Here is a 138,266-nt window from a genome sequence, read left to right on the forward strand (position 1 = left end):
GTGAAGTGGCTGGATCTTCCTGGGTGGCGAGGCAGACGTGGGGGTTGTGATGAGGGTTTCTGTTGATCTGACCAGAGCAGAGCATCCAGGGTGGGGTCCTGCCCCCGTCTGTCCTGTGTATTAGGTGAGGGGCTTGCACCCCGTATGTTCCAAAAGGTGGAATCCCTTTGGAAAGTAGCCCAAGTCAAAGACTGAGTGTGGTGTGTGGCTGGGGATGGTGTGTGTGGCTTTGCGAGTTCCTCAGGCCTGAGAGGTGACTCACCTGTGAGCTATGTCAAGTAGCCATGGGCAAGCCTGTGTGAGGCGTTACCCCAGCCCTGCCCTGCCACCTCCCCAGTTCTTAGGAGCTTGCGTAGGTTTGCCACAGCCCCAACATTCGCCATAAGGGAGGGAAATCAGATGAGGGGAGTTTCCCAGCTCCCAGAAATTTAGGGGGTCCTCCTGAGTCTTATGATCTATAGACACCCTCCCATAGAATGTGCCCCCAACATTGACATTACATACCTATCATCTCCCCACTCCCTACGGGGGCTATATAATCAATCCCTCACTCCAGCCTACCACCCAGATTTCACCAAATGCCCACAAACTGTGTTTCCCACACAGCCCCGATAACACCTCCAGAGTCACCACTCCCTCCCCAGATCGCCACAGTCCAGCCAGCAACCCATGGCTGCCAGCAGATTCTAAAGACACCCAGAGATGCCACAACTCCCACCATCTCATTGGATCTTCAGCCCCTAAAAGTTATGAATTCTGTCCTTACCCATGGTCCTAAGACCATCCGGGCTCAACATGCCACCTCCCAGAGCCCCTCAGAGACCTGGGACTGCAGAGACTTTGGCCATCGGGGAACTCTATCCCTACAGACTGCACACTGCTCCCCTGGGCTCTGGACCCCCTCGCCCAACCTCACCACTTGCTCTTGAACAGACAAAGGGGGTAACAGAAACACCTACCTCATGGGTTTATCGTGAGGGTGACATAAATCATCTGAGAAAAGTGCCTAGCACAGTGTCTGGCATCCCCTGCACCATCTCGGGACCGTAGCTAGCTGTTGATTATTGTATTCTCTCCCCTGGCTGGCCTGCCACCACCTCCAGCTCACCAGGTCCAAGTCTGACCTCATCCCCCCACGCCCCCTCCACCTACGGGGCCTCCAGCCAAGGCCTGCAGTCATCTAGACCCCTCCTTCTCCTTCTGTGGCCAGCCAGTCCCCAAATCCTGTCAGTTTCTTCAATTCCACATCCTTAATATTCCTCATCACGATCTTTGATCTTCGTGCCCACTGCCATCACCTCTCAACAGCCTCATGAGTGGTGCCCCAGCCTTCAGGCAGCCTTCTCCAAAGGAGCCGAGGGGTTCTTCCTAAAATGCCAATCAGAGCCCCTCACTCCTCTGTTACTTTTTCCCCCACGGCTGGTAGGATGAAGTGCAAGCCCCTCTCCCCATCCTTCATCTTCCTCTCCTTTCCTCCCCACCCCCACAAGTCCCACTAGCACTTCTACCCTGGCCTGGCCTGCAGAAGTAGCCAACAGGTCACCTCCTCCGGGAATCCTCCTGGATCACTTCCACACACAGCCCCCGCCCCGGTCCTCACCCGCCCCCGGGCGAGGCCTGGCTCCCTCTGGTGTGCTCTCCCCGCGCTGAAGTGTCCTCTGTGAACCAAGGCTCACAGCACCCGCTCTCTTGAGAGCCTCCCCACTCGTCTGTCCCCCTGACAACGCTGCGAGAGCCACGACGGCCCGGACCGGGTCGGCTCTGCTCTCCACGGTCCCCTCGGGCCTCGGCGCACCCGACTGCTCTGTGGACTTCTGTTGAATGGATGAATCAGGAGCCCTCACAGGCCTTGCAGAGGAGGCAGAAGCCCCGCAGGTCCTAAGGTGGGGCCGCATCTCCGTCCGCTCACACCCGCCCCGACTCCCGCGGGCCGAGAAGTAGCGGTAACTAGAATCCCCTCGCCCGGCTCCGCCAGCCGGGGCCGCCTCCTCCCTCCCCCATGCTCCCGCTGCCTCCGCCCCTCCCTCCCTCCCTCCCTCCCGTTCTTTGTCTCCCGGGCGCCCGGCCTCCCCGCCACGCGCCCCCTCATCGCCCCTTCCCTGGGGACCCCCCGCGGATCCCCGTTGACACGACGCTAAGAGTATCCGCCTGCCAGGCGGGGGACCCCGCGTCCAGCCGGGCGGGGCGGGGAGACGGTTTCTCTCTCTCTCTCTCCCTCCCTCTCTCTTCTCTTCTCTCCTCTCCTCTCGTCTCCTCTCGTCTCCTCTCGTCTCCTCTCTCTCTCTCTCTCTCTCTCTCACACACACACACACACACACGCACACGCACACACACTCGCACACACACGCACACACACGCACGGAGCATCCTCCCGTCAGGTCTCCTGGTCCAGCCCCTCCCGCCGTGCCTCCTGCTTCCTGCAAACCTTCTCCTTCTCTCTCCGAACTCCCCCACCCCCACCCCCACATTCCCTCCGGCTCCAAGACCCCCCTCGCTGACCCCTACCCCTACTCCCGGGATGGAGCGGATGGAGCCAGCCCGGAGCCCCCCGAGGCCGGGGTGACTGTCCCCCGCCCCTCTCCCGCCTGGCCCCAGCCCCAAACACCATGGGCCTGAGGGGATTCTGAGGCGCCGGACGCTGAAGATGACAGATGCTGGAGGTGAGGTATTGGGACCCCAAGAGCCCCAAGTTGAACGGGGAAGCGGAGCTGGGGGGGTCTCCGGCTTGCGGTGGGAACCCGAGTGGGGTTGGATAGGGCGAAGAGACAAGGACCTTTCTTCCCCTGTCCCTAGGGCGGCCCGCACAGAGCCAGGGTTCTGGGCCGTTAGGAGATGGGGTGGAGATAGGATTTGTGTCCCTAATCCTCTCCCTTTGCCCGAGGTCCGGAGAGATTAATTTTTTTAAAAAACTGGTGTTGGGGGAGGGGGGAGAGCTTAACCCCTTCTTGCCTGGTGCGGAGTTGGACTAATGGATCGGACAGAACTAGCCACTTGGCTCTGATTGGGCAATAGGGGCCCCGAGAGTGCAGAAGGTGCCCTGTCCTCCACCCCCACCCCATCTCCAGCGGTGCTTGCTGGATGCCCCCAGCTTGGGCCTTATGGGAGGGGGTCGCCCCTTTCTCTAGCTCCACACTGCCTCCCCCTGCCCCAGCCTCCTCTCCCAACCATCCCTCCCCAGTTGCACTTCTTTCTCGGGCTCCTTCTCCTCTTCCAGGGCCCCTTTCCTCTTTCCTTCCCCACTGAGGGCCGCCTCTCTCCTGGCAGCCGATTCTGCCCTTCTGCACCCCTCCCCTGGGCCTCACTCAGGGCTGCTGGAGCCCTGTCTGTACTGCTTCTTCCCCTGGCCCCGCTGCCGCCGCTGCTCTCAGGCTCATCTCCTTCTTGCTCTTTCTTCCTCTGCAGCTCTGTAGACTGACTCTCCACCAACCTGTCTCTGTCCTGCTCCCCATTTCCTCTCCAGGGCTTGTGTACCCTTTCTTTGTCTTTCTCCTTCCCCTGGGTCCCAGGAAACTTGGAGTTCACCTGCCTCCCTTTCTCATAGGGAAGGGTCAAAAGTTATTGGTGTTCTTCCTCCGGGAAGTGGGAAGTTTTGGGAGGAAGGAGTGGCCTGGTAGAGTCAGAGCCCAGACTGCATCCAGAGAACAGGTTCATTTCCACCTTGTAGTGGTTACCTGGTTTGAATGTGCATGTATGAGTGTGGCGCCGGTGTGTGTGTGTGTGCGTGTGTGTGTAGGAGTGTAATGTTGTAGGAGTGTAAATGGGGGGGATGTCTAATTTACCAAGGTTCAGTGTTGGAAGGGGGGGTGGGAAGGGCCTGGTGACATTCTGATGTCATGCTTCCCAGAGTTCCCCAAGGGACAGTGTAGGGAGGGTCCCCCATACACCCCCCAGGGAGTTAGTTGTTGAAGAAAGCGGTTTGTGCTGAATCAGAATTCATTCGGCACTGATGTGAGCTGGAGGCCCCAGCCCACCCCAGAGCGTACCTGAAAGAGGATGGCATCCACAAGAGGGTCTCCACCCTAAACTGGGACCTTGAATAAAGAGCACATGGGCTCTCCATTCTCAGGTGGTCTAAGAGAGGAAGCACCCTCAGGGAACCTCCATTCTGTTGGGAGAGGCAGTTCTTATCTTCCGAGATTCCCTCTTCTGATGGGGAATGCTGCCCCTTCTCCTCAGGAGCTCCCATCTGATGTGGCAGAGATGTGACCCAGTTAGGGAATCAATGAAGTATGAAAAATTACTCATTTCCTAGTAGTGGGGAAGAGTGGATTTAGAAATTATATAGACAAATGAGAGGAGTGAGGGCTATCTAGGACAGCTTTCTGGAGGAGGTGGCAGCTAGGTCCTGGTCAGATGAGCTTTGCGATTGAAGGAGGGAATTCAGTTCATTCTTAGGGGCAGCCTCTCTTCCCATCTACCCCTTCAGGACAGGAAGAGAGGTTCTAGAACTTCTCTGTTACTAGCACCCAGGGTTGAAGAACGGCAGGAGGGTTCCTGGAGGGCCCACATCCCTGGCTCCTTCTCATACCTCATTTCCTGCTTGCAGCCCCAAGCATCCGCAGAGCCTGGGGTGGAGGTAGCTTTGAAGCGTATCCGGTCCTAGCGAGTATGGACCAGCTCCCTTACCTCTACCCCTGTCCCTTCTCCCAGCAGTGTTCTTTCCTCATGAGCAGGTTCCCAAACTGCAGATCACCACCCAGGACAGAGCTGAGGGGCAGGAGACTGTGGTCAAGGTCGAGTTCTGCCTCTTATCTCCTGCATCTCAGTTTTCCCATCTGTAAAGTGGGGACACTAAGAGTCCCGAGCCTGGACAGTTCACAGTGAGATGAATCTATGTAATAACAGAAGAGGAGAATCGGAAAAGACCAAGCAGGCATGAGGTAGCTTTCCTACACCTGTCAAATGGGTGGTCTAATGCAGTGCTCTGCCCTTCTCATGGGGACCTGAGTGTTAGAAGTAATTGGAGATCACGTCCCAGGCATGCAGCATGCCCCTGACCCTGAGCTTCCTCCTTCTCCCCTCATCTGATATTCCCTTGCTTCTCTGACACCCAGGCTTTGGTTTAGGGATGCTGCAATCCTACATCTGCTAGGAAGCCTGCCCAAATTGTTCCGGCTACATATATCCTGCTTTCCCACCTGCCCTTCCTTTCTTACTTCCCACAAACAAAACCAAACCCCTATCCATCCATATTTCTTCCCAGAACATTATCTGGTGCATCATAGAGATTTGGCTCTGCACTGTTCTGCTACGGGTACTCTTTATACCCTTCTGCATCTGTGAGTCTGTCTTGAACTGTGAGAACTGTGACTTTGTCGAGAACAGTGGCCCTGTTGATGATGCCAGCTTCCTGAACAGCTCATGTTCAGGAAGACAGGTGGTGAGTGCACCAGTGATGAGAGTGGGGGGAGGCAGGACTGGGTGATGGATGGGAAGATGGATGGGTGGATGGTATAAATTGACGGATGTAAAAATGGGTGGATGGTTGGACGGGGCGGATGGTGGACGGATGGGTGGCTGGAAAGATAGATGTTTGGACAGATGATGGATGGGTGAATGAGTGGACGGTGAATAGGCAAGTAGATGCATGGATAAGTAGGGACGTAAGTAGGTGGGTGGATGGAAGAACCTGGGTTCTCATTTTGATCTTGCCATTAACTTATTATGCGACCTTAGATCAGTCATTCTCCTGTCTCTTTCTTTATTTGTAAAATGAGAGGATTGGATTTAATAGTCTCCAAGATTTCTCCCAGATTTGATATTGGACAGCTTATGATGATTAAAAGCTTTTAGGGAATGCTAATGACGGAAGGGCCCAAGACAGTGACGGGGAGAGAAGTTCAGTGACCCGTGTGCAGGCACTCGGCAAATCAGCTTGGACCCGGGCTTCAGGACAGCCTGTGTCTATACCCTGGACTCGCTTCTACCTCCTGCCTGCCCCAACCATCTGGGCTGTGGTTCAGATGATTTCTCTTTCAGGGGCCAGAGAAAGAGTTGTAAGGAGAGGTGAGGGCCGGAAGGCTAGGAGCAGATAGCCATTGGCAGCTCCCTTGCCTGCACCAACCTGAACCTCTTATCCATGGTCTTCTTTTCCTCTTTCTCCTCTTGTCCTCCCAGCTCTCTTGAGTCATGGCTTCTTCAAAGCTCCGAGAACCTGCGGATGAGGTTTTCGGTAAGTTCTGTTTGGCTCTATCTCTAGCCAAGGCTATCGGGCCTTGGGGGAGAGGAGTCCTGGTAACTTCAGTGTGTGTGTGTGTGTGTGTGTGTGTGTGTGTGTGTGTGTGTGTGTGTGTGTGTGTGTGTGTGTGTGTATTTTGGCCTTACAGCCTGATTTTTTGTCACCATTATCTGAGTAGATATCCAATTACAACACGATGATAATAAGGGTCCCCATTTATTAAGTGCTTGTCTCATGCCAGGTACTAGGCTAGCACCCCCATTTCACATGCACTGTATCATTTAACCCTCACAACAAGGCTAAGGAGTGTGACCACTTGTCCTACGCCTAGGACACGGAGCACAGAAGTGACCTGCTTTAAAGATCACACTGCAAGTTAGTGGCAGAGCTGGGACTAAAACTCCAGACTGCCTAACTCCCTGCTGGCAGCCACTGTGCCGTATGTACACCAGTATTCCCCAGCGCAGGTGACACAGGTTACCTCCGAGCTGCATAAATAAGGGACCTCATCTGCATGGATGTGCAGGGAAATCAAAAATGCATAACACACACTCAGCATCTACACCCTCGGGGCACCCCCAGACTGACCCCCCTGTGTTCTCACTGGGGTGCATGGACACCCCCCCACCCCATCATTTACCCCCTGCAGCCTTTCTATTGTGTGGATTAGAGAAAGACCACTGACGGGGCACAGCTCCCAGCATGCACTGGGGTGGAAAGGCTGTTTACCAGCTGGGTTCGGTGGAGGAACGTGGAGGGCGAGGTGGAGGCAGAAAGCTCGCGTATGCAGCCCTCAGGACTCTCAGCTGGGAGGGGCTCCTAGCTGTGGAATGCCACAGGGCCTCCAGTTTCTCCACCCCTGCCTCTCATCTCTACCTTCCTTGCCCTCTCCTCCTCCCACTTCCCCGCTCACCTCTCTCTCCCCTGTGGCTGCCACAGGCCCCGGCAATGCCAACGCCGCCCGCCGGAACTGCTGCCTCCTGGCTCCTGGGGAACTGCTTCCCGGCCTGGCCTCCCTGGGGCCTGTGCATGGAGGCTTTGCCTCGGGGACGCCCCCAGCCTCGAACTGTCTCTGGGCCTCAGACTCTGAGTCTCTCCATCCCCACGCAGGCCCAGCCTGACCCCTGGCCTGGCAGAGGCGAGCTCCCCGTTCCTTGGGCTTTTTGGCCTCCGCTCCCCCACCCCCGACCCTTCCTGTTTTCCTTCTCCCTGACCTGCTGAGGTAGCTGCCTGCCTGGCAGCCTTCCTGAAGAGAAAGGCGATGAAATATTCATGACTTCCCACTGCCCAGGGCCGGGCTAACTCCCAGGGAGAGAGGGAGAGGGAGAGCAAGATGGTGGGAGGGATGGACAAGGTGATGAGGGCCTGGTAGAGTAAGGGACCAGAGGAGAGGCTGGCCCCACCTTGCCTCAAAAAGCCCCAAGCCCCTTAGGAGTTCCTTTGCTCCCTAGACCCCTCCACGGGGTCAGAGTTGGAAATAGGTATAGGCAGTAGTTCAGCCACTGGGGTGGCTTAGGGGGTATCTGCAGACAAGGGAAAGAGGAGCAGGCAAGGCAGGGCCTTGAGTGATGGGATGGGGTCCCTGAGATCATGAGGGGTGGAGTGGTGAAGAAAGGTCTTAACCCATGCTGAGGTCTGGGAAGAACCTGTTCTGCCTGGAGAAGCTCAGGGTCACTGCAGAGTGAAGGTTGCATTCTCCGGTGGAGCAAACGGAAAGTGAAACTTGGAGCAGGAGGGTCTATGCATAATCTGTTGGGTTTGCCTACTCTTCCGCATGTCCTCATCCAGGACCTAGCCCTGGGCCACGGACCCCAGGACGGGAGAGACAGGCTTCAGGGGTCTGTAGGCTTTCCTCTCTGCCACCGCCGCTGGCTTTTGGGGGTCCCTCTGCTCCAGTTAACTGTGAGCCCTCTAGATGCTCAGCAGTGCTGTCTCTGAGCGTGACCTTGAGCGTGGCACAGCAAGCCAGTGTCCCCAGCAGGGCCAATCTCCGGAGCTAGACTAGCCAGGCCGGCGCGGCGCCCCCTGCTAGCCAGGCTCAAACCCCAGACCATTGCTAGCTGCTGGCCTCAGTCAAGAGACTTAACCTCTCTGATCCTCAGTTTGCTCAGCTGTGAAATGGCCACAGCAGCTGTGCCTAGCCTGCGGGTTGTTCTAGGTAGACAAGGTGTTGTATGTATGTCCTGGCGTGTAGTGGGCGCTTCCTCAGTGGTAGCAGTTACAACCATGCTCTCTCCGGCCTCATCCTCCAGTCCTTCCCTCCACAAACCTGCCCTCCCATTGCCCTGGAGGTGCCCGCCCCCAGCTTCCCTTCCTCCCAGCACTGCATATACCAGTTTTGCCAACCTCCTCTCTTGTAAACTCCCATCCAGACCTTAAGACCCAGCTTTGGTGTTTCCTCCTCCAACCCATCCAAACAGAGCCATCCTGTCCTCTGTGCCCGTGAGAGGTTCCATCACACACTGTATGTATGAGCTGATATGTCCAGCTCCCTGCGAGACTGTGAAAGACCCAGCTCTCCGTCTCATAGGACTATCAGTGCCCTGCGCTTGGAGACATTTGTGGAATGCCTGGCTGTGAGTACAGGTGGCCACTTGAGGTGGGCCTCCGGGATTGCTGTCCTCATGTGTCTGGTCTCTGCCCCTCTTCCCCGGTTTGCAGACCTGGACTTGGCTGTGCCAGAGACCGTCAGACTGGACAGCAGTTTACACAAGGCCCGAGCCCAGCTACTGGCCAAGGGCCGGAGACACAGGCCCTCCCGCTCGAGGCTTCGGGACAGTGCCAGCTCTGCAGAGGATGGTGAAGGCTCCGATGGGCCCGGAGGCAAGGTTGGGGCAATCCACCCAATCGCACATACCCCACCCACCCTTCTTGCTCCTGGATAGTCCCTCCAAACCACTCTTCCAGGGAAACCACACCCCTAGACTTCTGACATCATAAGGCTAACAAATATTAGCTGCAGTTCAATTCTGGCTAATCTCATCCTTTCAAGGAAGGTATTAGCCCCATCTTCCAGACGAGGAAATTGAGGCTCTGAGAGGTTCACTAACAAAGTCACACAGTTAGGAAGTGAAGGAGGCGGGATCCAGCCCCGGCCCATGTGACCGGAAGTCCCGTTTCCCACCTCTCGCTGCCCAGCCACCTCTCGGCCCAAGGCACGAGGAAACCCTCCCTCCAAGTCCCGGAAGGACCTAGGAGCCCCGCGCTCCCCTCCGGGAAGAGGGGAGGAGGGTTGGCGGTGAGCGGCTGCCCCTTCCCCAGGTGACCGATGGCTGCGGGAGCCCCCTGCACCGGCTGCGCTCACCTCTGCACTCGGGCCCGGGGTCCCCAGCCGGGAGCTCCTTCTGCCTGGAGCCCCCGGGGTTGCGGCGCAGCCTGGACGAGGACGAGCCGCCGCCCTCGCCGCTCGCACGCTACCGACCCCTGCACAACGCCGCCTCGCACGAGGGCCTGGCCGCCGCCTCCTGCTCGCCGCCGCGCTCCGCGCCCTCGTCCGACAGCTCGCCCAGCTTCGTGCGCCGCCATCCCCGCGCCGAGCCGCACAGCGAAGGTGAGCGGCGGCCGGCGCGGCGCCCCCTGCTGGCAAGAGGTCCCTTGGGCGCCGAAGTGCGTGGCGGGATCCGAGGGGCAGGGTGGCTGGGGAAGGTGGGGAATAAAGACCACGGTTCTTTCACTCATTTCCCGAGCGCCTTAATATGTGCCAGGCACTGCTGGCCACTGACACACACAGAAGAGCAAGCAGATGCAGTTCTCGTCCTCACGGGGCTTATAGGTTCGAGCAGAAACAATCAAATCATCCATTGATTAAACGTATAGTTACAAGGTGTATTAAGTGCTATGTGAGAAAACAGTGCGCGGGGCGGGAGAGCATATATCAGCGTGAAAGCATCCTGGGAGCAGCTGGGAGCATCCTGGAAGGCTTCTCTGAGGAAGTGACATGTGAGCCAAGATTAGAAGGTTGGCTACAAGTTGGACAAGATAAAATTAACAGTAAACAGCAGTGGTCCCTACGTTTTCAGCGTGGTTTATGGTTTGCCTAAGGCTTTCATCAACATCTTATTAGGTCTCATGAAACAGGCAGTGTCATTATCCCCGTATTTGAGATGCAGGAAGCTCAGAAGGTAGTAACTTGTCCTAGGTCACACAGCTAGTGAAGGGCACCAGAGCCAGGTTACCTGATTCTAAGTCGAGAGAATTCCTACCACCTCACTGGCAGCTGGAAGAGGCAGACAAGCCACCACCCAGGCTGTTTTCTTCCTTCTCTTCCACAAAAGATGACAGCCGGGATGCCAGCCCACCTGAGCCCGCCAGCCCTACCATCGGCCTGGATAAGAAGACTCGCCGCAAGTTCCTGGACCTGGGGTGAGTGGAAGAGGGGCCAAGAACAAAGGCTTGGGGATGGGGGTAGCACAGTGGGCAGCACTGTCCCACTCCCCCTCGCCCTCCCCACAGGGTCACCTTACGCCGAGCCTCCACTAGCAAGAGCCGGAAGGAGAAGGGCAGCAACCGTCTGTCCATGGGCAGCAGGTAAGAGGTACCCACAGCCCCTCAGCCGCAGCTTTTGCCCCCAGCTCCCTGGGGGCCCCAGCCCTCGCCTTGGTGCCCACACCCATGCAGGGCGCTCTCTCCACAGGGAGTCGGTGGAGGGGTCCGGCAGGTCAGGGGGCTCCCCGTTCCTGCCCTTTTCCTGGTTCACAGACAGTGGCAAGGGCTCGGCGTGTGCTGGCAGCACCACCTCCCCGGCCTGCTCCCCTAAACACGAGCGCTTCAGCCCTAAGAAGTCAGCTTCTCAGGTGAGTCTGTGGCCCTCTGGCTCCCATACTGGCCCCCAGACTCAGGTGACATGAAGACATACTTCCCCCTGGCTTGGGCTGGGATCCAGGCATTCCTGGAGTCCATCTGTCTGTCCATGGAGCCATTCCGTGATCCATTAATTCATCCAGTTTCTGAGTTCAGGCATTCGCTCATTCACTTGTTTATATGCTGAGTGGCTCCTTCATTGATTCGTTCATTGCTGCCTCCAGGATCCCCTAGTACACACCCGGCCTGAGGGCTCCTCTATCCCTGCTAACTCTCCTGCCTGGCTCAGTTCTGGCCCCATGTGCTGTCTTAGGAGCTGGGCTACGTGTGTGGTGTGGTGATGCTTGGGGGAAGCAGAGATGAACAGGACCCCAACCTAGCTAGTGCTCAGAAAGTACACTAGCTGTGGGAGAAGTGAGACCGAGTAGCAGAAGCAAGAACGGGCAACTGTTTACATTCCCCGGGACTCCGCGGTCTACAAAGCTCTGAGCGCATGTTTTTGCTTTACTCTCACAAAGGCTCAGTGAAGTGGGGAAGGCAGACACACTCACCCCCATTGTACAGATGAGCAAATGCAAGCCCAGACTGAAGGGATGTGCCTACAGACTCAGTTGGATTTAGGTGCCAGGCGCTATGACTCCCAGCCCTGTGCTTGTTCTGTGATTCTGTTTCTTATGTGCAGCCTGGTCAGAGATCAGAAAACTGGAAATTCAGGGGAGAAGGGATCCCTCCCTTTCTTCCTTCCCTTGTGCTGGGCCCTGGTGAACAGACACAGCCCAGGCCCTCACAGAGCTCACCGTCCAGTGAGGACAAAGACATCTAACCAGGTTTTTACGAGCCAGCGTGCTAGAGGCCATGCTGGGGAGGCACAAGGCAGAGACGTCTGACCCAGCGCGAGGGAATCCCAGTCTGCTGTCTAGAAAGCGACACCAGTCTGACCTCCTCCATTCCTGCTAACTACTCCGCCTGGCTCAGTTCTAGCCCCACGTCCTCCCAGAGGCCTCAGATGCGATGTCTCGCACGGGTTGCCGCGCCCTGCGTGGCCGCCTAGCTCCTGGCTCACTACGAGGGCCCTGAGCAACTCCTGGTGCCCAGCCCTGGGCTTCAGCTTCCTCTGGATGGGGCTGGAGGGTCGGGGGTGACTGCCTTGCGCTTGGAGGTGAGCTCTCTCCTCAGCAGCGTGCCCCCCGCCCCCCGTCTAGGAATCCACTCTGAGTGACGACTCCACACCCCCCAGCAGCAGCCCCAAGATTCCAAGTGGTCCCCGGCAGGCGGCCAAGTGTTCCTACCCCTACCACACACTGTCCCAGTCTTCGGATGAGGTAAGCAGGCCCTGACGTCTGACGCAGCCAGGTGTGCGGGCCACGGGCCACGCCTTCCCCCCTCACGCTCCTTGGTCTCCGCCCCAGTTTCTGGATGAACCTCTCCCCACCATCTACCACTGGACCAGTCAGCAGGTGGGCCAGTGGCTGCACAGCCTCAACCTGGAGCAGTACGCTGCCGAGTTTGCTGCGAGGCAGGTGGATGGGCCGCAGCTACTGCAGCTGGATGGAAGCAAACTGAAGGTGGGTCAGAGTACAAGGACCACGACCCAGCCAGAGCCTGAGGCAACCTTCAAGAATTAGGATCCCCTCATCCTGACCTTTCCACTCCCGTTAAGACCACTGCCCTGGCCTCTGACCTCTAGGCAGGATCCCCGGCCTGATCGCTGCCCTCTAGTATGGGTTCCCAGTCTGACTCCAGCCCAATTCCTCAGTTTGACCTTCAAGCTCCAGCCCAAGTCTCCAGGTTGACCTCTGACCTTGAGGACTAGCCTATCATCTGACTCTTCACTCTAATCAGTCTCCCGTGGTCACCTCACCTGATTCTTGGAGTCTTAGTCTCCAAGACTAAGAATCTTGGAGGCTGGTGGTTGTGGGAGGGAATGAGTCGGGGGTGGGGTGGGGGGCGGTGGCAGGGGGCTTCTGGCCTGTTGTGCACCCTCTGCTGAGCTGCTTGGGGAAGCGGTGGTGCAAAGAGTCCCCCAGGAAGTCTCTGGGATGGAGAGGGGACTCAGCTACTGACTAGCTGTGTGACCTTGGACATTTTGCTCCCCGTCTCTGGGCCTCAGGGGATCAGGCAGGGTCATGCCAAGGCTGAAATCCTGAGTGGAGGAATATGGGAGCCAACCCTCTACCCTCATCTCTCCCAGTCACTCCCATTCCAAATTCTTGCCCTGAGGGTTCTGATCCATCAGCAAGTCTGGGAGGTGGAGGCTGAGGGCTGGCAAGAGCTCCGGATAGAATTCATCTGGGGCACAGAGAACCCGGGGCTTGGGTTGGCCAGGCCTGGGTGGCTCCGGGGCTCTTCCGCTCACCCTTGGATTCCTCCCCCAGAGCCTGGGGCTCAGCAACTCACATGACCGGGCGCTAGTGAAGCGGAAGTTGAAGGAGCTGGCAGCGGCCGCTGAGAAGGAGCGCAAGGCCCAGGAGAAGGCTGCACGGCAGCGTGAGAAGCTCCGGCGCAGGGAGCAGACGGCCAAGAGGAGCTAGGGGGACGGGCAGGCAGCTGCTGGGCTCTGAGGGCACAGGCCGCCCGGGGAAGTGGGGCCTGGCCCCATGCTCTCAGGAGGAACAGCCCTCTCACCCTGTCTTCTATCTGGACCCAGATTCCTCAGAAAGGGAGACCCCAGGGGGCGGACCCAGTAATAAACCCCATTTCAAGGACTCGTCTGGCACAGGGTTCCTGGGGGAAGTGGCAGATTATGGGCAGAGAAGCCAGGGCTGAAGCAAGTCTGGGAGCCCAGAAGTGCCTGAGTCATTCCGACCCTCTGCCCTCAGGCCATGGTGGTCCTGGGACCAGCAGTGAATTAGGAGGCCTGCTTACCTACCAGAAGCCCTGGGCTCAGAGGGGGCCGGGCGTCTCTGCAGGAGCAGGTAGATAGAGCAGCTCCTTGCCAGCTCTCCCAGGTGACTGTGTCGGGACAGCCCGACACAGTCGGCCTGCAGCACGTTGCATGCAAGGTGGGCTCCCAGTCTGCACTCCTCAACAGGAGGGCAGAGAAAGCAGCATGAGTACCCCACATCATCTCTGCGAGGACTTCAGAAGGAAGGGAGGAGGCAAAGCTCCTCCTTTTCCCTGTCCCTGTCCCGTGGGTCTCTGTTGAGATAATGCCCTTGCAGGTCTGCCCCTCCTGAGGCCCAAAGCCTGGTCTTTGACCCACTCTCCAAGCTGGGCCCACTTCTGCTGCTCCCTCAGGGGCCACCTGGGCCCTCCCTGAGGACAGAGCAAACTTGGGAGCTGGTGGCCACGGAAGACACCCCCTACCAATGCCTAGATGGTCCTGAACTGGCGAATCCTCATCCCAGCCAGAGAGGCAGAATCTGGGAGGTCCCCCGGAGGCTGCTAAACTGGAAAGGTCCATCAGCCGTCCCCCATCTGCCCTGGTCCCTAGCGAGGCCTCAGTGGGTTCCAGAACTGGCAGACAGCGCGGGCTCCGGTTCCTGGGCCACAGGGAGGGGTGGGGCCGGCTCCCTGGGTGGGGGTGGAGTCCACCCCAGCAGCCCAGAGCAAGCCACCTGTCCTTGTGGGGAGGGAGTGTGCGGCTACGGTGCTGGCCAGCGGCTAGCCCGGCTTCTGGAGCGCTGGCCGGAGTTAACAATGAGGCCAGCGGCCTCTGATTAGAGACCTCCCTCCGCCTCCTCCCATCCGTCTGGAGCGGTGGACAGGACCCGATGCATGCCTGCTCCCCTCGTTCCAGCCCAGGCGCTGTGGCCTGAGGGCTACCCCTATTCCTGGGTCTCAGTCCTTTCCTCCTCTCTGCTATCTGTGCCGGGAGAGGGGCTTCAGAGAGGGGACTGAGATATGGGGGCATCAGTACCATCTGGGCCCAGAGGAGGGGCCAGTGGGGAAGGTGAAAAGTCCCCAGGTCCTTGAAGCCATCAGGAGTTATCTGGGTGCCCACCTGCATGTGAAGGGGGAGGCGGTACTCAGTTTATTTCAATAAACACTTACGACGTGCCAGTGACCTTTCTGTCTGCCCCAGCTGGGGGGTTGGGCTGGGCCCCGAATGTGGGAGGCCACAGTCCCGTCCCTGGGTGCCGCACCGTCAAGTGCTCTGAATGGACAGCTGTGGCCGCTGTTACACTCGGCACGCACTGAACCACGTCCTGAGCCGGGATCAGGTGTCCCGAGCGCGTCATGTGTTGGTCACAGGGGCTGCAGTCTGTATGCGTTTATACGTGAGGATCTCCCTCCCCCAGGAAAGCAGCAGGGCTGCAGTCTCATTCGATCTCCTCTTTACTGTGGATGTCACTGTCACCATCACAGCCACTGGGAGGAGCACACAACTTTAACCCCCTGTGTGCTAAGGGAAAGGGCTATAAAACTAGCTATGTACACACAACATTCTAGGGAGAAAGCCACCCCAAGCACACGCGGGCACAGTGGGAACTGGGGTCTGGAGCTCGGTGGGGGACCGTGTGTGGCAGGCAGGTGGACGCATGTGAGGACATGCAGGGGAAGGGCTCGGGCGGCGGCAGAAACATCGCTGGGGCCACCTGCAGGCTTCAAGCAGCTTGGCTGGACGGCCAAGCTCTGGGTCCTCCCAGGCTCCTCGGCTTTAGGGGTGAGCCCCAGGTGAGAAACCCCTCCCCCCTAACTTTGACCTTAAACTCAGTGGAGGAAGAGACTGTAGGACCAGGTCCCCAACCAAGGGTCCCCTCCCCCTATGCCAGATGTGGCGGGTACCTGGCCCCTTCCTAACACTGACACCAGACCAGGGCCAGGGTACCGGCACGGGCCAAGGGAATAAGGCAAGCAGGGGTGTCCACTTGGAAGGCCAGGGCTGTGGAAGGCAGTGAGGGGGACCTAGGACCCCCAGCAGAGAAGTGGCAGCTCTGGGCTCAGAGAGAAAGAATGCCATGGAAATGTATCTCTGGGACACCCTATCAGGGTGGAGGCATCCCCCAATCCTCGGGCATTGCCCACAGAGACTGGACCCAGGGAGATCCCCTAGGAGTCTCCACAGGGACAGAGATTGGCACTTAGGGGCCACCACAGACCGGTCACCGCAGTGATTTCCACAGAGCCAAGAAGCTGGTCATCAGGGAGAGCCTCCCCCAACCTGGGGTGGGGACAGGGAGGGTCACCATGGTGGCCGGATGCAGAGACAGCAGTCCATGCTCCTGGGCGCAGATGAGTGGGGCGGCCTCTAGCTGACACGGTACGTGGACGTGTTCTTGGGCTCCGTGCTGGGCACACACCAATCGCCGGCCTCCTGGATGGTCTGGTAGTGGCGCCAGGCTGACTTGTTGTAGACGGGCAGGCGCTCCACCGAGTCCGTGGACAGGGCCTGGACGGCATCAGGGTCAGCCTCTCCTGCTTCCCTGCGCCTTGCCCACTCCTCGGCACACCAGCCTTGCCCCGGTACACTCTGGTGGCCGCTGACTGTGGCCCACATGTTAGCCCAGCCAAGTGCCAGACACGGGCTGAGATGACTAACCCGGAAAGACCCATGAAAGGGTCTGTCCCTTCCGTGGCTCGCTCCTGCCCATTCAAGAAGGCTGTTCACTTAAAGGTCAGGGAGGGATAGGAAGGAGGCTAGGCTCTGTGACCCTGGACAAGGTCACCAGCTCTGGGCCTCAGTCTCCCCCTGAGCTGAATCAGGAGTTCTCTGTGGTCCCCCCTTTCCTTCTTTTTTTTTTTTTTTGCAGTACGCGGGCCTCTCACTGTTGTGGCCTCTCCCGTTGCGGAGCACAGGCTCCGGACGTGCAGGCTCAGCGGCCATGGCTCACGGGCCCAGCCGCTCCGCGGCATGTGGGATCTTCCCGGACCGGGGCATGAACCCGTGTCCCCTGCATTGGCAGGCGGACTCTCAACCACTGCGCCACCAGGGAAGCGCCCCCCCCACCCCATTTCCTTCTGAGTCTAGCAAGTCAAGGGTTCCCAGAACAGGGTCTTACTCATGCAAACCACAGACTCCCTGAAATTGCCTGCCAACTTAGGAGTGCCTGGTGGCTGGGAACTATAGCTTCGCTCTGATTCTCAGTTTGGAATCAGGAAAAGGTTGGAGGGATGGAAAAGAAACCTAATAACAGGCCCGACCTATCAGCAAACTCCCCCAGCCAGACTCTGCAGGCAGGGGCACTCACCTTGAGATAGATGACAGCGTCGGTCCCAAAGCCCTCCATGGAGAAGAGCTGCAGGTCCCCCTGGAAGTACTTGGCATACAGGCGGGAAATAGGGAGCCCATACCCGAAGCCAGCCTGCAAGGGGGTGAGAAGGGAGCGTGAGGAGACACTGGCCCTGGGCTTCCTGGAACTGCAGGGACCCGATGTGCTGAGTGAGGAGGGGCAAGCTGGGGTCGTGCACGGGGACTCCCAGAACTGGGGTGGGGAGGGGACATGAGAAAGGGACAGCTCTGAGGCAAGGTGGGGACCGTGGGATAAAGGAAATCGGTCTGGCAGAGGGAGGAAGGCTGCGGAGCATGGGGCGGGTGGGGAGCAGTAAGCAGGGCAGGGAGAGGGGCTCGGGACTGGTAGCCAGGGGTCTGGGCAGGTCACGGGACACCTCTCTGTCTCAATTTCCCACACCCAGCTCTGCCTACTCTGCTGGGAACGGACAGGGAGGTGTTGGTAAGCTGAACAACTCCAAGAGAGAGGTAGTTACTTGTGGAGAGAGAGAGGGGAAGGGAGAGTTGAGCAACAGTGACAGACAGAAGACACCCACAGATAGGTAGGTAGGTACAGGCTGGGAGAGACAGGAAGAGCAGGGAGGCCCAGACTCAGACTCACACACAGCCACACAAGGACGGAGGGACCATGGGAGGTAGGGAAGCGAGAGATGGGCAAGAGTGACAATTTGATAAGAGACCCGAAGGCCAACAGGCATCCTTCAGGAGGCCAGTGGGGGGAGCCAGAGAGAAGCCGTCTCACCAGTGGGGTTCCCCCGGTGCCAGGCTGAGGCGTGGGGGCCGTGGAGTACATGTAGCTGAAGAGGCGCTCAATCTTCCTCAAGGGAACACCCCCACCTCGGTCACTCATCTGGGGGACGTGGGACACGTCAGGGTCTCCAGACCTCAGTTCTCTCCACACCCCACCCGACCTTCTCAGATCTTCCTCACCCCCAGGGGCTTCCCTCAGCCCATCTCCTGGCAGGAGGGAAGTCTCCACACCACTGCTCTCTGGTCCCCAAAGTCAAGGGTCACATACTTTGATGGAAAGATCTTCCTCGCCCAAGGCCACCATGACCTTGAGAGGTGGGAGAGTGAGGCTGGATTCATGGCTTTCCACAGTCGCTCGCATGGCATTCTGTGGTGGAAAAGGGGTAAGACACAGTGAGAGCAACCTAGACCTCACCACTCCCACCCCCCACAAAGGACCATCCCCCAGCCTCCTCACCTTGAAGAGTTCAAAAAGCATGTGGTAGAGGTGGGAGGGGACATAGACCATGTGAATTGGCTGTTTGGAGTTGGATGCTGCCAGGGAAGTCCAAACCACAGATCAGGAAATTGTCAGGAGGTCAGCATTCAGCATTCATTCACCAGCATCCAGCACCCAGCACTCAACCACCAACCACTGTCCCTCCATCGTCCATCGATCTGCTCATTCGTTCATCCGTCTAGCCATTCATTCAGTGTCCATTCATCCATCTCTCTCTCTGTATAATATCCATCCATTGTACAGTGTCTGTCTGTCCGTCCAGCCATCCATTATCCATCCATTCATAGTCATATCCATTCAATATCTATTCGTTCCTCTATCTACCCATTCAATGTCCACCCAACCATCCAATTGTCCCTCGATCTATGTATCTGTTCAAACATCTCTTTCCCATCTATCCATTCATTCAAAGTACAGATCCATCCTTCCATTCATCCACTGTTTATCTACCCATCTATCCATCATTCATCCACCCAAATAATATCTGTCTATCCTAAATGTAGCCTACTAGCGTTCACCTTGATACCAGAATCCCCTGTAGAGCCTGTTCACCTAGAGGAGAGGGGAGGGGGCTGCCCAGGTGATTTTGACACCAGCATCCTACTTCCCAAGAATCACTCTATCCTGGAGAGTTTTCTTGGTTTTATAGACTGAGTGTCTCTTCCTGGTGCCTGGCACAGAGCTTTGCATGTAGCAGAAGCTCAGTAAATGTGAGTGGATCAATGAAGGAAGGAAACTCGGGCCCTGTGCTGAGCAGTGGAGACATAAAGTTGAATAAAATTCAATCCTACCCTCTCAGAAATTCAAGTCTAGACAGAGAAACGCACAACTGACTTTCACATTAGGTGTTGTACCCAGAGCTGTGTGCTAGGCCCTGGGCTTGACCCCAGGGATCCTGAAGTAAAGCGGCCTGTCTCTGCCCTTTGGTTTCTGCCAAGTAATGCAAACAGTGCAATTTAGAGGCACACCTGGGGCAGGCGGTGCCTAACTCTTCCTGGGAAGGCTTTTCAGAGGAGGTGGACTTGATCCAGGTCTTAAGGAAAGACTAGGATGTGGGCAGTGCGACTTCCAGGCACAGAGGCGTGAACACCTCAGGTTTCTGGCCCACAGGCCAGGGTGGCTGAGGAGCAGGTGGGTGGAGGGGAGGGTAGAGGCCCTGATCCTCCTCACCCCTGCACCTCCAAGGTATTTATCCAGTTCACCCCCTTCTTTTCCTCTCTGCTGCCTTCCCTTCCCCTTGCCTGAATCTGCAGTGACCTCCTAACTGGTCTTCCTGTGTCCTCTCCTGCCTCCTCCAACCTCTAAATATCTTTTTTTTTCTTTAATATTTATTTGGTTGCACTGGGTCTTCGTTTTGGCAGGTGGGCTCCTTAGTTGCGGCTCACAGGCTCCTTAGTTGCGACATGCATGTGGGATCTAGTTCCCTGACCAGGGATCGAACCTGGGCCCCCTGCATTGGGAGCACGGAGTCTTAACCATTGTGCCGCCAGGGAAGCCCCCTCTAAGTATCTTTAGAATGTTACTCAGATCCTGTCATCACCGGGCTTCAAACCTCCGGTGGCTTTCTGCTGTTCTCAAAATCCCAGCTCCTGTCTGTGGTCCACTGGCCCTGCATGCCTAGCCTCTCTCCCACCCATCACCCCTTTAATCTCCTAACCCCACCACACTGTTCCTTCTGGTCCTTGACTACCCCATCCAAAGTAGGACCCTTGTAGCCATCCTCTTGTATCCGTTATTCCCTTTCTTCTTTTAGTAATAGATGCCTCCCTCCCCTGAAGTTTTGACTAGCACGTGACTACCCAGCTAGAGACTTAATTCCCAGCCTCCCTTGCAGCTGGGAGACGTAGGAAAGTGCTGTGTTCAGCTCTTAGGCCCTGCCTTCTACATCCTCTTTCCCCTTCTCCAGGCTGGAACTGAGACATGAGGGTGGGTAGCCAGCTTTCACCATTCTACCCCAGGGGCTGGGGAGACGGAAGCCTCTCTCTCAAATTAAACCAGTTTTTGGATTTTGGGAAGACAGCCAAACTCATTTCCCACCTAATACACTGCTCCTATCCATCACTGTCACGTTACCCCATTGTGTTTCCTTCCTGTCACTTATCATGACCTGAAGTTATCTTGTTTGTTATTTGTTCCTTGGTTAAAGGTCCCATTCCCCAACCTCCCCAGTACCGAGAATGTAAGCTCCGTGGGAACGGGGACCTTGCCTGTTGGGTTTACTGCTTAATAAATATTTACCAGATAAATTAATAATAATAATACAATAATAGCTCTGCTTCTCTCTCATCCAGGTAACAGTTCATTTCCTGAGTCCCACCTCACTTTCCTCTCCCATGTGCCCAGCGCTTAGACAGACAGACAGGCAGACACACAGCCTCAGTCCCTCACCATTGATCTCCTGGATCTCCAGGTCAGGTGAGGCCATGTAATACTTGTCACACAGGAGCTTGGCCATGTCGTAGGCATCTGAGAGAAGAGAGGGGTCATCAGGGAATGGGGTGACCTCTCCCCAGCAGGCAGTCCTCTTGGCACCAACACTGAACCCATGGGGACGTGGCCCCCACCCACTGGGGAATGGGTCACCGTCTGGCCAGGTAAGATTGGGGGATCACTGGGGCTCCTCTGTGGGCCAGGCACGGTGGGGACAGCTCACCTTTCACCACCTCAGAGACGCTGCAGTTGGGGTCGATGCTGCCGATGTGTTTGGGGTGGGCTGGGTTGGTGCTGCCGTCAAAGATCAAGGCTGCGGGCGGGGAGGGCGGGCGCGGTTAGCGGGGCCACACAACCCCAGCGCTCCCTCCCCCCGGTTCTCCAGTGCTCCACCTCTACTTCTGACACTTCTGACCCTGATGCCGCCCCCCCCACCCTCTCTCCCCTGACCCCTGACCCCTGGCCCCTCCAGCCCTGGCCCAGGCCAGTCTTGGACCTTTGTAGGCCTGAAGCAAGTCTTCTCAGAAGTTTCCTCCCCATACATTCTACGTTATATTTAGTCTTCTCTTTTGCTATACATTTAAAAATAATTTTTACCTTCTTGTGTAATTAATGACTGGCTACGATTTCTCAACAATCATAGTTAATACTCCTGGAGTAAGAAACACCAGACAACCACCTGTGTCCTAACGTAAAGAGACTTTTACGAACGCCGCGTAAAGAGGCGACGCGGTTTTGCCTTCTGTAAACATGCGAACAGCGACCGGCCCCGCGCCCGCTCACTGTGCTGGTTGATCAGCATGCGGATGGAGATGCGGCTGAGGTAGAAGCGGTCCAGGAAGTACTGGATGTTCTGGTTGGAGACGGGGTCGTCGCCGTAGGCGTCCTTGTACTCCAGCACGCCCTGCGCCATGGTGGGCACCACGTCATTGTGGCGGTTCCGGATGGTGACCAGGGCGTCGGTGAACCTGCGATGGGGGTACACGTCGGCCCTCACCCTGCCCCAGCCCTGGGACACCCTCAGAAGCACCCCGCTTCTCTCCATGGTGCCTTCACCCACTCGACTCTCCCCAGCCCACTCCCCCGGAAGCCCACCCCAAATCTCCCACCGCCTGCCTGACGGCCTGGGAGCTCCACAGGGGCAGGGCCTGGGTCCCCCCATCAGACTCAGGGCACACCAAGGATCGGGGGCTGTCTGCCCCCTCAGACTGGACACCCCTGAGGGTGGGGGCATTTCCTTCATCCCGCTGGCATTTCTGCCCCCGGGGCCGTGGCCCACACCTGCCCTCCCGCCCCCAGCCGAGGCCTCACTCACTGGCTCAGGGTCCGATGGTCCTCAGGGTCCTTGTCCAGGAACTCCATGATGTCCAGGAGACTCTGGACATACCTGTGTGCGGGAGGGGGCGGGGGACGCCTCAGCCCCAGGCCGGGCCCCGGCACACCCGACTCTGCTGACCCTGCTTCCGTCCTGCGCCTCCAGTGGGCGCCGCCCAGAGCTGGGCCGCGTGGGTTCTCTCACTCTGCTCCCTCCGTACGTGAGTCTCCCCAACGACACCGCGAGTTATGCAAGAAAGTCTCTAATTTGTTGGTACCTAGAGCGCCTCTGCTTGACATCCTAGAATACCAGTCCTCAAAGGGGGTTTGGTGACCACCCCACCCACAGGTCTCCCGGATTAGGAGGCCCAGACCGGAGAGGGGCCTTTCCCGAGACCAGCAGTGGGGGCAGGCTGGGGCGAGGCACTTAGCTCCCCAGGGCCCGTCGTGGAAGCAGATCTTAGTGTTTGTCCCGCAGGGTTGCTGCTGCATCCCACGGGCACAGGGGGCAGAGTGGCCAGCCCAGAGCTCTCCCAGAGCAGGGGTTCAGGGAGGCCCAGAGCTCTCCCAGAGCAGGGGTTCCGGGAGGAAGATGACAGCCTCATACTCCCGACTGCAGGCACCAGGAGCTGTGCAGGCTCCTAGGGAACTGGATTGTAAATGGTGGGTGGGAAGGACTCGGGGTGGGGTGGGCATGCCCAGCTCTGACACTGGGTAGGGCTGGAGCCCACGGAGAGCCTGAAGCGACCCGGGCTGCCCAGATGCTGCCAACCTGGAGCCAGTGTCCCCCCCGCTCCTCCTGCGAGGCAGGACGCCACTGCTTCCCTGCTGACACCTCAGCCTGCAACAGCCCATTCTCCTGGGGAAGGCAGAGAGCTGAGCCTCTCTCCGGCAGAAACACTTCCAGCCGGCAGGAAGGAGGGGCCACCGAGAGCTCTGACCGGGGCGGCGGGGGGGGGGGGGGGGGCGGGGAGGGCCCCCGGGGCCTAACAGTGTCCCTAGAAGAGGCCCCCACCACAGTCGGAAGCATTCCCAGGTACACAGTGCTTTGACCCTGACAGGTAAGAACGGCAGTAATTAGCCCCATTTCACAGTCTCCTCAACTGAGGCCTCAAGCAGGTCCACAGCTGGGAGGTAGTACAGTGAAGACCGGCCTCCAGCGCACCTGCCACTGTACAGTGCTGGCTGCTCGAAGTGCTCAGCCCGTGGGGCCTGCGGTTCCCTCTGCCTGGAGTGCCCTGCCCCCTCCACCCACTAGCTGCTACTCTCCCCTCTGCTGCTTAAACCAGTAGAGAAGAGGGTAAAAGGGCTAGCTTTGAAGCTGGCTCTGCCAAGTTCCTGGCTGGGTTTTTCCACTTTGAGCTGCGTGGCTCTGGGTAAGTCATGGAACCTCTCTGGGCCTGAGTTTCCTCATCAGAAAAGGAAGGGTTTTGGACCTACTGCTGTCACTGCTTTCTGGTGAGAATTAAATGTGATAATTAACACGGTGCCCAGCAAACAGTGAGCACTCTCTAAACGTTTGCTCTTGTTTCGAACAGTGGTTCAGACACTGTCAACAGCTGAGTGCACCCTCTGGGTCCCCAGGCGACACACGACACACTTCTCCCGGTTGTACTGGACAAAGACTCTGAATCACACCATGTCTGAATCTGTCATGCTCTGGACGGCCACTGATGGCAGGAATGGGGCCGTGCTTGCCCTGCTGCGCCTGCCTGCCCTCCCCACCCAGGGCCCGGCACGACGCCTGGCAAGAGGTGGCGTAGTCACTGGTAGGGGGAGCCGACAGGGCAGAGGAGATCAGCTCCCCCTCAGTACCCCCGCAGCCCCAGCAGACAGAGCGGCCCTCCTTCGGCCTCTCCTCAGGCTCCCTGGAGAATAAGAACAGACGACACTTACCCAGTGACTGTTAGAGCTCAGAGTCTACACAGGGTCTCTCATCTCCCAGCAGCCTTCATGAGCATGTGGTATTTCCCCCCTTTTGCAGACAAGGAAACCAGCTCAGAGAGGGCAGGTAATATGCCCCAGGCCACACAGTAAGCATTCGCGCTGGGATTCCAACCCAGGTCTGTCTGATGCCAAGTCTACACCACACGGTCAAGTGCTCACTGTCTACACCGGTCCCAACAGCGATGCTGCTGGTGAAGGCGGCCCAGCAGCTACTGGCACCGGCCTTGTGCCAGGGCTCTGCTCTGTGTTCCCCTACTTTGACCTCCACAGTGACCCTGTGTGTTGGGGGGGTGCTACCGCTAGACCCATTTTACAGATGAGGAAGTTAACATGCAGAGCTGGGATCCTCTCTCACAGGCCTGTGTTATCCCTCATTCCTTGACCACACCCAGAAGAAAGCGTCAGGCTCATGGGATTCTTAGAGGGAGAGGGGATTTGGGAGGAGAACCTGCGAGTATGCAATGGTGGGGACAGGCAGAGAGAGGAGAGCGAGGAGACCAGCTGAGGGGTGGGGGCCCTGGAACCCCTTCCCAAGACCCTGGGCTAAGCAGAGAGAGCTAGGGGCCCCTGACCAGCTTGGCCAGGAGCGGGGGCGAGGGTAGGGTGAGCGCTCTCGCTGCGGGCCCCGCCCCTCTGGGGCTGCCTAATGAACCACAGGGCGCTGTCACGTGGCCAGTGAAGTAGAACAAAGGGCACCAGGATGGACTGGCAACGAGCAGCGCCTGCGGGCAGGGCTCTGGGGAGAGCGGCAGCCTCGGGCCTCCGTCTCCTGACTGTGAAGCAGGGTTTAGAATCCCTGCCTGCCCCCCTCGCAGGGCCATTCCTTCAGGGCAGTGGTCCTGAGTGTACTCTTGGAAGGAAGAGGAGAGGATGACAAAGATTCTCCCAGGGGAACCTTGACTCTGGCCTGAAGCCCCCCAAGGGCCTGGCAGACCAGACCTCAGCCCTGGGCCAGATCTTGGTCCTAAACAGGGAAAGACGCTGGGGAAGGAGTGACGCTGGCTCCTGGGCTGCCCACCCCCGAGGGCCAGAGAAAGAGCTGGGCTTGGACACTGGTCTGGACCAGTGGTGCAATGACAGATGCGCAGCCTGCCCCGGGCCTGGCAGAGCAGGCAGTGGGGCCAATGTGACGCCCTAGGGAAGGCCTGGCCTGCCGACCCCAACAGTAAACAAGGCCGCCCAGGACTTCCTGGGTGAGATCTAGAGCTTCCTTCCCCTCCCCTCCACCGAGGTAATGTGGAAGCCCCAAACCGTGCCTCTGGGGCTTTCCAGCCATTCCAGAGCCCTGGATTTAGGAGCTGGGAGGAGTGGAAAACGGAGAGAGGAGGGAGCGAGACAGCGTGTGTGTGTGTGTGAGTGTGTGAGCGTGTGTGTGTGCGCGCGCGCGTCTGTGTGAGCGTGGGTGTGTGTGTGAGCGTGTGTGTGCGCGCGCGCGTGTGAGCGTGGGTGTGAGCATGTGTGTGCGTGTGCGCTTGTGTGTGTGGGTGCGCGTGTGTGAGCGTGTGTGTGTGCGCGCGTGTGTGAGCGTGTGAGCGTGGGTGTCGGAATGAGTGCCCGGCAGCTGGGGAGGAGGCGTGTGCAGCCTTGCGTGGGGGCAGAGGAGTGGTAAGCATGTGTGAGTCTGGGCGCCTGCGGGTGTGTGTGCACCACGTACTAGTGTCCACAGCCGCTGGGGACCAGGGGTGTGAACAAGGCAAAGGCCCTGCGAGGAGGGGAGAGGGGGCAGACGTGTCCTCCATCTATCTGGAAGCTGCTTGTGGAGGGGTGATGGGCACGGCCCTGAGCCAGGCCGACCTGGGTCCCATTGCTGGCGGTGCCACTCAGGTTCCCGTGTGTGAAGTGGGCTTCGTAGCAGCAGGCGCGGATTAGAGGAGACGATGCTGGTGCCCGGGTCTCCATTCTGATTACGTAAGTGGCGGCTGAGGGATTCAATGGCAGGGTTTGGCCCTGGGCGCCCGGAACCTGTGAGGTGGTCATTCTTTTCAAGGGCAAGGACTGGGTTTGGGGTCTACATACCTTGCTGACGCGAGGGAAGTTCAGAGAAGGTGCTGGTGACACCCCCTGCCACCCCCTTCCCTACAGCCCTGCAAAGGCTCTACTGGTGACAGGAGGGACTCGCTGTCGTTTGATTCTACTCTGCAGTCATCACTCAACCCTCCCTTTTCTCGAAGTACATCCCCACCGACTCCACGCCCTTCCTCAGGCTGTCTTTCTCTCCTGAGAGGAGGCAAGGTTACCCCTCTGTGCCCCCACAATACTAGCCATCAAACCCTCTCTGTAAAGAAAATCTACTTTCCCACTGACTTGCTCTGCGAGCTTAGAAATCTCTGACTCCTGGTCACTGTCCCAGAACGCGGTTCTCTCCTTTCCCTTCAAGAACGCAGCCTCCAGATCACAGAGCCTGGGCTGGGATCCTGGCTCTACCAGTTATTACCTGAATGAGCTCAGACAAGTTTCTTACTCTCTCTGAACCTCAGTTTCCTCGTCTACAAAATGGGGATAAGAACAAGGCCTACTTCATCAGGCTGTTGTGAAGTTAAATGAGTGAATACGTGGACACGCTTAGAACGGCTCCAGGCATGTCTGCTTCTGTCATCGTCATCATTATTATTACTACGCTGTGAAGAGAACCTCTGCCACAGCACATCGTCTTTGTCCCGGAGGTGCTGTTGCCAGAAGCTCGCAGACATCACTCACGCTTAGAGAGTTCCGTGTACTTTCACATCCAGCAGTGGCATCTGACCCTTAGCAACAGAACGGATCCCCATTTTACAGATGAGGAAGCCGAGGCTCAGAGGGGCCACGTGGTTGACCAAACATTAAGTGTCTAGCAAGCAGCAAAGCCAAGCCTCAGAGTCAGGCACGCCGGCGCCACCACCCAGGGCTTTCCTCTACCTTCCAGTCACTTCCAAAACAGGTTCCCACAACACCAAGTCTGTCCGGTTGAAATAATACATCAGGTTTGTTTAGAGCCAGGAATTCTCCACTTGCCCACAGTGATTCCTGCCTGGAACCTTTCCCCAGCTGAACAGAAACTCCATTAGCTGTTGCCACAGATTAACTATTACCTCTGCTCCTCCAGAGAGCAGGTGCTCAGGGCTTGTCCATTTCCAAAGGGGAGGTTTTGCTCCTCACTCATCAGACTCTGAGGCTAGCGGGCCTCTTGCCAGGCTCTCTGATAGGTCGTCCCCCTCCTCTCCTGCAAACTCTACCCACCTCCACCGCCTCTATCATCCAAGCTGGCAAGGGGGTTCCCCCAGATAGGGAGGTCTGCCCTCTCTCACAGGCAGCCGCCTCAGAGAGTCCTTCCTTCCCTCAGACCACAGTCTCTCTTGCTGCAGCTGATGCCCATTCTCCGGGAACAGTCTCAGCAGGCCGTCTCTTCAGTGTGTCAGCACACTCTAGCAATACCTTGGCCTGCTCCCCTCTAAGTGAGTCATGCACTGGGAAGTCTTCCCTTTTGTCTAACTTCACTCCCTCCTGCTGCTGCTGGACATTACTTCCCAGCTCTGAGGGAAGAAAAACGTCAGGCCAAGCCCCCCGACACGTGTAACCGCGTTTCAGGGAGGGACTCTGGGGGCCTCGGGGGCATCGCGGGCAGTTCAGCAGCTCCCTGCCCTCCCTCCCCACATCCCCTGACTCTTCTAGGAACACGGTGTCCAGGGAGGGGCCTGGAGTCAGGGACCAGCTGGAGAGGCAGCCAGGTGACTCAGCCGGAGGAGGGCTGGGGAGAACAGATGGTACCTTCCGTCCCTCCCCATGCCTTCCACACTGCCCGATGGCAGGAAATGCCAGTTGGCTCAGAGGTCTTGGACCTCTAAGGGACAGGGCCCAGCGAGGGGTGACCTTGTTGGGCCACATGCAAATCAGGCTCTGCCCTCTGTCCCCCCGTCCACCTTCACCGCTTGCAGTAACAGCACTGTATCCACAAAGTGAGCGCTCAGGTGCCCCAGCCGGGCCCTCTCCGGCCTCTGCGCCTTTGCACAAGCAGTTCCTTTGGCCTGGAATGCCCTTCCCTCCCTTCTAGGTCAGGGTTCAGTTAGGCACCCTGTAAGGCCCAGTGACACGTCACCTCCTCTCTGCGTCCATTTCAACTGCCCCACAACTTTCTGATTCAACTGAAATTCACTGTGCACACATCATGTACCTGGTCCTTCCTTACCTTATCCTCGTTTAATTAGAGTAAGTCATGCATATGCATATTCATGCATAGAAAAAAGCTGGAAGGGCACCAATAAAGGGCACTTACAAAACCTTAACAGTGTGTGGTTAAGGGGTGGCGGGTAGTGGTTGGCGTTCCCTTTTATCTACTTTTCTGTGTTCTCCAGGTGTCAACGTGAACATGTCATACTTCCGCAACGAGGGGAAAAAACCCAATCAATGTTATTTTAAAATAATACTTCGCTTTTAATTTAAATAAAGCTAACTTTTCAGCGGCTTCCTGCTCCTGCCACTGTGTAGCTCTTAGTTTGCCCTCTTCTACTCCCCGCCGTGCGATCACAGGCTCCCTGAGGGCCGCTGCTGCCTGTTTAACCTAACAGGGCACTGGGCTCGAAGTAGGTGTGGATGCCGCGAATCCGAAAGGAAACCACAGTCACACCACACCTGCCACCGCCAGAAGCAAGGGCAAGATTTCTGCACACACGCCACTGAAGATCAGCCATGATGACGCATTTACATACCCAGTTACACAGCAAATTCTTGCTCCTTCTCCATGTGACTGGCCTCTGGCTAATGGCGTTCAGGTACTTGTCCCTGGACAGAGTTTCTGAGTAAACTTTACTGAGGATTTCTCTCTGCTACTGCTGCTCTGTGCAATAAACCTTTGGTCTTTGCCCATCCAAAGCTCTCTGGAGTTGGTACTGAGCCATCCTTGCATCTATTCCAGTGTTTTCCAACATCCAAAACACGCTGACGTGTTTGGATTATATAATTTGAAGGTTAGCTTCTTCCGGTGTCTGCTTCCCACTAAGTTGCCTCAGGTAAATACTACCCAACAGGTGCCAGATTTTCAGGACCAGGGCTGGTGGCAAATGCCGACATTAGCCTGATTTGGGGTTGGGGCTGTGAAAATGATGATTTCCTAGGTGGATCCTGTGTTTCCAGAGAACGGAGGGTGGTGAGTATAGGGCTGTGTCCCCTAGACATGGAGGCCACGAGCTTGATCTGAGTCCCTGCTCTGGCCTAACATTCCCACTTGACCGCAGGAACCCCCCTACCTCTCGGAGTCCCTGTGCCTCTCCTCTTTCCCCGCCTCCCTCAAGGTTCCTGGGAGCAGGGGGCATCTGACAATGGGGTGGGAGGTGCGGGGACCTATTCAGGGGTCTCACCAGCTCTGTACCAGCTGCACCGAGGGTGTGCTCAGCACCCGGTCGGGAAGCAGGTTGATTTCTTTCATGATGTTGGCCAGGCGCACGGGCAACTCCTGCCTGAGGAAGGTGAATGAGGTTTTCTCACAGGCATTGCTGGACCCTGGTGGGAGAGGGAAGGGTGAGCTCACAGAGTTACAAAGCACTGGAGCCAGAGGACATCTTGGGGGTGGGGGCGGGGTCAGGTCACTACATCCTTTATTTCCTTGAGGGTTCAGAAGAGAAGAGATGGAGGCATGGGACAAGGAGTCTTTCCTGACCCCCCTGCACTGACCACCACACCACCCAGCCTAACCCTTAGAGAGGTTGCATCCTCTCCTCACCCCCAGCTGAACCCTGCTTGCCTTCAACCACAGGGAAAAGGGCCACCCTGGGCCCACAGGGAGCTGCCTCCAGCCCAAGTTATTCACTTCTCTTTCTTTCCCTCCTAGTAGATACTCACTTCGGGGGGGTTGATCCAGGTGGGCAGAAGGGCCTGGGAAATCCATCCCTACCTTGGGATGAGCTCCCTCTGGCTGAGGGGAGCTATGCTCGGACCACCGCAGCTGCAGGGTCCCAGTGTCATCTCTGGCCCAGCTGGTCTTTATGCCCACTGTAGAGCTGCCCTATGTTAATGCTCGCCCACCTGTGAGGTAGACAGGGCCTGAGAACCGGGGCCCAAATACTTTGATCCTTGGTCTGGCTTGAAAATGAAGAGGGAGTAGAGGACTGAATGAGGCCATGGCCTAGAGTCAGGAAACCTGGGTTCTAAGTCCAGGTTCCGCTTTTAACTGTCATCCAGTGCATGTCACCATCCTTCTGAAGGTCTGTTTCCCTCACTGAACTCCAAGTGGGGGACCAAACTCTACTGTGAGCCCCTCCCTCCTGTGACAGTTCTGTTAACTGGGGTCCAGTCTGGACTGGACAGATGCTGGGGGCTGGGAGTGGGCTCAGGAGGCTTTCCTACATGGGCGGAGCTCAAACAGGGAGGGGGGTAGGCGGACAAGTCTTGGGGAACAGATGCCCTGTATCATGGCTGCCACCTCCCCGCCCCGTCCCACCAGTGACACAGCTGTAACCTAAGCCAGGCTCTGTCTCCTCAACTCTTGAGAGACCCGGGCAACCCCCCCCTGATCTCCAGCTGGCACCATGTGTGAACAGACAGGGTCCACACAATGCCTGTTTCAGTCCCGACGTTGGCACAGCCTTGCCACCCCCAGAACACTGATGGTAGGCGACCCTGGCCCAGGATCCCAGGGGGGGCAGCCAAGGATGGGTAGGTACAAGCTACCTGGCTCCATCTCATGGTGCCCCGGACCCCTGCCCAGCTGGGGTAAGGCGGCCAGGCCACAGCAGATGTGATCTGCAAGTGTCCTTGCCCTCTAGGACAACTGGGAGCCAGCTCCTTCAGTGCGCAGAGGTGGACCGGCCAGGGCCTCACTCCTGTTGACTCATCTGAGAGAGCCCCCTCCCCCAAACGACCCCTCCGCGCCCACCCCCGCGCAGGTCTCCTTCCAGATGGCTGCGCCTCCCAGTGCTGCCTTGTTACCCCCACCAGCATCCCCCTCATCTCCTCTCTGACCTTCACTTTTAGAGTCGCCAGGACAACCCCCAGTAACCCTTTAGTGCCTGGTTACACCCTCCTGCTCCAACGTCACCGCCTCACTGCCCCTTCCTCTCCAAGACCCCTCACAAAGCCCAGGAAGACATCTTGGACCCTTCCTTCTCAGTGCCCCCCCCCTTCCTGCTAACAGTTCAGTCTCTTCAGTAACGGTGCCCTTAACCCTTTCAAGCCCGGCGGCCGGCCCCTTCCTCCCCGTTAACCCTTTCCTGTCTGGACCCCTGCAAGCAAACCTTCCCTGTCACTCGGCCTCCCTTACCCTCCTCGTTAATCCTTCATGGCCAGGACTCCTTCACTCCACCTCCACCCCCCGCGGGCCCTCGCTGCCAGCCGCCTCCCGCCCACTTGTACCGAAGTCCAGAAACTGCTTCATGGAGAGCGGGGACGGGGAGAACTTGCTGAAGTGCTCGATGTACTTGGGCGCCCCTGCCAGGGACGCATTCTTCAGCAGCGCGCGGACCCAGCGCATGGCGGCGGCGGCGGCCGCGCCTCGGGCTCGGGCTCCGGTCCCCGCCCGGGTAGCGCTGGCGCTCCGTTCGGCCCAGGTGGGCCCAGCGCCGCAGCAGCCGCCTACACCCCACCCTGGCCCTGACGGGTCTCCGAATCCCGGCCAATCGGCTCGTCGCGGCGCCCCGACGTTGCCAATGGCGGCTCACAAACAACTCCGGGAGAGCCAGTAGCCTCTCGCCCCGGCACGTGGCTGCCCCTGGGCCCACCCCCTTAACACGTTGTTTACCCGGAGCGGCCTGGTGTTTTCGAGAGGCCTCGCCGAGAGCCCGCCTCCCGGGCGTCACCACGCGCCTTCCTCCTCTGCGCCTAGCCCGGGTTAACCCCTCCCTCCCCAGAGGCCCGTTATTCCCTTTCCTCTTACACTCCTTCCTTTCCCCGCTCCCTCCCTGAATCTCCTTCACTTGCCTTCCCTGAGATTGTCCGGGTAGCTTTCAACGCATTCCTTTCCTCCCAAAGGGGTCTGATTCACCTGTCCTGAATTCCACGCACCTGCTTTCCCTCAGGGGGTCTGGTGGGTTTCCAGTCCTGATGAGTGACTCAGACTGTGAATGTTTGCTAACTTCGGGTTCGGGGTGCAAGCCCACGCTAATCCCTCATATAGATATGCAACCCACCCACTTCCACAAATATCTAAGCGCTCAGGAAAAGGCGGCATTTTGCTTTTCCAGTTAAAAAACACCCAACCCCCTAACTAACGCCTAGCGGCGGCTACAATAAACTTTTCAAAAGACTTTTATTTTATTACTCCCTACTCATTTGACCTGAGAAAGCAACCTTTTCTGCCCTGGGCTTCTTTAGAGAAAGGTCCTTTGAGGTGATTTGTGCTGGAGGCCGAGAGCACAGCCTTGCCCAGCAGCCCGGCTCTCTCGTGGGAACATAGCGCGCCCTCTTGTGGTCGAACGCCGTAAGTCCTGTTCCCTCCACCCCTCCCGCTTTCCCCTTTGAGGTGTTTTTCACCCTTCAGTCCTTGTCTGGCACTCACCAAGTGCCTAACAGGTGCTAGGCTTATATGCTGGGAACGGGAAACATAGACAGGATTGGGACATGGTCTTTTCCCTTGATTATTTCAGTTCTCAGTTTGAGAGAGAGCTGCATAAGTAAATAATAGTTATAACAGAATGCAATTACAGCCAATGCAGAGCTACGTGCAAGGCGTCACGATGGAAGGGATCTCTTAGCTGAATGAATAATAACCTATGTGCCAGGCACTGTTTGCATGCATCATCTCATTTAATTCTCCAGACAGCTCTACTGTGCTACTCTTATCCCATTTTATAGCTGAGGAAAGAGGTTCAGGGATCATTTTCAACTGCAAATCTGAAGGTGTTACTTCTCTTGCTCACAGCCTTTTGATGGCGCTCCACTTCTTACTGGAGCCTTTCTAGCTCTCACATGATCTGATTTGGCCTAACTCTCCAGCCTCATCTCTCCACATTCCCTGCTCAACTCCTAGCCATACTTATCTACTGCCTTGAACCAGCCTCCAATCTCCCCGCTGTTGCTAATGCTGTCTCTTACCCATGGACCATTCTTTCTTCTCACTTTCACCTACCCTTCTTCAGGCCCCTGACCCCCCAGGCTGGGTTATGGGCTCCCTCCAAAAGTTCCTTAGGCCTCCTGACCTAGCACTATTTTAGCTCTTATCACACCAAGTGGTAATCATCTGCTGACTCATCCGTCTCCCCAACTAGACTTTAAGCTCCACGAGGGCAGGGCTGTCTTGGTCTTATTCACCACTGTCTCCAGCACTACTGTCTCCAGCACTGTCTCCAGGCACAGCACCCAGCACACTGAACGGAAAAGAAGGAGAAAAAAGAAGTTGGGGTCACTGGGAAGACAGGCCACAGAGGTATCAGGGAGGACCACTGAACATCCCTCAGGCTAGCCATTAGGTCATTGACAACGTTGGTGTGTGCAGTCTTCAAGTTGCCCAGAAGAGTGTATGAAATACTATATGTAAAAAGCCAAGCCCTATGCCTGGCACACAGTAAATAATGAATAAATAGCAGCTATTACTATTATTATCAAAACTAAAGTAACAAGGAAAAGGCCATGACCTCTGAGGCTACATGTAAGCGACAGAAGGAGATTTCCCATGATCGTCCCCTTCGAGCTGGACTTCCGTAATGAGGCTCTGAGCTTGGATTAAATTCCTCCTGCAGAGATGGCTGAAGGGTGGTAATGGGAGTGGTGTGGTGTATCAGTCCAGCTAGGTTAGGTGATGGGAGGTAACAAAACCCCCCAAATTCCCAAACTTCCCACTAAATGTACAAGGTGGGTTGGTGGGGGGCTGTCAAGGCCTGACAAAGCTTTATCTCAACACAGGCTTCCACAGCAGCAGAGTTAGGAGAAGCAGAACTGGGAGAGGCACCCCCAGCAATGAACTGTCTCAGCCCAGAATTGATCCCCTTCCCTCCGGCTGAAAACTCATCGGCCGGAATGGCCTCACGGGGCCTCATCCAACCAGGAGGGCCCAGGAAACGCAATCCAGCCCTGTGACCAGAGAAGAGAATTACCTTATGGATTCTTTTAGTGATATAAAAGCCAAGACCCTCTTCTGAAACTGTTCGGAGGTGCTGCAGCTCCAAGGAGCTCAAGAAGCTTGGCATTAGAAAGGGTCCTTTTCTATAAAGCGGACATTGCTGCATCTCTGTCAGTATGTTTCTTTCATGAAAGGGTAGCTGCACCAGTCCTGGAAAATGACTACTTATTCTCACAACCGTGTGTGTGAGACAGATGGTGTGTTCGTATCCAAACAGGTGCTCACAGGAGGTGGGGGGCTGGGCCTGTGAAGCTGGCCAGAGGGATGTGGAGATCCCACTTCTTTCTGCAGCAGGAAGTGGTTGCAGAGGACTGGACCGAACTGCACGGAACTCTGCTCAACCTGAGCTGGGCTTTCACAGCCCACACGTGTATTATTCCTGGCCCAGTGAATAACCCAGATTCTGGAAAACAAACTGAGGTCTCCGGTTACTGGTTCTGAGAGCTCTGGGTAGGGGCTGGGATTTTCCTGGAGGAATTGGACATTTCACTGTCAATCAGTGACAAATCCCAGCACAGAAAGTGAGGGGGTGGGCTCTGGTAGAGAGTGGGGAGGGCAGACAGCTGGCACAGGAAGGCAGACACGTCAGGAGGAGCCCGAGACAGCGGCTGGGTCTGAGGGCTCTGCGTAGCTGAATTGAAGATCTGCCTCTAGGCTTCTCTGGGTGGTAATTTCCGGCCTTCTTTCTTGCCAAAGGTCACCGCCTTAGGGACAATTAACAGAAGGACCTGTGCCACGATTTAGGACAACCTTAGCGCAGAGGAGGCAGCGGAGAGCTTGACCCGCCGTGGACTGTGGCTGTGGACTCAGGACAGCAGCACGTCTGGAGCAGCTGCCGCTGACTAAGACTCCAGGTTCTCCCGCCCAGAGGCTAGGACGTGGATACTATGACCTTTCAGTTTTTCCGGGCTTGGGTCACTGGTCCACCTTTTGCTCGACTCATCACGGGGCCTAGGGCTGGTTGTGGGGGAACTGAGGCAGTAAAGCAGGTTCTTGTCTGAATTTAGCCACCAGACGAGGGCTCTCGGCTCTCCACCTGTGCACCCAGCCTCGCCCCACCATTCCCCGGGACTACCTGCTTCTACAGCACAGTGGCTTCCTGCTTCCAGACCCTGCCCTCCACCACCTCTTCCCCAGGCCTGGCGCACTCACCACCAAGAAGCCATTTTGGGTTCCATCCAGTCTACTCGGGTCTTTTTCATTCATCTCATGTTCTGGATCTCAGTTATGTGACCATGACCATCCCTTAGACTGGGACACCCCTGAGAACAGGAGCAGGTGTCTCCGCCATAGAGCTTCACCCTCCCAACCTCTATGAGCCCTGCACCTGGCTTTGTCCACCTGGGGGTCGGCTAGGTAGCATGATCCGTCAGACCGAATGGCGTTGGTGAGGCGCGGGGGTGGACGGAGGCAGAAGCAGTGTGTACAAACTGGGAGCTCTTTACTGGCTGCCATGAGAAGCCTATATACAAAGAAGGCACGAGGAGGGGGAGGGAGCTCCCCTGCTACAGTACCATGGAAGTGGGCAGGGGTTGGGGAGGGGGCCTGCCAATAGGCAGAGGTCAGGAGAGGTTTTCTGGAACCAGCCTCAACTTCTGGAATGGGCCACAGGGGAGAAGGCAGAGCTAACCTGGCTCTGAAAGCCAAGGACAGCCAAGACCTTCACTTCTAGGTCTCCAGCCCACGGTCAGGGGGGGCAGAGGGGGGTCTGGCTGATGTGGCATCGTGGGGCTCCCTCCCTGTTCTACATTCAAGTGTCGCTCCCTCTGTGATCTTGTGGGGGTCCCTCCAGGCCAGGATGGTAATGTGGCTGAAAGGTGGTATCTGCTCTGTATCCTTCCAACATCTCCCTGGCCCAGGACCAGTCCCCTCTTCTGTTGAGGATTCCATTGTGCTCCCAGGGCAGTCCCAGCACAGTGTGTCCTGGCTGCCTAGCACTGTGTCCATCTTTTTTCTTAGGGCTGAATTTCCTGCTAGTGCATGGAACGGCCATGGCTGAGGACAGAGGTTTCGCAACGATTCATGAAAGAAAGCCATCCTGGGGACCTTCCTTCTAGTTCCTTCTGCTCTTGGGTCTGAGCATGCCGGGTCCTGTGAACACCCCCTTGGACAACCTTAGGCAGGCTCCGACTCTCTGGCATGGGTATTGGGAGCTGCACCGGGGGCCTGTCAGTAGTTTTCATCTTGAGGACAGAGTCAGTCCAGTGACTGTGGTGCACGATGGGTCCAGTGTGACAGAGGAGGTGTCACCACATTGGGGGCCTCTTCCTCCTGGCTCTGGTGGAGGCCCTTTGGCGTGGTTACGGCACAGGTAGAGGCTGGGACACGCATGTCCATGCACCATCTGGGGCGCACAAGCACAGTCCACAAGCAGTAGGACCCATATGTGCTCATATGTGTCCAGGGCACAGGGCTGCAGTGCTCAGCAATGCAGGTTCCACGGCCCCAGCCCTCCTTCGGGGAGAAGGCCATGGCTGGAGGGCACGTGCATACACTTGAACAGGTGTGTGTGCCCGAGCCTGCTGGTGCCAGCCAAAGGCAGTAGCCCCTGTGGACCGTCAGGGCATAACTTATGATAAATAGAAGAAGGGGACACTAGGGGAGCAGGGGTGGGATCAGGGAGGATGTCAGTAGTATCGGTCGCGAGTCTGCCAGCTGGTCACCCAGTGCTTCTTGGTGGGCAGGGTGCTCCCTGGAGGTGGGTAGCGCTCCTCCTCCCGGATCCGCACCCCGTGGTACTTGGGCATGATCCGGTAATAGCGGGTCCGCTTAAAGAAGTCACACTGGAGAAGGGGAGAAGAGAAAGGCCCTTAGCATCCAGCTTTTGCGCCAGTGGGAAGATGTGCCCAGCCCCTTCCTTCCCCACCCGGAGGTCCTCAAAGCCAGGACCGCTACCCAAACACAATGCCATCTCTCTGCGCTGAGATGGGGAGGACGAGGTTCCCCATCCCGGGCCCCAGAGGAAGGAGGAGTTGAGGAAGGCAGAGAGGAGAGGGAGAGGCAGATGGAGACAGAGGGGCAGTCGCTGAGACTGCTGACGGAATGGCTGGGAGGGGTGGTGATCTACCCTGACCACAGTGTCGGGAGGGGTCAGTCTGTCACCCCAGGGGACTCCCAAGAGGAAGAGGGCTGGTTCCCAGAAGAAGGACTCTACTAGTGCCCTCGTTCTCTAGAGGTGGGGATGGGGGTGTGGAATCACTCTGAAGTTTGTCTTGTGGCCTACAAAGATGGAGCCTGGCCTTGGCCTTGACCCTTTCCCGATCCCCAGAAAGCAGAGGGCACACAGGGAGGGTTTTATGGTTCCCTCTGGGGGTCCCAAGTCCTTGAGGGGCTCAGTGGGGAGGCTGGTGAGAGCAGACACCCCGAGCTCTCCCAGGGTGCGGAGAAGGAGGCCGACAGAGTGGCCTGTTCTTTGTGGTGGTGCTGGGGACAGAGTGACGTGCAGAGAGGGCCCATAAAGGAAGAGGAGCAGACAGAACAGAGTCAGAGGCCCCAGCCAGCTGGGGGCTTGGGGGAAGGGGCCCGGAGGCCGCGTTACCCAGTGGACCAGGGGTGGGGGGCTGCCCCCCTCAGTAGTCGTCCGTCAGCCTCTCTGTCTCTGATGGCTGGCTCTTCATCTCCGCCTTCTGCCTCTTAGCTTCATACAGGGCCCGAGTGCGGGCTCGCTTGAAGAAGCCGCACTGCGGAGGGGAGGAGGTGGGGAGGGGCCATCAGGGGGGGTTGGGGGGTCCTTGCCAGCAGCACTCATGAACGGGGGCCCGGATGCCTGGGTCCCAGCCCCAGCTTGGTGATGTAGCAGGAGCCAGAGCTCCTGGTTCCCCTTTCTGGCTTGCAGGTCCCCCCATTAACCCAGGCAGGAGCATCCTGGGTGAGATGAGGATGGGGCAGGGGGTGCGACTGGGAGCTGCGAAGAGGTAGGGGGGACTTGGGGGACGGGGGGTGAGACGGAAGTGAGGACTGAGATGAAGGGAGAGTTGGGGAGGGTCTGCTGGCAGGAGGTCCCAGAGCGGGCGTCGCAGTGGCGGGCTGGGTGTCCTCACCTTCCACAGCAACAGGATGATGAGCCCGAGCAGCAGCAGCCCGGCGCTCACAGCCACGAGCACGAGCCACAGCTCGATCTCGGCCGGCAGCTCCTCCACCAGCTCGGAGTCGATGTCCACGGAGAACTGGAGGGGTGAGAAGGGGCTCAGCCTGTATCCGCGCCCTCAGCCCCAGAGCTCATCCCTCCTGCTCCAGCTGGACCCAGGACCCTGCTTTTTTTTTTTTTTTTAGTTGCACATATTTATTTTTAAATTTTTATTTATGTATTTATTTTAAACATCTTTATTGGACTATAACTGCTTTACAGTGGTGTGTTAGTTTCTGCTTTATAACAAAGTGAATCAGGTATACATGTACATATATCCCCATATCTCTTCCCTCTTGCGTCTCCCTCCCTCCCATCCTCCCTATCCCACCCCTCTAGGTGGTCACAAAGCACCGAGCTGATCTCCCTGTGCTATGCGGCTGCTTCCCACTAGCTATCTGTTTTACATTTGGTAGTGTACATATGTCCACGCCACTCTCTCACTTCGTCCCAGCTTACCCTTCCCCCTCCCAGCGTCCTCAAGTCCATTCTCTAGTACATCTGCGCAGGACCCTGCTTTTTGATCTACTGCCAGTAGGGGGCGCTCAGGGACTGGAAAAGCCCCTGCCCGCCCACTGACAGCCACAGATTCCTCCATCCTCCCCTTTCTCCACAGGAGCAGCCTCAGATCTGGGAGGCAGCCTGTAGTCTGCGTTTGTGACCCACACATCTGGGCTTGGGTACCAGCTCCATCCTTCACAAGCTGTGGAACCTTGGACAAGTAATTTCATCTCTCTGAATCTCCATTTCATGCTCTCTGATAAGGGGATCATAATGCCTACCTCATAATCCAGTAGAGACCCAAAAGTAAAACCAAAAGCATGGGTTCTGGAGCCAGACTACCTGGGTTCAAGCCCTAGCTGTGTTATTCACTAGTTGTGTGACCTTGGGCAAGTCACTTAACCTCTCTGTTGTTCATCTATAAAATGGGGATTATGCTAATAATACCTACATCATCACAGGTTGCTGGAGAGGATTAAATGTGTTTAGTATGAGTAAACTGCTTTGAGCAATAGCTGGTACACAGCAACACTCCATAAATATTTACAAAAAAACAAAGAGTGCATAGCATACAGTACAATTTCTTCTTCCCCTACAATGAAGATATATATATAATATATATATTATTATATATGTTTTATAATATGAAGTTATTTCATATATTTTAAATATACATTTATATATGGAAAAATATTTTTTCTGATGCTACATTATTATTTCTTAAAAAGTTATTTAGGGGTCTTCCCTGGTGGCGCAGTGGTTGAGAGTCCGCCTGCCTATATAGGGTACACGGGTTCGTGCCCCGGTCCGGGAAGATCCCACATGCCGCGGAACGGCTGGGCCCGTGAGCCATGGCCGCTGAGCCTGCGCGTCCGGAGCCTGTGCTCCACAGTGGGAGAGGCCACAACAGTGAGAGGCCCGCGTACCACAAAAAAAAACAAACAAAAAACAAACAAAAAACAACAACAAAAAGTTATTTTGATTATTTTTTTTAAAAGATGACATGAAGAAAATTAAAGGTTCCCAGTAATTTTACTCCATAGCAAAAGCTATCTTCAACATTTTGTTGAATCTCTTTCCATATATATATATATATATATATATATATATGTATATATATATTTTTTTTTTTTTTTTTTGGCCGTGCTGTGCAACATGTGGGATCTTAGTTCCCCGACCAGGGATTGAACCTGCGCCCCCTGCATTGGAAGCGTGGAGTCTTAACCACTGGACCGCCAGGGAAGTCCTCTTTCCATATTTTTAAATGTATGTGTTAAAACATATATATTTTTTCTTCCACATAAATGGGATCTGTGTGTACTCTATGCACTCTTCTGCGACCTTTTTCATTATCTTTCGATGTCAATTAATAAAGATCAACCTAATCTCTTCTGATGACTGCATAGTCATTGTAGGAAATGTACCATAATTTATTGAACCAATCTCCTACTGAAAGACATTTAGATTGTTTCCAATCTTATGCCATCATAAACAATACTATAAAAATATTCCCCCCAAAAAAAAAAATATTCCCATATATTTATGTTTGCAAACTTGTCCTATTAGCTCCTTAAGATATATTATCATGTGCAGGATCAAAGGAAATGTGCAATTAAAATTTAATAGATATTGATAAATTCATCTCCAAAAAGAATCCATCAATTTATATTCCAATCAATAGCATTTCCTTCTACCTCATCAGCACCGGACAGCATTATTCTTTTTAATATTTTCTAATATGATAGGAAAAAAATCTTATTGCTATTATTTTTATTTCTTTACTATTGAATTGAACATTGGTATTTCACTCTATGTACACTGCCTGTTTATCTCTATGCCACCCTTTATCTTTATGTATTAAAAATATGTTGGGCTTCCCTGGTGGCGCAGTGGTTGGGAGTCCACCTGCCGATGCAGGGGACATGGGTTCGTGCCCCGGTCCGGGAAGATCCCACATGCCACGGAGCGGCTGGGCCCATGAGCCATGGCCGCTGAGCCTGCGCGTCTGGAGCCTGTGCTCCACAACAGGAGAGGCCACAACAGTGAGAGGCCCGCGTACCGCAAAAAAAAAAAAAAAAAAAAAAAAATATATATATATATATATATATATATATATATATATATGTCTATCAATACTTTGTCATGTATGCTATAAACTTTTTTAAAAAGCAATGTATCATTTGCCTTTCTAGTTTCCTTACATCTCTTTTGCTGTACACAGATTTAAAATTTCATATAGTCTCTTATAACTGATTCATCTTGCTGTACACCTGAAACTAATACAACATTGTAAATCAACTATACTCCAATAAAAATTTAAAAAATAAAATTTCATATAGTCTAAGTTGTCAAATTTTTCCTTTGTGACTTCTGGGTTTAATAAAATAACTCCCTTTTTCCATAATTAAAGATTATTAAATTATTTCCTGAATTTTCTTCTGGTATAATAGATTTTATTTCCAATATTTAAATATTTAATCTAACTCAAATGTGTTTTTGTTTACGGTGTGAGGCAGGGGTTTGCCTTTACTTTCCAAATGTGTTCTCCCAATACTACTTGTTTACCTTTTTCTCCTGATTTAAAATGCCATCTGTATAATAAAGTCAATTTCTATCCTGTTCCATTGATCTTTCTGGCCCTTCCTATACTACCTTAATTCATTTTAGGAAATGTATCATAATGTATTTAACCAAAACTTCATTCGCCTCCTATACCTATCCCCTTCATATCTCCACTTATATCCCTTTCATAACAAATTATTAGGGATTTTGTCATGTTTATTCTTCCATATGTAACTCAGAATCAAGTTTGGGAACTTTCTTTTCAAGTTTCCACGGAGATGGCACATCTTCACAGAGATGTCGTGCAGATCAAATGAGCTCACGCAGAGGTTCTCAAGCCTGGCTGCACGGTAGAATCACTGGGGGGCACTTTTTAACGTACCAACACTGGGGTCCCACCTCCACAGACTCAGATTTCATTGATCAGGGGTGTAGTCCAGACACCAGAAGTCCTCCAGAGGATTCCAACGTGCTGCCGAGATTGAGACCACATAGCTAAAGTGTGCGAACATGCTCTGGAAAGATGCCCTGTTCTCCCATGCCCTGGCCAGGCACTGCTGTCTCCTAGCACGGTCACTCACCCGCACCGTCTTGTTCTCCATGTTGATGCTGGGGACGCTGGTTCGGAGGAACAGGGTGGCCCAGCTGGCTACCCTGACTCGGTCAAAGTCTTTGTAGTCCTGGAGGGGGGAAGGATGGGTCAAAAGAAGCAGCTGAAGCCCCTCTGAGCCTCTCTCCTGACCCTCCCTCAGGGTCAACAACAACCCCCAGGACACCATCCCCACATCCTTAAGCAGCACCAGGCCTCTCCTCCACACACGAACACACGTCATTCATTCATCCGTGCGTCAGGTCCTGTGCTGGATGCTGGGGACAGCAGAGACAATGAAGGTCACCGTCTAGGTCCGGCCTGTGGGCTAAATCTGGCCCATGACCTGCTTTTGTAAATAAAGTATTTCTGGCACATAGACGCGCCCATTCATCTATGTATTGGCTGCGGCAGCTTCGTGCTACTGTGCAGAATTGAGTAGTCGCAACAGAGAGCACGTGGCCCACAGAGCTGAAAAGACGTTTAATCTAGTCATTTACAGAAAAAGTTTGGTCTAGGTGGCACAAGATGGCTGGCACTGCAACCCAGAGCAGAGCATGGTGAGCGGCACGCGTGGTTTCTGAGAAAGTTCTGTGCGTGTCCAGAGGGGAGAGGTCATTTTCAGCTGGAAAAGTCAGAAAAGACCTCGCTGGTGGTCTCTTGAGGGAGACTGTGAAGCCTGAACAGAAGTTTACATGCAGAGATAAGAGGCGAGCTGGCATCCAGGGGGAAGGAACAGCATGGACTAAAGCAGGGAGGTGGGAAAGCGATGGACACGTGACAGAATAATGAACATGTGAGAGAAGGTCATCTTGGCTAGAGACAAACTTATGTCACATCCCCCACGCAGATGCACAGACTAACACTGACACAGCACACAGCAACAGGTGCACAGCCCAGCATGTATCAATCTCCAGGCAGTCACTGACACACACTTGGGCACACACATGCACCCTGGCCTCATCCTCTTCCTGTTGCTCTCCCTGCCCGGATGGGTGGCAGTGGAGACCTCCAGATCCCAGCACTGACCTCGATGAAGGTGCTGTTCCACACTCGTGCCTGCACCGTCACGTTGGTGATGACGGGGGCATCAGGAATCCGGCACTCCAGCCACACACAGCGGGTGTGGTCACCGCCACAGCTCTGAGGTGGGCAGGGAACACAGAACACGAGACAGTCTGGGTCTCTAGATTCTTCAGGCTTCGCCCCTGGCTTTGTCCCACCCATGGCTGACCTGAAGGGGCCTGCCCTAATCCCTTCACTCACGCACACTGCACTTACGTGTTTAAGGCACATTCTTTGGGCCAGGCATACGTAGATGCCAGCGACAGGGGGAATGGGAAATCTGATCCTTGTTCGTGTAAATGGGGCCCAATCCCAAACGCCACCTTTCCAATGCCTTCCCACGCTGAGCCTTTGTTCCTGCCGGCTCCCTCCTGGAAGGCCACTTCTCCCTCTCCACCCAGCTAGACCTCAACTTGCTGCCCAGGCCTGCTCCCCTCTCCCTTCTGACAGAGGGCGCCCTGCACCCTGTCTTCACCTTGCCTCTCCCCATTCCCAGCCCTAATGATCAAAGCTTTGAGCATCTATATCACTCCCAACAGGTTGGGGCTCCTGGGAACAGAATCAGTATTTCTTCCTTCAGTCCACTGTCCTGGCTGCTCCCCAACACAAGGCAACGGCAGCGGGGTCCCTCTGAGGGCAGGAGATGAGTCCCCGCCCCCGACTGGAGGCTCCTGAAGGCAGGGGCCACATCACCTCATCAGACTGGGTTCTCCTGGGGCGTAGCACCTGTCTCCCTTGCTTCGTGTGCCCCCAGGTGCCCACCCACCCTGTGATGGGCGGGCGCAATCCCCTCCAACCTTGCCCCGTCACTCACCAGCTGGATCTCAGACTTGGCTTTTTTGGCAGCAGCCAGAGTGACCGGCAGGGGGCCCTGGCCTCCCCCGGGGTCCAGTTGTCGCCGCCTGCGTTGTGGAGATGGCGGCCTGTCCTCAGGAACCTGAGGGGGAAGAGGTGATTTGCTGGAGGGAGGATCAAAGGTGAGGAGAGGAGCAAAGGGCAGGTGGAGGGGCAGGCCCCAGAGATGCAGGAGGGGAGGGAGAGGAAGACGCCGGCCTTTCTGCCCTGCAGCTTGCAAAGGAAATGAGATGCAAGTGAACGCTTCCCCTGGTGTCCTTACAGAGAGAGTGAGGTTGAGAGGGTTGACGAGGTCTCCAGGTGGCCGGCAGTGCCAGGACCCATTGCCGTGGACCGTGATCTCCGTGGGGTATAGCAACCACTTGCCATTGCTGACTTCATAGGGCCACTCCAGCCCCAGGATCAGGGCACCAAGGGCTGCCAGCCCTTCCCCCACTGGGCCCACCTGCGGGTACAAGAGGTGTCATGGCTACTGTCTCCTGGAAAACCACCTCCATCTCACCAACCCCCACCCTCACACCCTCAGACCCTGGACCCAGAGGTCCCCTTACCTGGAACTCATACTTGAGGGGGCTTCCCACATCCTCCACAGTTTTCATGCCAGACTCACCCATCACTGTCCCCCCAAAGAAGCTTTGTAGCCGGTGACTCACCCTAGGGGTAAGAAAGATGCTGGAGTCACAGGGGATGGGAGGGGCCCTTGCGGGGGCGGGGGCACCAAGGTTAGCTACAACTCCTCTGATATCAGGCAGACCTGAGATAAACCCCAGCTCTAGCATTTACTAGCTGTATGGCCTCAAACAAGTTATTTATCCTCTCTGAGCCTCAGTTTCTTCATCTGTAAAGTGGGGTTAATCTGTTAAGCAGGGTCACTATATAATGGGGCTGTTGTGAGAAGACAATGAGATGATGTATATAAAATCCTTAGCATTGTATATACATGCCACATCTTCTTTATCCATTCATCTGTTGATGGACACTTAGGTTGCTTCCCCTAGAGTCTGTCATACAGAGGGAAGTAAGTCAGAAAGAGAAAAACAACTACCGTATGCTAACACATATATATGGAATTTAAAATTAAAAAAAAATGGTCATGAATAACCTAGGGGCAAGACTGGAATAAAGACACAGAACTACTAGAGAATGAACTTGAGGACACGGGGAGGGGGAAGGGTAAGCTGGGACAAAGTGAGAGAGTGGCATGGACATATATACACTACCAAACGTAAAATAGCTAGCTAGTGGGAAGCAGCTGCATAGCACAGGGAGATCAGCTCGGTGCTTTGTGTCCACCTAGAGGGGTGGGATAGGGAGGGTGGGAGGGAGGGAGACGCAAGAGGGAAAAGATGTGGAGATATATGTATATGTATAGCTGATTCACTTTGTTATAAAGCCTAAACTAACACACCATTGTAAAGCAATTATACTCCAATAAAAATGTTTAAAAAAAAAAAATCCTTAGCACAACAAGCTCTCAGGAAATGGCAGGGCCACACCAACACCTTAGCCCCAGAGTTTCTGATTCCTCCACGGCTACCTGCTTTGCAAGGAGAATAATAATAATAGTAACAATAATGATAGTGATGTTGTTATGTCTTGGCCTAAGGATACCAAGCCAGGAGAGGTGTCTCAGAGGAGCTTGAGAGACACCTTAGGGAGGGGAGACCCTAGCTCAGGCCCAGCAGGCTGGGGTTGGGGGGAGTGGTACCCACATGCTGAGCGAGGCCTGGAGTGTGTAGTCCACCAGCAGAGTCAGGGTTATGGGCCACAGGTCATCCTGGTGACTTGACCTGGGGAAAGAATGGGGAGGGTAGGGGAGGAATGTGTCAGCTAAGGCTGGGGTGGGGGGGCCCAGGACATCTCAACCCCGACATAGCCTGGCTTCTCGAGGTCACTCACGTGGAGAGCTGCAGCTGTGCCTGGAGTTCCCTTGTGTGCAGGGTCACCCCAATGACCTCGAAGGCAATGAGCAGCTCCATCTGCCATGAGGGTGAGGGAGGCAGAGAGGAGCGTTTGGGGCCAGGCAGGGGTGATGCCATGGGGAAGCGAGGGGCTGAATGCTACGCTAAGGAGTTGGTTCTCTGGCCTCCTCCTCCCATTCAGGGTGCAGTCTCCCACTGCCACCTGTCTCCACTTTTCCACCTTCCTAGCCCCTTCTGTTTCCCTTTTTCCATTCTCTTCTGTTAGTAATATCTCTGCTACTTTTGAGCCACATGACCTTGAGCAATCACTGAAACTATATAAGCCCATGTTTCCTTTCTGTAAATCAGCATCTACCTCCTCAGAAGGTTGTGAGAATTATATCATATAAAAGAAGCACAGCCTTGGGGTCAGGGCCTGGCACATAGTAGGTGCTCAGCAAAATCGGTTTCCTCACCTCCACCTGCTCTAGCTTTGTGCATAGCTCCCTAGTGGCCCCATTTTTCTGTCTCTGGGTCTCTCCCCACCCCCTACTGTATCCCCCCCTCCTCCACTCTGGCTCTTTGCTTCAAGGAAGCCTGGGAAGCAGGCAGGCAGAGTGAAGATAAGGAACTCATCAGAGGAGGAGCCTGGGACCCACAGGGTTGGGAGGGTGTGGTCGGCGCTCACCCTCTGGTTCCGTTTGAAGGGGTTCCCCAGCTCGCAAACAATGGTCATGGTCTCGTTGGCTTGGCAAGCTCCAGGCTGAAGAAAGAAGACAAATCAGGTCTGGGTGGTCAGACTAGGGCTTGTCCCGCCCCTCTCCTGTGGTACAGGGCCTGAAGCCCTAGAGGCCTGAGAACCCATGTGTTCCCCTAGCAGCAGAGACGCTGCAGGCACCTGAGGAAGCCCAGCCTAGAGTAGTTGACGGGGGGCGGGGAACACATGGCAAATGACAACACATGTACATGACATGTATGAAGGATGCATATACGTGGTGAAGCCGTGATTGGGCTCCGAGGGGGCGGAAGGCACTCACGGGGCGCACTGAGGACAGCAGCAGGGCGGGAGGCACCGCCAAGGTGAGCAGCGCCTCGTGGGCGTCTTCCCCAGCCCGCTCCCGGCTTGGGGTGTTGGTCAAGTTGATGCTCAGCAACAGTTTTCGGAAGTCTCTACTGTATGGGAGCCTGAGAGGGGAGGAGCCCCGGGCTGAGCCCAAAGCCCCGCCCCCGGGCCCGCCCCAGACCTGTTAGGCCCCGCCCCCCAGAAGAAAGCCCCTTTTCTGGCCAGGGAAGGCCAGTCTGAACAGCTCCCACCCCGCTAATTAAGGTCCCTCCTCTCCGATTCGCCTCTCTCTGAGACGCCTCCCCTCAGATCTTACCAGTTCTCTCCCCTCTTCCAGACCAATAGGGCCCCGCCCCTCAATCCCCCAAAGCCAGTGAAGTCCGCCCCACCCTTGGCCAATCCCCGCGGTCCAGAGCGCACCTGCTCAGCCGCTGCCCCAGCTCAGACACGAAGGCCGCCTGCATCTGCAAGTTGCTGTCGCACTTGTTGTCCGGCCCGCACTCCTTCTGGAACTGGACCTGGGGGTGGTCGGAGGCGTGGAGGGCCCACCACTCACAGCGCCCTCTGGCCCCACAGCTCTCCGGGTCCCTGTCCTTCGGCCCCACCCACCTCCGTGTGGTTCTCCAGAGCCTGCGCCTGGTTGAGGACCGGGTAGGCGTCCAGGGACCGAAGCCCCAGTCGGGGGCGCTCAGGCATCCGCAAAGGTAAAGAGTAGTTCATGGAGATGATGATGGGTCGGAGTTTGTCACGGACGTTGTCCTGGGAAAGGAAGGTGCGCTGAACCCAGCTCTGCACTGCCCTCCAAACCAAGTTGAATCCTCACACCATCCTAAACCCCTAGGGAGGAGCTGAAGGCCCCCACCCCGCCTCAACCCTGAAAACCCCCTGTAAGGCTGAACCCCCTCCCGTCTGATCACCAAATTGACCCCACTGGTACCACCTTGACCCACAAGTGAGAAGGTGGGGCTCCTCCTCTCCAGGGAACCCTCTGGGGGGAGGGTTGCGCTTCCCTTCATCCCTGGGGTTCCCAGGTTGAGTTCTTCCTTCTCACCCTGATGTCCCAGAGAGAGCCTGAGCCTGCCCCTACTAACGGATGCCTTTTCCCCAGAGGTGAGCTGAGGCAAGAGTTTCACACCCCTCACTGTGGCCCCCATCCGTACTCCAAGGGGCTCCTCTCTCCTCTACCATGGGCTGGGTGCTGTGCACTGTACGCTCTACTTACCTATGGCCTTCCAGGCCGAACTGCCACCTCTGTCTCTGGGGAGACCTCATTCCCTCACCCTTGACCTTGGGGACTCTGGCTACCTCTTCCTGGGGCCATGGAGCCCATGTGCCACCCCTCGCCCCTCCCTCACCATCAGGAGCAGCTCCAGCGTCTGGCAGCGCATCTCGGGCATGGAGAAGAAGCCATGGAAGATAGCTGACTGACTGCGTGCAAAGCGGAGCCGGGGCGGGCGGCGGTCCCGGTCGGCCTCCAGAGTGTAGGCCAGGGCTGCGGTGCACAGTGTGGTCAGCAAGTGACCAGGTGAGCACGCCCTCCCCCTCGCCCCGCAGCCCAGCACTCACTGATGTTCCGCCTGTAGTTGGGGTCCCCGGCACTCTGGTTGTAAGCAAAGCACAGCTCTACCTGCACACTGTTGAGGGTGGGGGACATGGAGGAGGGTCTGGTCACAGTGGGACCCAGATAGCCAGGCCCTGGCTTTCATCCCCTTTCCTGGGCAAGGCGGAACAGGGCCCTTCAGGGAAAAGGCAGGGACAAAACTGGGGAGTCCACAGGGTTGGGCTGGGGTGTCCCTGGCCCCTTCCCTCCCCACTCTCATCAGAGCCGTAGAAAACAGGGTTAGAGGGCACCAATGGGGAAACGGAGGCCCTGAGAGCAGGAGTTGCCTGAAGTCATTAGTCAGTTGTTGGCCCAGCCCAGTCTTGGGCAGGATCCCCAGTCCAGATCTCCCTCCCCACCCCGCCCCCCACTTCCCTGCCCTGTCTCCCCCTGCCTTCTGATCCAGTACCCTCATTCACACACAGACCTTGGGGTCATCACCATCATTACTGTAACCGTCTTAGCAACTAACATTTTTTGAGCACTCAGGGTTTATAGAGAGCCATGCTAAGGGCTATTTGTATATTATCTCATTTGATTATCACAGCAGCCCTGTGAATTGGTTATTAACTTTGTTTTATAGGCAAGGAATCTGAGATTCAGAGAGATTAATTTGCTCAAGGTGGCTCTCTCTCCTTCTCCACATCCCATCACCTAAGTGTCTTTCTCTTCCCTCCCCTTCCAGGATCTCACCCCCCAGAGCCCATCCCCACCACTGCAATGGCCATAGCTGGAATTTGAACCAGGCGGTCAGAGCTCCCACTCTCAACCACCGTGCCCTATTGCCCCCACCCCCAATTCACCCATTACCTCCTGCAAGGAATTTTGCTTTTTAATGAGGTTGGGTAGGGAGGGCCATGCTTACCCAAGAATCAGCCCTTTAATGGTGGGATATCGGGAGTTGCCAGGGGAGGGTTTTGGGAGAGCCTTCCCATACATCAGGAGGAATGGGTGGGCAGAGTGGGGCCTGAGGGTCTCACCAGGAGGTGGCTGTGCAGAGTGCAGGGTCCAGTACAGATGGCCTGGCCACCAATGTCCTGTGGAGGATGTTGATGACAGGCCGGGCCCTGCATGGAAAACCCGCAGACATCAATGCCTCTGGCCTGTCCCAGGCCAGGCTGGGGTCAGGGCTCAGGTTTGCACAGACATGATGCTGAAGGTGGACCGAGCTGGGGCTCCACGCAGACAGGGATGCAGGAGAGAAAGGCCCCCATCCACTGTCGCCCTGGCTCACCGCAGCAGCACGATGTGGTCTGACAGGCTCCCCACCAGCAGGTCTGGGTAGAGGTTCTCATCCACATCCATCTGCCCACTCAGGGAGTAGCCGAAGGTGGCCAAGCCAGGCAGTCCCAGCTTCTCTCCGTCTATTACCTGGAGGCAGAGGGAAGCGGTGAGGACAGGCTCTGGGGTAGGCTCCAGGGAGTGGGGCCCAGGGGGAATAGGGAGGGGTGGATGAGGGAAAGGAGGAAGGGCCCCTCCGTCCCTGTCCATCCATACCTGCTGGGGCTGTCTGAGGAGCCCCCTGGAGCTGCCGTGGTAGATGTACACTTTGCCCAAGCCCTCGAAAGGGGCTCCCACGGCAACGTCTGGGGAAGAGATACAGTACAGGGTCACCCCGTGTACTATGGGCCCCACAGTTCCCCAACCCTGTGCTCCAGGCCACAGAGCCCAGCATGGCACTGACCTCCCTGTCAAGACAGTGCTCAGAGCATCAGGGAACAGAGCTCTGTGGCTCAGGATTAAAACTGGGACCACTGGGCACCCAATTGCCTCTTTTATATGAGGGAAATTAGGCCCAGAAGAGGGAAGTGACTTACCCAAAGTCACACAGCAAGTTAATGTGTCCAGCAGGCCTAAACCCCAGACTTCTGACCACTGGCTGTTGTTTGTTTTCCCTTATTGCAGTGCCTTCCTTCTCCCCCACCAACCGCCCCTCCAGACACCTGGTCCTTCTAATGACATTTACCAGCAGGGCCACGAAAGCAGGTGTTATCCGTTGGTGACTTTGCCAGGTAGTTATCAAGCACTCATGTCATCCAGTCCTCACAAGAGTACTGGCAGTAGGTACTACTTTGTTTTGTTTTTTCTCTTGGCAGTAGGTACTACCGTCCCCACTTCATAGATGAGAAAAAAAGGCTCAGGAAACCCAAAGTCACACAGCTAAGGAGTAGAGAAGAGGCTCTAAGCCCATGTCTGTCTCTGTGTGGGGGCTGGGATTTTAATCACAACACTCTAGTGAGCTTTACTTGTTAAAATGGCCAGGCTTTTAAATTCTAACCATTATTTGCACAAATAAATCCAAAACGTTTTGTCTTCTTAAACTTTCTAGTTTTCTGCTTTTGATCTGATAAGGTCTAGGTAACCAGAAAGCCAAGCTCGTTAGAAAAGGAAAAGGAAGTAGGTCCTGAGTGACAACTGGGCAACTCTTGTATCAGTAAGTGCTTGGACTTCATTAACTAGACTTTCTAGCACCTGTTTTGTCTCTTCAGCGGCGCCTCTGCCTTCCTTTTGGTTCTCAGGTATGTTCTAGGAAGTTGAGGTTGTCAGAGAAATGACTTACAGATACGCCAGGTGCTCCCGTGGCAACCAGGCTCAACGCCTTGATTTGTCCCTCTCCTTGATACACCAGGTCTGATTGGTCCCCAAGTCCTGCAGCGCACTAATGGCATCCCCTATATCTGGGACGTCTACCTTGTCCCAGCGCTTAACGTCCCACACCTGATATACTATATTCTTGATCTTAACACCCCCAGCCTTGCTCCCCGCATCCATCCGTCCCACATCTCCCTCCAGAATCATCTTGCAAGGTACCAAGTTATCATATCAAATCCCTGCCCCCAGATCTTTTTGGACACCACTCTGCCATAACCCGAATATAAAGCCCTAGTTTTTCTGCCTGGCTTTCAAAGCGTCCACCCCACCCCTACACTACCTCTCCAGCCTCATCTCTGATGCGAACAACCCACACCTACTAGATCTGAGCACATCAGGCAAGTGGACCACACTCACGTTGCGCCCCTTCTCTTCCCTCCACTGTGCACACTCAGCCCAGCCTTTGATGCCCAGTGGTACGTCCACTCCTCCAGGAGGTCTACCAAGCTCGCCTCTGTGGGGGCTCCCTTTGCACGCTGTCTCTCCAGCACCGCTGTGAGCTCCCCAGACCTGGGCCCCAGCCTGTCTTCTCTTCGGACCCTGTCAAGCCTGGTATGCAGCTGGCTCTCAGTCAGTGGATGCTGGGGCAGGAGTGCTGGCTCATACCCTGGAATCCATCCTGGTTGATGTCACCGATGCTTGCCACGGAGAAGCCAAAGGCAGAGCGACTGGGGCCGTGAAGAAGGAGGGAGGGGTGGGCCGGGAAGGAGGTGCCTGCCTGGTTCATGAAGACATAAATAGCACCCCCTACCTCCTCTTTCCGCTCAAAGTAATAGGGGGCACCCACCAGGAGGTCCTGCCACCTGCACAGGAGAGAAGAAGGTGGAGATGGGACATGCAGCGTAACTCTTATTTAGCAGACACAACTGTGTCAGGCAGGGCACGTGACTCTACAAATGGCGCCTCTGGCCATAGGTCGTGGGAAGGACAAGGAAGCGTCACTGTGACCCGTCTAATAGAAAACACACGTTGTGGAGAAGCCATGTAGACACAGGTCACACCCAAACAGCCCACATCCACTAGAGCCATACAGATGACAGGCACAGACGAGGAGATGCAAGTCTCATGAAACTGACATGCAAATACCCAGAATCCCATAAAGTCTGATTGCAGATCAACATGCAAAATTGACTAGCCAATCCCTGCAAACAGCACGCAAAGAAATGCACAACGGCAAACCTCCATTTCTCTGCCCTGCTTTGGGCAAGCCCGCCCCCCTCACCATAATCCCGGCCCCAGAGAAACGTCCCTGGATTCTCACCCATCATTGTTCAGGTCTGCCAGGGCAATGGCACTGCCAAAATAGGCGCCCACCTGCCTGCCCTCCAGCACCTGCCTCCTCCGCAGGTCTCCACCCGCCTCCTGGCTCAGCAAAAAGACAGCGCCCACATGTCGGTGCCGAGGGGCACCCGTCACAATGGTGGTGCTCGTAGGGTGCAGGACGGCACTGCCCACCTGCATCGTGTAGCCTGGGAAGCGGGGAAGGTGGTCAATCAAGGCTCCAGTAAGTTTTGTCCCCTTCTACTCTGGACCCACCTCCCAATATCCCCCCATTATCTTCTGTTCCTCTATTCTAAGTTGGGCAAGAAGGTGGACCTTGGATGCCCAGCCCCCAGTCCTGCCTGCACACTGGACCGTGAGCTCCATGAGGGTCATGACTCTGCATCTTGGGGGCATATAGGTGGTGCTCAATAACTGCGTGCTCGCTGAATTAAATGCCACTAGTCGCACTGCACCCTGGCCTCACTCTTCCACCAGACACTGAAGGTGAGAGGGCCACTGAGCCCCTTTCCTCCTCTCCACCCAAAGGGCCACCACCACAGGACTCACCAATGTAGAGGTTGCCTTGGTCCGCTGGGTCCTTGTAACTATATTCGGATAAATCCCAGTCCTTCCGCTGAATCATGTAGCTGTTTCCTTCACAAGGATTTGAGGGGGGGAGTATAAGTCACGACTCCTTTCCTCCACTATGTCCAGGCCCCCCACCTCCAGATAAGGATAATAATAACCCCTTTTATTTGTGAGTACTTCGCCATTTGCAAATCACTTCCTCTTTATTTTAACAATTCTGTGAGGTAGAACGATGACCCCCATTTTGCAGATGAGAAAAGTGAGGCTCAGGGATGGAGAGCTAGTTGTCCAGCTGGAATCCAGTCATCCAGGCACCCAGATACTAGATGACATTTCCCTCACCCTAGACACCAAAGCCAGACTCCACACCATTATCTCCTCGTAATCCTGCCCCAGACTCGGGCTGCCTACCCCTACCCTGCTCCCCAGGGCTGCTGCTGGAGAGTACCTGTGGCCCTGCCAAGAGTCTACAGGAGCAAGGGGTGGGAGGTAAGACTAGCAGAGCGAGCAGAGGCCTCGGCCTCGGGCAAGCCCAGAGCGGTGACTACGCCCTGCGCTACCTGTGGGTCAAGAGGACGAAATAAATAAATCATTGGGATGTAACATAGAGCATAAGAAATATAGTCAATAATAACGTAATCACTTTGTATGGGGACAGATTGTTTCTTCACTTATAGGGGTGATCATCTTATAATGTATTTAAATGCTGAACCACTATGTTGTACACCTGAAACTAACAAAATATTGTATGTCGACTATACTGCGATGAAAAAAAGCAAAACAAGATTCTGGGCTCCCTCTGCCTGTTGATTCTGCAATAGTAGGTGCAGTAAGGGAAAAGCGGCCACTGTTGCTACAGCCTATGTGGTGGAGAGAGGCAGGTGGAGGGGGTGTGAGCCGTCAGACTCCTGAGAGGCAGTAGGTGGTGTGGCAGATACAAGCATGACTTTGGATACAAGGAAATCTCTGCAGCCCTCCCAAAAGACTGCCCTGTATGTACGGACATGAAAAGATGCCCACAGTTTATCGATGTGTGAAAAGGAAGTAGCAGAACAGTATGTTTAATGTGATTGTGTGTGTGTGTGTGTGTGTGTGTGTGTGTGTGTTAAGATACCTATATATTCTAAAATAAGTCTGGAAGGAGCCACAAGACACTTAGCAGCATACACTGGGAAATGGGACAAGGAAGACGGGGGAGAAGAAGGGCACTTTTCCTCTTTACTTTACTGTACCATTTAGTAGTTGTACCAGGAACGTGCTTTATTTTTTAAGTTTTTAAATGGTTAACCTGGAGTCAGATGGGCCTGCATCCAATACAAGTTTCAGAACTTACTGTTGATTTACTTCACCTCCCTGAGGCTCAGTTTTCTGTAAAATGAGTATAATAATACTCGTATTTTAAGATTAATTCAGAGAATAGGTGTAAAGCCTCTGGTACCTAGTAAGCACTTTAAAATAGCAGAGGTCGAGGTAGCTGCTGGTGTTGGCAAACGAATGCTCTCCTCTGCCCTCTCGTGTGGAGGCTCTGGCAGGCTGCCCTCGGGCCTAACGGGGTGGTGGCCTCTGCCCCCTTCCCTCCCCCCACGGTCCCCACCTTTCCAGTTGTAGGCACCAGGAGCGCCAAAGTACACAGTGTTTTGGGTGAAGCCGCCGCTGGCGCCCAGCTGACACATGCCGGTCTCCAGGTAGTCGGTGTTGCTGTTGCACATCTCGTTGTGGTAGGTCTGCCAGTCGTCCCTGGGGTCCAGCTCCAGGTCGTTGCCCCTCACATAGCACTTGCCCACCATGCGCCGCTGGTCCTCCGACCCCGACCACAACACCTGGGTGTAGCGGTGGGCACAGACCTGGGGACCCCAGCCCCCCCCAACGCACACAGCTGAGCCCGCGGCATGGACTCAGGAGCAGTGTCTCCACAGCCCTGTGCGCCTCTGGCTTTGCAGGAGGGGAGTGGAAAGAGGTCTCCCAGCTTTTCTTTCTTCCCACAGTGGTGCTTGGACCTGCATTGCCTTTCCAGAATTCAAAAACCTGCTCTGAAGGCTGAGAACACTTCTGGAAGGCCAGAAGGTACTGGAGTTGAGAGTGGCTGAGGGATCTTGGCAAAATGAAAAGGGAAAAGGATGAGAGAATGTGGGGTTCAGGCCCTTGGGTCTAAAAGGAGCTAGACACAGGGCTTCCCTGGTGGCGCAGTGGTTGAGAATCTGCCTGCCAATGCGGGGGACAAGGGTTCGAGCCCTGGTCTGGGAAGATCCCACATGCCGCGGAGCAACTGGGCCCGTGAGCCACAACTACTGAGCCTGCGCGTCTGGAGCCTGTGCTCCGCAACAAGAGGCCGCGACAGTGAGAGGCCCGCACACCGCGATGAAGAGTGGCCCCCGCTCGCCGCAACTAGAGAAAGCCCACGCACAGAAACGATGACCCAACACAGCCATAAATAAATAAGTAAAAAATAAATAAATAAAATTAAAAAAAATAATAATAAAAATAAATAAATAAATAAAAGGAGCTAGACACAGAGCAGGTTAGGAATTTGCGTCTCTGCTGTCCCCTGATGGCCTCGCCCTCTTAATGAAAGGTCAGTATTAGAATAACAACAACCACAGCAGCAGCGGCTGACACTTACTGAGTGCTGACTGTATGCCAGACACAAGTCTGAGCTCTTCACATATTCATTCTTTTAAGCCTCCTACCAGCCCTATGGAGTAGGGATAATTATCTTCCCCATTTTAGATAAGGAAACTGAGGCACAGAGAACTGAGAAACCTGCTTAAGATCTCACATCTAGAGAGAGGCAGGGGATGTTCAAACGAAGGCTGTCGGGGCTCCGGGGTCTGAGCTCCTAAGTGTCAGGCTGTGCTGCCTCTCTTGAAGCTTCTCCCTGCACATGGGAGGTGCTCCATGAAGAGTTATTGGACAAATCAATCAGAATAGGGTATTTGCAAAAACAGCCAGGGGCCAGGGGAAACCCAGAACCAGGCCTAGTTCTTGTTTGCTCGCCGTCTGTGTCCCCGTCCAGCTGTGAGCCAAACCCATGCTCGTACTGGCCTGAGCCTGTCCCGGGTAACTACAAGGTTTGTAGTGCGGGCTCCGTGCAGGGCACACAGGACGTGCTCACCAAAAACGGACTGAATGAATGGATGGGTGAGCAGAAAACTGCTGAAGGACCCAGGATCTAGAACTGACTTAAGTGGAAACCTGGACCCACACCATCCTTAACAAAAGACTAGAAAGGGTGTTTCAGTGAACTGGTCAAACCCAGAGCTTACGACAGTGTTCAGAGGTGACAGAAATCACAACGTGATCCAAAGGTGACGGCTATGGGGGTGACGGTTGACTGGAAAGGAGTGGGCTTTCTGGAATGATGTAAATATGCTATTTCTTTAGTGGGTGTTGGTTACACAGTTGTATAAACGCAGTTCAGTTGTCAAAACGCAACTGAAACAAAATTTGTACATTCCCTGTATGTAAATGTTACATGAATTTAAAGACGAAAAATAAATTGTCTATCTGGGACTCAGAAATTGAGGAGGTGACAGCTGACAGCAGGGAGGGGGCCCCCAAAGCCCAGCCGGGTGAGCTGGGGCAGCAGGGCTGTGCCTCTTCCACCAGCCGGCCTCCCCAGAAGGAGCGCGCCCAGGCCACACTGCCTAAGGCCCTCTCTGCCCTTTCCATCTCACAGTTCCCTCAGCTCATTCCTACGGAGGGTGAACACCCCCCCCCCGTGGTGGCGGGCAGTGGGTGCTTCAGACAGGACCCAGGCTGGCCCTTGGAGAGCGCCAGACACCCTCCCTACCCCCAGCCCCTGCTACAAGTGCAGGATGAAGGGACACACATGCCGTGGAGACGTACAGCCACAGAAATGGACATTTGCAAGGCACCAGCTCATGCGCAACGGACCCTTCTCCTGCCCTCTGCCTCCCTCCGAAGCTCCTGGGAGACGAAGGAGAGGGTTGGAGGGGGACACCGACGGCGAGCGCCCACTTACCAGGACTCTGCCCGCAGGGCCCTGGCTGGCCACAGTCACCCCGAGCCACATGTCCTCAATAATGTGATGGTCAGGGTCACCTGTGGGCATGGGAGGGGTCATGAGCCAGGGCACCTCACCCCACCCTCCCAGCATCAAGAGCACCCAGGGGGCAGGGGTTGGTCTCTCCCGGATCTTCCACTCCAGCAGGGCAGCCCTCCCTCCCCGCCTTCTCCAGCCCATCATAGTCCGAGCTCCACAAATCCCATCTGGTCCCACTCTAGGACTCCCTCTTCCCAGCCGGACAAGAAGGGACTGGAAGCTACCCGGGTGAGCCTTCTGTCTCTTCCAGTCATCCTCTCTGTGCCACGCCCTCCACCAGGCTCCTGTCCCCCTGCTCACTTTTCTCTGCAATGTCCATCCGTTCACAGTCGTTCTTGTGGGCAGTGAGTGGGCACAGGTACACAGCACCGGTCTGGTTGGTATAGCCATCAGGCACAGCAAGGTCCCGGGGGGCGCCAGCCAGGAGCCTGGGGGCAAGAAGGTAGGTAGACCCGGGCCCATAGTCCCCAAAGCCCGCTTCAAACAACTCACTGCTGAATGTGCGTGGGCCGGGCATCCGCTCTGTGCCAGGCTCTGCCATCGGGAGATGAATGGCTCCCCGCCCCTGCCCTCGAGGAGTGCCCAGGGTAGGGGAAGCCAGGCAAGGAGACAGACACCCGTGGTCAGTGCCTCATGAGAGGAAAGCAGGGAGCAAACCAGCCCAGACTCTGCGTGGGGGGCAATCAGGGAGGCCCACAGAAGAGGGGACCCTGGCCTGAGTCTGATGACCAGGGCTTACCAGGTGAAGAAGGGGAGGAGGGGCTCTGTAGGCCAAGGTCTGGCCTGTGCAAGAGCCGGGAAGCATGAGCAAGAGAGTGACTCAGGGACCTGCAAGGCCCTCGGTACAGCTGGAGGCCAGAAACACGGGGAGGGACAAGAGGCAGGGTGGGAAGGGCAGCCACGGAGGGATTTCAAGCAAGGGAGCGACATGGCCAGATCTGGGTTTTGGAAGAACTGTTTTGGCATCTGAGTGACATAATCAGATCTGGGTTTGGGAAGGAATGCTTGGCCTCTGAGATGAAGCCAGAGGGGAAGAGAGCAAGGCTGGAGGAGTCCTGGTCCTACCTCTTTGAGCCACATCTGAGGACTTAGATCCGGGGGCGGGCGCTGAAGAATGTGGGCAGGAAAGGACAACTGACCCTAAACCGGAGCTGGGTGAGCTGAGGTCAGCAGGGCCCTTATGTGACCTGGGCGATGTCTACTGTCCCCCCCCCACCCCTGTTGAGACAGACATATGAGGTACAGGGGTGGTGGCAGGGGAGCTGGGTACCTGACACTTTGGACAGTGTGGCCCCGGGGCAGAGTTCTTGCTGCTGGGCATGAGAATAGGGATGCGTGAGGACTAAAAATCACCTTGTCCCCAGCCTGCCTGGAACCCCTCTTTAGGGACACCAACTGCAAGTCTCTGCAAGGTTCTTAGGGCTCTAGCAGCCCTTCCCATACCAGAGAGGTGACTAGAGGAGAGGAAGGCGGTGATCAGCTTTGAAATATCATCTCAAAAGACAGTTCTTGGACCACCAGAATCAAAAATCCCTGCGATATTTGTTAAAAAGGCAGATTCCTCAGCCCATCACAGACAACCTGGATTGAATCTGGGGGTGGAGCCCTGGAACCTGCTTATTTAACATGCACCCCAAATATTCACACCACAGTTTGAGAACCCAGCTCTACCACCCCTTGCTCTCCCAGCATCATCTGTCTGCAGCCTCTGGACGTTCTGCCAAGACCACCTCGTCAGTCCTGCTGGACCCAGCCTCCTGGGTGGCAGGCATCTCCTAGGTAGGTACCCCTCCATCCGGCCCCAGCAGTGCTGTCACCTGAGGCGCCCAGCTCAGAACCTGGGCGCCAGGCCCCCTGCCAGAGTCTGCGCGTGCAGAGCAACAGCCCTGCCTGCAGCTCCTGCCTGGGACCTGAGAGTGAGGGCTGCCGGGAGTGGGCAGGGCAGGGCCCGGGCATGCCAGGGCCTGGGTGCCTCGGCCCACTGGGTGTCAGGAATGCGCTGCCTGGGGGTGCTGGGAAGGGGACTCTGCCTGCACCTCACACCTCAGCTCAGACCTCACCCTGGGGAAGGGTTCCTGGGGGCAGGGGTATAGCTTCTCTAAGCAGAGCAGGGCTGGGAGCTCCGGCAGGAAGGCTGGCAGGGGGCCAGTGTGGCAGCCAGGCCCTGCTAGTCACCCTCTGTCTGGGCTGGGTGGGGTGCCTAGCGAGTCCGCTGCCTGGCCACCCATAGGCATCCGCCCCCAGCCTGACAGGTGCGAGAGGGGAGCTGCTGCCTGTGGGAAAGGAATATCTCAGCCTTGGAGCTGAAGGGCCTGGTTCTAGGTCTGTTCTGCCTCAAGGGACAATTTCTTTTCCCTCTCTGAGCTGTGAGTGCCTCATCTGTAAAATGGGACAGCAGCTGTCCCACCACCCTCCAGGGTTGTTGGGGGAAAAAGTGGGTTCATTCTTTGAAAGGGCTTCCTGACTATGAAGCCAAGGCCAACGTGAGCACTGTCGTTCTGCTTTCTTGTGGCACCAGGACTGGCCCTAGCACACCCCCAGGCCTTGCTCCGGGGACCCAGGAATTTCTGCCCCACTGGGTTAGGGGACCTGAAGCACAGGCACAGAGCAGACTAGTTCAGGTGTTCAGATGGGGCAGAGGATCCACGGTCTAAGGCAATCAGTCAGGTGGGGGTGGGGCACTGGCAGCTAGTCATTCGACGGTGAGAGCCCAGATTTGGCTGGAGGTGGCAGCTGGGGGTTGGCTACAATGACCTTGAAGGGGTGGGTCCAGGCCTCAGTGGGCAAGGGGTCCCTGGAGAGCCCAGGTTGCATTCCAGGGCGGGCGATGCAAGGGAAGTGTTGCCGTGCCTACAGCTCTCTGGGCCCAAGTTGTCAGGGTGGGAGGTGGCTGAGGAACAGGGTGGCCACGCCCTCCCAGCTCCCTCATCTTAGAGGGAGTGGCCTGAGGGTCCCCGCCTCTTTGCCTCCTGTGGTACAGAGCAGGCAGAGCTGGGCATGAATAGCAATTGGATTGACATAAATCCCCTTACCACCTATACCCTCTCCACTCTCACCCCACACCAGCCTTGTGCCCATTGATGCGCGGTGGGGCAGGGTCCTAATCCCAGCACCCCCCCCCCAGCATCCCAGGCCCCTCCCTCCTCAGAGATTCCACAGAGAGCACCTCCCACCTCCCTGGAGTATTTTTAGCTCCTACTTGGCCTGCTTAGAGGCCCTTTAAGGCCCTCTGGCTCCCAGCCCAGGATCCAATGGGTCTACGGCCAGAGGGCTGGGAGTAGATGGGGGAAGGAGGGTGCACAGAGGGCCGGGTCCAGCTTCCTCCAGCCACAGTCAGGTGTGGGAAAATCCAGAGGGTGGGAAAGCTCTTACTGGTATGTAAATGAATGTAAGTTACTATGCAAATGAGCACATTGCTCCTGCTGTTGGATCTGGTCCAGATCAAAGAGTCGAGAAGCTGATCCCTCTGAAACCACCACTGAGGTCACCCTCCCAGCAGCAGCCAGAAGTGGGATGCTAAGTGGAAGGCTGTGCCCAGCCCTGGGAGCAAGGAGGAAAGGAGACTGGACTGCCTCCTTCCTGGAGTCAGGCTGGCCTGGGTGGGAGCAGGTGTCTTTCCAGGAGGTAGGGAGATGAATAAAATGACCTCGCAAGGGCTTTCAAACAGCTGCCTCTTCACCCTATCCTCAGGCTCCGGCCAGACAGCCCCTCCTGGCCTTTGTGGAGGCCCCTGAGCCCCAAGTTGTGGAGAAGCACTTTCTCACTCCTGCCCCATCACTCTTCCTGGGGCAGTTCAAAGCTAATGAACAGCCAGGTAGAAAGCAGTGGAATCACAGGAGGCAGGGGAATGGGGCCCAGGGGTGTCAGGGCACCAGGCTGGCTCACCCCAGAGAAGAAGGCCCCCTGAGGGATATTGGGGTGGGGTGATGCTCAGAGAAACAGCCTGTAGGATTCAACTTCCCAGACTCCTCACCTCAGGAAGGCACTGGGGTAGCCCCAGTGGAAAGACTTCAGTTAACAATGAGGGTCCAGCGGGCCCCCATGCCTTACTCCTTAGGCCAGGAAGCCAGTTGGGGAGGGGGCCCACTCCAGCTCTGAGCCCTGGGGTGGGTTGGGGGCAGCTCTCAGATGCCTGGATCCCAGCTCTGTGCCAATCCTCCTGACTGAGTTAGCCATGTCCCCAGAGGCTTCTCCTGCGGTCGCTGAAACTGCAGTCCTCTCCATCCCCGCCTTACTTCTCCTTACGCTGCCCCCCAGCTCCCTTTCCCCTCTGGTGACGCAGCCCTAGAATCAGAGCAACAAGCCGGAGAAAGCGAGAGAATGAGAGAGGACAGGAGAAAGAGGCCTTGCTCAAGCCTCCAACAATAAAGAACAAGGCTGTTTTTCTCATTTCTTCTCCCTTTCCCTGGCTCCTTAGTATTTTTCCACATTGATCCCTTAGGGCATTCTTCATGTCATTTAACCTCAATCTCCCTTGCTGTTACCGCCATCCTCTTCTTTCTTTGTTTAGTTCTGACCAAGCCCCTTTCACTTCACTTTCTACAAGATCAGGCTTCCCTTACCTCCTGCCCAGTTTTAAGCTCTCTGGCTTGGCCTGGTCATTGGAGACAGCCAGAGAAAAAGGACACTACGCATCCCCGCCTTCTGCTTGCAGCCACAGCTGCTATGCCCATTTCCTCTGGCACGAGCCTTGGAGGCTGCCAGGTGCCTACCCTGCCCAGGGAAACATGTTTTAGGAGAGCAAGTAAGCCTAGTTCCTGCCTACCTCAGGTATGACCTCATCTTCCAGGAGCTGCAGCCACCCCCGCCCCAGGCATCCCAGACACCCTCATTTCCAGGCAAGAGCCCCAGAGGTATGTCCCATAGCCCACAAGGTCAGGCCGGACCAGGACACCTGGATTCCCAGGAGGGAATGACAGAACAGGTGCTGGGGGAAGGGGGGGAGGTCAGTGACCATCTCCCCGAGGAAGAGTCCCTCTGCTCACCCAGGGGTCCTCATGTATCTCACCAAGAAGCCCAGAGAACCTTGGCTCCCTGTCCTGCTCCTGACCCCTCACTCCAGAGGCTGCGAAATTGGGACTGGGGTTGCAGTAAGCCTCCGATGTTGTGGGCATGGAACCTCAGTCTAGAGATGAAGGTGATGGGGAACAAAGACACACCTGGGTTTTTAACCATTCCTGGAATAAGGCCATCTTTGAGAACATAACGAAAGCTATGCTCTCCCCTCCTCCAGGCCCCAGAACAAGGCACACACACGCAAGATTTTGCACACACTTTCCAGGATCCCTGCATCTCCTGAAAACCTTCAGTGAACTTCAGGCTAAGACTTCGCTCAGGATCATGAACCCTCCCCCTTTTCCAAAGGGACTTTGAAGCTAACAAAACCGCCACTTGACTTGCTGGATGCCCTGGGCTGTGCACTCAGGCAGCTGTTTACATCTGGCTATACAGCTGGCTGTAGCTCAGCCCAGCTGGCCCAGCTGATTCTCCCAAAGGGTCACGGGGCAGAATTCAGTGAGATGAGGAGATGACCCAAGATGCAGAACCACCCCTGGAAAAGTCTGAGGATACCCAAGTGAGTCCCCCAGAACGCTATCTAGACTACCTGCCTCTCCGAGATTCATTAGTTTTAGAAACTTCTGGGCTCCTGGCAGGCCTAATGCCATCTCTAGCTGCCCAGGAAGAAAAGTGGGACCCCTCTGCTCAGCCCTCTTGGGTGAGGTCCTTGGTTAGTGAGGGCGCATCCAGGTCCCAGCTTCAGCACAAGAGCCCTCAGCTGCCCCTGGGCGAAGAAGGCAGATGCAGAGCATTTTACACAAATTATCTCATTAAAAGCCCACCGTCACCCCATGAAGAAGGCGTGTGGCTCCCCTCCCCCTGACGTGTAAGATAATTAAGACTCAGGTATTAGTGACAGATTCAAGACAGGAAACTGGCAATGGGACTCGGAAGCCTCTTCTTTCTCCACAGTGCCAAGTTGCCAACAGAGGCAGGAAGGAGTACATAGATCCAGACCCAACCTCTCCTTGGGGAAAACTGGCCCAGAGAAGAGAAATATCCTGCTTAAGGTCACACAGCGAAAAAAAAAGGGGGGGTGTGTGTGATTACAGAAGCTATGATTTACTCCAGCTTTCCATTATTTACCCTTGCTTTTCTGATATTCTCTTTACACTCCATTGCCTCATATCATGCAGATTCAGCACTGAAAATCGGAAAATCTTTTTCTGGGCTGGGGCAGAAAGAGCACCAACATAGAAACGTGTGCTGATGATCACTTAGGGTCTCCAAAAGATGGAAGAGTGGCTAAGGCCAGACCGCAGCTGCTAGGGCCAGGCTGGGAAGGGTGTGGTGGCCCTAGCCTCTGCAGAAGCTAGATGGAATTGAGGCCAAGTAGGTAGGTGGCCTGGGCAGGGGCTGGACCAGGAGGGCAGGGAACAAGGCTGGGGCAGTCTGAACTTTGGACATTGCAACTTCCTCAAGTTTCTGCAGGTTCCAGCCAGAGTTGAGAAAGGTTTCAACACACCCTTTATCCGACCACGTCCTCTTGCTCAGCAGGGTTTGACATCTCGGTAGGTCAACCAGAAGGGCTACTGCCCAAAGAGGGCCTGCCTGTCCCGTCCTAACAACCTTCCCTCCCGTGGCAGCCTCACCTTCCCCAGCGGCCTCTTCCCCTAACTGCCAACCTCAGCACGCTGAGCCCATGCAGAGAAACTTCTCAAACTTGGACATGCCCCACTGGGCATGACTAAGGGGGGCGGGGGTGGCAACCCAAGCAGCTGGATGCGCTCCTTCCCCTCTCTCCCCTCTGCCTAGCTCTTTCTCCTCCTTCTTGCAGCTGTTGGGGAAGGAGAACAGAAGAAAGAGAAAAACACTATTTCCCTCCTGAGACCAAAACAAACACACTCAGGGTTGAAGATTCAACATGAATCCATGGAATGCGAGGAGGACGTCTGGTGGGAGGGCATCACTGCTGGGGGTGGGGGTAGGTTGCAGAAGACCAAGCAGGAGTTGGGACAGCAGCTCCTCTCACTTCTACTTCTGCATCCTCAAGGGGTCAGAAGGAGCGCCTGGACAGCTCCAAACGCCCAGACTCGCCCATCACTTCACTCTCCAACCGCCAAGCAGTTGAGAAGGCCCTTCAGTGTGGTTCTGCAGAGGGTGTGGCTGGCGGGCCGCTGACTATGTGCGAGGTGGGGGCGGGCTTAAATGCATGTCCCCGTAGGTTCTTCCCAGGAAAGGGGAAAGGTGTTTATCTTGCAGTTTTCCCCAGTTCCCAGCCCTGGAGAGAAGAGGCATTCGGTATACTAAGCACCCAGTTCACTGAATGGGAGGGGGGTCAGGAAACGGGGACCCCACTTCTACTCTCAAGAGAGGTTTAAAGGCCTGAGGGGCTGAGTCTAGACAGGTTCTGGCCGGGTCAGCACTTGCCAATAATTACTGCCCCCCATCCCACACCCAATCCCTTTACTTCCCGCCAAGCCTCGGCAGCAGAAGGGCTGCCTAGGTCTCCGCTCCCTTAATCGTCGCTCCCCAGAGCTGGAGGCCTGCGAGCCTGGAAGCCAGCTGGCCCAGGGCTTGGACTCCACTCGGGATCCGCACCCTGTTCACACACTCTCCCATCCCACCCCGGCCAGTTTCACTTACAGGTAACGCTGCTGCCGCTCCGTCTGCCGATGGAGGGCGACCGAGTAGCCGAAGAGGCTGCCCGGGTTCCCGGCCTCCTTCACCACCAGGAATCGGGTGTCCAGGTTGAAGGCGGAGGCGACGCGGTCGCTGGCGGCCACCATCAAGGCGAGCGCGCAGAACATCGGGCGTAGGACGCGGGCGGCGCGGCTGGGGCCGGGGCCCATGGCTGCGGACGGGAGCCGGGGCCCGGGCGAGAGCGCGTGAGAGCGTGGAGCTGGGAGTGAGGACCTGTTCACCTGCTCCCCCGCGCCACCGGAGAACACTCTGGCGTCCGCTTAGTTGAGCCCCGAAGCGCTGATCAGTTTCTGGCCCCCAGCCCTGGCCAGTTTCACGTCCGCTCACGGTCTGAGCTCTCAGATTCCCCTCTGAGGTCCGCGGGTCTGTTCTCCCGCCTGCACTGTCCCGGGTCACCACCCCCCTGCCCCGGGCACCCTGCCCCCCAACTCGTGCCGGCCGCGCCCACTTGGCCGCACTGTCGCCTCCGATCCGGGCTCGGCAGCGGATCTGGGCAGGCAGACCTGTCGACAGCAAGGAGGACGGGAAGGAGGGGTCCCACCGCGCGCGCCCCGCCTCTCCACGCCCAGCCCCGCACCTCCCCACCTTGCGCGCCCAGCCGGGGCTAGGCTTTCCTTCCGGGGAAAGAGACAAGGTCCCGGCTCGGCCGCCTCCTCTTAAAGGGGCAGCACCGCCCCTCCCTCTCCATCCTCCCTAACCCGGCTCCGCCCTCTCCCCCAAACACCTGTCCGGAGCCCCCGAAGGCTTGGATTACCCCTCCCCGCCCCTTGTTTCTCCCGAGAAGCGTCGCCTCCCGAGCAAGATGGATTGGACGGGCGGGGCCGGGGGTGGGATTTGTCCCGCTGCTTTGCTGCGGAGGCTACAGCCGCTGGAAAGGCCGTTCCGGACGCGGCCACCTCTGTGGGTCCGGCTGGAGAGCCCCGGCGTTGGCGCATCTGGGAGCCGACATCCGCAAGCCACTGGCTGGAATGCCCTCGCCTCCGCCGCGCTGTGAGCCCCTGAGAGAAGGTTAGCGGTCTCTGGGCGTTCTTCCTCGTACGCAGCCCTTCACCGTCCTTGTCAAGATTTCTTTCTCTTGCCCACTCGCTCCCACCCACCCCGATCCGAGCTGGGAATGGTGGCTCAACAAAATCAGACAGATATTTAGCATTGGTAATAACCAAGTATCGCTAACTGTAATTAGCAACAAGACAGCGTTTTCCCCAAAGGGCTGCGCCTTCTGATATCTATTTTGTATCATGGATGTCCGGTAGATGTGGAAAGAAGTCCCTTCTCTTTAGAGTGTCTGCGTGGCCAGGGAGCTGGGCCCAGACTGGACCCATTTCTCATCCACCCTTGCCTTCAGGGCCCAGCCCAGCAGAATTCCAAAGGCCCCCTCCAACCACGCAGGCTCCAACCGAGCGTTTGGAGACGGCGGGGGACTCCAGCCCCCACTGGTGTGTAGTGGGTGGCGCCAAGGTGGAGGAGTTAGGTGGGCGAGGCCCAAAGGCCTGGTTATCCGCAGAAGAATCGAACTGAAAGGGAACTTAAAGAGATCACTCTGTATTTTCTTGAGTCTGACTAAGATTTCCCTTATTGCAGCACAAAGACCCATTTTTCCCCTGACCATTCTTTTTTCTAGGCTAAAGGAGCTTTCTTATTTTGGTCCAGGAGTTCAGTTCTCAGCTCTTACTTCCTTGAAATTCATTTTAGAGCCCCTATCTCTGAGAGTTTATGATAATAAGAAAACCACCATATAGTAGTGCTTGTGCAGCAGAAACTATGCTAAGTGCTTTACATTTTTTTTTTTTTTTTTTTTTTTTTTTGAGGTACGCGGGCCTCTCACTGTTGTGGCCTCTCCCGTTGCAGAGCACAGGCTCTGGATGCACAGGCTCAGCGGCCATGGCTCACAGGCCCAGCCGCTCTGCGGCATGTGGGATCCTCCCGGACCGGGGCACGAACCCATGTCCCCTGCATCGGCAGGCGGACTCTCAACCACTGTGCCACCAGGGAAGCCCACAAATATTATTAAATTAAATTCTCACAGCAATCTTTGAGGTGTTATCTCTGTTTTAAGATGAGAAAACTGAGGCTCAAGGAGGTTAAGCAACTTGAAGGCTATGCAACTCGGATTTTAATCCTGTGTTATCTGAGCCGCCCTTCTTGACCACTTATGCTAATAATTAACATTTGTACCATACTCAGGGCAGATCTAGGTTTTGTGGGGCCTTGAAGCTGGTACAATTTGGAGCCCTCTTTAAGGAAAAAGATAAAGAATTAGGAGCACAAAATTAGATTCAAAGAATTTGGAGTACAGAATTAGATTCAGAGCCTGGGAAGGGACTCGAGATGAACTTGTGCTTATGAATCCTTTCACCTGCAGACTCTCATATTCTCCTGGCCTCATTTGACTCCTCATTTGACTTGAGGAACATGGATGTCCAAGGTCACGCAGCTCATGGGAGGTAGAGCTAGGACTGGAGGCCACTGGCCACAGCTGTGTCTTTAAGAGACAAACTCCAGATGTTGGTCAGAAAGCCAGACATGCCTAAACAAAAGCAGCTGTGATAGCAGCGTTCTCTGCGGTGTTTGGGGAGAGGACACTCATCCCTGTCTGCCCTTGGAGCAGCATTTGTTCCCAAGCTTTGACTCTCAGAGCTGCCCAGCCTCTCTCCATGGTCTGCTTTGCGGCCCAGAGTCTCCAGGGGTTAGGACATGTGGGGCCAAGGAACAGGAAGCTGACCTGGATGGAAGTTGAACAGTTACCTCGCTCTCCTTCCAGCTGGCTGCCGGGTCCTCCACCTCATTCTTAGAGAAGGAGGAAGCAGACAGGGCCAGGAGCCCAGGGGCCAGGGTGGACACTCAGTGTGGACAGGGGCCCCACCTGAAACAGCTTTGAGAGTCCTGTGATGACAGATGGGCTCCATGCCAGGTGTTATCTCTTCGGCCATCCCAAACAGGAATGACCAGCATGTCCGATCCCAGGGCTGGGAGCAGGAAAGGGATGAGGGATGGTTTTTCCACTCTGGGGAGTGTCCAGAGGGAATGTGGGAGTGGGAGCACGGGTGCCTGGTAGGGGGAGGGCCCAAGCTAAGGAATGTGGGGGAGTGTCAGACAGATCTGGGGGAGATGGAATGGGAATGGAGGGATGAAGGGACTGGAGGGGTCTCTGGGCTGGAGAGATGCAGAAAGAGAAATCCCCAGTTCATGCCAAAGGTCCAGAATCCTCTGATGTAAGTGACATTATCATCCACAGCCTCATCTCATCCCTCAGTTGACCGATGCCAACCCTTCCCAGTAGAGAAGGGACCCACCTAGAAATGTAAACAAGGAGAATAACATGTGTAATGAGGAGTCTGAGCCCAGTTTTTTGTTTTTTGTTTTTTGTTTTTTTTTTTTTTTGCGTTATGTGGGCCTCTCACTGTCGTGGCCTCTCTCGTTGCGGAGCACAGGCTCCGGACGTGCTGGCTCAGCGGCCACGGCTTATGGGCCCAGCCACTCCGCGGCATGTGGGATCTTCCCGGACCGGGGCACGAACCCGTGTCCCCTGCATCGGCAGGTGGACTCTCAACCACTGCGCCACCAGGGAAGCCCTGAGCCCAGTTTTTGATGTTTGACTGCTGACACCTTTTAAGCCGTCCCCGCTCCCTCTTCCCCTTGTGCCTCCCACCTGGACAAGCTCATAGCTTGGTAATAAAAAAAAAAGAAAGCCTGGGTGCTGTGCTGCCTCCTTTGGCGTCCATGGGAGATTCGAACCGTGCAAGCCACTTTCCTCACAAATGCTCACCTGGCCTCACTCCCTCACCACAGTAAAAACCCAGGCCAATCTCCTTTCCTCGCTCTCTCAAGCCATTTTGGACCTGTTTGAGAAGCCAGCCCTGCTCCTGCAGAGACCTCAGTTATGTAAGTAATAAACCTTTTCATTCCCTCTTAGTGTGTGTGTGGCATCATCAGTCTTGACATTGAACCAAATCTTGGATGGGGTCCATCTGCCTCTGTGGGCAAACATGACAACATACAAACTGTGGGTTCTGCTGTAGAGTCAGGGAGGCTTCCTGGAGGAGGAGTATCTGGACAAGTGAGAAGGAAAGGATTATTAGCAAGAGGGAGCCTCAAGAGAAGAACGCAGAAGAGTTGGGGCCTAACTTGGGGTGCAGTTTTCCCAGTTGTAACATGACAACGTCATATTCTGTAAAGGTACCTTCCATTTATTCAGTGCCTGCTGTGTTCATACCAGCCTTCCTCTGCTGCTCCCCCCCGACACACACAACACTTCCCCCCCTCCCCATCTCCCTCTTCCAGAGCCCCAGAGCACACCACTTGCTCACTCACTTCTCATAGGAAGGTCAGTGCAGAGATGGAGAGATATGGATGGAGTGGAACTGTGGTTCCACGAGGGCTGGATGCAGGCTGTCTTCTGCCCTCTCACCTTGCGCAAGTTCCTTTCCTCCTCCAGGCCTCGGTTTCCCCATCTATGAAACGAAAGGCTGGAAGGAATCCCTTATTATTCCTCACCTGGCATCCCTTGTGTCCCAAGGCTCCTAATATTCCTTGAACTAAATGGACCAAATCTCAGCTGTGGAACTAAGACTCAGGTCTCTATCTCTGACATGAATTGAAAATGCAAATTACTGGGGAGGGAGGGAGGAGCAGTGAAGCATGAATGGGTTTATCAGATTTCCTTTCTCCTGTGCCCCAGATGTGGGGGAGGAAAGACATCCAGGCCAGGCAACTTCTCTGGCTCAGAATCTGTCAGTTTCAAGCATTCCGTGACAACCTGCTATGTACTGGCACAGAGCTGAGAAGCCTCAGGGGTTCAAAGATGAACGAGGGCTTCTTCAGGAGGCCAGGGTTTCATCCCGGCCTCACGTTCTGAAAGCTCTCAAATTTAAACATTGCATTATGTTTCAGGGCTGGTGATTATGGAGCAATGGGGGTGTTAGAAAGAACATTTTGGCTACAGCGTGACGCTGGCATTGCCAAGACGAACTGGGCTGGGGAGCAGGAAGGGGCTGCTGTAATCATTTAGGCAATGGGTGAAGTGGGCTGAGCAGGGGCAGGGGCAGAGGGAGGGAGGGAGAGAGTGAGTGAGAAGGACCCAGGGCGCTGATTTGACTTGGACTTCAGGTACATGTGTGGTGGGGTACGCAGCGGGTGGGGGAGGGAAAGAGCAGAGGGGTTCCAGGGATAAATGGGCAGTGACCCCCACAGGGGCCTGGCGAGCAGGCTGCAGACATCAGGAAACTTCCCTGCTGGCCCACCCCTTTGTCTTTCTAGTTCCTTCAACCCTCTCCATGGTCCCCTTGCTGCCCGCCACGGCCTGGCCTTGCTGCACAAGCCCTGCCCTCCTGGCTGGGAGATTAGGACTCTATAGCATTCTCTACCTCATGCCAAGGTGGCCTCTTCAAGTTTGGGAGGCCACGGGGACCCACCTGGTAGCCCCAGCTGAGCTGAGTCACCAGCCCCCTAGGGCCTTGCCATTTCTTGGGGAGATGCCTTCTTATTGGCAGGGTTCTTATTGGCCAGGTGGGAAATCTGGACAGGTGGGGGGCTTCATCTGCCTCCTCCACACACTCCTACTAACTTCCTAGAGCTACTGCTAAGGGTGGAGGGCCATGTGTGGTTGTCTATGGAGCACTCCTATATACATGTTGATGGGAACATGTATCTGTGCACACGGTCCCTTGCACATTCACACCTGTTTGCCTGTGTGACTATGTGTCTCTGAATGTTTTATGAACATCTGAATTCAGAAGGGAAGCTTACATTTATTGAGCACCTACTGTGTGTCCCGCCCTTTATGTATGTTATCTTCTAATAACCTTATGAGGTGGAGATGTCTCCCACTTTACAGCTGAAAATACTGAGATGCCCAAGGTGCAAGAGGTGTGAATATCTCCTCCAGGCACCCTGCTTCCCCCATCCCCCAGTCATCTTGGCTGCCTTCTGTTCTTCCAGGACACACACAGCTTAGAAGTCACATCCTTGAGATAAGTCACCTGTCTGCTCTCTCTGGAGTAGGGATTCTGCCCTTGGGTTGTCTTGGTCCCTTCTACCTCCCCAACCTGGTTTCAGCCCCCTCATCTCACTGAAACCTTATCCACTTGGGAACCAGCCTCCTCTGGGGGGCATGCCCGGTAGTAGTCTTTGGTCCTTTGCCCCTGACCTCTCTGGGGTGGCAGCAGTGACCCTGTTGACTGACCTCTGCACCTTCTCTTGGCCCTCCTCCCGCACTATCTCTGCCCAGCACCCTCACCCCCTTGCGAGATTCCTCAGCCCACCCCGGGCTGCTGTTCGTGCTCGTCCCTCTGCCTCCCCAGATCACCCTTTGTGCATTACCATCCTCCCCCATGCTGATGACCCCCACCCAAGCACCTCCAGGCTCCAGCCTTGATGTTCAACCCTTGCCAGTCACCTCCAGCTGGCCACCCACAGGCTTCCCAGATTCTGAGCGTCCGGAACGGGCTCAGCACCTCCCCATTGTCCCCACAGCCTGCTCCCCTGTAACAGCCTCTGTCGCAGCGCCTTGCCCCTGGCAGGATTCCACAGACACGCCAGGGCTGGTCCGTGCCACTTGCTGATACCTCTGCCTCCCTACACCCCCTCGTTCACTTGGGAAATATCCACTTGTTCTTTGAATTCTTTCATGAATTTTCACTTCCTTCCCTCACCCCTGCCCCCTGCACCCCTGTGTACACGCACACACACACACACACACACACACACATACACACACACACACACACAGATGTAATCACTCGTGCATCTTCCAGACCTTGCACTGACTTGTAGGCTGGGCTCATGGTATGATTAGAGACTGATAGGGCCGTGACCTTGGACAAGTCCCTTCACCTCTTAGTCTCAGTTTCCTCACTATAAATTGGACACACATACCAGACTCACAGGTTTGTTGAAAAACAGCAGAACTGGGACCCAGAAGTCGCTCACTAAGTACTCGCTGTACTCACTGTCCATTACATCTGTATTTCCAGCACCCATGACAGTCCCTCACACACAGTAGGTCTTCAACCACTGCACGTCTGGCTGAATTCAGTTGGTCCCATACTGTTTATGGCCCTAAAAAAGTGAACCTGGTAGAGGTGAGTGAGAGGCCAGCTCTGTCTCATAAATACCCTCTCGCTCTCCTCCCCTCCCCTCCCCCACCGCAGGATCCTGTTGGGACAAACGTCTTGGCTCAGTGGGTTGAAAAGGAAAGTCAGAATTCTGAGGCATGAATTGCTGTGCCCACTGACTCACTTCCTCCTCCCCGCCCGCTCCGGACGGGCCAGGGCCCTGAGTAACGCAGGTTGTAGCCTCCTCCCAGCTCTCGCCCCTCATCCCAGCACCGCCCCGTCCCCAACCAGCCCCTCACTTGGGACCTCACCCCTGAGCGGCCAGCGGCAAGAAGGGCAGTGGGGCGAGTTGCCGCTGATTTGAAATCTGCTTGCAAGTTTCAGTGAGCTAAAGAGTAGATTACAAGGCAGACGGAGCGGGGAGGTGCAAGCCTGCTCTAGGGACCCAGAGTCTGATGTGCAAGGCAGGGCACCCTTCTGGACTCTGATCTGGGAGACAGCAGACGTTCCTCCTCCTCATGGCCCTCTCCTTTCCTGCCGGGATCACAGAAATTCTCACCACTGGGCAACCTTTTTGTGGCTTAGGGCCTGTTTCCTGAAGGTTGCTATTAAAAGGCGGGGAGCCCTACCTGGCAGGGATGGGGCAGGATGTTACAGCATCACACACAGAAACCAGGGCCCTGGGGTATAAAATGACGCAGGCAGCCATGAAGGTGGGAGTGGTGGTGGCAGGGAGGAAATGGTGCTGGGGGAAGAGCTGGGACAAAGAATGATTTAGTGGGGAGTGGGCGGGGCAGGCAGGGGTTCCAGACAGGCCCTGGCACTGCCCTCTTTGCTTAACTGTTACCATGATGAGGGCAATGATGGAGATTTCAGTTTCCTGTAAAACAATCCCCCAGGGGCTTGGCCTTTTCTCTCTGGGGGATCGTCCTGGGCATCAGGGACTCATCTGAGGTAAAGAGTCAGATGGGGCTTGGAGGATGTGAAGGCCACTCCCGAAGTGGCTGAACTGCTCTGGACCACGCCCCCGACAGGTATAGCTCTGCGATGGGTGAGAGCACAGTCCACCACGGCTGCTGAGAAGGGAACTTACGAGTGGAGTGTGGGGAGGTGGGGGGCACTGAGATGCAGTAGGTAGGACACTGGGCAGTAATCACAAGTACAGCTGGCTGTAAGGGACACGCTCAGGAAAGCACTAGAGCCTGGAGTTTGGGCTTCAGCTTGCTGGCCTTGGCACTGAAGGGAAGTGATGGGTTCATGCCTTGGAGTAAGCAGACAGCCTTTGTGGATTCAAAAGCTTCCTCTGGTTGGGAGTCAGGGAGACCCATCTGGGGCTGATGTGGAGAGAGAAGTGAGAAGGGGTGAGGGGCTGCCTTACTGTAGAGATGTAGGTGGACTGTCAAGATATTTGGACGAGGAGTGTGGGCAGGAGTTGGTGGCTATGGGATGCAGGGCACACGGGAGAAGTCAGCAGTAAGGACAGCCAGCGAGTCGGGGACCTCTAGGGCCTCCTACGTGGAGGTGCAGGTCTGGCTGGCAATCTGCCCGAGGCCCCAGGGCAGGGCTAGAGATAGACACGGAGGCCAGAGGCCAGGAGGGACTCCAAGGTTTGTACCCCAAACCCAGGCTTTTCCCCAAGAGCACCAGCCTGAGCTCTGCTGTTGATCAGGCCAGTGGTCAGCCAGGCCCACCACAAACTCACTGAAGACAACCCCTGCGGTCCCAACCCCCGCAGGCCTCTCACCACCTGCACCCTGGGCTCCGGCCCCTCAGCTCTGCCCTGCCTTCCTTTTGACCCCCTGTTGTTCTAGCTCTCTTGGTGACCCCATTTGTAACCCCAGAAGCCCCACCTCATTCATTCCATGCCCACCCTCCTCTCTGCACCCACAGACACCCTGAGAAGACCTCAGAGTACTGCACACCCACCCTCGCCGCCAGTGGGCAAACATGGTCTGGGGCCTGGCCTCACCTTAGGGAACAGGGCCCCCACCCCAGTGCCATTAGCCTCGAACCCACCTCTGGTCAGCTCTGAGCCTCAGTTTATTTACAAAGAGGTGATGATCATGCCCACCTCTAGGGACTGTTGGGAGGCTGAGATCATACCCAGGGAGCACCTGGCATCGGGCTACCCACCATATCTTTCCCTTCTCTCCCCTTAGACAATTGTCACCTGGCCCCAGGAGGCCCTCCTCCTCTCCTCTGATCTGACTCCACTTAAAACACTACCTTGGGTGCCTTGCAGAACCAAACCCGGAGCCCAGATCCTCAGCCGGGGCCTTGAGGTCCTCCATGACCGTCCTGTTCACCTTCTGCCCTTGCCCGCTGCACTCCCGTCCTCCCCACACAGCCCCAACTGCCAGGCAGATCTTCATCCCCCAAACGCCTGCTCGCCCCCTTCTTTTTTTTTTTTTTTTTTTTTGCGGTACGTGGGCCTCTCACTGTTGTGGCCCCTCCCGTTGCAGAGCACAGGCTCCGGACGCACAGGCTCAGCGGCCATGGCTCACGGGCCCAGCCACTCCGCGGCATGTGGGATCTTCCCGGACCGGGGCACGAACCTGTGTCCCCTGCATCGGCAGGCGGACTCTCAACCACTGCGCCACCAGGGAAGCCCTCGCCCCCTTCTTGAGGCCTTTGCCTGCAAGCAGTGCTCCTACTTCTTCCTGCCCATGAACAACTCCTCTTCCTTCAAGGCCAGCTGAAACCCATCATCTTCCCAGACTCCCTGGATCTCAGTGGATGTTTTCTGCTCCAGCATAACCCTGTTTCTCCCTCTGATAGAGCATTTGTCACATTTGGCCAGATGTCACTTATTCACTTGAGCAAAGTTGCTTAAGTTCTTTGTGCCTCAGTTTCTATGTCTGTAAAATTGAGTTTAAAATTGCACCCTAAGCATAGAGTCATTGTGGAGAGTAAAAGAATTTGCACAATGACTATCACATAGTAATAGCTCAACAAAATTTATTTTTCATTGCAATGGGTGTGGGGGTGGCAGTGGCTATCTCTCCCCCTATAGCTCAATACTCCAGGAAAAGTAAGCTCAGACTCCCCTCTCTCTCCACCCTGCCAATAGCTCCTACCACAGTGCTCTGCTTGAAGTCGAGGTCAAGGATGTACATTGAATTGAACTGGTCCATTGAAAAACTCATGAAGCTCCCTGTGGATCCCCTTCAGCCCCATTCCCTATGAGACATGGATACGTCTATGTGAGAGAAATGGACACTTGAGAGCTCATGGAGAGATCAGCACCTGGAGAGTCCCATCATAGCACCTCCATCACGCAGGAGCCCAACTGGCCTTCCCCAGGGCTCAGACTGGGACCCCAACACAGGGATGGGGAGACAGGGGAAAGAGGGCATCCTGGAAGACTTCCTGGAGGAGGAAAGTGGGAAGAGCTAGGCTGAGAAAAGAGATAACATTTTGTATTGGGAGTCTCATTGTGCCAGGCGCCTTATGTATATTATGTCTTTTATTCTTCATGACAAACCTGTGAGGTCAGTCCCATTGTCCCCTTTTCCAGAAGAGGAAACAAAGACTTAGACTGGCAAAGTGACAGGCCCAAGGTCATGCAGCTGGTGGAGGGAGCAAGATTCTCATCCAGGTCTGTTGGGCTTTGAGGGATTGCCTATCCGAGAGATGGCTGAAATTGAGGATGGTGGGAGAATTCCAGTCCCAGGCCAGCTGCCCACTCAGCCAGGGAGGTTATGGGTGGGGCGGAAACAACCACCGGAAGTCAGGGACACGCAGCAAACAAGGGTGCCAGGAAAAGAACTGGAGCTGGGGCCCTTCCTCCCGGCCAGCTCTGTGCCCCTGACTGCCTGCCATCTCCCATTCTCAGCGCTTCCTCCAAGGGAACAGGGAAAGCTGGGTCGGAGCCCAGGGAATGGCCCTTGAAACCCTGGAGGAACCCTGCCAGGCCTAAGCCCCATTGTCCCCGGGGAGAGAGACAGGGCAGGGTCCCAGGGGTCTTGTTCTGTTTGTCTCAGATGGGGCTCAGACTGGGGCCTGGCACAGGCAAGGAACTCAATAAACGTATGTTGAATGGAGACACAGCAGGCATGGCATCAAAGCTACCAGCAGGAGGTAGAGACCTCGTCCTGACATGGTTTCTGCCCCACCTTGTGACCCTGGGTGAGTCACAGAGCCTGTTATCCTGGAGTGTACCCCACATTCCAGGAAGCCTGAGGCCCTTCCAGCTCTGACAATGCAGTTCTATTCATTCTTTTACTCATTTGCTAACTTGGTATTTCAGCAAACTACATAGTAGAGTTCAGTAAATATATTTTGGTACCAATGAAGTAGTGGGCAGAGTGGGGGTGATAAACGAAGGCTGATTGGAGGGCAGTGATTAGTTGGAGCAGGGCCTCTGGAGGCAGACGGTCTGGGTTTAAATTCTCCCTCCATCACTTGCTAACTGTGCAACCTTGGGCAGTTTACTTACCCATGTTGAACTTCGATTCCCTCACCTATAAAATGAGGATAATAGGCGTATATACGTCATAGGGTTAGTGTAAGCGTTAAATGAGATAATACTACGAATAAAGCGCTTAGGAAAGTGGTACCTAGCAAGTGCTCATAAATGTTAGCTATTATTATCCCTTAGAGGATGAGTGAATTTCAGTAGGAAAAGGTGGATGGTGTGTGTGAATGTGATAGTGGTTGGATGCAGTGTTAGAACAGTATATACTAAGGCCTGGAGGCAGAAAAACCCAGTGCAAGTCTAAGGAACAGCAAGAGGCCAGTTGGGGGCAGATGGTGAGAGGTCTTGGCTAGGCTAAGAAACTTGGACCTGATCATATAGGTTGGCAATTCCCAATTGGTGTTCCCTGAAGCACCAGGGTTCCATGAGATGCTACTGGAGGTTTTGTAAATATACAAGGTGGACTGCAGGGGAGGACTGGGATATTCACATGCAGAAGGATGAAGTTGAATCACTACGTCAGATCATATGGAAAAATTAACTCGAAATGGATCAAAGACCTAAATGTAAGAGGTAAACCTGTACAACTCTTAGAAGAAAGCATAGGGGTTAGTCTTTGTGGTCTTGTATTTGCCAATGGACTCTTAGTTATAACACCAAAAGCACAAACAACAAAAGAAAAAATAGATAAACTGAATGCTGTGGGCTGGATGTTTGTGTCCCCACCCCCCACACACCCGTATTCATATGTTGAAATCCTAATTCCCAAGGCAATGATTTTAGGAGGTGGGACCTCTGGGAGGTTATAAGGTCATGAGGGCAAAGCCCTCGTGACTGGGATTAGTATCCTTATAAAAGAGGCCCACAGAGCTCCCTAGCTCCTTTCGTCATGTGAGGCTAGAACAAGAAGTCTGCAACCCAGAAGAGGGCCCTCACCTGACCATGCTGACACCCTGATCTTGGACTTTCAGCCTCTAGAACTGTGAGACATAAATTTCTGTTGTTTAGAAGCTACCTAGTCTGAGGTATTTCATTATAGCAGCCAGAATGGACTGAGACACTGAACTTAATCAAAGTTGTGCTTCAAAGGACACCTTTAAGGACTTGCCTGGTGGTCCAGTGGTTAAGAATCCGTGCTTCCACGGCAGGGGGCATGGGTGAGATCCTGCATGCTATGTGGCACGGCCTAAATAAATAAAAATAAATAAATAATAAAAATAAATAAAAAGACACCTTTAAGAAAGCAAAAAGATAACCCATAGAATGAAATAAAATATTGATCCATCATATATCTGATAAGGGATTTGTATCTGGAATATATAAATAGCATTTACAATTCAATAATAAAAAGACAAGTAACCCAGTTTAAAAATGGGCAAAGGATCTGAATAGACATTTCTCCAAAGAAGACATACAAATGGTCAACAAGCACATGAGAAATGCTCAACATCTCTAATAATTAGGGAAATGCAAATCAAACCACAATGAGATACCACTTCACACCCACAAGGATGGCTAGAACCAAAAAGTCAGATAAGTGTTGGCAAAGATGTGGAGAAACTGGAGCCCTAATACGCTGCTGGTGGGAATGTAAAATGATGCAATGGCTTCAAAATAGCCTGGAATTTCCTCAAATAGTTAAACATAGAGTTACCATTTGACCCAGCAATTCCACTCCCAAGTATATACCCCAAGAGAAATGAAAACACACGTTCCCACAGAAACTTGTACATGAATGTTCATAGCAGCATTATTCAAAATAGCTCCGAAGTAAAAACAACACAAATGTCCATCAACTGATGAATCAAAATGTAGCTTATCCACACTATGGACCATTATTTGGCCATGAAAATGAATGAAGTACTGATACACATTACAATATGGGTGAACCATGGAAACATTTCGCTGAGTGAAAGAAGACACTCACAAAAGGCTGCATCTAGTATGATTCAATTTCTACGAAATGCCCAGAACAGGCAAATACAGAGATAGGAAGTAGATTAGTAGCTGTCCAGAGACGAGAGGGAGGGATAAGGGGGACAGGTTGGGGTATGGGGTTTCTTTTGAGGCTGATGAAAATGTTCCCAAATTGATACTAGTGATGTCTGCACATCTCTGTGACGATACTAAAAACCATTCAATTGCATGCTTTAAATGAGTCAGTTGTATGATTTGTGAGTTCTATCTCAATAAAGCTGTGAAAAAGAAAATACAAGGTGAGGAGAGTGTGAATTTATCATCAAATTCGTTTGGGAAATGCTGAGTTAAGGAGGGGAATGTTTGCCTTGGGACTTCCTTGGGCCAACATGTGTTGGCAAACTCCTGGCATGGGTGAGAGGATGTAGCATTTCCCCAAATTGTGACCATAATTTGACCATGGAACCATCTTCAAAGGAACTTCTCCTGACCTCTCCCCAAACACTTTTCACAGGACACAGTTTGGCAAGTTCAGCTGTAAGCAGTGGGGAGCCATTAAAGGTTTAAGCAGGGAAGAGCCTGGCTAGAACCTCACTTAGCAAAGGACAGGCTGCTACGGGGAGAATGGATGCAGGCAGGACAGCCTAGTGGCTTCGTGCCAGCAAGGTGGTTAAAAAGCATTTGAATAGACATTTCGCCAAAGAAGATACACAAATGGCCAATAAGCGCTTTAAAAAAAGATGCTCAAAAAAAAAAAAGGATGCTCAACATCGTTAGTCATCTGGGAAATGCAAATCAAAACCACAAGGAGAGGGCTTCCCTGGTGGTGCAGTGGTTGAGAGTCCGCCTGCCGATGCAGAGGACACAGGTTCGTGCCCCGGTCCGGGAAGATCCCACATGCCGCGGAGTGGCTGGGCCCGTGAGCCATGGCTGCTGGGCCTGCGCGTCCGGAGCCTGTGCTCCGCAATGGGAGAGGCCACAGCAGTGAGAGGCCCGCGTACCGCAAAAAAAAAAAAAAAAACCACAAGGAGATACCACTTCACACCCATTAGGTATGCAGGCAGAGGTGGTAGGGGTCTAAATGCCACCTTTGGGTGGGACCACCCTGCTCCCTCTCTCCTTAGCTCCTGGAATGGGTGCTTCCCCACTCCCTGGGCTCCCTAACCCAAGCCCTAGGAATTCCCAGACCTCCCTGACCCAGACAGGAACCCCAAGTATCCTGGTACTTCCGGAGAGGATGCTGGGGCTCTAATCTATCTCAGCAGTGTTTACGTCCTTCTTCCTGGAAGTGGGATGGGCACCAGGCTGGCAAGGCTGGAGGACTATGGAGGCAGACCCCAGATCTGGGGTCCCATGAGAACCCGGTGGGGAGGGCAACAGTGGCTGGGAGCAGGTCGGCCTGCTCAGGGCAGGCAGGTTGGGGCAGGGGTTTGTCCAGTCCCAAAGTATATTATTTCCTACACAGCCTTCCTTCCCCCAGGCAATGAGAAGCACACCCGGAACTCAGGGCTGAGGGAACGTGGAGAACTTGGTCTTTGAGTCTTAAAAGTCTTAGTAATAATGGTTAACATTTATTGACTACTTACTGCATACTCTATCCCATGCATATTGCATGACAAGACAGTGGGCCAGGGGAGTATCATGAAGTGAGGGCAGACCCACAGAGCAAAATTGGAAGAGCACACACGAGCACCTTCTTGCCTGCCCCGACTCCAGCTCTCCTGCTCCGTAGCCTGTCCCAAGGCTCTAGGAGTGCGGGCGGGGAGCACCCTGAGACTACCTCAGCCATCCCCCTGCAGCCGGCGGCCGCCGGTTCCCTCCAATTCCCAGCTGCCTGGCATGGGAGCTGTCCAGAGACTTCCTTCAAAAGACATCCTTGTTGTCTTGATCTGAGGCCACGGGAGAGGGGGAGTTGAAGGCTGCTGTTCCCCTCCAGGCTCCCAGTAGGGCAGGAAAGGGGACTCCCAAGGAGTTTGGGGGCGCCCACCCAGGGCTGAGCCCTTCCGGACAGGGTGACAGCGGGCAGACAACTCTCCAGGAGGGGGCAGAGTGGAGCGGGGTGAGGACCACGGTTAACTTTCCAAAGGCCAGACCAGTTCATTTCGGTCCCAATACCAAGTAAAGGGGCCCCTGAAGGACGGAGGCTAGATTTTAGGAAGAACATCCATCAGCAAGGCTGATGAAGACGGGCACCAAGCCTTCTGTGGCTATATGAGTCGGCTGTGTGGGGAGGGGCGGGCACCATTCACTCCCCAAATATTTACGGACTGTGTTCCTGGCGCTGGGCCCAGAGCCAAGGAACTTGGGTCAGGCCCTGGCTGCATCCATTACTCTTGTCTCACTCAGGCAAGCAGGCCCTGGACACGGGGAGGGGAAGCCGGAGGAGGCAGGAGCCTGGCTCACCCTCTGAGGGGGATGGGAGATGCAGAGAACAGTAGCCAGCCTACTGATCCTCCCACAGCCCACCAGCCCAGCAGGAATCTGGTTGCATCCCAGAGGCTCCGGGCCTGCTCTCAGGGGAGAGGTCGGAGAGCTGGGGGCAGGGAGGGGGCCCTCCCTGGCTCCCGGGATGACGGTGGGAAGAGTCTCTCTTGTCACACTGGCTTGGGTTATTCAGCCCCCTAGGAGGGGGGCTCCCCCAGGGCCAGGCTGGGTCAGACAAGCTGCTGCCCGCCTTACATCCTGGGCGGGAGGCCGTCCCTGAAGGCAGAGCTGACAGGAAAAAACAAGCAAGGAGCTTGACAGGGCTGGGGGTGCCGTCCCAGGCCTGCCGGCCTCACAAGCGGCCCCCACCCAGGGCACACCGCCCCGTCAGGCGTGGCAGCCTCAGACACACCCTCAGAACTGCCCTGGGGCGCCAGAGGCAGGGGCCGGCCCCAGAAAATTACGATACTCTTCCTGGGCAGTGTACAGGGACCAGACCTGTGTAGCTCCCTCCCTCTGGGCCAGGAAACTGGGGAGCCCTGCTCCACTCCCAGGGCCTCTGCCCGAGAGCTTTCTCGAGCCTTCTCCCTTGTCCCCTCCTCTGCCCCCATCACCCACCTCTGCCTTCTAGTCCTGTCTTCCTCTGCCTCTCTGTCCCCTCTCTCCTCATCTCTCATCTCTGCATGGACAGGCTGGGACAAGAATCCAGGTGCCACCCACCCAAGAGAGGTCTGGTGGAAGGAGGAGCCGGGCCAGGAGAAGTGGCTGTGCATCCCCATAGCGTGTTGAGGACCCAGACGCTCAGCTTTCTCGGTCCCGTCCGGCCCCACCCGTGCCCTGGGAGGTCTGAGGCAGCAACATAGGAGCAAACAACACCTCTTTCCCCCTTGGCATGTTTAAGTAGCTAAACTTGAACTTCAGCCAAGCCTCTCCCAACCAGGCAAACACCTGCTCCCCTTCCCTGAAGGCCACCCTTTCCCTGATAACACCCCTGGGGACAGAGGGGGAAGCAGCACCGCCTGCCTCCTGGGGAGCCCCATTCAGCTCTGGCCAGCGGGGGGAGGGGCTGTGGGCCTGAGAGGCTCCAGGCCCTGTGGGTCCAAGGGCTCCAGGGAAGGATGGGCCCTCTGCCCAGTCACGGCCTCTCCTCCCCAGACCTGGGCTTCCCTGGCTGGGACTAGTTATGGGGATGGGCTGGTCCCCAGCCAGGGCAGCAAGGGCAGGTCTGCCCTAGAATCAGGGTTCAGTGGGCATGTGGCTGTCAGAGGAGATCCGAGCACCCCCTCTTCTCCCCTAAATTCTGGAAGGTCCTCCTGCCTCTCCGGGGCCCCCTCCCTCAGGAAGTCTTCCAGGTGGCGTGGACCCGTCTCTGGTTGACCCAGAAAGTGCTGGTGGGCACCTGCCCTGTGCGGAGCGCACCTCGGCAGCCTGGGGGAGACCCGGAGGAGCCCTTGGCCCTGATCTTCAGAGGTCACTCAGTGCTCAGTGGGGAGACAGGCAGAGCAGGCCCTCCACTCAGGTGGGGGGCTGGTGTGCCTGTGTTTGGGAGCACGGGTTGGGGATGAGGATGGGGACAGCCTCTTTAATGAGGGCATCTGGGAAGGCTTGCTGGAGGAGGTGACATTTGGAGACGGGCCTCCATGAGGAGGGTCCTATCCCTCTTGGGGGCTGTGTCCACCACTGCTGCCCCCGCACTCCCACACCGACCTGGAGCCTCCTTAACCGCCAGGAGCAAAGCACGTTCCTTGCCCTCCTGCCACCTCACCCAGGGCCGGCCTCTCCTGCACCCCCATGACTTCCCAGCTGTGTCTGGGCTGGAGCCTCTCAGAGCCTCATCAGTGAGAAAGAAATGGTCTAGCACTGCCTCCTGCAGTCTTCCTGCTGATCGACTGGGGTCCTGTGAGTGACAGGTCTGAGAGAAGAGAGGTCCTGCACCTCTGCGCCAACAAACTAGACCTACTGCAGGTGACTGGGGTTTCTAAATTGTGAGAGGCAAAGGAGATACGTGGTAAGCGTCCTCCCACTTGCCCTGGGGGGAGCTGAAGCCCCCCCCCCGCCCCCGCCGCCTTCAGTCTCAGTTCCTCAGGGCTGCTGACTCTTCTCTTGGGGCCTTGAACCCCTGTTTCTTTGAGTGTCAGAGTCCTTCCACCCAAGGATAGGCCTGGACAGGGCAGGGGTGGGGGTGGGTTGGGAAGGGGGGCTCCTTCAAGCTCCCAGATGTCGGCAAGGTGAATCTCCATGGCCTCCTCCAGCCATCTTGGCCTTTGGTCACTGACATGCTCCACGGTGTTAGTGTGTCTGTGTAACATCTGGCTGAAAGGTCTGACCTTCTACAGCCTGCACCAGTGCAGGAAAGGGCTTGGGGAAGTTAGCTGAGTGCAATGGGCCCTAAACCACATCCAAGCTCCCCTGCCTGCCTCACATGAAACCCAAGGGTCAGTCACCCAGGGAACTCGAGTGCTCCAGATTTCTAGGCTCACCCTTCCCCTTCTCACAATAAAAATCATACTGGGGGCTTCCCTGGTGGCACAGTGGTTGGGAGTCCGCCTGCCGATGCAGGGGACACGGGTTCGTGCCCCGGTCCGGGAAGATCCCACATGCCGCGGAGCGGCTGGGCCCGTGAGCCGTGGCCACTGAGCCTGCGCCTCCGGAGCCTGTGCTCCGCAACGGGAGAGGCCATGGCAGTGAGAGGCCTGCGTACCGCAAAAAAAAAAAAAAAAAAAAATCATACTGGAAGAGCATGAGCCCCCCACCCCGAGGGTCTGGCTTTTGCTGAATTGTCTTCTCTGCCTCTCACCTGTGGGCTGTTGGCCCTGCACTTTGTCAGCCCAGGTGTGGAATGCACCCCCTCCTTCCTTAATTCCTCCTTGAATACTAGTCACCCAAGGCAGTGAAGGTGGAGGATCATTCCTGCGGGGTGGGGGTGCTGGAGGAGGGAGGGGAGTGATGAATATCAGATACCACTGGTCTTCAAGCCCCACGGCTGCCCTCTCCTCTCACGGCCAGCCGCCATGTTTTCATCTCACCCTGGTTACCCACCATCTTGTTGGTTCTCAGCCTCTCTCTGTCTCTCTGTCTCCCCCCACCCTCCCGCCCCGCCCACATCTCTCTTCAAGAACTCTCCCCTGAAACCCCGAGTGCTCCAGGCTGTTAGCTGGGGCCAGGCTGCTCTTCCTTTCATGTCCAGAGAGAGCCCAGAAAGTTATTTCCCAAGCATAGCCTCCTCTCAGGGGAATTCTGCTGTCAGCTTTTATAACAGCAACTGTGGTTTTGTTTTCTTCCCACTCCACATAGATGGGGGGGAACAAAGCAGGAGTAAGAACCTAGGACTTTAACTGCCGGTCTAAGAGCTGTGTGACCCTGAGCAAGTTCACAGGTCTCTCTGGGCCACCATTTAATTTTGTTGTAATGTGAATGTTTTATTGAAGTGTAACATACAGACAGAAAAGTGCATGGGTTTTCACAAAATGAACACAATATGTGGGACTTCCCTGCTGGTCCAGTGGTTAAGACTCTGCACTCCCAACGTAGGGGTCCCGGGTTCGATCCCTGGTAAGGGAACTAGATCCCACATGCATGCCGCAGCTGAGTCCGCATGACACAACTAAAGACCCCACATGCCACAACTAAGATGCCACATGCTGCAACTAAGACCCGGTGCGGCCAAATAAATAAATAAATAAAAGATCCCACACGGCATATGGCACGATCAACATCAACAAAAAATCAAACTTCTAAAACAAAAAATGAACACAATATGTAACCAGAATGCAGCTCAAAAAAATAGATTAATTCCAGCATCCCCCAAAGCCCCTCTTGCCTCCCCCTAATCTCTGCTTTCCCTAAAGGTAATCACCACCCTGAATTCTACCACCACAGAGTAGTTTTGCCTGGTTTTGAACTTTCTATCAACAGCATCGTACAATATGTGTTCTTCTGTGTCTGGCTTTTTTTTTGTTGTTGTTCAGCGTTAAGCTTGTGAGATCCTCCATGTCGTTTCTTGTAGTTGTAGTTTGTTCCTTTGAGTTGCTGTATAATACACCATCATGTGAACATATCACCCTTTATCTGTCTATCCTACTGCTGATGGACATCCAGCTTTTAAAATTCGTGGCTGCTGACCACAGTGCCGTGGGGAACACTCTTGCCCCTGTCTTTTGGGGCATAATGTATGCCTTTCTGTTGGCTACATGCCCAGATGGGAAATTGTTAGGCCATAGGGGTTGGATAAGTTCAGCTTTAGTTGATGCTGCCATAAAGGTTTCCAAAGTGGCTGTGCCAACTTACTCCCACCGGCTGGGTACAAGAGTGCTACGTGCTTCACGTCCTGCCAACACTTAATAGTGTCGGTCTTTTCCCTTTTAGCTCCTTATGGTGTCTGCATCTCCCTGGTGACTGATGATATTGAACATCTTCCCAGATGTTTACAGGCCATTTGCAAAGCCTTATTTGTGAAGTGCCTATTCAAGCCTCTTGATCTTCTGATTGGGTTGTCCATCTTATTCCTATTGATCAGCAAGACAAGCCCTGGACACAAGCCCTTTGCATTGCAAATATCTTCTCCAACTCTGTAGTTTGCCTTTTCACTTTCTTCATGGTGACTTGTGATAAATAGAAGTTCTTAATTTTAGTGGAGAATAATTTATCAAGTTGTTTTCCATTATGGTTAGTACTTTGTGTGTTCTGTTTAAGAAACCTTTGCCCACCCCAAAGGCATGAAGATATTCTATGCTTTCTTCCAGTTTCCTTACCTTTTATATTTAGAACTAAACTTATCCTGAATTTATTTCTGGTGTGATGTGAAATAGGGATCAAGATATCTTTTCTCCAGATAATAACTAGACTTATTGTGGTGATCATTTTGCAATGTATACAAATGTAGAATCATTATGTTGTACGCCTGAAACTAATATAATGTTGTATGTCCATTATACTTCAATTTTTAAAAGATACTTTTTTTCCAAATGAATATCCAATTGACCCAGCACCATTTTGAAGAGACCATTCTTTCCCCAGTATAGCATAGCAGTATCATCTGTGTCAAAAATCAAGTGGCGGGGCTTCCCTGGTGGCGCAGTGGTTGAGAGTCCGCCTGCCAATGCAGGGGACATGGGTTCGTGCCCCGGTCCGGGAAGATCCCACATGCCGCCGAGCGGCTAGGCCTGTGAGCCATGGCCACTGAGCCTGCGCATCCGGAGCCTGTGCTCTGCAAGGGGAGAGGCCACAACAGTGAGAGGCCCACGTACCGCAAAAAAAAAATCATGTGGCCATATTTGTGTGGATCTGTTTTGGGGCTCTGTATTTTGTTCTATCTGGTCTATTCTTGCACTAATACCACGCTGTCTTAATATCTGGTGCTGGATTTCTTTTGCTTTGCTCTTCTTCAAGAGTGTCTTGGTGTTTCTTGGTCTTTTGCATTTCTGTATAAATTTTATTTTTTTTTATAGGGGTAAATTTAGAATCAACTGGCCAAGTTACACACACAAACTCACACACATACACATTCTCACTAGGAGTTTGATTGGGACTGCATTGAATCTATAGATTGATTTGTGGAGGATGAACACCTTTACAATATCTAGTCTTCCAATCCATGAACATGGTATACCCCTCTGTTAATTTAGGTATTTTAAAGTATTTCTCAGTAATGTTTTGTGGTTTTCTGTGTATTGACTATTCTTGCACTATTTTGGTTAGATTTATTTCTAGGTAGGTATTTGCTAATCTTAAGGTGTATAAATGGTGTTTTTAAAAAAATTCCTTTCCCTAATTGTACATTGATAGTATATTGAAGAACATTTGATTTCTTATACTGATCTTGTATCCAGTGACCTTGTTAAATTCACTTATTTAGTCTAATATTTTGTATATTTTATGGATTTTGTCTGTGTATCATATGTCACCTAAAAATTAGTAGTTTTCCCAATGTTCATAGCAGCATTATGTACAATTACCAAAGTATGGAAGCAACCTAATGTCCATCAACAGATGAATGGATAAAGAAGATGTGATACACACAAACACACACATATACACACAATGGAATACTCAGTCATAAAAAAGAATGAAATTCTGTTATTTGCAGCAAAGGTTGGACTTGGAGGGCATTATGCTAAATGAAATAAGTCAGACAGAGAAAGACAAATACTGTATGATATCACTTACATGTGGAATCTAAAAACTACAACAAACTAGTGAATACAACAAAGAAGAAACAGACCCACAGATATAGAGAACAAACTAGTGGTTACCAGTGGGGAGAGGGAAGGGGAGAGGGGCAATCTAAGGGTAGGGAGAAAAAGGGTTATTATGGGATTACATGAATTATGTGTGTGAAACTTTTGAAAATTGTAAAGCACTATAGAATTTAAAGAATCTTTCATTCAATAAAAAAAAAAAAATAAGATAAATGATTCAACACCTCTCCCCACCCCAAAGTACTGGTAGTTTTATTTCTTCCTTTACAGTTCTTATAACTTTTATTTTTTGCCTCATTGCCCTGTCTGGGACTTCCAAGTGTAGTGCTAGTCAGAAGTGGTGATAGTGAAATCCTTGTCTCATTCCTGATCTCATAGAAAAGTTTACAGTAATTCACCACGAAGCTTGATGTTGGCTCTGTGTGCGTGTGTGTGTGTGTGTGTGTGTGTGTGTGTGTGTGTTTGTGTGTGTGTGTTTGGAGATACTCTTCATGGTACTTCTTTTTTTTTTTTTTTTTTGCTGTACGCGGGCCTCTCACTGTTGTGGCCTCTCCCACTGCGGAGGACGCACAGGCTCAGCGGCCATGGCTCTCGGGCCCAGCCGCTCCACGGCATGTGGGACCCTCCCGGACCGGGGCACGAACCCGTGTCTCCTGCATCGGCAGGCAGACTCTCAACCACTGCGCCACCAGGGAAGCCCCATGGTACTTCTTTTTTGGACACATTTTTCTCATAAGAGAAGGAGGACCTGGGGTGGGGAACACTTGGGGGAGGAGCACCCCTGGGAATGGCCTGCTCCTCACTCAAAAACCAAAACGGAGCTGTCTCCAAAGGGGGAGCACCTCCCTGATAACTCCCCTTCACGTCCTCCACCAAGTTTCAGTCTAGTCTAAGGGGTCACTAGGTGTTCCCCTTAGGCTCAGAAACATGAGACCACCAGTCCATTCCTGTCATTCCTCAGGGAAACTGAGGCTCAGAACAGGGTAGTGACAAGCTTCAGGTCAGTAAGTTAGTGGCAGGAGCCAGAATTAGAACTCGGGGTTCCTGGATCCCAGCCCCCCTTCAGCCACTGCTCTCTGGCCAGGAGTTGGGAGGTGGCCAGAGGGCAGAGGGAGGTGTATGTGTTTTAGGTAAAGGACAATTTTGTCCGAATATCCACAGATGCTGTGTAAAGAAGGTGGGTAGGCAGCCCCTCTTCTGGCAAGAGAGGGAGGGGCGCTGGGGCTGGTAGAGGTGGGAGGTGGGTGGAGAAGCTGACCCTCACTTCTGGTCCTGCATAGTTTGGAAGGGGGCTTTGGGGGAACTCTCAGAAGAGACTAGAAGAGGATGAGGAACTAGACATGGGGTCCAAGATTAGAGGGCCTGGGAGGCACATGGAGGGGCCCTGGGTCCTGGGCTGGGGGTGGTGGTGGCGGTGGCGGGGAGACACTGGAGCAAACAGAGACACAGGATGTTGAAGTCAAGCAGCATTCTCCTCTTCTGTCCTCCCCTCCTTCCCTGCCCACGGGGAATGTTAGGAATGTGATGAACTGATAAGATCGGGACTCCCACTCTACCTGGCGCTGAGTACTGGGGCTGGGGTGCTTCGCCACCCCCACCTACACAGGGGATTTTCTTGAGAGTTGGGAAGTTTCCAATAGATATAATTCTAATGGAGGAGCTGCACGGAAGGTGTGAGGGAGGGGTGCTCCTCATGTAGGGCAACGGGCCACATGCCAGGGCCATGGGCATGGCCAGATGCTTTCTAGCTGAGCTGAACCATGTGTCAGAAGGCAGGGGGCTGGGTTGAGCGAGGGGGTTCCCAGTTGCCAGGGAAGCTGGAGCAGGAAGAGAGGGGAGTGGGAAGCAAGGCCAAACAGTGGCTGACACTCTTCCAGAGGACAGGGCTCCGTGGCTGCTGGCCAAGGAAGCCATCTGGGGGCCCTGTCCAAAAAGTGACCCCAGGGGTGCTACCACACCCCTGCTGGGTCTGGAGTTCCGGTGTGTAAGGAGCAGACTGGGGCTCCTGCGGTCCTCATTGAGGTTGGTCCAGGGGATCCTCCGATTCAATTCAAGGCAGTTACTTGGACCCATGGACACTCTCGGGCGTGTTCTTTTTTTTTTTTTTTTTTTTTTTTTTTTGCGGTACGCGGGCCTCTCACTGTTGTGGCCTCTCCCACTTCGGAGCACAGGCTCCGGACACGCAGGCTCAGCGGCCATGGCTCACGGGCCCAGCCGCTCCGCGGCATGTGGGATCCTCCCGGACCCGGGCACGAACCCGTGTCCCCTGCATCGGCAGGCGGACTCTCAACCACTGCGCCACCAGGGACAAGACTCAATGCTTCCAGCACACGGGAGACCAGTGCTCTGGAGGTAAACACTGGCCCTGGTTACCCAGAGCAGGGGTGGGGTAGGAGCCAGGTTTCAGGAAGGCAGAGGCGCACAGTGACCCCAGGGCACGCAGGACCTGGGTCTGCTCCCGGGGCCCACTTTCTGCTCTCTGGATGCACATGTCTGAGGAAAGCTGCCAGAACAGAGCCGTGCATGGGAGGACGAGGGGAGGGGAGGGGCTGGTGGTTGGAGGTTGGGCCTGGTTGGAGGAGGAACAGAGATAGAGAAAACCGCAGCCCCCCGGGGACCTCTGTGCGGCTACACCTGAGACCCGCTGCGAGCGACCCGACACAGGGATGGGAGGCCATTCAACCCTCGCTCAGGGCCCACTGCCCGTTGGTTCTTGCTGCAGAACAGAGGCAAGGGGCACCATCCCACGTGGCTGCAGTAGGAAGCGACCGAGGCAGCAGGCCTGAGCCACAGACACCTAGCTGCCCTTACTGACCCGCGTCTGCGCATGGGACGGGCTGCTGAGTAGAGAGGAGCTGTGCGAAATGCCTACAACAGAGCCCTTGTCTCGGCCACTTTTGTTTCCTCCTTACACCTAGCACAATGCCTGCTGGCACATGTGAGGAGTCCAAAGTGCTTGGGGAATAAAAACCACGAATGAATAAATGATGGATGAATAAACAAATGCGGTAACCCATCTGAGTTCCCAGCAGCCCGAGTCCTCATCCGTTAGAAGTGGACAGACCTGCCACCTGGTGGTGATTGCGCTAACTGCAGCACGCGGTCAGGGCCCAGCATCGCCCGTCTCCAAACCGCAGAAGCCTGGATTGCAACGGTTCAGACTCATCCAAGGGCCACCTTGACCCTTCTCCTGCCTCCAGACCACACCCCCTTCTTTTCCGGCACACTTAGGCAGTTTTCTCTTATTTTTAAAAATCTCCAAGGAAAGAGATTTCTCCTTGGAAAATCCTACCTATGATCTGACCTCTTATCCTCAAGACAGAGAAAGACTGAGAGGACGAGAGGGCACCTGTCCCCTCATCCAGACGGGATGGTCAGCCTGAGGAGGGGCCAGGCCCTGGACTGGCAGGAATTCTGTCTGTCTGCCGGTTTCTCCTTCGACTTCTAAATATATTAAGTTGGCTGGTTTGTACCAGGATGGGTTGTTGGCTCCTGCCTCTCTCCATTTGTATGAGAAAACTTGGCCTCTTCCTCCTCAGAGGAAGGAAGGCAGATTCCAGGCTGCTCTGCAGGGTCTGGGCAGCCCCAGTGGGCACCCGGGGCCCAGAGACACACTGCCATTCACCTCACAAGGCAGATAACTGTGGGGACCCCCCAGGGCCTGTGATGAACTCGGTGGCTCTAACATGGGGAAACGCCCAGCCTGGCGATGCAAGACGTTGCTGTGTGACTGTGGGCAGGTCACCTGCCCTTTCTGGGCCTCAGCGACCCCACCTGTATAACTGGGGGTGCCTCTGCCTCTTCATACCTGGCTGACGTCTATGGCGTGTCTCCCCTCCTTCCACTGGCCCAGTTTCCATAGCTGTCTCCATCCTCTCCATTCCTCGTCTTGCTCTTCACCCCCAGGGCCAGCTGCAGAACAAATGGTGACTTCTCAGATGTCCCTGTAAGGAAACATCCCAGTGTGGTGAAATCATTGGTTGCCCACCCCTGACAACCACTCTTCCCTTCCTCCTTGGTCACAGACCCCACTTTTACTGGGGACAGCAGGATCTCTGGAGGGGAAGCCCAGGAATAAGCGCAAACATTTCCCCGAGCAGTGGGTGCCTGGCTGCACCCACGCCGCTCCCCCTCCCCCATTCCATCCCTGACGTTGAGCTCCTTTGCCCACAAAACCACACCAAAGGGACTTGATGGTGCCCTGGGGAGAACGCCAGTGTCCTTCCCAGGGTGCTGTCTTCCAGTGTTCCTCTGTCAGCCCCTGGGTGCCAGAGTGGCGCTCAGCTCCAATGCATGGGCCCCACAGCAGCTGTGCTGGGGCTCAGAGGCTCAAAGTCTCTCACATAAATGCTCCTGCCACCTGCCTAATCAGGAGCTCAGCCTAGGCCGTGGGGCTGGGCAAGGACGGATGCCTTGGCTAACATCTTCTCTCCACTCCCCTAGCCTATCATAAAACAAAACCCCCTATGCTTTTTCTATACCTGTCCCTCCCCGGTTTTCTGGAGTGGCAACTAACCCTCTGCAAACGCTCATCTTCCTGGAGACCAACGCTGCTGACTGGCACGCCATGCCTCTGCCAGGGCGGGGACCAGGACGGCCAAGCCTTTAGGGGAAAGACCTCAGGGAACACAGCTAAAGGTTAAGAGAGGCGGGGGCTGACAAAAGAGTGGAATACGGCAGGTAAACTGCTTTGCAAAGGAAAGTGCTTCTGATCAGCTGAGGAAATGCTATTCATGGTAAATATCTGCTTGTCATTCCTTTGTCCAAAGGGGTAGTCATTGTGTCAAGGTGGGAATGATGGGGAGTCCCAGTGTCTGGGCAGGAGGAGCCCCAGGGAAAGAAGGCTGCATCCTGAGTCACAGGTAGCTTCGAGCCTGAAGGAGGTGACGAGGCACAGAGAGTGGAATGGGTTGGGAGGGTGAGAGCGGAAGGTGGGGGAAGGGCCTTGGGAGCTGGACTGAGAAAGGATGCTGGTCAGAACAGCAAGTAGGCATGGGTCTCACTGGGCACGAAAGTGAGGTGGAAGTTGTCCCCAGGCACTGGGAGAGCTCATCCCCGTATTTCAGGGGCTGGCAAACTATAATCCAAGGGCTAAATCCAGCCGGCTGCCTGATTTTGCAAACACATGTTATTTATTATTGTCCGCGGCTGCTTCCTTGTTGTAACAGAAACCATAGGACCTGCAAAGACTAAAATATTTCCTATCTGGCCTTTTACAAAGTTTGCCAACCTCTGCTGTCCCTGGTCCGCCGATCTTCCACGTAACAATTGATGAGCACCTACTACGTGCCAACCCTGTGATAAACTCTGACTGCAGTGCCAGCAACAAGGGGTATCATCCTGCCCTCTCGGCACTCACAGTCTAGAGGGAGAGACTGGTAAGTAGAGAGACTGACTGTCTAACCAAGAGGTTTTACCACGGGAAGCCAAATTGCTGTCGAATACAACAGCGGGCACACAGTAGGGAAGAGAAAAGCACAGAGAACCTAGGAAGCCAGAGGCAAGGCTCTCAGCTAGGGGACCAGGCTGTGTATCATAGAAGGCTTCTTGGAGGCGAGCTTGGTCTCCAAGGACAAGAGGGGGTTGGCACCTGAAGAAGGAGGAAAGACACCGAGAGGGGGCTGGAGCCCGCAGGGTTGAAGTGCTGCTGGTGTGGGCTTGAAGGTGAAGGTGATGCACCGGAGGGCTTTGAGCTGGAGTATGGTTACAGAAGAGGGGCGGGCTGAGGGAGACCTGGTGCAGGACATCTGGGGAGGGATGCTGAGGCCTGGATATGGTGGGGGGCAGGGCAGTGAGATGGGGATGTCGGGAAAATTGACAGGTATTTGGGAGGCAGGACTGATCCTACACTCGGGGAATGACTGATTGTGGCAGATGGGAGCGTAGTGCATGGAGTGACATGGTGCCGTGGCTGAGAAGAGGAGCAGTGAAGGAGAATGTTTAGGATGAAGATGGCAAGTTCAATTTCCAACGGATGGAGTTTGAGCTGTCTTTGGGACAACCAAGTCAGGGGGAAGGTCTGTGCTGGAGCTAGAGATTGAACGCCATAGGAGTGGAAGAGATTGTGCGAGGCACGTGTGACGTGACAGCTGAGAACAGAGGCAAGAGCAGGATCCCAGGGACATCACTGAGCATATACGATGTGCCTGGCTGAGTGCAAGGCACTGGGGATAGAGCGGGAATCAGACGTAGTCCCTGACCTTGAGAAACTCACTGTCAAATCGGTAAGAGAGACACATCGATAGATCATCTCAATATAATACGGTAAGTGATAAAATGGATGCGTGTTTGCTTGGCTCCGGGAGCTGGACAAAAACGATTTAGTGGAAAGCACTTTGGCTCGCAGCTGACCGGGTAACGGACAGCTGAGGATGCTTTTGCCTGTGCGTCATCTATTCCCCTTTCTGGTAAGAGCCCCCCAGTTTCCCTTTAGGGAAGCACTTCTCCACTCCCGTAACCAGTGTTTGAGGGAGCTGGCTCCCTCCAGCCTCCCTCCCACTCGGGTGAGCACATCCAGGCTTGGCAACTCCCTTTGAACACCACCATGCCAGTGGTCCAGGGCATCTGCTGAAGCCCAGTCCCAGTACTTTCCTGGTTAGGACTGCTGGGTGAGGATAATGGAAGCACAGGCTGCAGGAGGAACCAGAGAAAGCAGACAGAGAAAGAGAGTGGACCTGGCAACATCATCTGAGCTCTGTGAAATGAATTCTACCCGGGCCCTGGCTTTCAGAAGGCAGGGAATCACCTCATGTGTGGGTGACCAATTTTTTAAAGTCAACCTGGGACACAGTCATACCAGACAAAATGTATAAGGGCATAATAAAATCATATATAGTATAGACATGTTTTATGACTTAAACATTAATATATGAAAATAGTTATTTATTTGAAATTATATGTTATTCTCTGTTATTTACTTTTCTGGTCCATAAATGCTGTTATATAAACAAAACAACAATAGGACTAGTTAAAAGAGATTAGTACTAATTGATAGTGAGACCAATTAAACAAATAATATGTGCGAGAAAAATATAACAATATTTTTATAACATCTCTTTTGTTCTCATATAATTTTATAAATTTATTTTAACTCTTGAAAACTTTTCATTGGATATTAAAATTCTGTGAGCTATATTACTGTGTATTCTTTTTTTTTTAAATTTATTTATTTATTTTTGTTTGAGTTGGGTTTTTTTTTAATACAGCAGGTTCTTATTAGTTATCTATTTTATACATATTAGTGTATACATGTCAATCCCAATCTCCCAGTTCATCCTACCCCCACCCCCACCCCCGCCACTTTCCCCCATTGGTGTCCATACGTTAGTTCTCTGCATCTGGGTCTCAATTTCTACCCTGCAAACCAGTTCATCTGTACCATTTTTCTAGGTTCCACATATATACGCTAATATACAATATTTCTTTTTCTCTTTCTGACCTACTTCACTCTGTATGATAGTCTCTGGATCCATCCACATCTATACAAATGACCCAATTTCGTTCCTTTTTATGGCTGAGTAATATTCCATTGTATATATGTACCACATCTTCTTTATCCATTTATCTGTCAATGGGCATTTAGGTTGCTTCCATGTCCTGGCTATTGTAAATAGCACTGCAATGAACACTGGGGTGCATGTGTCTTTTTGCATTATGGTTTTCTCTGGGTATATACCCAGTAGTGGGATTGCTGGGTCATATGGTAATTCTAATTTTAGTTTTTCAAGGAACCTCCATACTGTTCTCCATAGTGGCTGTACCAATTTACATTCCCACCAACAGTGCAAGAGGGTTCCCTTTTCTCCACACCCTCTCCAGCATTTGTTGTTTGTAGATTTTCTGATGATGCCCATTCTAACTGGTGTGAAGTGATACCTCATTGTAGTTTTGATTTGCATTTTTCTAATAATTAGTGATGTTGAGCAGATTTTCATGTGCTTCTTGGCCATCCGTATGTCTTCTTTGGAGAAATGTCTATTTAGGTCTTCTGCCTATTTTTGGATTGTTTGTTTCTTTAATATTGAGCTGCATGAGCTGTTTATGTATTTTGGAGGTTAATCCTTTGTCCATTGATTCATTTGCAAATATTTTGTCCCATTCTGAGTGTTGTCTTTTCATCTTGTTTGTAGTTTCCTTTGCTGTGCAAAAACTTTTGTTTCATTAGGTCCCATTTGTTTATTTTTGTTATTTCCATTACTCCAGGAGGTGAGTCAAAAAAGATCTTGCTGTGATTTATGTCAAAGAGTGTTCTTCCTATGTTTTCCTCTAAGAGTTTTATAGTGTCTGGTCTTACTTTTAGGTCTCTAATCCATTTTGAGTTTATTTTTGTTTATGGTGTTAGGGAGTGTTCTAATTTCATTCTTTTACATGTAGCAGTCCAGTTCTCCCAGCACCACTTATTGAAGAGACTGTCTTTTCTCCATTGTAAATCCTTGCCTCCTTTGTCATAGATTAGTTGACCATAGGTACGTGGGTTTATCTCTGGGCTTTCTGTCCTGTTCCATTGATCTATATTTCTGTTTTTGTGCCAGTACCATATTGTCTTGATTACTGTAGCTTTGTAGTATAGTCTAATGTCTGGGAGCCTGATTCCTCCAGCTCTGTTTTTTTCCCTCAAGACAGCTTTGGCTATTTGGGATCTTTTCTGTCTCCATAAAAATTTTAAGATTTTTTGTTCTAGTTCTGTAAAAAATGCCATTGGTAATTTGATAGAGATTGCATTGAATCTGTAGATTACTTTGGGTAGTATAGTCATTTTCACAATATTGATTCTTCCAATCCAAGAACATGGTATATCTCTCCATCTGTTGGTATCATCTTTAATTTCTTTCATCAGTGTCTTATAGTTTTCTGCATACAGGTCTTTTGTCTCCCTAGGTAGGTTTATTCCTAGGTATTTTATTATTTTTTTTACAATGGTAAATGGGAGTGTTTCCTTAATTTCTCTTTCAGATTTTTCATCATTAGTGTATAGGAATGCAAGAGATTTCTCTGCATTAATTTTGTATCCTGCAACTTTACCAAATTCATTGATTAGCTCTAGTAGTTTTCTGGTGGTATCTTTAGGACTCTCTATGTATAGTATCATGTCATCTGCAAACAGTAACAGTTTTACTTCTTCTTTTCCAATTTGTATTCCTTTTATTTCTTTTTCTTCTCTGATTGCTGTGGCTAGGACTTCCAAAACTATGTTGAATGATAGTGATGAGAGTGGACATCCTTGTCTTGTTCCTGATCTTAGAGGAAATGCTTTCAGTTTTTCACCATTGAGAATGATGTTTGCTGTGGGTTTGTCCCATATGGCCTTTATTATGTTGAGGTAGTTCCCTCTATGCCCACTTTCTGGAGAGTTTTTATCATAAATGGGTGTTGAATTTTGTCAAAAGCTTTTTCTGCATCTATTGAGATGATCATATGGTTTTTCTTCTTCAACTTGTTAATATGGTGTATCACACTGATTGATTTGTGTATATTGAAGCATCCTTGCATCCCTGGGATAAGTCCCACTTGATCATGGTGTATGATCCTTTTAATGTGTTGTTGGATTCTGTTTGCTAGTATTTTGTTGAGGATTTTAGCATCTATATTCATCAGTGATATTGCTCTGTAATTTTCTTTTTTTGTAGTATCTTTGTCTGGTTTTGGTATCAGGGTGATGGTGGCCTCATAGAATGAGTTTGGGAGTGTTCTTTCCTCTGCATTTTTTTGGAAGAGTTTGAGAAGGATGGGTGTTAGCTCTTCTCTAAATGGTTGATAGAATTCACCTGTGAAGCCATCTGGTCCTGGACTTTTGTTTGTTGGAAGCTTTTTAATCACAGTTTCAATTTCATTACTTGTGATTGGTCTGTTCATATTTTCTTTTTCTTCTTGGTGCAGCCTTGGAAGGTTACACCTTTCTAAGAATTTGTCCATTTCTTCCACGTTGTCCATTTTATTGGCATAGAGTTGCTTGTAGCAGTCTCTTAGGATGCTTTGTATTTCTGCGGTGTCTGTTGTAACTTCTCCTTTTTCATTTCTAATTTTAATGATTTGAGTCCTCTCCCTCTTTGTCTTGAGTCTGGCTAATGGTTTATCAATTTGGTTTATCTTCTCAAAGAACCAGCTTTTAGTTTTATTGATCTTTGCTATTGTTTTCTTTGTTTCTATTTTATTTATTTCTGCTCTGATCTTTATGATTTCTTTCCTTCTACTAACTTTGGGTTTTGTTTGTTCTTCTTTCTCTAGTTCTTTTAGGTGTAAGATTAGATTGTTTATTTGAGATGTTTGTTGTTTCTTGAGGTAGGATTGTATTGCTATAAACTTCTCCCTTAAAACTGCTTTTGCTGCATCCCATAGGTTTTGGATCGTCGTGTTTTCATTGTCATTTGTTTCTAGGTATTTTTTTATTTCCTCTTTGATTTCTTCAGTGATCTCTTGGTTATTAAGTAGTGTATTGTTTAGCCTCCATGTGTTTGTGTTTTTTACGTTTTCTTCTTTGTAATTGATTTCTAATCTCATAGCGTTGTGGTCAGAAAAGAAGCTTGATATGATTTCAGTTTTCTTAAATTTACTGAGGCTTGATTTGTGACCCAAGATGTGATCATTCCTGCAGAATGTTCCATGTGCACTTGAGAAGAAAGTGTAATCTGCTGTTTTTGGATGGAATGTCCCATAAATATCAATTAAATCTCTCTGTTCTATTGTGTCATTTAAAGCTTGTGTTTCCTTATTAATTTTCTGTCTGTATGATCTGTCCATTGGTGTAAGTGAGGTGTTAAAGTCCCCCACTATTATTGTGTTACTGTTGATTTCCTCTTTTATAGCTGTTAGCAGTTGCCTTCTATATTGAGGTGCTCCTATGTTGGGTGCATATGTATTTATAATTGTTATATATTCTTCTTGGATTGATCCCTTGATCATTATGTAGTGTCCTTCCTTGTCTCTTGTAACATTCTTTATTTTAAAGTCTATTTTATCTGATATGAGAATTGCTACTCCAGCTTTCTTTTTATTTCCATTTGCATGGAATATCTTTTTTCATCCCCTCACTTTCAGTCTGTATGTGTCCCTAGGTCTGAAGTGGGTCTCTTGTAGACAGTATATATATGGGTCTTGTTTTTGTATCTATTCAGTGAGCCTGTGTCTTTTGGTTGGAGCATTTAATCCATTCACATTTAAGGTAATTATTGATATGTATGTTCCTATTACCATTTTCTTAATTGTTTTGGGTTTGTTTTTATAGATCCTTTTCTTCTCTTGTGTTTCCCATTTAGAGAAGTTCCTTTAGCGTTTGATGTAGAGCTGGTTTGGTGGTGCTGAATTCTCTTAGCCTTTGTTTGTCTGTAAAGCTTTTGATTTCTCCATAGAATCTGAATGAGATCCTTGCTGGGTAGAGTACTCTTATTGTAGGTTCTTCCCTTTTATCACTTTAAATATGTCATGCCACTCCCTTCTGGCTTGTAGAGTTTCTGCTGAGAAATCAGCTGTTAACCTTATGGGAGTTCCCTTGTATGTTATTTGTCATTTTTCCCTTGTTGCATTCAATAATTTTTCCTTGTCTTTAATTTTTACCAATTTGATTACTATGTGTCTTGGCATGTTTCTCCTTGGGTTTATCCTTTATGGGACTCTCTATGCTTCCCGGACTTGGGTGGCTATTTCCTTTTCCATGTTAGGGAAGTTTTCGACTATAATCTCTTCAAATATTTTCTCGGGTCCTTTCTCTCTCTCTTCTCCTTCTGGGACCCCTGTAATGCGAATGTTGTTGTGTTTAATGTTGTCCCAGAGGTCTCTTATGCTGTCTTCACTTCTTTTAATTCTTTTTTCTTTATTCTGTTCCACAGTAGTGAATTCCACCATTCTGTCTTCCACGTCACTTATCCGTTCTTCTGCCTCAGTTATTCTGCTATTGATTCCTTCTAGTGTATTTTTCATTTCAGTTATAGTGTTGTTCATCTCTGTTTGTTTGTTCTTTAATTCTTCTAAATCTTTGTTAAACATTTCTTGCGTCTTCTCGATCTTTGCCTCCATTCTTTTTCCAAGGTCCTGGATCATCTTCACTATCATTATTCTGAATTCTTTTTCTGGAAGGTTTGCCTATCTCCACTTCATTTAGTTGTTTTTCTGGGGTTTTATCTTGTTCCTTCATCTGGTACATAGCCCTCTGCCTTTTCATCTTGTCTTTCTGTGAATGTGGTTTTTGTTCAACAGGCTGCAGGACTGTAGTCTTTTTGCTTCTGCTGTCTGCCCTCTGGTGGATTAGGCTAAGAGGCTTGTACAAGCTTGCGTTGGGTTTTCCTTGCTGCGTGCAGGCTTTCTCTAGTTGCAGTGAGTGGGGGCTGCTCTTCATTGCAGTGCTCTACTCATTGGGTGGCTTCTCTTGTTGTGGAGCAAGGGCTCTAGGTGCGCGGGCTTCAGTAGTTGTGGCACGCAGGTTTAGTTGCTCCGCAGCATGTAGGATCTTCCTGGACCAGGGGTTGAACCCATGCCCCTGCGTTGGCAGGTGGATTCTTAACCACTGCACCACCAGGGATGTTCCTATTACTGTGTATTCTTTTGTTTTTTGTGGTTTTTTTTTGCGGTACGCGGGCCTCTTACTGTTGTGGCCTCTCCCGTTGCGGAGCACAGGCTCCAGATGCGCAGGCTCAGTGGCCATGGCTCACGGGCCCAGCCGCTCCACGGCATGTGGGATCTTCCCGGACCGGGGCACAAACCCGTGTCCTCTGTATCGGCAGGCGGACTCTCAACCACTGCGCCACCAGGGAAGCCCTGTGTATTCTTAAGATACATAAATGTGAGGCTTTTAAAAAGGAGAACAGAAATATAATAGGACAAATTAAACAGATATTACCCATATTTAATTTAAAAAAGAGCAATGACATGTTTCTTCCTGTCCCATGGCACGGTAAGGTAATTTGACTCTTTCTCTTTTCTCTTCCAGTAACTGAACTGCCTGAGGTCTTTATTTAGGATGGCCTTCTCTTCTTTTATGTAATAGTGCAATTCCAGACAGGCAACTGTAAAATTCACTTGGACCTACAGCTTTGCTCTTATCAATCCTACATTATACTGATTCCTTGGTGTCAGTCCAGTACGACGACGTGAAACTAAAAATCCTCTCAACATAAACATTGGAGAGTGGAATACTTAGGATTTTACTTACTGACAACAGCAGGTTTTTAGACTTGTAGAAATCAGTTTATAGCTCTTGAGAAATGTCCTACTTTTATCTACAGACTTTTGGTCGACCAGCTTTTATCAATCCAGTCTTTTGCATCTATGAGTTCATCATATAGACTCTCCGTATCCAAAACGTCCATCATTTTTAAGGACTCAGATGTCACCAGAAGTTTAACTTCTTTCTCAGGGAAAACAAAGCACAGAGGTAATTTGAAGTTGTGAAATCAAAGGTGAAATGATGCGATGGTTAATTTTATGTGTCAGCTGGATCGTGTCCTTGGGGTGCCCAGATATTTGGTTAAACATTATTCTGGTTGTGTCTGTCAAGCTGTTTCCGAATGAGATTAGCCTTTGAATTAGTAGACTGAGTACATTGACTCTATAGATTCCTCTCTCCAATGTGGGGGGCCTCATCCGGTCCTTTGAAAGCCTGAGTATCAGACTGAGACTGGAACTTACACCATTGGTTCTCCTGGGTCTCAGGTCTTGGGATGCAGACTGGAACCATACCTCATCTCCCTTGGGTCTTCAGCTTGCTGACTACAGATACAGAAGTCTTCTCAACTACCATAACCACCTGAGCCAATTCCTTATCATGAATAAGTATATATCTATAGATAGACAGATAGATATAGATAGATATGTATGCCCATATCTACCTATCTACCTATCATCTATCTATCTATCTATCTACCTATCTATCTAGTCTGTCTATATATCTATCTAATGTTCTATTGGTTCTGTTTCTCTGGAGAACCCAGACTAATACAGTTTTCAAATAAGTTAAAGTTTTAGTAGAGAAATTAAGAAATTCTTGAAGCAGTCTTATTTCCAAAGTATGAGGGTTTTTTTTCTGTATATGAGTTTTTGTCACAATGTACACATGACATTGAACAACTCAGATGCCGTTGGTTCATCCTTTTCTAGGCTCCTCATGGCCTCTCCAAAGATCATCATGCAGTTCTGGAGAAACAGCATAAACATCTGTTTTACTGTAATCCCTTTCTCTATGCTCAACTTTTTTTTTTTTTTTTTTTTTTTTTTGCGGTACGTGGGCCTCTCACTGTCGTGGCCTCTCCCGTTGCGGAGCACAGGCTCCGGACGCGCAGGCTCAGCGGCCATGGCTCACGGGCCCAGCCGCTCGCGGCATGTGGGATCTTCCCAGACCGGGGCACGAACCCGTGTCCCCTGCATCGGCAGGCGGACTCTCAACCACTGCGCCACCAGGGAAACCCCACGCTCATCTTTAATGTACTTCCAAATTAGAGACATTCTTTTTATCTTACCCTTTAAAAATACGATTTTACAGCAGGTCAACATCCTAATATCTCTGCCATGGACAGCAACTGAGCTGTTTTGTAGGCGCATGCCTGAGGAAGCGATCTCGCTAACCGCTTCTGCACATTTTGAGAAAACTGAAAAGTGACTGAAAATAATTCATTATGAAAACCTCAATATCACAGAAAAGTAAATCACACTCCTTTCAACAGCAATGTGCACAGGAGGTGCGGTCCATTTAGCAGGTAAGATCTTTTCTATTTTTTGGTAAGAAGTTTCCAGACTGAATGGAATTTGCCAAAGTTTACATTTGCCCTGTCTGCTGAATATCCAAGATAGATGAGCAAGATTACTTTGTATGTGGATAAGACATCAACAACCTTTCGTTTTGTGCTTTCTGTGGATTTTTAAAAACCTTCATAGAAATCAAGATGACCATTTGAAACTCTGTTTTTCAAATCAAGGTACCTAAGAGCTGGGGTGGAACATCTTTTTGTTGCCATGATTCAGACTTGAAATACATGGCATGACTGTTGGTGAGATCTGACAAAATCAGCTCTCTACTGTTGGAGGTCATGACGTAGGTTATCGAAAAATCCCCTTTTGCTCTCCCAGGGGACATTTTAGTTGCACCGTCTGAATCAGGTAATGTAACTTCACTCAGTTTCACAGTGCTGTCAAGGAAACTATATGATGATACCTGCTCATTCGTGTAGGATGCCTGAGCCACTATTTGTGAGTGAGGATTGTGTCTTTTGGGAGATGAAAAACTTTTGATTGATTTATAATTACTTGCCTGATTCATCCCAAATTTGTTGAGATTCCATATATATGAGTCTCTGTGTTTGCTTCACGGCCCCTTCTTCAAGCCCAAATTCTCTTCTGCATATTGTGCAGTTCTCTGTTTTGATTATTTACCTCCCCATTCCAGTTCTATATGTCTTTCTGTCATTAAAACAACACAGTCATTCAGAGAAAGACAAATATTATACGATATCACTTATATGTGGAATCGAAAAAATAGTACAAATGAATAAAACAGAAACAGACTCACAGACATAGAAAACAAACTTATGGAATTAATATTGTTAAAATGGCCATACTACCCAAAGCAACCTAGAGATTTAATGCGATCCCTATCAAATTACCTATGACCTTTTTCACAGAACTAGAACAAATAATCCTAAAATTCGTATGGAACCACAAAAGGCCCAGAATTGCCAAAGCAACCCTGAAAAAAAAAGAACTAAGCAAGAGGCATAACCATCCCAAACTTTAGACAATACTACAAAGCTTCAGTAATCAAAACAGCATGGTGTTGGCACAAAAACAGACATATGGATCAATGAAGCAGAATAGAGAATGCAGAAATAAACCCACATGCCTATGCTCAATTAATCTTCAACAAAGGAAACAAGAATATACAATGGGAAAAAGACAGTCACTTCAACAAGTGGTGCTGAGACAGTTGGACAGCTGCATGTATATCAATGAAGTTAGAACACACACTCTCACCATACACAAAAATAAACTCAAAATTGCTTAAAGACTTAGACATAAGACATGACACCATAATAGTCTTAGAAGAGAGCATAAGCAAAACATTCTCTGACAAATTGTGCCAATGTTTTCTTAGGCCAGTATCCCAAGGCAATAGAAATAAAATGAAAATAAACAAATGGGGCCTAATCAAACTCATAAGCTTTTGCACAGCAAAGGAAACCATAAACCAAATGAAAAGACAACCTACAGAATGGGAGAAAATATTTGCAAATGATGCGACTGACAAGGGTTAATTTCCAAAATATACAAACAGCTCATACAACTCGACAACAAAAAAACAAACAACCCAATCAAAAAATGGGCAGAAGACCTAAAGAGACATTTCTCCAAAGAAGAAATACAGGTGGCCAATAGGCACATGAAAAGTTGCTCAACATCACTAATTATTAGAGAAATGCAAATCAAAACTACAATGAGGTACCACCTCATGCTGGTCAGAATGGCCATCATTAAAAAGTCTACAAATAACTAATGCTAGAGAGGGTGTGGAGAAATGGGAACCCTCCTACACTGTTGGTGGGAATGTAAGTTGGTGGAAAACAGTATGGAGGTTCCTCAGGAAACTAAAAATAAGATTACCATATGATCCAGCAATCCCACTCCTGGGCATATATCCAAACAAAACTATAATTCAAAAAGACACATGCACCCTTATGTTCATAGCAGCACTATTCACAATAATCAAGACATGGAAACAGCCTAAATGTCCATCGACAGATGAATGGTTAAAGAAGATGTGGTACATATATACAATGGAATAGTACTCAGCTATAAAAAAGAATGAAATAATGCCATTTGCAGCAACATGGATGCAGCTAGAGATTATCATACTAAGTGAAGTAAGTCAGAAAGAGAAAAGACAACTACCTTATGATATCACTTCTATGTGGAATCTAAAATATGACACAAATGAACCTATCTGTGAAACAGAAACAGAATCAGGGACAGAGAGCAGACAGATAGTTGCCAAGGGGGAGCGGGTAGGAGAGGGTTGAATTGGTAGTTTGGGATTAGCAGATGCAAACTGGCGTATATAGAAGGGATAAAAAACAAGGTCCTACTGTATAGCACAGGGAACTCTATTCAATATCTTGTGATAACCTATAATGAAAAAGAATTTTTTAAAAAAGAATATAGATATATGCACATATATATGTATAACCGAATCACTTTGCTGTACACCTGAAACTAACACAATATTGTAAATTAAGTAGACTTCAAAATAAATAATTTAAAAAAACCCACAGTCCTAACACAGTCCTTTAGCCTTTTTCACCTGGTGGTGTCATTGGTATTGTAATTATTCTCATCTTCATTATCTGAACTCTTAAAATACATGGTCACAGTATTCACATTGTTAAAAATGAGACTATCACCATCTCAATCCACAGGCCAAGTCAAAGGTAGACTGCTAAAGTCTCTTAAGTTACTCACTTCAGTGCCGTCACTCAGTGATGCAATGATGATGACCCATTAGAGCGAACCATAAATCACAGTTGACAACACAACATTAGCTGAATTTATGTCTACTTTTTTTTGGTTAGATTTACTCCTATGTATTTCTTTTTTTAGCACTTGTAAATGGTATTGTATTTTTACTTTCAGTTTTCATTCCTATTATATAGAAGTATGATTGATTTTTATATATTCATCTTATATCCTGTGACCTTGCTGAACTCACTAGTTCTAGGAGGGTTTTTTTTTTTTAATATATTCCTTGGATTTTCTTTGTAACACATCATGTCACCTGCAAATAGGAACAGATTTGTTTCTTCCTTTCTGATCTGTATGTATTTATTTAATTGAAGTATAGTTGATTTATAATAGTGAGTTTCAGGTGCACAGCAAAGTGATTCAGATACATATATATATATATATATATATATATATATATATACACACACACACACACACACACACATATATATTTCAGATTCTTTTCTTTTTTAAAAAAAATTTATTTTTAAAATTATTTTTATTTTTTTGGCTGCTTTGGGTGTTCGTTGCTGTGTGCAGGCTTTCTCTAGTTGCGGTGAGTGGGGGCTACTCTCTTCATTGTGGTGCACAGGCTTCTCATTGCAGTGGCTTCTCTTGTCGTGGAGCACAGGCTCTAGGCACGTGGGCTTCAGTAGTTACAGCGCAGGCTCAGTAGTTGTGGCACGTGGGCCCCAGAGCACAGGGGCTTCAGTAGTTGTGGTGCGCAGGCTCAGTAGTTGTGGCTCGTGGGCTCCAGAGCGCAGGCTTGGTAATTGTGGCGCACGGGTTTAGTTGCCCTGTAGCATGTGGGATCTTCCTGGACCAGGGATTGAACCTGCATACCCTGCATTGGCAGGCAGATTCTTAACCACTGGACCACCTGGGAAGTCCCTCATATTATTTTCCATTATAGATTATTACAAGATATTGAATATAGTTCCCCATATTATACAATAAATCTTTGTTGCTTATCTATTTTTTATATAGTAGTGTGTATCTATTAATCCCATACTCCTAATTTATCCCTCCCGCCCCTCCCTTTCCCCTTTGGTAACCATAAGCTTATTTTCTATGCCTGTGAGTCTCTTTCTGTTTTGTAAATAGATTCATTTGCACTATTTTTTAGATTCCACATATAAATGATGTCATATAATATTTGTCTTCCTCTGTCTGATTTACTTCACTTAGTATGATAATCTCTAGGCCCATCCCTGTTGCTGCAAATGGCAATATTTCATTCTTTTTATGGCTGAGTAATATTCCATTATATTTACTTTCTTTATCCATTCATCTGTTGATGGACTCTTAGATTGCTTCCATGTCTTGGCTATTGTAAATAGTGCTGCTATGAGCATTGGAGAGCATGTATCTTTTAGAATTAGAGTTTTTGTCTTTTCTGGATATATGCCCAGGGATGGGGTTGCTGGACCATATGGTAGCTCTAGTTTTAGTTTTTTAAGGAACCTCCATACTGTTTTCCATAGTGGTTGCAGGAAGGTACATTCCCACCAACAATGTAGGAGAGTTCCCTTTTCTCCACACCCTCTCCAGCATTTATAATTTGTAGACTTTTTGATGATAGCCACTCTGACCAGTGTGAGGTGATATCTCATTTTGGTTTTGATTTGCATCAAATCAAATCAAGTGAGGTTGAGCATCTATTCATGTGCCTGTTGGCCATTTGTGTGTTTTCTTTGGAGAAATGTCTACTTAGGTATTGTGGCCATTTTTTTAGTGCGTTTTTTTTTTTTTAATATATATATTGAGCTCTATGAGCTGTTTGCACAGTTTGGAAATTAACCCCTTGTCTGTTGCATTGTTTGCAAATATTTTCTCCCATTCCGTAGGTTGTCTTTTCATTTTGTTTATGGTTTCCTTTGCTGTGCAAAAGCTTTTAAGTTTGATTAGGTCCTATTTGTTTATCTTTACCTTTATTTCTTTTACCTTAGGGAGCAGAGGCTGATCTAAGAAATACTGCTATGGTTTATGCCAGAGAATATTTTGCCTATGTTCTCTTCTAAAAGTTTTATGGCATCATGTCTTATATTTAGGTCTTTAAACCATTTTGAGTTTATTTTTGTATATGGTGTGAAGGGGTGTTCTAATTTCATTGGTTTACATGAGGCTGTCCAGCTTTCCCAACACCACTTGCTGAAGAGACTGTCTTTTCTCCTTTGTATATTCTTGCCTCCTTTGTTGAAAATAATTGACCGTAGGTGTATGCGTTTTATTTCTGGGTTCTTTATTCTGTTCCATTGATTTATATGTCTGTTTTTGTGCCAGTACCATGCTGTTTTGATTACTGTAGCCTTGTAGTACTGTCTGAAGTCTGGGAGGGTTATGCCTCCAGCTTTTTTCTTTTTCCTCAAAATTGCTTTGGCAGTTCTGGGTCTTTTTTGGTTCCATATAAATTTTTAGGATTGTTGTTCTAGTTCTGTGAAAAAGGTCATGGGTAATTTGATAGGGACTGCATTAAATCTGTAGCTTGCTTTGGGTAGTATGGCCATTTTGACAATATTAATTCTTCCAATCCAAGAGCATGGGATATCCTTCCATTTCTTTGAATCATCTTCAGTCTCTTTTATCAATGTTTTATAATTCTCAGCATATAGATCTTTCACCTCCTTGATTAGGTTTATTCTTAGTTTTTTGGGGTTTTTTTTTTTTGACACTTTTTGTTTTGGCTGCACCATGTGGCTTGTAGGATCTTAGTTCCCTGACAAGTGTGGAGTCCTAACCACCAGGGAATTTCCTTTGACACAATTTTAAATGAATTTTTTTTTTTTTACTTTCTCTTTCTGATATTTCATTGTTAGTGTAAGGAAATGCAACCGATTTCTGTATACTAATATTGTATCCTGCAGCCTTGCTGAATTCATTTACTAGTTCTACAAGTTTTTGTGTGGAGTCTTTAGGGTTTTCTATATAGAGTATCATGTCAACTGCATATAATGACAATTTTACCTCTTCCCTTCCAATTTGGATACCTTTATTTCTTTTTCTTGTCTGTTGTTGCCAGGACTTCCAATACCATGTTGAATAGAGGTGGTGAGAGTGAGCATCCTTGTCTTGTTCTAGAGTTTAGTGGGAAGGCTTTCAACTTTTCACCATTGAGTATTATGTTGACTGTGGGTTTGTCATAAATGGCTTTTATTACGTTGAGATATAATCCCTCTACATACACTTTGGTGAGAGGTTTTTTTAATCATGAATGGATGTTGAATGTTATCAAATGCTTTTTCTGCATCTGTTGAGATGATCTTGTGGGTTTTGTCTTTTCTTTTGTTATTGTGGTATATCACATTGATTGATTTGCACATGTTGAACCATCTTTGTGACCACAGAATGAATCCAACTTGATCATGGTGTATGATCCTTTTAATATATTGTTGGATTCTGATCTGTATTTATTTTTAATTCCTTTTCTTGCCTTACTGAGGTGGCTAAAACTTCCAGCATTATGTTGAATAGCAGTGACAGAGTGCACATCCTTACTTTGTTCTTTATCTTAGGGATAAGGCATTCAGTCTTTCATCATTAAATATGATGTTAGCTACAGATTTTTTTTTGTAGATGTTCTTTAGCAAGTTTAGGAAATTCCTTTATTCCTAGTTTGCTTAGAATTTTCATCATGAATGGGTGTTGAATTTTGTCAAATGCTTTTTTCTGCTTTAATTGATAGGATCATGTGATTTTTCTTCTTTAACCTGTAAATATGGTAGATTGCATTGACTGATTTTTAAATATTGGATTATCTTTACTTCCCTGGAATAAGTCCCATCTGGACATGGTGTATAATTCTTTTATGTAATGCTGAATTCTATTTGCTAATATTTTGATAAAGATTTTTGTATCTATATTCAATACGGATTCACTTAAAAACTATCCTTTTTATAAACATCTTTATTGGAGTATGATTGCTTTACAATGTTTTGTTAGTTTCTGCTGTATAACAAAGTGAATCAGCTATAGGATACATATATCCCCATATCCCTTCCCTCTCGTGTCTCCCTCCTACCTTCCCTATCCCACCCCTCCAGGTGGTCACAAAGCACCAAACTGATCTCCCTGTGCCATGCAGCTGCTTCCCACTAGCCATCCATTTTACCTTTGGTAGTGTATATATATCAATGCTACTCTCTCACTTCGTCCTAGCTTACCCTTCCCCCTCCCCAGGTCTTCAAGTCCATTCTCCACATCTGCGTCTCTATTCCTGTCCTGCCCCTAGGTTCTTCAGAACCATTTTTTTTTTTTTTAGATTCCATATATATGTGGTAGCATACGGTATTTGTTTTTCTCTTTCTGACTTACTTCACTCTGTATGACAGACTCTAGTTCCCTCCACCTCACTACAAACAACTCAATTTCGTTTCTTTTAATGGCTGAATAATATTCCATTGTATATATGTGCCACATCTTCTTTATCCATTCATCTGTTGATGGACACTTAGGTTGCTTCCATGTCCTGGTTATTGTAAATAGAGCTGCAGTGAACATTGTGGCACATGACTCTTTTTGAATTATGGTTTTCTCAGGGTATATGGGTATTGCTGGGTCATATGGTAGTTCTATTTTTAAAAACTATTCTTTTTTTAATCTTAAGGTTTATCCTTTCACTGTTTATAAGCAAATATACCCCCCCTTTTTTTTAGGTAACTGGTAACATACTATACACATTTCTCTCCATCTTTATTTTTTTACTTTATTTTTTACTTAACAATATATCTTGGAGAGAGTAAGCTTCAAAAACAAATCAGGGATGACATCAAGGCAAATGGTACAGTTGGATGCTCCAAAAATCAGCCCTTCCACTGAAGCAACCAGTGACAATTGACAGAATTGACTTTTTTGGAACTCTGAAATCTAGTAGATACTTACAGCTCTCAGAGGAGTGTGTAAAAAAGAAAGGAGATGCTAAATGTTGGCATTTAAGATCAAGTCACTGGGACTTCCCTGAAGGTCCAGTGGTTAATACTCCATGCTCACGGTGCAGGGGGCACAGGTTTGACCCATGGTTGGGGAACTAAGATCCCAAATGCCACACCATGTGGCCAATAAATAAATAAAGTTAGTATTAAAAACATAGTTTAAAAAAAAAGATCAAGTCACTGACTGATCACTGAGATATTAGAACAGAAACTTCAGTGACCACACACGATAAGGCACATAGTCTTTGCAAAACTAGTTTGGAAAAGTTACTAAACAAATGGATGACTATATCCCTCAACAAGCAACAACAACAAACTCGGGAGGAGAAAAGAATCTGATTTCCAGAGTTACCACATTATAATATTCAAAATGTCTACTGTTCAACAACTACAAAAAAATTACACAGCATACAAAGAAACAGAAAATATGGCCCATTCACAGGAAAAGAAATTGACAGAAACCATCCCTAAGGAAGCAGACATTGGACTTACTAGATAAAGACTTTAAATCAACTGTTTTAAAAATACACCCAAAGAGCTAAAGAAAAGCATGGATAAAGAACTAAAGAAAACCAAGAGAATGGTGTACGAACAAATAGAGAATATCAATAAAGAGATAGAAATTATAAAATGGAACCAAAATTCAAACAAAAAAACAAAATGCAAACAAAATTCTATATTGTTATGCACCTAGAGAATATCATACTAAGTGAAGTAAGTCAGACAGAGAAAGACAAATATTATATGATATCACTTATATGTGGAATCTAAAAAATAGTGCAAATGAATCCATTTACAAAACAGAAACAGACTCACAGACATAGAAAACAAACTTATGGTTACCAAAGGGGAAAGGGAGGGGGAAGGGATAAATTAGGAGTATGGAATTAGCAGATACAAACTGCTATACAAAAAGTAGGTAAGCAACCAGGATTTACTGTATAGCACAGGGAACTATATTCGATATCTTGTAATAACCTATAGTGGAAAAGAATCTGGAAAAAAATATATATCTGAATCACTTTGCTCTACACCTGAAACTAACATGATATTTTAAATCAACACTACTTAATTAAAGAAAAAACTCTATGTTGTTGTTTTTCCTTTCCACACTTGAAAAAAGATTTCACCCCACTCTGATTTTGCTCGCACGGTTTCTGAGAAGTGTGGTGTAACTCTTATATTTGTACCCTCCCTCCCCAGCTTCATTCAAGATTTTCTCCCCACTGCCCCCTCCCCCACAGTTTGAATAGACTCCAATCTCTGGCTCTCTGACCACAAAAGCGTCCCCTCTGTGATCTCCTTGCTGCCTCCCTCTGACCTCGTGGGGACCCCAGCCTGGACTCTCCTCCACTTTCCACCAATCACTCTACCCTCCACTTCTTTCCTTGCCCAACTTAAGAGTCCCCTGGAAACCACTTGAGCAACCCTCGCTAAGGTCCACTCCTCCCTTGCCTGCTAAGCAACCTCTACCTGGTCAACTCAATAATCTGCCCACAGCTGCTGCTGAGCCCAGCTGGAGAGCAGCCCACCACCTGGGACCCCCACCATGCTTCCTGGGGTCACTGCAACCCCATGACCTCTCACAAGCAAGAGGGCTCTAGGGGCCCTGGGTATTCTTCCATTTCCCCTGGCCAGTCCTCTCCCCGGTCCCCATGGCAGCAGCTACAGTTGGGACCTCCTTTCTCCACTGTCCTTAAACCTCTGGGACCAGCCACCATCTCCCCTCTCCTCAGCTACTAACTTCACACCTACTTTGCATACACACCTATACAGGAACCCCCAAATGTCTTGAACAGCTCTGTTTCCTCTGAAATGTTTCAAGCATCCAGAAAAGTACAGAGAACGGAGTAGCTACCACAGAGGTGAAAAGTCAGATTGCCTGGGCTCAAACTGTGAATCCAGCATTTACTTAGCTTCTCTGTGCCTCAGTTTCCCCCTCTGTCAACTCTGTGCCTCAGTTTCCCCCTCACAGGGCGGTAGGCGGAGTGAACGAACTCATATGCGTAGAACGTTCAGTGAAAGCTAGCTCTTATCGGGTCATCTTTCCTCTTGACTCAATTGAAGAGAGAACTTGCTGTAAGGCTAACCCCTTGGGTGGGCTTCCAGATCCTTTCCCAAGTCCCCTCTGCTGGCTGCTGTAATTGACTTCTAAACAGACTTCCTCCCATTTAAAGCACACAGACACCCCTCCCCATGTGCCAAATGCCCTCCAGCAACCACCCTCTCCATTCCTCTTCCTTTCAGAGTCAAACTTCACTTGTTCTCTGCACACCCTCCCTCCCACTTACCCTTCAGCCGGCCATAAACTTCCCTTCCCCTGAACCCACTCTTCCTTGAAATCACCAAATGCCTCCTTGAGATGTCATCCCGTGGGCACATCTCAGTCCCCATCTGGCCATTCACAGCAGGATTTGACTTTGCTGACCACTCCATCCTCCTTGAAACACTCTCCCAGCCCCCCACAAACTCAGGGCCACCTCCCTCTGCATTGCCTCACACTCTCTGGTCACTCTCTCACAGGTGCTGCCCTGAGACCCTCGACCCTCTGTTCTCTCTCCACCCACCCCCCCGCCCCCGTCCTGGACCATCAGACCCATGCCATCGAACTTCACTTACCACAAGTTGTCCCAAGCCCCCAATTTACATCTCCAATCGCAGCTTCTTTACTGATTGTTCAGATCCATGTAGCCAACTGCCTGCTGGACAGCTCCTCCTAGATGTCTGAGAAACACTCAGACTCAGCATGATCAAAATGGAGCTGATGGGGCTTCCCTGGTGGCGCAGTGGTTAAGAATCCGCCTGCCAATGCAGAGGACACGGGTTCAAGCCCTGGTCCGGGAAGATCCCACATGCTGCGGAGCAACTAAGCCCGTGCACCACACTACTGAACCTGCGCTCTAGAGCCCGTGAGCCACAACTACCGAAGCCCGCGCACCTAGAGCCCGTGCTCCGCAACAAGAGAAGCCACAGCAATGAGAAGCCCGTGCACCACAACAAAGAGTAGCCCCGGCTCACCGCAACTAGAGAAAGCCCGTGCACAGCAACGAAGACCCAATGCAGCCATAAATAAATAAATAAATTTATTTAAAAAAAAAAAAAATGGAGCTGATGGGGCTTCCCTGGTGGCGCAGTGGTTGAGAGTCCGCCTGCCGATGCAGGGGACGCGGGTTCGTGCCCCGGTCCGGGAGGATCCCACGTGCCGCGGAGCAGCTGGGCCCGTGAGCCATGGCCGCTGAGCCTGTGCCTCCGGAGCCTGTGCTCCACAACGGGATAGGCCACAACAGTGAGAGGCCCGCGTACCGCAAAAAAAAAAAAAAAAAATGGAGCTGATGGCACAAGCACTTTGGGGAACTACTCGGCAGAATCTTCTAAAGGAGAATGCACGCCCACGCCGCGGCTCACAATCCCACTCCTCGTGTCCAACAGTGTATACATATGTGCACCAAAGCACATGTACAAGAACGCTCACAGGAGCACTGCTCATGAGGACGCCAAACTGGAAACTATTCAAATGCCCATCAACAGTAGAGCAGGTAAACAATGTTGGCACGTTCCTATGCTAGAATACCCGCCCACAGTACTGAAAATGAATGATTTATCCAACAATATGGATAAATCTCACAAACATTATGTTGAGCAAAAGAAGCCAGACAGGAAGGAGTACACACTGTACACTTCCAATTATATGCTTAAGCTGAGCTGTGGTGCTGGGCGTTAAGACCCTGGGGAGCAGTAGCTGAAGGGAACAAGAGGGGGCATCTGAGTGCCCTGCAGGTGATGATTCCCAGCCTGGTCCTCGCCCTGGGTGCTAGTTACACAGCAGTGTTTGGTGCAAATCACTGATTGTGGTATGTGCACTTTTCTGCATAAATTTTATACTCCAATGAGAAGTTGAAAAAAACAGGACACATCCTCTTCCCCATCAAGCACCCCCTCTCCCTGGTGTTCTTTCTCTCAGAGAATGGTCCCAACTTTCCACACAGTTGCCTAAGTCAGAAGTTGAATGTTATTCCCTGCTGTTCCCCGCTCCTTGTCATATACAGCCAAGCACTATCACTCTACCTTCTAACCATGTCTCAAATTCACCCACTTCTCTTCACCTCTACTGCCTCTTCCTTAACCCAGACCCAGCTCCCCCCTCTCCCCTGCTTCTGCAGCAGCCTCCCAGCCTCCAATTTTGTCCTTCTGAGTCAACCCCACACAGCTGCCAGAGGGACTCTTCTGGAATGAAAATCCGATCTCCCCTGGTTAAAAATTTTCAGTGATTTCCTAAAGCCTCCAGATGAAGCCCACCCTCCTGCTCTGGAGTCCCAGGGGCTCTGTGTTCTGGGGCTCTGACTCCACTCCAGCCCCAGCGCTATGCCCCAGGAAGTCTCACTAGCCTTTGCACAGGCTTTTCCCTTGGCCGGAACCCTCTCCACCCCCTCATCCCTGCTCTTCCTGGCCGAGGCCCACACTTCAAGCCTCAGCTCAGATATCCTCCCACCTCCACAAAGGGTTTGGGCCCCCTTGGGCTGTCACAGCAGCGTGTGCTGCCCCCATCCCAGCACATACCACACTCACTGTAGTGAAACTGGCTGCATGTGTATCCACTTCCCCCACTAAACCTTGGGCTCCGTGGAGGAGGCCATTGTGTGTGCCTTGTTCACTACTCCATCCCCAGAACCTAGTATGGTAGAAGCTCAGGAAGGATTCGTTGGATGGATGAAGGACCCCAGAAAGAAGAAAAACATCCCGGCTGCAAAGTGCTGAAGGCCTGGGGTGGATCTCCAAGGGGGTTGTTGAAAAGGTAGGGGGAATTTCCCCCTTAAGAGACAAGAGCTCTAGAATTAAACATCTTAGAACATCAGAGCTTGAAGGGACCTCAGAGGCCATCTAATAATCCACTTTTTTTTTTTTTGCGGTACTTAGGCCTCTCACTGTTGTGGCCTCTCCCGCCGCGGAGCACAGGCTCCGGATGCGCAGGCTCAGCGGCCATGGCTCACGGGCCCAGCCGCTCCGCGGCACGCGGGATCCTCCCGGACCGGGGCACGAACCCGCGCCCCCTGCATCGGCAGGCGGACTCTCAACGACTGCGCCACCAGGGAAGCCCCTAATACTCCACTTTTTGATTTATTCATGAGAAACCTAAAGGAAGGAGCCACTGGCTGGACAAGAACGGGCGGGAGGAGGGAGAGGCGGCAGCTGCAGAGTAAGGCAAGGTGATGATGAAAGTGAACATTTAGTGTTGACAGGGCTCCTACGATAAGTAAAGATAACATTCCTTCTGGGGATGTTGGTGGGGTCCCACAGGTGGCCCGCTTCCCAGGTCTCCCCAGTAGAGCTGGACTCGCCTCCTCACAGTGACCACTAGATGGCGCCAGCTCACCAGGCAATGAAGAGAGCAAGGGCTGGCCGGCTCACCCTCTGCTTCCGTCCTCCTTCCTAAGTTCCTCCCCTCAGACCTGGCACTCTGTGAGACCAGCTGTTGTGGCCGTGCCCAGGTGGCATAATACTTAGGCTTCAGGGAACAGCCTGCTTCAACAAGGTACCTGTTTTCATGCCAGAGAGAGGGTGGGCAATGGACTCTGACCTGGGCATTGGCCAGCACTGCCCCTTCTCCCTCCCACCAGCCTCCCAGAGGCACCTGACTGACTGCCCCTCCATCACCCCTCCACCAGGGGCAGGACTCTGGCCAGGCTGACACCTGCTCATCTTGTTGGCTCGGGCGAGGTGCAGTGGGTGGCACTGGTCCCACTGTATCCTCTGGCAACCTCGTCACCCTGAGCTGGCAGGTGCCAGCCCAGTGGCTGGTGGCTTCAGTCCTGCTGGTCTGACAGGCCCCTTTGGGGCCATATGGCCCCATCTGGGAAGCTGCTTCTGCGCTAGAGTGGGACAGCTTGACGCCGGTGCCTGCTCCATGCCGCCCCTTTTCCTAACCCCACAAGCATACCCAGCCAAGATGATTCAGCCCCTCTCCAGTATTAGGGGGTCTCAGTTATTCATTCAACAAACATCTACTGAGCACTGAGGTTGTGTGTGCCAGGACCTGCCCTATGTAACTGGAAGGTAGTAGTGAACTGGACAGATGCAGTCCCTGGTGTCTTGGAGCACAGAAGGCAATGGGGCACCAGATATTAACCTCACATTACCAATTGTTTAATTGCTCGCTTAAGTCCCTAATGCTGCAGTTTTAATCCACTTCTAGAACTCTTGGACTTTCAGAGCAGAATGCAGCATAGAAATTATCCTAACATAACCCACCATCACCACCACCCTTTCATGATTCCAGGATTCCAGACTCCCAGCCCAGTGCTCTTTCACTTTACTCAGGAGCGGCAGTGAGGAGGGAAGGGAGTGAGGCCTTTGTGAGAACCGCGTGAGGAAGATCGACTCTCTGCTTTCTCTGAATTACCTGGCCCTTCTCTGTCTCAGTTGATGGATGGATGAATGAATGAGCCCCCGCGAAGGGGCTTATCCGACGCTTTGGAGAGCTGGGAGGTCCAAAGCAGGCCCTGCCCGCCTCCCCCGCTCTCATCCTGGGAGGGGGAGCCGGCCTGCCCAGTGCCCTTCCTGCCCCCAGCGCCGCGGGCTCTCTAGGCGCCCTCTTGGCAACAGAACAGAGGGCATCCAGAGCGGGTGGTAACTCGTCCCGCCACGGGCTCGGAGCGGCGGGCGATAGGCGCTGGGGGGACGCGGAGATAGACAGATAGCTCTCCCCTAGCCCACCCCCCGCCCCCACCTTTCCCACGCCTCCCCGGAGCCACCTGGACCTGGCGGGCACTCCTGCCCCTCGGCCCGCGGACTGTGGCCCTCTGTCTCAGCCAACGGCAGCTATCAAAGCCCTTAGAACCCTGGCAGCCCGCCCTGGCGGTCTGACTTTGGCAAGGGGCACAGAGCCCCCTGCACGCTTCTCTACCGGACAGAGTCTATGAAGGAGACCCTTCCTCGGGGCTGGGCGAGACTTGGGGAGGCCGCAGAGGCCAGGACTGACCAGAAGGTGGAGCGCTGGCACTGCGTGTCCCTGGGACGCGTCAGCCGTCCAGGCAGGGAAAGGGGACAGGAGAAGAATTGACGGGGAGCCCTGCGTGAACGTTATATGCAGCAAGGAAATGATATTTGGAGGAGCTCCCCCTCCCCCCACCAAGAAAGGCGAAGAAACAGAATTGAGAGTGGAATGGATAAATGCGCTGAAGCGTTGGGAACCATTTGGATGCCCTAGAGGCCTGGCCTTGGGGGCGAGACAGAACTGGGAGGTGGGGGTCCCCGGGGAGCAGAGCCTCTTCTTCAGAGCTTTCTTGTGGGGAGGGGGTTCAGTGGAGCATCATGGTTCCCAACTGCCGGAGATCGGGAAGGTGCTGAGTTCTATGTACATAGGTTTACAACTACACTTTCACACACAGACACCCCATCCCATGGTCCTCCACTCACACTGCTTACAGCCCCCCCATATACACTGGTACACTTTCTCACACTCACACTCCTGCACTCACGTACATTCTCTGCATGTAAATGAACTCTGTACCTACTGCGGAACACTTGAAATCCTCCCGTCACACACCTCAAGTACACGCATCCCCTACCCCTGACCTCTAAAAAGGCCCACACTCCCCCGGCGCTGTCCCCGATACACAGAATCTGCCCCCAAACTTACCGAAGCACACAGATATCCAGCCTGTGTCCCGCCCATCCTCATGGGGACCCCAGGTTCCCTGTTCCCTCCAGCAAGCCTAGGCCATCTCTGAAAGTTTTGGAGATAACGTTAACATCGCCACACACAGGCTGTGCACCTCCACCCTCTCTATAAGCCCCTCACCCACACACCTGCCTACCAGGCCCTCTCCAATAGGACCCTCCCTGGACCCAGTGATGACTTTCATAGGCCCAGGGCACTTTTGCCTGATGGGCCCCTTCCTCCATTAAGAATATATATATTTTGAATTATACTTTATGACTGCATTGCTGTAAAGACAATAAATATATGAATATACACTCAACCATTTTCTTCAACCTAAAATGTTCTCCTTTCTTCTGATTTTAAAAGAAATTAGAACATTATCAGGAGCCCTGGGGGCTTCTACTTTGGGCGTGTTTATCTGCCTGTCATTTCCCCCCACACACACCTTGGACCACCTCCCTCCACAAACACCCAATAGGCAAATTCCCCTCCTTCTCTGTCGCACCTGAGCCCACCTTCCACCCGCAGCCAGAGAGACAGACAGACTGAAGGATCCTGGGGACTCTACAGATAGACACCCTCCTCCCACTCTTTCCTTCAGAGACACTGGGGGTTTATCTGGGCTGAGGGAGGGACCCACAGGAGGAGGAACAGAGGGGTCTGTGTGAGTGTGAGTGTGTGTGTGTGTGTGTGTGTGTGTGTGTGTGTGTGTGTGTGTTGGGTAACAACAAAGAATGAGAGAGAGAGAGAGAGAGAGAGAGAGAGAGAGAGGAACGAAAGAGCTCAAGAGCATGTTTTGCCTGGAAGGCAAGACTTGCAGCCAATCAGAGCGCTGGGGCCTCCCTCTGCGACTCCACTATTGAGTCTATAACCGGCTGGCCGGGCGGAGCTGGTAGCATTTGACTGTGGCTTGGGACGCTACGAGAGGCGCGCCGCGACCGCCGGAAGCCCGGCGATGGTCTAAGCGCCCCTCGGCCGACCCTCCCCAGAGACGCTGCCGGGCCCTCCCCTTGCCCTCCGGACACGCACCCCCGCCTCGTCTCCTCCGCCTCCCCCGCGCTCCTGCCGGTTCCGGCGCTCCGGCCGAGGCCAGCCCGGGGGGTGGCGCGGCGCCCGCCAGGATGAGTGGCTCCTTCGATCGCAAGCTCAGCAGCATCCTCACCGATATCTCCAGCTCGCTCAGCTGCCATGCGGGTTCCAAGGACTCGCCCACCCTGCCGGAGTCTTCCGTCACTGACCTGGGCTACTACAGCGCTCCCCAGCACGACTACTACTCGGGCCAGCCCTATGGCCAGACCGTGAACCCCTACACCTACCACCACCAGTTCAACCTCAACGGGCTTGCAGGCACGGGCGCGTATTCGCCCAAGTCCGAGTATACCTACGGAACCTCCTACCGGCAATACGGAGCCTACCGGGAACAGCCACTGCCCGCGCAGGACCCAGGTGAGGACCACAGGGTCGCGGGAGAGTGGGGGACACGGGGAGGTTCCCGAGCGAGCGAGAGAAAGGCGAGGAATTGGAGCGGAAATCTAGGGAGGCGCCCCGGGTAAGCAATGTACCTGTCCGAAGTTAGAGAAGGTGGGCTAGATGACCCCCAGAGGGGACAGACGACCTTCCAGTCCCGAGACTGAGCGCCTTCGGGGCGTGGTGCGTGTGCGGCGCCGTGGTCCTGGGTGAGGATCCGGGTGAGCGAGGCGAGGACGCAGGGGCTGTGGATGTCAGAGAACCTCCTGCTCCAGGTGCTCTCCGGGCACTTCAGCAGGCGGTCCTCCATCGGGCTGTAGAGGGCTGGCGGGTAGGCAGCGGGCGCTGGAAGCTCTGCGACCCCGCTTTGGATCTGGGCTGGGGGGGAGGGAGAAAGGTGAGGGGGACACGGAGAGAGACCCCTCAGAATTACCGGAACAGGGAAGGAAGCAGCAATGGACAGTGGAGAAACTGAAAAAGAGCAAAGTGGAGTCAGCGTAAAAGTGGAGAGACAAAGTGAGAGAAAGGACACAAGAAAGGAACAGAGGAAAGGGCGAAGGAAGGAAAGAAGAAGGGCGTCTGATGTGTCTGCAACTTTTCTGAAAATCTAAAACTATTCTAAAATAAAAAGTTTAAAGAACAATAAAGGAAGGGAGGACGGAAGGGAAGGAGGGAGAGAAGCGACCGACAGCGTGGTGCGGGTGACAGGGCGGCGGGCAGACGGTGGCGGGAGCTGCGGAGAGCGAGGCGGCGGCCGTGCGCGTCCGGTGGTAGCTTGGCGCCGGGACCGCGCTCTGGGGGCGCGGAGCTGGGAGCGGGGAAGCGCCGCGTCGCGGGCGGCCGCCGGCCCGGCACTGTAGCCGCAGCTCCCACCCGGGGCGCCGGCGGCGGAGCGAGCAGCCGGGAAGTCCCGGGGTGAGTAGGTGGGCCGGAGGGTGGGGTGTCCCGCGGGGCCCATGAGGGCCCCGGGGTCGCAGGCCGAGGCTGAGCCGCCCACTGACCCGTGCGTTGCCCTCAGTGTCCGTGAAGGAGGAACCGGAAGCCGAGGTGCGCATGGTGAACGGGAAGCCCAAGAAGGTCCGAAAGCCGCGCACGATCTACTCCAGCTACCAGCTGGCCGCCCTGCAGCGCCGCTTCCAGAAGGCCCAGTACCTGGCGCTGCCCGAGCGCGCCGAGCTGGCCGCGCAGCTGGGCCTCACGCAGACGCAGGTCAGTGGTGGACGGTCGAGGGCCGCGAGGACTCGGTGGGGCCCCGCGGGACCCCGGGACTCCCCAGGCGCTGCTGAGCCTAGATGGCCATCTCTTAAGTTCCCCGCAGGGCCTTGAAACCCTTGCCTGTGGGTGGAGGGGCCCCCAGATCTCAGCCTCTGTTAGCAGTTTGTGCATTAGCACGTGTGCAGGCGTGCATATTGTGAACCTGTGCGACTGAGTCTCTCACGAGGAGAGATGTCCTCCCTGTACCCCAGAATTGACAGCGCCCACAGGCCCCCAACAGTGTGGGTCACTCACAGGGTTGGTTACTGATAGGAGTCTCCACCGTGTCTCCCCCCAGGCTGGGCATGTGTGTGTAAGCGGTGTACATATACGTGTATTCACGTATATATTTGCACACAGGCGAATGGATCTGTGTACATGTGGGAAAGCACACTTAAGGAGTGAGACCCGAAACGGGTCACTGTGCTTATAGATGGCAAGGCAGATGTACATGACTGGGCACGGGGGTGAGTGCATGTACAGAAATGTGTGCTTCTATCAAAAGACTGCATTCCTGCTCGGCACCCAGTGCTCCACCCCTTTGTGTGTGCCCGGAGCCAGGAACAGAGGTTCCCCACAAAGGCGGACAGGAACTCGGAGGTGGGACTCCCCCACCCCCAGTCTGTCCCTAAAGCCCCCAGCAGCCTGTCACTGCTCAGGGGAGGAGTGGCGGACGCCTGGCTCCCTACAGGTGTTGACAGACGGGCCTGGGTTGCGGCTGCGTGGGGCCTGGTCCGCCGGGAATCTGGGTCACCCGGTGAGGAGCTGATTCATTGTTTGTACCAGTCATGGGGTGGAGAGCAGCAGGGGGAGGGGGAGAAACCCCAAGGGAAATCTGGGGAATCATGGCTCGCCTGCTCCCGAGTCCCCAGGTCACCCCCATTAGCCAGCCCTGGAGGGCTCCTGAGTGTGTGAACGTGGGTGCTCACCTCTGCAGGGTGTTTATCTGGCTGTATCTGAGCGTGTGTGTATCTTTATAGCCTGGTGTCTCGTGTGTGAAGCTGTGAGTGCGTACGTTGCCGTGTGTGGAGATGCTTATGCGGGTGTGCGTTTGTCTCTGTGTATCTGTGCACCTCTGCTTCTGGGTTTCCAATGTGAACAAAATACCACAAACCGCCCATCTCCCACCTGGGCTGCCTTTTCTTCAGTGCTTTACTACGTCAGTAGGATGGCTGGCTGTTCTGAGTTCTTCATTTGTCTTAACTTATTTGAGCATCATAATAACCCTAGGACGTAGGTAATAGTGCTGCCACCAGCCCCATTTTGTAGATGAGGAAAGCAAGAACCAGAGAGGTTAAGTAACTTCCCCAAGGTCACACGCTTTGGACCTAGGCAGTCAGTAGTTCCTGGCCGAAGTTCTGTCCCCGACAGAAAAAAGATGCTGGCCTGGGGGTTCGGGTGCCTGGGTTTTGCCTGGATCTCGTGTGACGGTGGGTGCTGGCCTTGCCCTCTCTAGGCTGGGTTCCCCCATGGGTTTTCACTCAGCGTTCTGCGAGGCTAACTAGCTCCCCCTTTCTTCTCTGGGGCAGGTGAAAATCTGGTTCCAGAACCGCCGCTCCAAATTCAAGAAGCTGTACAAGAACGGGGAGGCGCCCCTGGAGCACAGCCCCAATAACAGTGATTCCATGGCCTGCAACTCACCACCGTCACCCGCCCTCTGGGACACCTCTTCCCACTCGACTCCAGCCCCCGCCCGCAGCCAGCTGCCCCCGCCGCTCCCGTACAGTGCTTCCCCCAGCTACCTGGACGACCCCACCAACTCCTGGTACCATGCACAGAACCTGAGTGGACCCCACTTACAGCAGCCGCCGCCTCAACCAGCCGCCCTGCACCATGCCTCCCCCGGGCCCCCGCCCAACCCTGGGGCTGTGTACTGAGCACCCACCTGGCCTGAACCTCTCACGAAGGAACCCCAGGACCAAGCAGAAGGCGCCTCCGTCCTAGCCGACACTCAGGAATCATCGAGGAGCACCGGGGAAAGGACACCCCTTCTCCCCCTTCCCTTGCCCCTTCCTCCAGGGACCCAAGAGCTTCCAGATGAAATTTGCATGGACCAAGGATGCCCCCTGAATTTCCCTTCCCCTGCCTAGACACTGGGGTGCCCCTCCAGATGTTTGGGAACTTCACTGCAGCTGGGACAGCTGTTTCCCTTCTGCTCCAAGAGGCTGGATTGGCTTTAAATGGCTCATCACCTTCCAGATTCTAAAACTTAGTACCGAGTCCCTAGACTGGATTCCTTGGGCACTGGGGGCACCGCGGAGCGTCTTCAGGTCAGGCCTGGGCTGGGGCACCAGGCACTGTGGATTCTGGGACCTGCCAGGCCTAAGTTCCTGCCATGGGGACCTGGGCTGCCCCTTAACTGAGCATTCCCTCTGCCAAAAAGACATTGAACCTTGAGACTGGGACTCAGGGTGGGGACCTCAACGAGCCCCGCCCTGAACTTTTAGCCCTCATTTAGGGTTTGAGGGTTAAACCAAAGAAAAGCCCCCAAGTAAGGGAAGCTTTTAATATTTGTGGCTTTAGAGAGAACTCAAGGAGCACCTCCCCTCCCCCGCTTTGGTCGGAGAGGAGGGGTGGGTCCCAGGCATCCTTCCCGAGGACCCATTTCTTCTTCCATGTACAGGACTTTGCACAACTTTGGTTTCAAAAGCTGTTGAAAAACAGGAAGACAAAGGGCATTGTTAACAGATAGGACCAATCTCCCCTGCGTGGGTGCCTCTGCTCGCCCGCACCCCACCTATTCCTCTCCTCCAGTAAGTTGGCAGTTTTGGCGCCAAGCCCCAAATCTCCAAGGCAAGGCAAACCCCAAAACACCCCCTTTCCGGTGGCCTTGGAAACGGATAATTCCCACCAAGACGGAGAATGTCGGGTGAGGTGCACGGGGCACATGGGAAGGGTTATAACTCGGTGCCTTTAGGGGTGAGGGGGTGGCTGTCTGAAGGGTCAGTGGCACTGCCCCTTCCTGGCCCAGACGCCCCCCAGAGCTAACTTTCCTCCACCCCTGATGTGGTCGAACATCGAAGAAAAGGAGATGTAGAAGACTGTAGCTATATATATATATATATAGTATGTATTTTTTTTTTAAAGCAACAGAGAGAAGCAGCCTCCTCCCTACTGTGGTTTCCTATTTATGCGGCCCTTTCCTCCTGGATGTACCTGCCTGTGCGTCGCGAGCTGAGAGAAACAGATGTGGGCTCCGGCTGGATTTGGGTTTGTGGGAGGCGCAGGCGAGAGGAGACACGTGGTGGATCTCGAAGAGTCCCACCCCAGGGGTAGAGGAACGAAGCCAAGTCCCACCCCCTCCCAGCCTTCTCATTTCTGCTTTCTTATTGGACCCATCTTTATATATAACATTAATAAAAAAGAAGAAAATAACCACTGAGCTCTTTGAACTGGAGGCTAGAGGCAGGCAGCTCTCGGCGGAGGGCCGGGAGTTGGGGAAGGCGTCTGGTGGGGAAAGCCCTCAGAGCCTCCAGGGTCTCCTGGGGGAGTCAGAGCCCTGGGGACCTAGTGCCGGGGCTCTGGGCTCGAGGACTGGGCTGGGCCTGGCGCCGGGTAGTAGGTACTTCTGACCCCATGGCTGTCCCCACGGTCTGGGGAGTGGAGGCTCCCAGCCCTGGGCCCGCCTGACTCCACGCTGCTTGTGGCTTGGCGTCCCCTGCCAGCCAGCAGCCCTCCGCCACTGCCACCGGGTCATCTCAGGGCTGCTCTGTGATCTTGGGCTCACACGCAGACACGCTTGCACACGCGTGTAAACCGCCTGCCTCCATGCCCTGGCCCCTCACCCTCCTGTCTATCCCTTTCAGCTGGGGGTGAGGGTGAGGCCTCAGGCAGGGGGAACGCCACTGGTCCCACAGCTGGCAGGGACCCCAGGCCACTGGGATCCAGGCTGGACCATGGAAACAGACAAGGGGTCTCCACGTTGACCTTCCCTGGGAGTGCTCGGGCCCTGACTCAGAGCCCTCTTGCTGCTGCGGCTGCCGGCCTGGGCCAGCAGTGCCGCCACCCTCCTCTTCCAGCTGCCAGACTCTGGGGACGGAGAGCTGGAGGTGGCAGGAGGAACGGAGGGGTGTGTGTGTGAACAAACGTCTTGGCACAGATGGGAGACAGCGTGAATGCACGCACACGTTTGTGAAGCCACCTCTCTCGCTTATACACACACGTACCAAGAAATGCATCTCTCTACCATCGCACATACACGGACTCCCACCTCAGGCAAACGTGTTGCCCTCTGAGGCCAGTACACAGACCCAAACGCACACCTGAGACATGGTAGCATCACACAAATATACAAATCGTACATTCCAAGGGGTACACAGGTGCACACACACCTCGCTCAAGTCACCCGAGTATCCCGTGCACACACACAGGTATAGGCAGCCCCTGTACTGGAAAAAGTCTAGGATGGAGTCAGCAACACCACCCAGCAGCCCAGGTGACCCAGCTTCGCCTGGAACCTCTCTGTCAGAATCTCAGTTTCCTCATCTGTCAAATGGGAACAACAATCCCGACCCTTTTGGCCTCTGTGGCTACGGTGAGGCACAAGGCAGAATAAGGCTGAGAAGGCAGAAGACAGTAGGGCCTTGTGGAACAGCAGGGCTCCAGAACGTGGGGGCCCTCCAGCCCTCACCTCACCCTCTGCCTCTCAGAAAATGCGCCTCGCCTCCCCTCCCACCACGCCCGAGGGTGGTGGAAGGGAGGAGGGCCTCCAGCCCACGGACGCCAGCCAGGCTGGCAAGGGTTAAGTGGCAGCTGCCAGGCGGGGCTGAGCTGAGCAGTTTGGGTTGAGGGCTGCGTGCAGGCAGGAGCAGCGAGGCGGCAGCCGGGCAGACTTACTGGAGACACTGCATTTTATTAGGACTGGGCTGCCAGCAAAGGGAGGGAGAGGGAAAAAAAAGGGCAGAAAGAGAGAGGAAGGAAGGAGGGAGGCTGGGCGGGCAGGCTGGCGGGCGGGCTGCTGCGGGATGAAAGGATGTTGTAAGCTCCCTAATTCCTCCCTGCTCATCCCTGCTCTGTCAGGCTGGATTAACTGCCCGGGTGACCTCCCTCAGGGTCAGCCCCGCCCCTCACCTCCCCTTCCTCCTCTCCTCACCTCCAGGCCAGGCAGGTGGCCCTCTTCACAGCCCTGGTGGGTAGGAGAGCCACGAGGACAGGGACTTGGGTGGGGGACCTGGCAGAGTGCCTAGGTGGGGCAGCCGAGCCCATCTTCTGCCAGGTGCTTCTTGACTACACCCGTTGCCTCGTGACAACCTTCAGGGAAGAAGAGGGGGGCGAGGGAACCCTAGTCTGCCCTGAGGATCACTGTTCTCCAAACCTTAATAAGGGCTGGATTTGCTAAACTCCTACTCTACGCCAGGCACTTTGCATGTTATCCTCGCAACAGCCAGGGAGGCGGGTGGTATAGTGTTCAATTTTCAGATGGGGAAGCTGAGGCTCAGAGAGGTCCAATCTCTGTCAAGTTCACATACCTAATACATGGCAATGCTGGGATTTGAACCCTGGTCTGTCTGGAGAATGCGTGCTCTTCATGGGCTTTTCTGCAGCTCAGGTTACTAAGACGCCAGGGCAGAGTGTCAGAGAGCTGGGCAGCTGTGCCCACCCCAACCCTCCAGGCCTCCTCCCTGAGTTCTTCCCTGGGAGAAGTGGAGGCGGGAGGGGCTGGGCTTCTTCCCCAGGGCTGATGCTTGGAAAAGCTTAACGCTGTAGTCAGGAATGTGCACGCTGGAGTCAGCTGACCTGGAGTCAGTCCTGCCTCCACTGCTTTCCTGACTGTGTGATCTTGGGCAAGTCACTTAACCTTTCTAAGCCTCAGTTTTCTCATCTGTAACCTAAGAATAGTGCTACCTGCCTGGCAGGTAGTTGTCTCAAGGACTAAATGGATAATATGTGTAAAACGCTTCCCAAGGCACCCAGCGCATGGGGCGTACTGCTCGGGGTATCAAAGTTGCCGTTGACGATGGTGACAGTGGAGATGGAGTTTACTGCCCACCTAGCCTCCTGCCCCATCCCACCCTCAATGTGCCTGATTCAGACCCGGGCCTCTGGCTGCACTTACCACACTGGTCGATCCACCGATCTCTAGGTGCGCTCCAAAAAGGATTCAACCAACATTTATTGAGCACCTGCCCTGTTCCACGCACTGTTCTAGGAGCTGGTACCACGGATGACTGAAGCCTGGGGAAGGGAGGCGCAGACCTGGGCTACGAGCTGCATGGCCAGAAGCGGGGCCCACCCTGGACAGGCCCCCAGCTGGGCAAACCTGACGCAGTCAGAGGGACTGGATGGGTTGTCAGAGGAAAGGGCAGGGGCAGGTGGTGGTGGGTGGGAAGGAAACGTAGAAAGCCTTCACGGGGGAGGTGGGATTCGAATTATGCCTCGAAAGAAGGATGGCAGCATGACAGGCAGAGATGGGGGTCTGCGAACATACTCCCTGGAGACCCCGCCTGCAGAATAACTCCTCTCCTAGGACTCACGGGGTGCAGAGGAAGGTTTGTGGGGGAGCCTGAGAGCAGGAACCTCGAGGGCCCTCACGGGTTGGCTAGAGCTGATGCTGAAGGGAGGGGAGGCATGGAGCCAGTGGGTCCTTAAAACCTTCCCCGGATGCAAGGCTCAGGGTCTGCCACTTCCCAGCCCCTCAGACGTGCTGGGAGCCACCCTGACTCTGAGAGCCTGGAGAAAGGAAACTCCTGCCCCTCTACTGGAAGGAGACGGCCCCTGCCCTTCTCACTTGTGGAAGTGGACGAGAAGGATGGTCTCTACCCCTGTCCTTGAGGCCCCTCCCTTTAAGGGGTCCCAGGCACTAGTGGATCTTAGAGACCTCACCCCAAATCAGCCTCTGCACACCACCCGCCTGAGCAATACACCATCACTACCACTTACTCCCCGGGCCAGCAGAGCCCCCAACCTCCTCAGGGAAGGGATTCTGGGCAGCTGAGGCCAGCCGGACACTTGATGTGCGGCCTCCCAGCCTAGGGGAGGGCTTTGGTTCGCCAAGTCAGGCTGAGTAGCGTCAACCAAGCCCGGCGGGGATGGAAGAGGAGGGCAGGGGGATGACAGAGAGGGGGAGGGGAAGGGAGAGCCTTCAGCCAGCACCCTGGCCTCGGTTTTTCCAGCTTTAATTGCAGCGTTAATCACCTTAACAAGCTGTTTACCAACCACCCAGCAGCCTGAGGCTGGGAGGCTTAGAAGCCAAAAAGTGCTTGGAGATGAGTTTCCTTGGCCCCAGGGAACGGGGGTGGGAGGACGATGTTTATGGGGGCCCTGGTGGGGCTTGGGCCAGAGGGAACAGGTTGGGGGGATGGCAGAGAAGGCTGGAGCCAGGGAGTCAGGAAGGCCAGCCTCCAGCTCTTTTCAGGGGCCCAGTCCCCAGCCCCAGAAGTCAGTTCCTCAGGGAAACCTTGGACCTCCAGCCCGGGTGGCCAGCCCCTGTCTTTCTCCTTTGTCGCTCAGCCGTGCTGGTCACTGCTAGCCGAGTGATCCTTTCCAGGCCCCCAGTCCTAGCTCTGTGGAGGCAGAGCCTGTGTCTCGCCTTTACTGTCTCGTCCCCCGCTTATAGCACTGGGCATGGACCACGTGGAGAATTTTTGTTCACGGAGGGTTGCTGGGCTGCAGAGCAAGGGGCCTGGGGAGGGGAAGTCTTTTATACCAAGGTCCCTGGGGGCAGAGCTGGGCAGGGTTTGAACTGGGACATCAAGCATGAGGGCAGGGGCTTTGGTGTGTCCACCCCATGCGCGTAGCGCTGACTGGAGAGCAAGATACTCAGTGGACATCAACTGCCCAGATGAGTAAGTGAAAAGAGCTCTTGGGACCCCTCACACAATCCCTCCCACTCCCATCAGATGAGGGAGTGTGGGGCTGAGCGGGGAATGATAACTGCTGTTGGGGGTCAACCAAGACAAGGAGAGGAGCACCTGGCACCCCATCACCAATCTCTGCTTCTGAGCAACTGAAGGAACTAACAGTGACTGCACCCTCACGAGGCATCATCTCTTCGGGAAGTGGCCGCAGAGCGACTGTGTTACTTGCCCAAGGTCACACAGCAAAGGAGGGGCAGTGAAGTTAGGAGACCTCCTGGCAGAGGAGAGAGTGTGGGGAGGTGGGCTGTCTGAGAGAATGAGTGACTTAGGGACCCAGGGCAGCTGGGATAGACACCCTGGTAGGAGGCAAAGCTGGGGAGGGGACTGAGATGGGGCGGGGCCTCAAGGCCCCAATTCCTGGGTTGTCTCCTGGAGCAAATGGGGGCAGGACTGGCAATGTCTGCTGAGTAGGCAGGGACCAGAGACCCCGCACCTTGGAGGATTAGATAGGGCGGGGGAGGGGGTATCCCCCCACTCATCTTGCACCTGGTAAATGGCAGTGGCAGAAGCAGCAGCAGCAGCGTGTCCTTCCCTGCGCACTGAGGGCGTCTGGCCACATCATGCAACGCGTGTGGCATTGTCCCATGCCCACCCCTGGGGCCAGTCAGGCCTGCCCTGAGCTCAGGAATCACCAGTGGGGGAGGGGGGCATGACATGCCCTCAGCTAAGGGAGGGTCAGGGGGAAAGCTGAGGAAAGCAGGAGGCTGGCTGGTAAGGAAGGGGAGTCTCCCAAGTGCAGTCTCAGATCCTCCCAAGATCTGAGTAGTGAAGATGCTAACGGAGCACATTCCGTGCACCAAGCCCCAAGCCAGGTGCTCTTACAGGTACCGTCTCAACTGCCTGGCAAGGGCAGTGCCATTATTATCCCACTTCCCAGGTGAGTTAACTGCGGTTCAAGAGGTTCAGTGGTTTCCCCTACAGTCCTCCAGTCTAGCCTGAATCCCTGGGCTGCGGGCCTCTCACCGCCCCATGGCCTCTAAGACTGAAATGGAGAGGAAGCAGAGAGGGGACCAGGCTCAGCTTTCCCTCCTGTTCCCAGATCTGCCCTGTGCCCTTGGAGACACCAGGGTGTCATAAAGTAGGACACACATGTGCAAACACCCAGGCACACGTATGAATACTTCTGAGCTCTAACCCTGACTTTGACGCTCATTCACTGTGTGTCCTCAGGTAAGTCATTTGCCCTCTCTGAGGCTCACTTTCCTCATCTATAAAATGGAGCTAATCATATGTATCTTTCAGGATTTCTGAGGAAATTAAATAACACATATAAAGGGCTTAACACAAAGCTTGGCCCAGTGATGGAGCTCAATAAACTATACTGTCGGTTCTAGATGAAACCAGCTTTTATGCAGTTAGGACACTCCTCAGTTGACCTTGCGAGTTCTAGGTGCCCTCAACGGGCCCAAAGTTGGCCCTTCCTCCTAAGGAGGGGGAGTCTCATATAGAATTCCTCCCTCTACTGCGAAAGTCCTTTCTCGATTCCAGCCTAAGTCTGCCACATGCTTCAGATGTAATGGAAGGACAGCCACCCAGGACAGACCCCTGTGCTGGGCCTTAGCACCAGCAGAAGGGAAGAGGGCAGGGTTTAACACAGGCGCACCTTGTTTTATCGCACTTCACAGATATTGCCGTCTTTTTTTTAACAAATTGAAGGTCGTGGCAACCCCGAGTTGAGCAAGTTTAGCAGCACTATTTTTCCAAAAACATTATTTTTAAATTAAGGTACGTTTTTTTTTTAGACATAATGCTATTGCACACTTAATCGACTACAGTATAGTGTGAACAACCATAGTGCAGTGTAAACCTAACTCTTCTATGCACAGGGAAACCAGAAAAGTTGTGTGACTCGCTTGATCGCAACATTCATTTTGATTGTGGTGGACTAGAACTGAACCCGCGATATCGCCGAGGTACGCCTGTATCTTTCAGTTACTAATCAGCTAAAGAGCTGCTTCTCCACATCTACATATTTGCAGCGGTTCGTTCATTTGTGTTTCCATTGTAACAGGAATATTTCCCCTCATTTATTGTAAGACTAGTGAACAGCATCCTATATCTATCTTGTATCCAGCCACTATACCGAAATTTCCTTACTTCTGGAAGATCTTTCCCCCCTAAGGCGTCTTGAGTTTTCTAGGTATACAGTCAAATATCATTAAAAAGAAATCTTTTGTTTTTTCTCTGCTTTTGCTTTTTCTCTGATTTTTTTGTCTAGCAGGAGGGCTTCTGGGGTTATAGCAGAGGTAATCGTTCATGAATGAAGAAGTCGGGAACTTCACTTCCCTCTGCATTAACTCTGGTACGGGATGATCTCACCTCTTCAGGCACCTTCTCACCTGGGCTGCTCAGAGGGCTGTCCTGGAAGCACAGTCAGAAGTCCTCACCCTTCAGCCAGTGTCCTGCACAACTTCCTCCCCTCTTCACAAAACAGCTTCTGTCCAGCCCACCCCTCTCGCTGTGGGGTGTTTGGGGAAGACAGTCAGACTAGGGTTCTGCTCACAGGTGGAGACCAACAGAGGAACAGGGATATCTGCACAAGACATCTCAGGGACAGAGAAGGTTTTTCTCGCTTGGCAGTCAGAGATAATACTAACAGCTAATCCGTGCTGAATCCTGACTGTGTTATAGGGCCTTTTGTTGTTTTAACTCATTTAGTTCTCACCACCCTAAGAAGCACATGCTATTAATTATTATCTTCATTTCCCACATGAGGAAGGTGAGGTACAGAGAGGTTAGGAAACGTCCCCAACTTAAATAATGTTATAAACCGATGTTACCTCAATTAGAACAAAGAAAAAGGGGAGGGGGAAGGAACTTGACCGTGGTCATAGAGTTGGATTTGAACTAAGGCCTCTGGCTTTCATTTTTTTCTTGTGTGCGTGTTCCTGGGGATGGCTATACTCTTCACCGTTGTGTGGTAAGTTGGTGGGACAGAGGAGGATTTAGGCAGATGGGGGAACTGGGGCAAAGGAATAGGTCACCATGTCCCCTGGCATACCTGGTGATCCGCTGGCATACCTGGTGTATTTCACAGTGCACCAAGAGTGCACTCTCCCTGTCTCCATGACCTTCTTCCTTTTTTTTTTTTAAATAAATTTATTTATTTTTGTCTGCGTTGGGTCTTTGTCACTGCACGCAGGCTTTTGCTAGTTGCCGTGAGCAGGGGCTATCTTCGTTGCAGTGTGTGTGCTTCTCATTGCGGTGTCTTGTCTGTGTTGCAGAGCACGGGCTCTAGGCACACGGGCTTCAGTAGTTGTGGCGCATAGGCTTAGTTGCTCTGCAGCACGTGGGATCTTCCTGGACCAGGGCTCGAACCTGTGTCCCTTGCATTGGCAGGCAGATTCTTTTTTTTTTTTTTGCGGTACGCGGGCCTCTCACTGTTGTGGCCTCTCCCGTTGCAGAGCACAGGCTCCGGACGCGCAGGCTCAGCGGCCATGGCTCACAGGCCCAGCCGCTCCGCGGCATGTGGGACTGGGGCACGAACCCATGTGCCCTGCATCAGCAGGCGGACTCTCAACCGCTGTGCCCCCAGGGAAGCCCCGGCAGGCAGATTCTTAACCACTGTGCCACCAGGGAAGCCCCTCCATGACCTTCTGAGATATCGTTCTGATCATTATCCCCACTGCACAGTGAGGAAATAAAGATCCTGAAAGGTAAAGGGACTTGCCCAAGGCCTCTCAGCTGTGCGTCTGCATTCCAGAGACTCCATGAAGTTTCTCTGGACGAGGAGACACATTTTACTTTCCAAGGGGCTGGGGGAATAATTCTTATTGTTTGGATGGGGCTGCCAAGGGGCTGGGAGTGGGAGGGAGTTGAAGCCAGGGATGGTCCCAGGGCAGATTCAGGCTTTGGAGAAGGAGGTAAGAGGACCTGAGGACGTCACCAGGGGTGGAAGAAGCCTGCATTGGTGGATCCAGCTGATCCCCCTGGGCTTGGGGAATGTGACAGGAGCCCAGCAGAGGCATGTCAGCAGCCTCCCACAGTCTGGCTTCCCCCAGAATCTGTTGGAGCAAAGAATTCCCGGTGGCTCCAGGGCTGGGAGGAGGAGTTTGCAGCAGGCCCCAGCTTGCAGGGGCAGAAAAAGCAGCTCCTGGGGCCAGCCTGAGAGGAGTGGTCTGGTGGTTCTGTGGCAGGCATGGTGGGAAGCGGGAGGGATGGGACCTGGGCAAGGATCCCAGGCCCCCACTCACACTTAGTCCTCTGCCCAGCCCCACGCACTGAGGCCCTCCACCCCAAAGAGAGTGGGAGCATCAGGCTTGGGGAAGGGGTGGTCAGGCAGAGAAAGGAACCACCGAGGGGAGAGCCCCCCAGTTGGAGAGGGGAGGCCAGTGCCCTGCTCCCTGGCAACCTCCAGTCTGAGGAAGAAGCACTAGTCCTGATGGGTCAGGCAGACAGGACAGAAAAGGTGATCGCGGGCATAGGCTTCTAGGCCAAGGGGACTCCTGAGCAGAGAGGGGAAGGAACGATGCCCTCCAGGGAGCCTCACGACTGGAGTGGGATCGTCTAGATGCCACGCTCCTGGCCTCATGATGTGGCCTGTATGTTATTCAGCAGCTTGACGTGCGGAGAGGGAGAGAATGGGGGCTCCAAGCCAGAGTGGAAGTCCTCAGGCTGGCCGAAGGACCCGACCCAAAATTCAACTGAACTCTGAAAGGGCATGGTTCTGATGAAGCTCGGAGGAATATATTCCACAGAAAGTAGAACCGTCCCCTGGAAATGAAGTGACCTCTCCATTTTGGGGCCAGAGACACTGAAGGCCTGGCACTGCGCAGAGTTGCATCAGAAACCTTGGTGTTTGGAGGAAGCTTGAAGGCAACTCCTTTCCCTTCCTGGGCTGGCAGACACGTCTCCCAGGATGCCACTGGGGCTGAGTACCTTAGAGACATCAAACTATGGGGACTGAAAAGAGCTGCAGAAGGCATCCATTCTGGTGGGAGAAGCAAAGCCCTGTACTCCGGGAGCCTCCAGTCTGATGGGAGAGACAGGCTGTGCTTTACAATGGAAAGTGGTGGTGGATACACATCAACCCCTTACACACACACACACACACACACACACACACACACACACACACAGGATTTAGGAAGTGGAATTATCTAAGCTTCAGAGGGGGTGTGTAACTTGCCCGAGGTTACACAGTAAGTAGGAACCAAAGCAGTGCTTTCCTCACCACCCTGTGACCCCTGAGATCCCTCCTCCTTGAGTTGCTGTCAGGGCAGGGGCGCAGAGGGTTCAGTGGAGCCCTCCGAGAGGACAGCCTCTGGGTTTCTGTGCCAGGGCTGGAATCTATGGCTACGTCTGGGAGCCCCAGGATGTGCCAGGAAGGGCTGGGACGGGAGCTCTTGCTGGAGCTCAGGAAAGGAAGCAGGCAGGGCTTCAGGGAACAAAGAAAATAAAGTTCTAATCAAATTATCAGGTTCTTGGCCATTCAGTCTCTCTCCCCAACTGCTTACCAGGGAAATATTCTCAGAAAATAGGAGACGGACAGCCAGGAAAAGGGGGTGGGAATGAGAAGGGAGCGGGAGAAGCTCACACACAGGGAAGCCAGTCTGTGCATTTCTGGGGATGTTTCAGTCTATTTTCGCATGTGTTTAAGTCCCTGGGCATTTCCTCTTGGTTCATCCCTTTGTGTTGTGCTTCACTCTGTGAATATATAACCTGGGAGTGTACCTCTCTGTATATGTCCATGGACCGCCATGGAAGGTTTCCTGTACACATGCTCACGTGTGTCTCACATGCAGCTCTGCCCACTCCACGTATGCTGGTGTGTGTGTGCGTGCACTTTGTTCTATGGCAGTGTGTGTGCCCTTATGACGTCCCTGTGCCTGGGTCCTTGCATCTGCCCGTCTCTGTGCATTTGTCCGGGGCCTTTGTACTTTGATGTCTGGGGTAGAAGAAACTTTAATTCCCCCCCTGTTAACCAATCCGAGCTGGCCAGGAAAGGGGGAAGGGGAGGCATGAGGAGGCAGCCACTTTTCTCTCTAACTTTTTTCATCTTGGAAGGGGAGAGACAGCCGTCGCCCAGGGACTCGCTGATAGGATTTCTCCCTGGCTGTCCCAGGTCCAACAGCAATGCTACTCAGAGAAGGGGTGGGAGAAAGGGCTGGAGAAGGGGGAATAGAGCTGAAGGGCCCCTCCTCTTCACTCCTCCTTGGCATGGGAGAAGCCAGGAGACAGATGGGAGAGAAGGGAAGATATGAAAGAGAAATACTTTAGGGTCAGTGAATTTTTCTTTTCCACCCTTATTGTTAAAACATTACTCATCTCTTGGAACAGGGGATCCCAGGTGAAGGGGGACCTTCGACCCTTGAAAACCAGGTACTTTGGGAACAGGGTTCAGAGGAGTTTTTGCAGAGGTCTGAAGCCCATCCCCACACACTGGCCCCAGCCTCCTACCTTCCACACCAGTCCCCTCTAGGCACCGTACCCACCTCCACCTGCAAGGAAAGAGTCATCCCAGGTGAATTAGGGGTGGGACACACCTGCAACACCTTCCTTCTCTGAAGGAAGAGGCTTCAGTGGTCCCAAGGACAGAAAGCTGGGAGGAGATCTGCCACCACTACAACGGCAAGAGTTGAGGTTAGATGTCAGACAGAACTAGAAAGCTGATTATCAGATCGGGGAGGAGAGAGAGTGGGTGTATCATCACCTCCTTGGAAGCAAGAAGTCAGCGTATGTCTCCTCTGGCCCTTCCCCGCTCTACCCACATCCTTTATAAGTTCTGGGGAAGTCCTTGATCTCTAAGGCCTCATCTACACAGGCCTCAGCTACCCGGATAGCATTCCATTGACTCTGGATACAGTCCCAGAGGCAAGTTCAGGCATCCAAACTCAAGTGAGGCTTGGAGCTGAGTAATCAGCTGCTAGGGCTATGCAGACATTTTGTCCGGGGAACAGCCAGCTCCGCACCCCACCTTGCAGGGCAGATGTGTGGTGGGGGAGGGGCGGTCTGTCACTCGGTCTTCCCAGCCCCCTCCCAGCACCGCAAGCTCCCTCTTCCCACCTGCAAGTAATTTGGCCAATGGGAGGGCAGTTCAGATGGCAGTGTGGAATCCCTCTAGATCTGTGTGTGCTTGGTGGGGAGGGGGCGGACTCCTTCCCCCCAGACCCAGTGTGCCCTTCTCCTCTTCACAGCGGCAAATTACTTGTAATTATCTCGCATCGAGAGCCTTCAGGAGCTGCTCCCAAAATTGCTTTAATTGAATTAATTGAATCTCATTTTGTTGGGGGAGAGATGGGGGACATGTCTTAAAATAGCACGTGGGGAGAGGGCAGGACAGCTCCCAGTCAGCTTTCCTGTGGCTGAGACCCGTGCAGGTGACAGAGTGGGCTCCAGGCTCAGCTGCTTCTAGATCCCGGCGCTTTTGCATTTAGGTCCTCGCCTGTGTCCTGCTCTCAAAGGTGATGACCCGGGATGTGTGGAGTTCTCTAGTCTCCAGCCCCTTTTCTCCTCCTTGCCCTGAGGAGGCAGGTGGGCTGGAGGCAGGAGGTGAATGGATGGCCGTGGCAGTATGAATTCAGCATCGCTGTGACCTCTCCTCTTCGATAATCATACAGCAGCTATGAACACCACTTATTACGTGCTTACTAAGCTCCAGGTACCATGTCAAGCATGTTACAAGCACCATCTCATTTCATCATCACAACCGCACTGGGAAGCAGGTCCTATTAGTGTTCCCATCTTAGGGGGCAGAGAAAGGAGGCGGAGAGAGAGGTTAAGCAACTTTCCAAAAGTCACACAGCAGAGCAGGACTCTTTGGAGGCCAAAAGCCCAGTTCTAAACCATTCAGTAGTGTCCCCCCTGCCTTACTGACCCAATTTTCCCAGAGGGGTGTCCTCACAGGAAGAAACCACAGCCTCCCTTTCTGCAGCTCCAGTGGTTTGTGGGAAGGGAATGGGGTACCTCTTCCACTGGGGTTCATTTCCATCAGCAGTCAGGAGCCCAGGGAAACTGGACCAGCTCCCAAGTGGACAAGGTTTCCTGTTTCCACTGAAAAGGGAGAATGGATGGGTGTAGGGAAGAGGGGACACCGTCAGCTCAGCTGGCCGCTGGCTGGAAGAGTAATTACACTCCTTCTGCTACTTAAGTTTACAATCTGGGCTGTTGTTTTAACGATGCGACTCTTGTCGGGCTGTCCAATTAATCTCGCCTTTGGAGGTTTTCCGAGATGGAGCGGTAGATCTTATCTCAGGTCTGTGGAAAGAAGAGTGTGCAACCTGCCGTGGGAGGGAACAGCTGCCTTGAGGACCTGTGGCCTTCAGAGAAGACCCAGAGGAGGAATCTGGGGCTGGGGCTACCGAGAGAGCCGGTGGAGATGGGGTGGGTGGCGAGGGGCAGGAGAAGGCATCGGTGGGGAGGAAGAGGAAGGCGTTTCTCTTCCTGGCATCCTCATTCCTCACTGCTCCTAGAGCTTGTCTTTGACCCACCCTGTGCCATTTGCCACCCCCAGGAGACCCCTCCATGTATATTTTGGGGAATGGGGGTGGCCTAGGAGGGGCTGATTGCAGCCCTTTTGAGGTGGGGGGCTCCCACTGACTCTCATAACCCCTCTCCCCTACATAAGACTCCAATTTGGGCTTCTCTGTGGCCAGCCTGGGTTGGTAGAAGTGCCCGGGTGGGCTTTCCAGTTTGCTTGGGGACAGGTTTAGGTAGTAAGAGGGAAGCTTGACTTGGGAGCTTCTAGTCTGGAACTGGAGGCCCCTCCCCCAAGGCCTCGGGCCAGGCTGGGCTGGATTGCCCAAATTATTTGCAGCCCCTGTCCTCAATCCCCCTGCTGCTGGGTGCCAGGTGCGCGTGTGTGTGCGTGTGTGTGCGTGTGTGTGTGCGCATGCGTGCGTGTGCGTTGACTATGCCCTCACTGCCCTCTGCACTTCCCTTAGCCTGCCACTTCACACAACTGGCTTGTCATTGTCTGGCCTCTGTTAGCCCACAGGGTCTGCCTAGGTCACCTTGATATCCCCAGGATCTAACACAGAGCAGCGGCTCTACAAATGTTCGTTGGATGGAGAAGTCCAGTCCCTTCTGGGGTTCTCCTTCTCCTCTCCCTCCTGCTCCCCCTTCCACTAGGTGAATTGGGGCCTTTCCACCCCAAGGAGCTCACTTCTCCCAGGGGAGGACTGGACTGGGTCAGTAGGTGTGGCCTCCCCCAAGGTGAGCAGGGGCTCTCCCTGGGCTGAAGGTGGGCACAGGGGGCTGTGAGGTGCCTGGCTCCCTCCAGAACTGGGCCAGGAGAGAATTTGCTGTGAGGATCACTCAGACTTTGATCATTCCCTGTATTAGCATCTTCTGGTTTCACACTGGAGTGTCTGAAAATATGGAAATTACTAGAACATTCCAGAGCTAGAACCGGATAGCCAGTTAGTGGTAGAGGAGGATCCAGTGCCTCTGGTTCGGTGCTGGAAGGGTCAGGTGGGAGAGAAGAGAGAGCTGAGCAGAAGTCATGAGATGAATGTACCTCAGAGCCAAGGCCCAGGTTTCTGTACAGACTTTAATCTCTGGATGCTTATATATGGGGGCTGGTAAGAGCCTGGGGGCTGCTAGTCAGACTGGTTATAAATACGAGCAGTTCTATTCGACAGAGACAGCTGTGAGGAGCTAAACTGCTGGGCTCACCCCACCTATTTGGGGGCATCTCTACCTACACTTGTCCCCATTCTCCCCAAAGTGTTACCCTGCTGGCTTCCAGAGAGTGTGTGCATGTGGGTTTGTTTAGGTATTAGGAATAGGAATCAGACTCTTAATAATAAATACTCATTGAACTAGATGGGTAATTGGGTCCATTATCTACTCATAGTGGGTAGACATGGGGAAAAGGGGCTTTTTTGGGAAGAGGGTAAAAATTACCCGTAGGTGGACAAAACTCTACTCCACCCCATCTACATCATAGGATGGTGAGTAGGTGTATCAGTTATGGGGGGAAAATCAGGAAAAATCAGTGGGTGGGTCTCGATGGTGGTCAGCTTGGAGACTCTGGGTGTCCACTTCACTCCTGCTTTTACGCACCCGTGGGTTGGGCAGGGCCCAAGGCACACAAAGGGAAAAAACACTCAGTGTTTGTTGCTGGTTGAACCCCAGGCTGTGGTGGGACTGCAGTCCTTTCAAGGACGAGTGGCAAGGCTAGGGGTCCTGGGAAGTCTGAACTCCAGCCAGTGAGTCTCTCTCCAGAGCCTCTGACCAGCTGGAGGGAAGGTGTCCAGTCCTTGGTGGTGGTGGGGGGGGGGCAATGGCCAAGGCTGTCTGGGTTATGAGGCAAGGAGGAAAGGATGCCACCCCACCCTTTTTCTCCTCTACCTCCTCCTCCTCCTGAGAAAACCCATCTGGGTCTGGCTTCCTCCTGGCCCAGGAGGGGTGCAGGTGGGCTGGGTCCTGCCTGGGCGCTAGAGGAGGGCTGGGAGCCTGACCTGCACTTCCCCAGATTCACATCATCTGAGGTGGAGCCAGGACATCAGGGGAGTGATGCTGATACCAGGCTCCGAAGTTGTTGCCATAGGCACTGGTGGGCAGGGCCCCCGCCTTGGGTAGATCCCAGGGGGGTGGAAGGGGTGGGGAACAGGGAGACAGGGAGGGGGACCTCCCAGGGAAGTCCCCTTCCTGTCCCCCAGAGTTCTGCTTCAGGAGCTTCTTGTACTTGGAACGTTTGTTCTGAAACCAGATCTTTACCTATGGGGAGAAAAGGGGAAAGAATGGAAGGTCAGGAGGAGTGTGCCTGTGGAAGGGAGTGACGAAGGGAAAGGGACCCAGCGGGAGGGAGCCGTCCTGGGAGAAGAGCAGAAGTTGGGAACATTCGCTCCAGCCCTCCACAAGCCCCTGAAGGCCCTGAGTTCCTGCATCTGAGTTAGAATACAGTTCTCCCAGTCTGGGTACCCTCCTCTACACCCTGAATCACTGCCCTACCTCCCCCGCACCCCCCGCACACACCTTTTAACACATTCCCCCAATTTACTGGGGGCCAGCTAGAACTGTGAAAACAGGGCTTG

General features: G+C 53.0%; 5 protein-coding genes and 1 long non-coding RNA gene across 33 annotated transcripts in view; 3 read left to right on the forward strand and 3 right to left on the reverse strand.

Annotated features, from left to right (window-relative positions):
* The first annotated feature begins 1,672 nt into the window (after positions 1-1,672).
* SAMD14 (sterile alpha motif domain containing 14) lies at positions 1,673-14,977 on the forward strand. Of its 21 annotated transcripts, none has more exons than XM_073798335.1 (13): positions 1,869-1,883; positions 4,674-4,880; positions 5,204-5,380; positions 6,118-6,172; positions 8,599-8,754; positions 8,840-9,001; positions 9,440-9,728; positions 10,453-10,540; positions 10,631-10,705; positions 10,812-10,971; positions 12,181-12,300; positions 12,388-12,543; positions 13,354-14,977. In XM_073798335.1, the coding sequence occupies exons 5-13, from the start codon at positions 8,659-8,661 to the stop codon at positions 13,507-13,509; spliced, it is 1,302 nt and encodes a 433-aa protein (XP_073654436.1). In that variant the 5' UTR covers positions 1,869-1,883; positions 4,674-4,880; positions 5,204-5,380; positions 6,118-6,172; positions 8,599-8,658; the 3' UTR covers positions 13,510-14,977. The 21 variants fall into 21 exon arrangements, with proteins under 21 accessions (XP_073654434.1, XP_033702650.1, XP_033702647.1 ...); XM_073798334.1 differs by lacking the exon at positions 1,869-1,883 and adding an exon at positions 1,912-2,660 and having other exon boundaries at positions 4,654-4,880; XM_073798337.1 differs by lacking the exons at positions 1,869-1,883; positions 4,674-4,880; positions 5,204-5,380 and adding an exon at positions 1,912-2,660.
* Positions 14,978-15,238: 261 nt separating this feature from the next.
* PDK2 (pyruvate dehydrogenase kinase 2) lies at positions 15,239-31,673 on the reverse strand. 4 transcript variants are annotated; one of them, XM_033846762.2, is made up of 12 exons: positions 31,411-31,541; positions 29,954-30,084; positions 29,421-29,562; positions 22,145-22,216; positions 21,613-21,797; positions 21,053-21,142; positions 20,788-20,865; positions 18,358-18,434; positions 18,169-18,267; positions 17,893-18,000; positions 17,110-17,223; positions 15,239-16,310 (listed from the first exon to the last, which is right to left on the reverse strand). In XM_033846762.2, exons 3-12 carry the CDS (start codon positions 29,486-29,488, stop codon positions 16,170-16,172), a joined length of 1,032 nt encoding a protein of 343 aa, XP_033702653.1. In that variant the 5' UTR covers positions 29,489-29,562; positions 29,954-30,084; positions 31,411-31,541; the 3' UTR covers positions 15,239-16,169. The 4 variants fall into 4 exon arrangements, with proteins under 4 accessions (XP_033702653.1, XP_033702651.1, XP_033702654.1 ...); XM_033846760.2 differs by lacking the exon at positions 29,954-30,084 and having other exon boundaries at positions 31,411-31,673; XM_033846763.2 differs by lacking the exons at positions 29,421-29,562; positions 29,954-30,084.
* Positions 31,674-35,535: 3,862 nt separating this feature from the next.
* Positions 35,536-65,215, reverse strand: ITGA3 (integrin subunit alpha 3). 3 transcript variants are annotated; one of them, XM_033846742.2, is made up of 26 exons: positions 64,584-65,210; positions 57,240-57,367; positions 56,859-56,938; positions 54,471-54,720; positions 52,856-52,942; positions 52,287-52,494; positions 51,632-51,828; positions 49,871-49,959; positions 49,608-49,744; positions 49,354-49,440; positions 48,340-48,407; positions 48,129-48,265; positions 47,383-47,532; positions 47,194-47,291; positions 46,748-46,895; positions 46,399-46,473; positions 45,709-45,788; positions 45,522-45,599; positions 44,361-44,463; positions 44,072-44,254; positions 43,769-43,891; positions 42,919-43,032; positions 41,882-41,980; positions 38,152-38,277; positions 37,650-37,791; positions 35,536-36,894 (listed from the first exon to the last, which is right to left on the reverse strand). In XM_033846742.2, the coding sequence occupies exons 1-25, from the start codon at positions 64,787-64,789 to the stop codon at positions 37,681-37,683; spliced, it is 3,162 nt and encodes a 1,053-aa protein (XP_033702633.1). In that variant the 5' UTR covers positions 64,790-65,210; the 3' UTR covers positions 35,536-36,894; positions 37,650-37,680. The 3 variants fall into 3 exon arrangements, with proteins under 3 accessions (XP_033702633.1, XP_033702635.1, XP_033702634.1); XM_033846744.2 differs by lacking the exon at positions 64,584-65,210 and adding an exon at positions 63,970-63,988; XM_033846743.2 differs by lacking the exons at positions 35,536-36,894; positions 37,650-37,791 and adding an exon at positions 41,683-41,772 and having other exon boundaries at positions 64,584-65,215.
* A 199-nt stretch (positions 65,216-65,414) lies between these two features.
* On the forward strand, positions 65,415-75,573 carry LOC141277408 (uncharacterized). Its single transcript, XR_012328781.1, has 3 exons — positions 65,415-65,648; positions 66,449-68,522; positions 74,155-75,573. It is a non-coding gene; the product is annotated as an uncharacterized lncRNA (long non-coding RNA).
* A 42,036-nt stretch (positions 75,574-117,609) lies between these two features.
* DLX3 (distal-less homeobox 3) lies at positions 117,610-122,809 on the forward strand. Of its 2 annotated transcripts, XR_004523798.1 has the most exons (4): positions 117,610-118,156; positions 119,196-119,386; positions 120,961-122,184; positions 122,519-122,809. XR_004523798.1 is itself a non-coding variant. In XM_033847253.2 (3 exons), exons 1-3 carry the CDS (start codon positions 117,832-117,834, stop codon positions 121,306-121,308), a joined length of 864 nt encoding a protein of 287 aa, XP_033703144.1. In that variant the 5' UTR covers positions 117,611-117,831; the 3' UTR covers positions 121,309-122,809. The 2 variants fall into 2 exon arrangements, 1 of the variants encoding a protein (XP_033703144.1); XM_033847253.2 differs by having other exon boundaries at positions 117,611-118,156; positions 120,961-122,809.
* Positions 122,810-134,435: 11,626 nt separating this feature from the next.
* The window catches only part of DLX4 (distal-less homeobox 4), a 7,990-nt gene continuing 4,159 nt past the window's right edge, over positions 134,436-138,266 (reverse strand). The window contains exon 3 of one of the 2 annotated variants that reach the window (XM_033847443.2): positions 134,436-135,506. In XM_033847443.2, coding sequence (XP_033703334.1) covers positions 135,399-135,506 — 108 coding nt within the window. In that variant the 3' untranslated portion in view covers positions 134,436-135,398. The other variant, XM_033847442.2, reaches the window with a different exon arrangement.

Source organism: Tursiops truncatus, chromosome 20, assembly GCF_011762595.2.
Source record: "Tursiops truncatus isolate mTurTru1 chromosome 20, mTurTru1.mat.Y, whole genome shotgun sequence".
Lineage (NCBI taxonomy): Eukaryota > Metazoa > Chordata > Mammalia > Artiodactyla > Delphinidae > Tursiops > Tursiops truncatus.

Coding starts and splice junctions, on each gene's coding strand:
- SAMD14 (XM_073798333.1), top strand. CDS start 1,822: ATGGATGAATCAGGAGCCCTCACAGGCCTTGCAGAGGAGGCAGAAGCC. Junction 6,173..8,839: donor ACCTGCGGATGAGGTTTTCG/GTAAGTTCTGTT, acceptor CCCGGTTTGCAG/ACCTGGACTTGGCTGTGCCA. Junction 12,544..13,353: donor TGGATGGAAGCAAACTGAAG/GTGGGTCAGAGT, acceptor TTCCTCCCCCAG/AGCCTGGGGCTCAGCAACTC.
- PDK2 (XM_033846760.2), bottom strand. CDS start 31,528: ATGCGCTGGGTCCGCGCGCTGCTGAAGAATGCGTCCCTGGCAGGGGCG. Junction 22,217..29,420: donor GTGCAGCTGGTACAGAGCTG/GTGAGACCCCTG, acceptor TCCCGCACACAG/GTATGTCCAGAGTCTCCTGG. Junction 16,311..17,109: donor ACGCTGTCATCTATCTCAAG/GTGAGTGCCCCT, acceptor GATGCCGTCCAG/GCCCTGTCCACGGACTCGGT.
- ITGA3 (XM_033846742.2), bottom strand. CDS start 64,789: ATGGGCCCCGGCCCCAGCCGCGCCGCCCGCGTCCTACGCCCGATGTTC. Junction 51,829..52,286: donor GCAGACCTGAACAATGATGG/GTGAGAATCCAG, acceptor TCTCCTGTGCAG/GTGGCAGGACCTCCTGGTGG. Junction 43,033..43,768: donor CCAAGTCTGAGATCCAGCTG/GTGAGTGACGGG, acceptor TGCCCACCTCAG/AGCTGTGGCGGTGACCACAC.
- DLX3 (XM_033847253.2), top strand. CDS start 117,832: ATGAGTGGCTCCTTCGATCGCAAGCTCAGCAGCATCCTCACCGATATC. Junction 118,157..119,195: donor ACTGCCCGCGCAGGACCCAG/GTGAGGACCACA, acceptor CGTTGCCCTCAG/TGTCCGTGAAGGAGGAACCG. Junction 119,387..120,960: donor TGGGCCTCACGCAGACGCAG/GTCAGTGGTGGA, acceptor TCTCTGGGGCAG/GTGAAAATCTGGTTCCAGAA.